Here is a 136,679-nt window from a genome sequence, read left to right as displayed (position 1 = left end):
CTTCTCCCCCTGGTAACCATAAGTTTGTTTTCTATGTCTGTGAGTTTGTTTCTGTTTTGTAAATAAATTCATTTGTCTTTTTTTTTAGATTCCACATATAAGTGATATCATATGGTATTTTTCTATGATATTTTTGAAAGAATTCCTTCCACTTAATCTTTGCTTCCTCTAAATTGCTTTCAAGTTTTTTCTGTTAGATTTTGTCTGTCTTTGAAATTAGACACTTTCCCTCAAAATCTATTGGTCTTTTGCTCTCTGCTCTGTATTTAAGAATGGGGCACCCCCCCCCCAAAAAAAAAGAAAGAAAGAAAAAAAAAGAAGTGGAAACTCTAATTATATGGGTAGGGCTTATTGACTATGTCTTCATTTTAGGGTAGTCTGACTAGAAATTTTGTGAGGAAATTCCCAGTGTCCTATTGCTTATGTCTCTTCTCTTGGCCCAGTCAAATCCTTGAAAACACTTCCAATTTCCTGCTTTGAGTGCTGTCTGCCTGTCAGCAGGCGTGGGAACTCTGTGGAGAAAGAAGGCTGATGGGCCAGAGGTGTCTCAAAATTTGATATATAAACTTCAGTATAGTAGCCACTTCCCCTCCTTCTCAGCTGTGCCTGTTATCTCCTATTCTACAGACTCTCTGTTTTATCATCTTCAGAGCAACTTCTAATCTGTCCAGGTAAGGGAAGAGTATTCTTCTGGCTACCTAGAAAGAGAGAGGGAATCTGTGGGTCTAACCTCTTAAATAGACTTTTAAGCAATTGTCCTGTTTTTGGCATTATGCTTACCTTCACCTTTCCTTTAGAGGTCCCTGGTATGACCAGACCATTTGTTTGCAGGGGTGGGAGAGGAGGGACCGGAGAAGGGGCTGGGGAAAGGGGGTAAGTGATGTAAATCAAACTGGTTTTTCAATTTTCCCTATGACTGGCTTTGCTTTTTCAAGTCTTGCAAATATTACTACTCCTCTACTGCCTGCCAAAAAAAATTTTTTGTTGGTTTTGTCTTGTCTCTCATTCTCTTGGTCCAAGGTTTAATTGTGCACTGTCATTTTAGTGGGCTGAACTAAATGCCTGTGTTCAACCAACTGTCTTTAACTGGGAGACTCTGAGTCCTGTTGTTGTTCCTGATGATGTTTTAACAAAACATTATAACGTAAATATTTTCTGTCATTATAAACTATACAAGCCAATTTTGAGAGGCAATATAATGTAGTGGTTAGGGGTGAAGCCTAGAACCTGGTTACTGGGTTCATCTCTTGATTCCACCCGTTACTGTGTAACCTTGGGCAAGTTACTTAATCTCTTTTTGCCTTGTTTTTTTTCATTTCTGAAATGGAAATACCAATAGTTAATATCTCATAAAGTTGTTAAGAGAGTGTCTTGCATATAGTAAGTGCTCAACAAATATTAGTTATTGTATTATATTTTCATTTTTAAGTGGCTGCATGTATTTCATCAGGTAGTGATAATGTAATTTACTGTTTTCTTTTTGCTAGACATTTAGGTTGTTTCCAATTTTCCTTTCTTGTTTTTATTAACAAATATTTAGTAGTGACATCTGTTAACACGAAATTTTTTCTGCATTTAGGATTTTTTCTATTGACTAGATTCTTAAAGTGGAGTCATTCTATATCTGTATAGTTTATCACTCTTGGGATATTCTAAATTGTTTTTCAAAGAATGTTTACACTTATAATTCAACCAGAACTGTTTGAATGCCTGTGTTGCTATTCTTTTACCAGTACTAAATACTATTTAAAAAAAAAAAACTTTGCTAATTTGATAGGTAAAAACATGTCATTTTAGCACACATTTTTTAGGTCACTAGTGCAGGACTCACTTTTAATCTAAAGAAGAAAATCAGTCAGTTTTATTTTGTATTTTAGTTCATTTAGAGATGTGTGGTAAGCTATCATAGAAAGTTTATTGACCCACATATATTCTTCCTCTTTCTTGATGACAGTACCTGATATTTCCCTACGTAGTCCTCCTCAGTTTCTCAGGTATGAGATGTTTGTGGGATTAACCTGGATTGACTTCATCTCCAGCTCCCAAGGTTGAACTTGTTGAACTGTGCTTCCATCAATCCTGAGCTCAGCCCGTATTGGGTTCAGGGATGGAATGGTAACTCAAGTAGCCCCAAATAGGTAACCTTAGGACTTTTACTGGGACACAGGCTCTCTTTTTTCTTGCTAGAAAAAGGACATGGAAGTGTGTAGCCTCATAGCTGCTTGCAGCTATTTTGGCATTATAAAATGACAGACAACTGAGAATGTAGCCAACATCAAGGGAGCATAAGCAAAAATTAAAAGAATCTAGGTGCTGGTCACTTTGGTTGCCTGAAGCCAAACCTAATTCTAGTCTTTAAATCAGCACTCCAATAAATTTCCTTTTCTTTTTAAAGCTAATTTTCTGTATTTGCAACTGGAGGCATCCCACTCACTGAGTTAGCAGAAATGGTTGGAAGAGTGCTTTCTACTTTTTTATGTCCCACATCATGGCACAATTGAAAAATGATAACACAGTATTTGTACAGTGCAGAGGGGCATGTGGACAAAATTACTCCTGACCAGTTGCAACCATCCCTTGGTGCTTTGGCCCTCCTAGGCTGTGCCTGGCTTTTTGCGTGACTGAGAGGAGTAATGACTTTCAAACCTGTAACTTACTCATAGTACACTGTCCTAGCACACCAGTTAGAAATCTCTGGGCTAGAACAAAGTTTTTATAAACTTAATACCACTGGATTGATTCCCATATGCCTTGCTTATTTTGCTCCTTCTATAACACTCCTAACTCTGATTATAAATTTAAAAAGTGTACCAAATGGGGAAACAGTTAAATCTTCTTAATCATTTACTCTGGGTCTGATTTTGGGAATATTTGCAAATTTGTGGGTACTTTAGCATTAATTTTCTCTGATACAAAAGATTAGAATTGTCACCAAGTTTCTCATTTCCATGTTTTTAAATTGAAGTAACATCAGGTACAATGTGTCAGTTTCTTGTGTACAGCACAATGTTCCAGTCATGCATATAAATACATATATTCGTTTTCATATTTTTTTCATTAAAGGTTATTATAAGATATTGAACATAATTCCCTGTGCTATACAGCAGAAACTTTTAAAACATCTCTTTTTATATATAGTGGCCAACATTTGTTAATCTCAAACCTCATTTCCATTATTGAGGCCTGATTACAGCTCTCATAGTTTCATCTAGTCTTCTTTATCAGCATTTGGTAAATTAAAACCAGGAAACAAATCCTTTCCTAGATGGTATCTAAAATCTACATTTCCTATATATTTTTAAAAAGTTTAGTGACCAAGGAAGTATTTCATGCTTAGGTTAACTTGTATCAGTGTTTTTCACACTTTAGTGCACTTGTTAAAACAGGATTATTAGACCCCACCCCCAGTTCTTGATTCAGTGGATCTGAGTTAGGCCTTAGAATTAGGTATTCCTAATATTGTTAGTCCAGGGACTACACTTTGAGAACCACTGACTTATTTCATTGCTTTTGTTGTTTAACACTATTAATTATTGAAGTTAACAAGTAGGTAATACGATTTTCTACTCTTAACATAAAGATACTATTCCAAATTTTTGCAGATATTTTGCTAATAATTTTGAACTTTGAGCATTTAGGACAAGTAGTGTTATATATATAGCAAGAAACAAATACCAGGCCACTAAATAAATGCACTTTAAACTGTATTTCTGATAAATGAATAATATTTTGACATTGACTTCCCATATAAAATAGAAGGAGCATTATGATGGAAATAATTTAGCCTTCTTTAGTAATAACAATCAGAAATAAAAATGTAGTGAGCCTCTTAAAGACATCACATTATGTTAAATCTCTTTTGGAATATAAGTAATAGGTAATATCTATTAAAAGAAATAAAGCTTTTTGATAAAATGTTACTAATACTTAAACATTATTATTATGTATAATATTTTTAAAGGTCTCAATAGTTTGGAAAATGAAATTAGACCTAATTGTTGACCTAATTGTTGTTGATTTATCCTGTATTCTTTTCCCAATTATTTATTAATTTAACAGGTTGGGATTATTAATCCATTTAAAAATATATTTAAAGCCTTTAATAGTGCTGATCTTTTAAAATATGAGCCTGTCTTTTTGGGTTAAACTTGAAGAGTATCGTCAGATTAGGGAACTGAATCTCAGAAAAATTAGTCTTTTCCCTCCCTAGGTTACAGTTGACAAAGCAGTCAAATTTTTACTCAAGTTTAGGCCTCGGAATTTAAGTTCAATGATTTTTTTTTATTATTATACCATGTAGGAAGTAATAACCTACAAACCTCAGAGAAGCAATTTAAGAATCAAAGGAAAAATACAGGTGACATTGCTTTGTAATATGTAAGAAGCTGTATAAAAATTAACTATTCTAATTGCCAGTTAATTCGCTGAGTACTTACTTTGTGCCTAGAACTGTATTAAATGCTGTAGGGTAGTAAATGAAAGCGATGTAGGACAGTTCTTGCCTTTAAGAAAAGTCCAATTTGGAGAGTCAGATGGAACACACATAGAACAACTAGTGAATTATTGTTAAACTTTATAGTATTGAATTTAAGCACTCAACAGGAATTTATAGAATGGAGGAGTCAGAAGTGTACGTTGGTCAGGGAAGGATTCTTGGAGAAAGGGGTCCTTGAACTGGGCATAAGAGATGGGTAGAACTTAGATGGGAGGGATTTGAAAAATTATTCTAGGTACAGAGGTGGGAGTGAGCATGGATTAGGTAGGAGACAGTAAGGAAACTATATTAGAGGATATCTTGGTCCTCTATTGGGACTTTGATTTGGTGTAAAAGAAGATTAAAGTTGAACAGGAGGATAAAGCTAAAAAGTGGGGAAGCTTTACAAATCAGGCAGATGCATTTGGACTTGATTTGTAAACAAGAGGAACTCTCTTGGATTTGGAGATTGATGAGATTTAAGTGGTGTTTTGAAAAATAATTCTGGAGAAAATATGCAGGATAATCTTCTCCCCCACTCTGAAGTGGGGGAGAAGATTAAATAAAAGGATAACAGGAAAATGTGTTTGTAATTCATGTCTAAGGTAATGAGGGTCTGACTAGATTGATAGCAGTAGGAGTAGTGATGCAGAATGAATCTAAGGGCCAATTAGAAGGAAGAACAAACAGGTCCATTTAGAGATTAGATTTAGGGGATGAAGGGGAGTGAAAATTAGACTGAGAGAGAGGGGGACCGAGACAAAGAGAAAGAAAGAGATAAAAGATTTTGTGACTGTTCACTGGAGATTTAAATAAAATATGTGATACTACTGACAAAAATGAAGTTTAAAAGATTTGGGGGAGAAATGCAAATTTTGATTTGTTAAATCTGAGGTGAAAAAATGCAAGCGGAAACTTTTGAGTTGACTAAAGATACATTGGGAATCATTCACAAGGTAGAGCTTTCACAAAGATAGAACTTTGGAATTAGAAGTAAATTTAGAGATAAAATAAAGTAAATCCAGAAAGGTCAAGCAGTTTGTCTGAAGTCATATAACCAGTTAATATCAACTGATTTCCATTCTGTTGCTCTTTAAATGATTATTTATGTGCCTATAGGAGGGGGTCACTAACTGAATACCTTCAATGACCAGGAAAGTGAGGTAAATTCTCTTAATAGTTAACAAATATTTATTTAATCTCTGATATTACTTTATATCAGGCCCTGTCCTAGGTGCTGAAGACACAGCATGGCCAAGACAGATGAGATTGTGCTCTCACAAAGTTAATTTTTTAAAGGAGGAGACGTTAATAAACAAAGTAAATAGATGATTTTGGGTCATGGTAAGTGCTGTGAAGAAAATAAAACAGGATGATGTATTGAAGAGTGATGAGGTGTGGTGGATATTGAAGAGGTGACATTGAGCTGAGACTTGGAAAATGTGAAGGAAATTCTATGTAAATGTGGAAATAGAGCATTCCAGACAGGAGGAACAGTGAGTATGTAGAGATTAAAGCTGAAGTAAATTTGGTATGTTTTTGAACTGAAAGGAGATTTATTTGGTGCCTATTATGTGCTAGATATAGTGCTAGACTCTGGGAGTTACAGTAGTGAATATAATAACAGTATTGGCTCCCCAAACTGAGTGGCAAATCATCTAGATTTGCACTGTCTGATAGACAGTTCTATTGGTACATTGATATATTTTATGTAAATGATAAACAATATAAACATATAATTATTTTTGCTTATGTTATTTTTCCCCCATAGTTTTTGCCAAAAGGTATTTTAGGCCTAGTGGTTATTCTCTTTTTCTGTAACACTCTCTTTAAGCCCTGTGAATAGAATTAATTATTTCTTATCTGTGTTTTCATTGGAACTTTGTATCTGTGTCTATTTTAGTGCTTATCACACTGTTGGTTTCCATGTTTGTCTCTCCAACCAGGTTGTGAGCTCATATCCTGAAAAGCTTGCATAGGTGCTCTGCATTTACTCGGAGCCCAATTAAAGTTTCTTTAATCATCTGCTCTGTGCAATTCATCATGTATTTTTTTGGACTAATATTGTTCAAAGTGTTCTATGCACAGCACACTTCCTCTAATTAAATAGGAAGCTGGTTTTGCAGTCCCGTTTGAGTTTTCTGGTTAAACATGGTGGGTTAACCACATACATTTCTTTTTCTCACTTTCATTAAAATTCATAAGAAGAATTTTAACTCACGGGGACAAGAGAGGGCAGGAGATGATTCAGCAGTGTCTGCCAGAAAGCAGACAGTGGAGTGGTGACTGACTTAAAAGTTTGGAAGTACACTCAGCACTTGGAAGCACCAAATACCAAAGACAAGAATAAGGCTTGGGCATAAGCAGGGTGGTTTGTTGAAAATCTTTGTATAGAATAGTTGAACCTTCCCAGTCTCTTTCCCCACAGGAGATGGGAAATTTGTGCTCTGAAAAACTGAACCATGGCATTTCTGATTAGGAGTACACTGGACACAGTGGAGGACAGGGTTGAGGCATAGGCTTACAAATGAAAATAGAGAAAAAAAATCTGTCCACTGAACTGTGGAACCCTCACCTCCTGTCTGTCACACTTCTGTCACAATGCATACTGCCAGATGGAGTCCTCTTCCTTTCCTCTTGCGTTCCAGGAGAGGAAAATAGAGAGTTTTTCTCTGAGAAAGTGAAAGGCCTGAGAGAAAAGATGTCTACATATTGATGTTGGGGAGTTGGTCCCCTAATGAGAAGACTGTCTTGCCACCTGATCACCCAGTATTGAAACCTGTTAGTCAACAAGCCCTCCCTAGATCTTCCATTCAGCTTTTTGGTATACAAGTCCATTAAAAAAATAATAGCTTTATATAGATATAGTTCATATACCATACAATTCATTCATTATAAATACAGTTCAGTGGTTTTTAGTATATAGAGTTGTGCAAGTATAACCACAATCAACTGTAGAACATTTTTATCACCTTAAAAAGAAACCCCAAACTTATTAGCAATCTCAGCTTATTCCCTTCTAATCCTACCAACCCCTAGCCCTAAGCAACCACCAGTCTCCTTTCTGTCTGTATGAATTTATCTATCCTGGACATCTCACATAAATGAAATCGTACAATATGTGGCCCTTTGTGACTAACTTCTTTCCCTTAGTATAATGTTTTCAAGGTTTTTCCATATTGTAGTATGGGTCAATATTTTGTTCCATTTTATGCTGACATTCCATTTTATGGATATGCCACATTTTACTTATACATTCATCAGTTGATGGACATTTGGGTTGTTTCCACTTGTTGGCTATTATGAATAATTTTCCTGTAAACGCTGATGTACAATGTTCTCTTGAATACTTAGGAGTGGAATTGCTGGGTCATATGGTAACTTTATGTTTAAACCTTTAAGGAACTGCTGAACTGTTTTCTTGTTATTCATAACAAGCCCCTTCCAACCACAGCTGAGTTTATGTTAAGGAGATGATTTTTGGAAACTGCCTAAGGATGAGAACTGATTGCCAGGGGAACCGACCATGTAATTAGAGGATTGGAACTTTCAGGCCTCCTTTGTCCTCCCCCGCCATCCCCAGACCTCCTAGTAGGAAGAGGGGCTAGAGAATGACTTGGTCACTAATGGCCAATTAATTTAATCAATCATGTCTATGTAATGAGGCCTCCATAAAAATCCCCCAACTATAGGGAACTACAGAGAGGTAAACAAGCATGCATCTATGTACTGAGAAGGTGGCGCACTCCAGACTCTATAGGGACAGATGCTCCTGTGTTCAGAACTCTTTTGGGTCTCTCCCTAGATATCTCTTCATCTGGCTGTTCATTCACATTTTTAAATGTCCTTTGTAATGAACTGATAATTTAGTAAGTAAATTGATTTTTCTGAGTTCTGTGAGCTGCTCTAGCAAGTTAATCAAGCCTGTGGAGGGGGTCATGGAAGCCTCTTATTTATAGCCAGTCGGTCAGAAATACACGTGACAGCCTGGGCTTGTGATTGGCATCTGAAGTGGTGGTGGCCGCAGTCTTGTGGGACTAAACCTTAACCTGTGGGATCTGACGCTATCTCTAGGTAGATAGTGTCAGAATTGAACTAAATTGTAGGACACCCAGCCACTGTCACAGAAGTGCTTGTTGTGGGGAAAACATTTGGTGATCAAAAGTGTCAGAAGTGAAGTATTTTGTGTAATGTGAAAAAACACAATAATGTTTTTCTTTATAGTCTCTGTTCTGCTTCCTGGATGTATTCCTCTAGTCTGTTCTCTTCTTGGCTCTACCTCTGGATTCTTGGCTCAGCTATTTGAACGGCTTTTCGTTTTCCATAAGACATGGTCTCTGTTTGTACCTGACTAGCTGTTTCAGTCTTGTTTCCTACCTGTAGAACTTTGGTGGCCCAGAGGCTACTAGGTTTTGAACTGTCTTGGTCCTTTTTAGTCCAAGCTGGCAATGCTCCTACCAGTACCATTAAAAAACAAAAGACAAAAGAACCATAAACTAACTCAAACAAAAACTGCAACACTTTCTGGGTTTCCCATGAATTTTTTCTCCAGAGCCACATCCATAATTCTTTTCAAGACTTCTATCTACTTTGGACATATCAGGCTGCTCTGAAATAATGCACTTGAGATTCTTATGTAAGATTGCTTTGCACTTTCTGAGGCATTACAGGGTGTTTACACCCATACCCTTGGCTTGATATTTATTTTGAGCTATTTCTTACTGTGAGAATTTTTGTTGATTAGAGACTGGAAATGTGAAATGGTTTTATTTTCCAACCTAGTACATCTTGGGCCCTTCATATTTCCTGCAAATTCAACTTAATGAACTTGGACAATTCCTTCTTTAATTTATCTGTTGTTACATACCTTTAACATTCAGCTAGGGGAAGAAAAAGGCCAGTTGACACTTCCAGCATTCTGCCTGGAAACCTCCTTAGTCATATCCACCTTTTAATTAGGTACATTTTTTGTCTTCCACATTGTTGCAAACAGTACTTTGGCCAGTTATTTCATGTCATCTTCCCAAACTCTAGTAACAGTTTCCTCAGTGCTCGTCCAGTTTCCATAGTCTCCCTGCCACTCTACCTACCACGCAGTTCCAAAACCAGTGCTACATTCTTTAGGTTTTTGTATGGCATCATTCCATTTCCAGTATTCATTTCTGTTTTAGTTATCTATTGGTGAATAACAAACCACCCAAAACTTAGTGGCTAGAATAACAATAATTTATTATTTCTCATAGTTTTGTGGATTGACTGGGATGTTTATCTGTTGATTTCATGTAGGCTCTTTCATACAAGTTTATTTAATTGGTTGGTTTGCCTGGGGCTGAGCTCAGATGGAAAAGCTTGAATTCCTAGGTCTCTTTATGTGATATTTCATCCCAGATTTCTTCACAGCATGGTGATCTCTGGGGAGCGTTACAAGCATTCAAAGGCAGAAACCACAAGATTCTTGAAGCATAAACTCTGGAACTCATAGTGTCAATTCCACCACATTCTATTGATCAAAGAATATTATACTGCTAACCTAGATTCAAAAGGGTGAAGAAATATAGAAGGAGCAAGAAAGTCATACTGCAAAGTGTGGATACTGAATTGGAGGAATTTGTGGCTATTAAACATTTATGTAAGAATATATATATACAATATATAAAGCATCACCAGATAAGAGGTTTTTATGTTCATAAAACAAAAATAGGATGCTATTAAAAAAACACTATTCTGTAACACAAAACTCTTGGACATTAATTTCAACAGAATGATTGGAAGATAAAGGGGAGAAGATCTCTCAGAAAGTGGAACAAAAATACAGTAAGATAGAAATAGGAGAGAAAAGAAAATTAGATGATCAACATATGTGATTCAATATCCTATTAAAAGGAGTTCCAGAAAGGGAGAACAGAGAATGTGGGAAGGATATCATTAAGGAAATAGTAGTCATACTTTCCTACAACTGAGGCCAGACTGTCAATTAAGTATGAGGTTGGAATAACGTAATTTTCAGACATTTTTACATTGAAAAAATTTAGCTCCTGTTTATCCTTCAATAGGAAGTTATTGGGGGCTGCTCTTTATCAACATCAAGAAAAACAAAAAAGAGGAAAGCATAGGAGACAGGAAACAGAGGTTCCAAAACAAGAAAATGTCCATGGAAAACTGGGAAACAGTTGTTGTGCATCCAGACTAGGCCAGGTTGGAGCAACAGAATGAAAGGATGTGGGAGAGACATGACTAAAATCATTTGATGTTTTTGAAAATTTAAGAAAATTATTGACAATTTTTGGAGCATTTGGAAAAGAACAAACAGCAGCTACACAGCAAAATAAGTGGAAAAATTCTCAATAATTATTAAAACTTTAGGAAAACTCAAAAAGGCATACGATATTTGAGTTGGCTTGGCAGTAAACAATATTTACATAGTTTTAATCATTTAAGCCAGTAGTTCTCAAGGGTTTGAGACCTTTTTATACTTTTAAAAATAATCAAAGACCTCAAAAAGCTGTTCTTTATATGGGATTTGTCTTTTGCTATTTTCTGTATGAGATGAGAAATTAAAACTGAGAAAATTTAAAAATGTTTATTCAAATAAAAATGAATTATGAAATCTTAACATGAAATGACATTTTCATAAAAAATCACATATTTTCCTGAACAAAAAAATTTAGTGATAAGAAAGGCATTGTTTTCTGTTTGCATATCTCCTTCCTGTCTAGCTTAAAAGGAGACTACTGCATTCTCATATCTGCTTCAGCATTCAGTCTTTTGCTGTATCATATAGCTTATGGAAAATTTCACTGTTTGCTAATGAGAAAATAAAAATAAAGAAGGCAGATAACACTGTGGTATTATTATGAAAATATTTTTAACCTTGTAGCCCCTCTTAAAGGGTCTTCCCACCCTTTGAGCACCACTGGTGTAAACTGACCATTGAAATCAACTAAAAATTGTGCTTTTGATATGTTGAAAGATGGAAAAAGGGAAAGTGGTGGTGATTGTGTGTGATATAAGCTAAATTAATTACTATAACAGGACATGAAAAATATAGTAAAAATGGATACATCAAGAAATACATTTACATTATTTAGAAATATCAAGGTATATATCAGAAGAAACAGCCAAAATAATTGAAGGTAGCTGACTCTGGGAAGCAGGAATGGGAAAATGTGGGCCAGATTATCATTATTTTCCAATGTTTGCTTATGAGCTCTTTTTTTTTCTTAACCAAATGCAAATACTACTTCAGTTAAAATTAAAACTTAACAAAGCAAAGCAAAGAAAGAAAATTAAATAAGACATGACCCTGCCCTTAGGGGGGTCATCCAATTTAAGAATTGTCTTGTATACCAATAATTACTGGTAAACGTATGTCGATATCCATAGTTATAATAGATTCTCAAATATATGGTAGCATAATAGATTAGAAGTCTTTTGGCAGCAAATTATAAATTCTGACTGAAACTGCCTTAAACAAGGACATTTATTATCTTATGCAAGTGTAGAGGTTGACCAGTGTGGTACAGTTGATGCCTGAGCAGGGTTGTCAAGGACCAAGTTTCTTTATCACTACTCTGCCATCCTCACTGCCCTCAAGCTGACTCCCCTTGTGGTCAAATATGGCTTCAGCAGTTCCAGGTGTTAAGAGTAGATAAAACAATATCCAGCATAAGAAAAGACTTATTTCTTCCTGTGATTCTTAGGAGCAAGGAAAACTTTCTCAGAAGCCTCTTTTCATAATACATTTTCCTTCTGATCTCTCTGGCCAGAACTGAGTTACCTGCCCATTTATAAATCAGTCAGTGGCAAGGGTAATGGGATTACATAATTGGTTTAGCTTAATCTTGTATGGTGAAGAAGATGTTAGGGAATTAGCTACAGTGACTCCAGATATAAGATGTATTTTAAGATTGTTACATACTGTTATGAATGCTCAGCAAAGAGAAAGGAACAGTCTAATTAGTGACCGAAATGACTTCTTGGAGGAAGAGTTATTTTAGTGAATCCTTGAGGGATGGTAAGATTTTGACAAATCAAAATGGGAGTAGGGATACATACAGAAGAAAGTAATTGCTGGGTAATAGGGGTGTCTGGTGTATTGCACAAATGTCCACTTTTTTGTGTCATCTTCAGTTTCTTTCATCAGTGTCTTAATAGTTTTCATTGTATAGGTCTTTCAACTCCTTGGTTAAATTTATTCCTAGGTATTTTATTACTTTTGATGTAATTGTAAATGGGATTGTTTTCTTAATTTCTCTTTTTTTTTATAGTTGGTTATTAGTGTATAGAAACAGCAGATTTTTGTATGTTGATTTTGTTCTGCAAATTTACTGAATTTGTTTATTAGTTCTAACAGTTTTTTGGTGGAATCTTTAGAGGTTTTTGTATATAATATCATGTTACCTGCAAATAGTGACAGTTTACTTTTTCTTTTCTGATTTGCATGCCTTTTATTTATTTCTCTTGCCTAATTGCTCTGGGTGGGACTTCGAATACTATATTGAATAAAAGAGGTGAAAGTAGGCATCCTTGTCTTGTTTCTGATCTAGAGGAAAAGCTTTCAGCTTTTTGCTGTTGGGGATGATGTTAGTTGTGGGCTTGTCGTATATGGACTTTATTATGTTGAAGTACTTTTTTTTTTTAAATGGTTGTTATTTTAAGCTATTATATTTTGAGGAGGTTTGTTATACTGATGAAGGATTTATATCTTTATACTACCAAACTGTTTTCCAAAGTGGTTTTACCGGTTTACACACTGACAGTGTCTGGGAGTTCCCATTGCTTCACTTCACTAATATTTGGTAATGTTCAACTTTTAAATTTCTGCTTATCTGATGAGTATGTTGTGGAATCTTGAAGTTTTAATTTTTACATTTCTGATTACTAATGAGACCAAGCACATTTTCTTGTGTTTATTGGCTATTTGGATATCTTCTTTTATGAAGTACCTGTTTAAATAACTTGCACACTTTTCTATTGGTTTATCTGTCATTTTCTTATTATATTTAAAATTTATTGTGTGATATTAGTCCTTTTTTGGTTATATGTGTTAAAAATAACTTTTCCTACTTTGTGGTTTATCTTTTTATTCTCTTTATGATATCTTTTGATAAACAGGCCTTCTTAATTTTAATAATCAATAGATTAGTCTTTTTTTCATTGTTAGTCCTTTTTGTGTCCTGTTTAAAAAATCCTTCCTTAGTTCAAGAGCAACTAATATATTCTGTGTTACCTTCCAACAGCATTATACTTTTACCTTTAGAATTGGTTTTTTTTATCCATTTGGGATTATCTTTGTGTGTGATTTGAAGTAGGAGTCAAATTTCACTTTTTTTCTAAAATAGATGTACAGTCATCCCAGAACTATTTAATTTATTTATTTAAAGTGTAATCAGTTTACAGTGTGTCAACTTCTGGTGTACAGCTTAATGTTTCAGTCATACATACATATATTCATTTTCAAATTCTTTTTCAGAATATTTACTTAAAATAAATAGTCCTTCCTTTTCGATATAATATATACATATACATACACACAAACATGCACACACATATCCATGGGTCCAGATTCCCTGTTTTGGTTCGTAAGTCTGTTTGTCTTTTCCTGCATCATTATCACTAATTGCTCTAGTGCTATTATCTTCATAATTTGTGTAACAAGCTTCCCACTTTGTTTTGTTCAAGAGTATCTTGGCTATTCTTGGCCATTTGCATTTCCATATTAATTTTTAAAAATTTATTTTATTTTATTGTATTTTTTAGGTGGGAAGGTAGTTAGGTTTACTTGTTTATTTTTAGAGGAGGACTGGGGATTGAACCCAGGACCTTGTGTATACTAAGCATGCACTCTACCACTTGAGCTGTACCCACCGTCCTTGTTTCCATATTAGTTTTAAAACTATCTTAATAAGTTTCACAAGAACTATTGGGATTTGGCTGAGATTGCACTGAATCAAGTTTTTCAATTTGGGGATAATTGACTCCTCAGTGTTGAGGTTTCCAATCTATGAATGTGGCATATCCCTTAATTTATTTAGGTGTTATTTAATAAAGTTTTATATTTTTCTACCTAAAAGATTATGCACATGTTTTGTTAGACTTATTGATGCTATTATAAATATTTTTATTTCAAATGTTTTTTTCTTAGTGTATAGGAATATGGTTGGTTATTGTATATTGTTTTTATTTCCTTCTAGCTTTCTAAATCCTCTTGTTAATTCTAATACTATATCTGTAGTTTTAAAAAGATATTTTATAATCTCAATTATTTCATTATGAATGACAGTTTTATTTCTTGCTTTTTAGTCTATATACCATTTATTTCTTTTTCTTGCCTTATTGTGCTACCTTTAATAAAATGCAGTGGTAATTAAAATTCCTGCCTTATTTCTGATCATATAATAAACTTGCACAGAATTATATACACAGAATTATGCTACCTTTAATAAAATGCAGTGGTAATTAAAATTCCTGCCTTATTTCTGATCATATAATAAACTTGCACAGAATTATATATATAATTATATACTTAATTATATAATTAAGACCATATGCATATTAGTACATGTATAACTGGCAGAACCATTATAAGCTCTGTGGGTTGTACCAGTGTCAGATACACAGTTTTATATTGTACTATTATTATACAAGACATTGACATTGGGAGAGACTGAGTGAATAGTGCATAGGAATCCTTGTATATTTCTTTGCAACCACCTGTGAATCGATAATTATTAAAATCAAAAGTTGAAAAGAAAAGTTTCTTACTGCCTGATTCATACATTTTCTGCATTCAGAAAGGCATTTAAATGCCTTGGTTTGTAATAAAAGGCAGTTATTCCAGTCCTCCTTTTCCAACTTCTTTGGGTTTAAAGATTGCATTGCTGTTAATTAGTACTCACACCATCCTTACAAAATGCTTCCTATCAAGGCACAGTTTATTAAACACATTGTCTGTTTTAATCTTGGGATGAAGCTATTAGTAATGGGCCAAGCTTTGGCTGTAACTTTAGGAATCCAGCCTGTAGGTGTTTAGGGGCAGGAAATTTGGTCTCAAGGATATTAGATAAAAGAAAAAGCCTCAGCCACAGAGAAACAGAATAGGACCATTGTTGCTGAGTATTTTGTGTATCAAGGTCAGAATAGGAGTGATGACAGACTGTTATTCAATGTTGAACCTGGATGGTTATGGGATATAGGTTGTGTTTTTATGTTAACTGTGCTTTTACTTAACCTAAATATATTTTTTTCAGTTAAAACCTTTTTTATATTACAGGAAATAAATGTTAATATGGAGAATGATTTTAAGACTGAGTCAGCATCATCCACCTTTCCTCTTCAAAGTTCTTCAGAGACATTGTTTTCTATTCAGCTATTAGATTTCAAATCAAGTTTGCTGGAAGCATTAGAAGAACTGCGTATGAGAAGGGTAAGCTCCTTTTTAAAATGCTTTTTTAAATCAAAGAACTTGATTTTGTCCAACTTTTTGGCTTAAGGGAAGAAAAAAAAAATGACAAAATAACCTCTTATTTGGAAAGAAGAAATATAGCCCAAAAAATGGAGTAAAAGAGAAAAGATCAGGTTTAGTTAACATCATGAGGTGGAATAGATGAATCTATAAACTAAAGTAAAAAATAAAACAGATTTTCAGGTTGTTAAATACTTGGTAAGTCAGCTAGTATTTATTGAGTGCCTTGGAGTGCATAAATAGCATTATGATTAGACCCAGCGCCTGATGAAATAGAACTGCTCTTCAGGAGATTACAATTTTGTTAAGGTTGTAAGATAGGTGCCAATGAAAAGATTAAGTAATGAAACAAGCAACATAATTAAGTGACAAAGCAAATGCATGTAGTAAGTATTCAGAGTTCACATAATAAAATAGCCTTATTTTTAAAGTGATAACCCTGAGATCTTTAAAAAGGAGATACCTAGTATAAAATGGTAATAAAAGCTATTTGGTTTCAATGGGAGATCTATATTGTATAAAAGCATTTCATTTCTGAGACTGTGGATCTAAATTTGCAGAGCATTATTGTCAGCTCTCTGTTAAATAGATTGGAGGTGGTAATGTTCTGAAAAGAAGAAAAAAACTATGAAAACATTGTAATAATGATATGGGGATGGGGTCAGTAGGCCTTATACGTAACTGAAGACAGAACGTAAGAGACAGAAAGGAGAATTGGTAGAACTTCGTGACTCCTTGGAAATAGCTATAAGTGGGAGAAAAACAGATCTGAAACAACATTTTTATTATATGAATCTTGTTCTAGAATTTTAAAACTTGAAATTTGTTGTCATAATAAGAAAATTCGATTGCCACTTCATCCTATATAAAGCTACTTACTATCAATGTAAGAAGAATCTACTTAACAAGGAAGAAATCCTACTAAAAAAAGGATATGTTAGATAAGCATTGAAAATAGCTGTTTTTCAAAATTAGCTTAAAATGGTATTTTTTTAAAGTAAAACAGCTTTAGGTAGCTATTTAAAACTTTATATTCTGTTTTATTTTGTTTTGGACATTATGTTTTGGTCTGTTTATATTTATAACTTGAAAAATAAGCTTCCTTTAAAAATTTTTAGAAAAATTTCAGGGTAGTAATAGGAACAGTGTTTTTTAATAACCAAATGCAGGAACGTATACTACTTTTAATAATATTCCTCACTGAGAGGAGAACTTTATTCTTTAAAAGGGAATTTCTCCTCTTAAAAAGGAGAAATTCCTTCTTTTACTGGAAAAAGACAAGTATTGATTTTCACATTTACATAATGGTAACACTTCATCCATATTGCTGGATTTTAATTTTTCCCCAGATTTTAATAAGAAAATTTCAGAAGTGCAAAGTAGTTGAAAGACTTTCATAGTGAACACCCATATACCCACCATGGTAGGCAGAATAATGGTCACCCCAGTGATGTCCACGTTCTAACCCTCAAACCCTATAAATATGTTACCTTACATGACAAAAGGGACTCTGAAGTTGTGATAGAGTTATAGATGGAGGGGTTACACTGAATTATTCAGGGGGTCCTAATATGTTCACAAGGGTTCTTATAAGAGGGAAGGAGGATAATCAGAATCAGAGAAACAAATGTGATGACAGAAGTAAGGGGTGTGGTCAGAGGGAGATTTGAATATGTTATATTGCTGGCTTTGAAGATGGAGGGTGGAAGCCATGAGTCAAGAGATGCAGGTGGAAGCTGGAAGAGGCAAGGAGTTTTCCCATAGAGACTTCAGAAGGGATGTGGCCTAAACAACACCTTGATTTTAGCCCAGTAAGGACATTTCAGATTTCTGACCTCCAAAACTGTAATAGACTAAGTCTGAGTTGTTTTAAGCCAGTTTGTGTGTTGGAATTTATTATAGCAGGTTCTATGCTTGATCCTCATATCCCTTTATTATTCTGGGCTAATGAGCTATAGGTGCCCATGTAATTTGAACGTCTTTATAGCATTTATCATGGCCACTGAATAGGCTAATGTATTTGCAAATCGAAATTGTGTTATGCAAACAAATGAAACTGCGTTTTATTTGAATTCAACTTTGGCTTCAAGTAAAGGATGTTGGAATAGAGTATTCACAAACTACTCTAATGTGTATAGAGAATACCTATGAACTCACTTTGAAATTTGCTGCATTTTTAGTTATCTGGATTAGTTAACCTTTGTAAGCACTGACAATATTAATATGTTACATGGATTTATCACAGGGAGACAAAAAAGGAACATACCTTACATGCTTTACTGTCTTGTGTAGACTGAATAACAGATACACAGTGATCGATTATTGACTATGAAAGAAGTGACATGATTCATTACTGATCATGACACACGTGTGTTGTTTATGTAGTGATTTGTGGATCAAAGAGTTAGCAGTGAAGTTTGTGCAGTTAGTCACAATAATATACCATGGTAACTAAAATTTAGGCCATATTGTTGGGGAGCTGGTACTGTTTAACCAAACCAAAGTAACTGAAATTTGTGCATGTTAGATCTGTGTAATGTGAGGGCTGCCTGTATATTATTAAATGAAAAATGCAAGTTGCTAAAAAAATTTTAAATGTTTGTATAGCCATAGATCCAGGAGAACAGTTCCGGAAAGATATATATTAAACCATTAACCATGGTTACTTCAGAAGAGTGAAGTTCTTTGTAGTATCCTTGCACCTTTTCTGTAAATTTGAGCTTTTTTTAACAATAAAAAATTAAAAACAATTAAGTATTAGGCATGTCAAGAAATACTATGTGATCAATACCAATATAAAAATCAGACAATAAAAATAAAATTATATGTGATTTGGATATTGGAGTTTAAACAGAAAAGGACATTTTAAATAGTGCTTCAGTTATACATATATATTATTTTTCATATTCTTTTCATTATGGGTTATTACAAGCTATTGAATATAGTTCCCTGTGCTGTACAGTAGGACCTTGTTGTGTCTGCTAATCCCAAACTCTTAATTTGTCCCTCCCCTCTTTTTCCCTTTGGTAGCCATATTGTTTTCTATGTCAGTGAGTCTGTTTCTGTTTTGGAAATAAATTCATTTGTGTCATTTTTTTAGATTCCACATAAAAATGATATCATATGATATTTGTCTTTCTGTGTCTGACTTACTTCACTTAAGATGATAATCTCTAGGTCCACTGACGTTGCAGCAAATGATATTATTTCATTCTTTTTTATGGCTGAGTAGTATTTCATTGTGTTTATAGATACCACAACTTCTTTATCCAGTCATCTGTGGTTGGATATTTAGGTTGTTTCCATGTCTTGGCTATTGTAAATAGTGCTTTTATGAACATTTGGGTGCATGTATCTTAGACAAGAAAATTTAATACAATTAACATATTGAAAATATGTATTGTCTTGATACTATTAGGCTAAAGACAAAAAGCTTAAAAGCTGACATTAAAAACTACCTCTGGTTGGTAAATTCATTTCTCATGGGAGTAGTACTGAAACTGCAGGTATGCTAGTGTTGAACAAATATGCAAATTATGGATTATGAGAGCTAGGTAGAATTTTTTTGCTGTTGAAACAAGAATAAGCTTGGAAGGAAGGCTAGCATGAGCTCTGTGGTGCTGGATTAAAGTTGAAGATATCAATATGAACTCATGATTTAATTATATACAGGTAGAAAGATACAGAAATATAGATATGTGTATAAATGGGTTAGAATATATGCATATATTTTCTAGCTCTGCTGAAAAGGCCTAGAAATAGCAACACCCCAGTAGCAGCAGCCATCTGTAGGGCCCAGATCTTGGTTCTAAATAAAATCATCTAATGAAAGGAACCAGTACTCCTTGGAGAAATGGTTTATTCCAGAGTTGGACGTCATGTAGTGCTGGAAGGTAAGGAGGTACTTAAAACAACATGTCAAAAGGGTACAGAAGCCAACCTGAAAGAGCTTCCATGAACAAAGCTGGAAGAATCTGAGCAACAAATTAAATAATAATGGCATTGGATTATAACCCAAAGAATAAAATAAATCTTCATTTCACCCTACTAACATAAATGAATGATGAAATAAATAAATTGGAGAGATGGGACAAATCTTTAATTCCAATGATTAAATGTAGAAGGAAGAAGAAAATTAGAAAATCACTCTTAGAACATCACAGTAATAATTGCTGCAGGCAAGATCTACTGATGAATTCTAAAATTAGTGGATAAAACTTTAAGGAGAAACAGAATAGTTGCATAGTCACATGGTATCTTCCCCAAATCATTTAGTAAGTTACCGTGATGGTTTTATATGTGTTCACAAATTGTTTGGTACTCCTTCCTCTAGTAAGTGGAGCTTAATTTCCCTCACCTTGATTGTGGACTAAGTCCTAAGAGATAAAAGATATAAAGGGAAAAATATTTAGGTTTACTATGGAGAAACCTGGCAGATAACACCTTAACTAAGTGATTAAGATTCTTAGAAAGAATTCATATGGTATCCATAATTCATGTGAATATCAAATACTCATAATATGATATGATGAGAAGGAAATTTTACCTCTGTGGTATTTTCCCCCTAAACCTAGTCTAATCATGAGAAAATATCAGACAAACCTCATATGTGGGCCATTCTACAAGACATCTCAACAATGCTTGTCAGAGGTATCAAGGTCATGAAAAACAAGAAGATTGAGAAACTATCACAGATTGGAGGAGTCTAGGGAGACATGACTAAATGCAACATGGTATTGTATTGTATCCTGCAACAGATGTTGGTAGAAAAACTAGGTAAATCTGAATAAACTTTGTTGTCTAATCAATAGTACTGTAACAATGTGATTTTCTTAACTGATAAATGTGCCCTAGTTATGTAAGATTTTAACATTAGGGAAGGTGGGCAAAGAGTATACATGAACTCTACTATCTTTACAAGTCCTCTGTAAATCTAAAATTATTTCAAAATAAAAAGTTTGTGAACAATTAGGACTTTGAAACAGTGAAAACTCAAGAAATACTGTAGTAGTTCTACAAATTAATATTATTATTTTTTATTTTTAAGAGATATTAAGCAATCAAAACTATATTTAGTCATTCACTTAAGGTTTTCTGAGCACTTACTGTGCCAGGTTTTAAAGATTATAATATCACATAATAATAAAGGAGTGCACAAAATACTGTGAGACTGTGGACAAGGAAATGCCTAACTTACTAAGGGGCATGAAGGGAAGCTTCATGGAAGGAGTAACTCATGCAGAGACATTATGAATGAATAGGAATTTTGGATCAGTCTTTCTCAGGGGTATCAATTGTATTAGTCTTTTCAAGGAATTAAATTTGACTTTGATGATTCTACTGCATATTTTTTATATTATATTACTGTCTACTCTTATCTTTATTATTTCTTTATTTAATTTGTTCTTTTTGTCTTGAACTTTTGGAGATGGTATTTAGTTGATTAATTTTAACCTTTTTTCTTTTCTAATATAAAGCATTTAAATTCAGGAAACTCTTTTAGCATGGCTTTAGCTGGATTCCACAAATTTGTATAGATTTTTATCTTCATTATCATTCAGTTCAAATTATTTTCTAGTTTTCATTGTAATTTCTTTTTTGACCCATATTTAGATGTGTACTACTTCTTTAACAAATATTTGGGAGTTTTATTTTACTTTTATTAACTTTAAAAGATTGATTTCTAGTATAATTCTGCTTTATCAGTTATTAAACTTTATGTAATTTCAGTCAGTATTTGTGGAGCTTTGCTTTCCAGCAAGCATGTAATCAAGTTTGGAAAATATTTCAACATGGAGGAACTTGAAAATAATATGTATTTTGTATTTCTTGGGTGCAGTGTTATAGGACTGTGAATTTGGTCAACTTTGTAAATTTTGTTGAAATCTTCTATATCATTATTGATTTTTTATTTATATTCTCCTTTTTTCTTTTTCTGTCCATGTTTCAGTCTGGTTTGCTTTTTTCAGTTAATGAATTTTCTCTTCAGTTTATCTAATCTGATAATAGAGTCAAACTTTTGAGTTCTTAATTTCATTTCTTGTATTTTCAGTTTTAAAATTTTCATTTGGTTCTTCTGACTTTCTAGTCCTCTCTTGAAATTGATTTGTCATATAATTTACTGAGCATATTAGTATCATATATTTCAAGTCTATGTCTGTAAACTCCATGTCTGGACCCTTTGTAGATCCATTTTTATTGTGTCTTTTTTTTTTTTCTCTCTTCATTTTTGGTCATTGGATCTTATCTCTTGGGATGGAAGGTGAATTTTGATTAAATGACCGACTTTGTGCATTACAAATTGTAAAGAAAGTTTGAGACCTTGGGTGATGTTATCTTCCTTTAGAGAGATTCACTTTTGTTTCAGGAAATTAAAATGGGCCAGATCATTTTACCCATTTTACGCAGATTGAGTTGAGTGGAGGCTAAGTTTCCATCTTTGTGAGGGCTAGTTTATTTCCACTGTAGAGTATAGCTCTTTGGGCTTCCAATTTAAATCCTGGGATATTTGCCAGAATCCCCTCTTCTTGGTGGGTCCTGAACACTAAGTCAATCCCTATAAAGACTGCTGGTGGATCTGCCTCAGCCTCTAGTGAACTATCAAATGGAGATTGTCAGGATCACCTCTCTGTGCTTCCCTACCTCTGTGATCTTGAAGATGTATTCTAAATGATAAGTCCTTTTGTAGGATCATGAAATTGTAGAATTTTAGAGCTGGAAGTGATCTGAGATAGCTTCTGGTCTAACCTAAAATCCAGAGACTTTAAGAGATTGGTACTATGAATGGTATTCCTTGTCTTATGCTCTTCCATTTGTATATATAATAAATTAACTGGAATGAATAATGCAGTCAACATAAAATTGGACCATACTGTAAAGGGTTAGATAGTAAAGTTTCTTTAAAGAAGTAAAACCCAATAGATAAGTGAAATCTAAAAAAGAGGCTTTCTCACGCCACTAAACTGTATTTCAATGCTTAAATATGCTATAATTAACAAAATTACTCATTTTTTTCTCATGGATCACTTAGCTCATCCAAAAATAATGATTTGCTAAGGAAATTGTGAAGGAAACTGATAATATAATATATGGAAAAAATTGCATGTTTTTTTAATTAATGATCTACAAATAAGCAATATGAACCAACAAAATAGTTCATATTGAATCTGTAATGTGTGCTTTTTGGAAGTTAGACGCCATATCTGGTAAATTCCATTATCAGATAGATCTGTAGGATAATTGATGAGTAGGGATGAACAATAGCAGGGAGTCATAAATTCAGCTTCCTTCAGGAGTCAGTAGCTGGCTCGTGATGTGAATAGGGTTAGGAATTGTGTTGAACTGGAGAGCCTCCATCTACAGTTTACCCTATATTTGCCATTCAACTCCAAAAAATTGTTGCCATATAGAAAAACGGGCCCTGTACTACCAGCTCTTCCAGTTATTGAAAAGAAACTAGAAATCCAGACCTGAATATGAAATATGTTAGATTCTAAAAATTGGAAGAGAGTTGAAAATTTTAAAACCAGATTTTCTAAGCCAAATCATCTATACGATGGGGATAAAGGACGTCTATCACAGAACTTTCAAACTTTTAAAATATGCATTCATTTGATAACTTTTGAAAAACCACTACTCAGTCTTACCCTAAGAGACTTTAAAATTGCAAAGTTAATTACTATACTCTTATGATATATTATGTATCATAAGAGAATTTTATGTATCATAATAGAATTATGAAGTATTATAGGAGTTCAGAGGATGTCACATTACATTTATTAAATATCTAAGCAGAAGTAAATCATGGAATTTTAAATGAGCAATAAATAAAAGCCAATGGAAATTTGAGTATTCTAAAATAACAGTGATTTGCTAAGGAAATTATGAAGGAAATGGGTAATTAATGATATCATATGTGGTAAATAACATTAAGCAGCATTTCAATGCCCCATAAAATTAGTTATGTTATGAGTGGAATCACACCTCTTTGAATTATAATGATTTGTAGAATATGGTTTTTTGGTGTGTATGTATATATATATATATATATATATTTTTTTTTTTTTTTATTGAAGTATAGTCGGTTTACAACATTGTGTCAATTTCTGGTGTACAGCATAATGCTTCAGTCATACATAAACATACATGTATTCATTTTCATATTCTTTTTCACCATAAGTTACTACAAGATATTGAATATAATTCCCTGTACTATACAGTATGAACTTATTGTTTATTTATTTTATATATTAGAATATGTATCTTTATACTACATGGAAAACTGATAAAATGAAAGGTGACATTATAATATGCTTCTACTATATTAGTATTTTGATTTAACTTCGTACTTTTTATTAAAAATTATTTATCTTTTTATTTGAACTTTTCATTTTATTCATTCTTCAAGCAACTTTCAAAAGTTATTAGTAAAAATTCTTACAAAATTGTCATTAAGAAAAAATACATTATGTTTGGTAGGAAAATAGTTATTAATAAAAATTCTTATTAAATTGTCAATGAGAAAAAATATATTAAGTTTTGTAGGAAAATCCCATGTGTAACTTCAATGAAGTATCCAAGAGTATAGAACTTTAAAAGTGTTTATTTTTTATTAGCTGCCTTAGGACTACAAGGATTTAAGTGTTTTTACAAAAACAATAAAAGAGGAGTAATTTGATGGTTTATTTACTCTTTATAACCTTTTAGAAAGTGTCATGCTTTTTTTAAAGTGCTTGCTTCAGGCTGTAGTTTTACAAGATGGGCTGTGTATTGGTCAGACCTCTTCAATTCTTGACCCTGAACAGATTTAGGGATATAGTACATACAACAGGCACTGTCCAAGCAGCCAAAACTGTAACTGGATACTTTTATTCTCCTTTTCAAACTCATAATCCACCTCCTACGAAATTGCTCAATTCAGTTTCTCATGTTGTCTAATATAATACCGATCACTCTTTCAGAGAGTTTCTTGGTTTGATTAGCTGCAAAGTATCCAAGATAAATATCTCTAATATGCATGGGCTAAGTTCATGTTTTAAAAAAATCTCTTTCCTAATTATAGTATTTAAACTACTGTTTTCATTTTAGTCAACTTAATCTATTACAAAGATATGTTAAATAGAAAAATATTTGTATTATTCATAGCAGTTTTGAAGTTCTTTTGTTTTTGCTTTCAACAGATACTTCTAGTTCTTATTTTGAAGTGTTCTACCAAACATTCTGCTACCAAACAATCAGAATGTAGTTGTATACTTAAAATAGGTAGTGTGATTTTGAATGGTTTTCTAACTTTTGTGGGATATAAAGATAAAATTCTGAGGTTTTTGAAGGAAAAGAATACATCATAACAATCCATACTGTCCCACAGCATCCACAATTTCTTAAAGGTAATATAATAGCACGTTTAAAAGACTCTGGAGACAAATCATTTGGTTCAGATAACTGTCTCTGCTATTTACCTGCTATGTGACTTTAGGCAAGTTACTTTTCCTGTTGCTAATAACACAGTTTCCTTATTTATAAAGTGGCAATAATAAGAGTATTATTCATAAAATTATACCTAGGATTAAATTAATCAATACATAAAAAGTGCTTAGAATGATATCTAAATCATAGTAAGATCTCCTAACCCACTATAGCCACTAAAAGTGAAGTGTATAACCAGGCCTACATGAAGAAAGCAGTATCTTACACATTTTCAGTCTACCTGCTTTGGGAAGATATGCATGCTATATGTAACACACCCCTTCCCCAAACAAGTGTGTATACACTTACTTCCTTTTTCAGTGTTTTGAATTTAGATGCGTATTACTGCAAGAGCTTCTATTCTATCCTCACTTTATCACTTAGCATACCCTGTCCGTGTACATTCTGTCCCTTATTCCATGTTGGAAGAACCTTGATTGTGTCTTAGGGTCCACCTCTCACCCATGTGAGTTAGGTAAATCCTGACTATCTTGGCCACTCAAGAAGGTCCAGTGAATTCCACCTGCCAGCAACTGATTTGGGAGTGGGCATATGACCTAGTGATGACCAGTGAGATATTAGAAGATGTGTATTGGGAAGATTCTGGGAAAAGTTTTGTTATCCTTTTAATAAGAGGTTGTACTTTTTCTACTGCAGGATAATGTCCTTTCTGTCCTTAATGCCTACAGTTAAAGTAGCCAGGGGATGAAAAATCTAAGGAAAAGCACTTGGATAATGGCAAAATGGAAAGATAGGCAGGATCATAGTCCTTGATGATATTTTTGAGCCACTAAAAATCAATCCTAGACGCACTCCGCCTTTAGACTTGTTGTCATGTGAGATAATAAGTCCGATAAGCCATTGTGAGTTGAGGTTTGTTGTTGTTGCTACTTGCTGCTGAAAGCATTTAAAATGAGACCGCTTTCATGAAAACTTCTGAATACCATAGCATGAGAGAGAGAGAGAGGAAGAGAGAGAGAGTGTGTGTATATCTAATAAAGCAAAGAATATGTAAGAGAGTCACAGAAAAATATTTTATAACAAACACATATTTTGTCTGTTAACATCCACTCTTTGATTTCTCCCAAACATTTTGTTATGAAAATTGTCCAACATACAGCAAACTGACAGAATTTGACAGTGAACTCTCATACACCATTAACATTTTATTGTACTTGTTTTATAACATACCTGTCTATCTACTTATCCCTCCTTCAACTTTATTTTCGATGAGTTCAGAATAAATTGCAGGCATCAGTGCACTTCCTCCTAAATACATCAGAATGCACATCATTAAGCAGAGTACAGCTTTTTTCTTTCCAGTAAAATTTACATGGAATGTAAGACACAAATCTTAACTGTGTATTTGATGAGTTTTGACAGATTCATACACCTATATAATGCAAACTGTTATCCAGATATAAAATGTTTCCATCAACCCAGAAAATTCCCTCAAGCTCCTTCTCAGGCAAATTCTACTCCTGCTACCCTCCCCAAGAGGCAACCCACTCTTGATTTTTCCACACTAACTTGATTAGTTTTTCCTGACATTTCATATAAATTGAATCATACAATATATACTCTTTTAGGTAAGGCTTTTTTCACTCAGCGTAATGTTTTTAATCCATTCATGTTGTTTGTGTATCAGCATACAGATCCTGTATGTGTTTGTTAAGTGTAGACCTATGTATTTAATTTTCTCTAGAGTGATTATAAATAGTATTGTGGTTTTTTCTTCTTTGAATTCTCAAAGAACTTAAGGTTTGTGCTACACAATTTTATTTATTTTATTTATTTTTTTGTGCTACGCTATTTTTTTAAATTGAGGTTAGTCAGTTTACAATGTTGTGTCAATTTCTGGTGTACAGCTAGTATTATGTTTTTAATTTCAGTTTCATCATTTTTATTGTTAGTATATAGAAATGTAATTGATTTTGGGGGTGTTGATCTTGTATCTTATGACCTTGATCAGCTCACTAGTTCTGGGAGTTTTTTTAATAGATTCCTTAGGATTTTCTATGTATATGATCATGTCATCTACAAATAAAGATGGTTTTACTTTTTTCTGTCTGATCCATCCTTCCTTCCTTCCTTACCCCTCTCTTTTTCTCTTTCTCTCCCTCTCCTTTTCTCTGTCTGTCCACCCATCCATCTAACCATTCCTTATTGCAGTGTTTAGAACTTCCAGTAGTATGTTGAATAAGGACAGAGAGAGTAGATATCCATTTCTTGTTCTGGATCTCAGAGGGAAAGCACTCAGTCTATCATCATTAAATATGATTATTTACAATAACCAAAGATATGGAAGCAACCCAAGTGCCCATCAACAGATGAATGGATAAAGAAGATACAGTGGAAGATGACTCAGCCGTAAAAAAGAATGAAAATTCTGTCATTTGCAACAACATGAATAGACTTGGAGGGTGTTATGCTTAGTGAAATAAATCAGAGAAAGACAAATAGTATACGTTATCACTTATATATGGAATCTGAAAAATAAAATCAAGTAGTGAATACAACAACAACAAAAAAGTTAAATGTAGTGTTTTTATAAATGCTCTTTATCAAATTAAGGTGATTCCCTTTATTCCTAACTGGCTGAGAACTTCTATTATGAATGAGTTGGTATTTGTCAAATGTTTATTCTTTGCCAGTTGATATGGTCATATGATTTTTCTTCTGTAGCATATTGATTTGGTGAATTACATCAACTGTTGAACCAGCTTTGCATACCTGGAATCCAACAATGTTGGATTCTATTTGCTAATATGTTATTGAGGATTTTTCCATCAAAACTATGAGAGATATTGGGCTTAGTTTTTTTGTTTGTTTTTTTTGTTTTTTTTTTTGGTACTGTCTTTATCTGGTTTTGGTGTCCCAGTAAACGGGCCTCATAAAATGAGTTGGGACGTGCTCCTTCCTCTTCTGTATTTCTGGGAGAAACTGTGTAAAAGTGCTGTTAATTCTTCTTTAAATTTTTAGTAGGATTCTTCAGTGAAATTATCCAGGCCTGGAAATTTCCTTTTTGAGAGCTTTTAAATTTATGATTATAGGGCTATTTAGACTGTATGTATCTCCTTGGTTGAGGTTTGTAGTTTGTGGTTTGAGAATTGGTCCATTTCTGTAAGTTGTCAAATTTATGAGCATAAACTTGTTTGTAGCATTCCCTTAACTTTTTAATGGCTACAGGACTTTTGTACGTGGTTTCTTTTAGCTCTTTGAGCATATTTAAAATTATTGATTTAAAGTCTTTGTCTAAGTCTGTTGTCTGCACTTTCTCAGGGACAGTTACTGTTATTTCTTTTTCCTGCGTATGGATCACACTTTTCTGTTGATTTGCATGCCTTGTAATTTTTTGTTGAGAAGTGGACGTGGGCATTTTGAATATGTGACAACTCTGGTGATCAGATTTCTCCCGCTCCCCAAGGTTACTGCTTGTTTTTGTCATTGTTTGTTTAATAACTTTTCTGAAATAAGTTTGTTAAGCATTAAGTTTTTGTCATGCGTGGCAATTGAAGTCATTGTGCTCTTAGCTTAGTGATCAGCTAGTGCTTTGTTTGACAGAGATTCCCTTAAATACCTGGAGCCAAAACAAATATGAAAAAACTCCCAGTCTTCGTAGAAGAGCTGTGTGTGTGTGTATGTTGGGACATGCATTCAGCACTCAGCCAGGCAGCTTTCAAGTCTACCTGTTTGACGTTTTCAACAGAAGCTTCACATTTCTCTAGTGATATCTTGTGTTTATGGTGTGGGCTAATTCAAGAGTATTATAATATTTTAAACAAAATCAGAGGATTTTTCTAAATAACTGCTTCCTGCTTGGCTTTGGGCCTCCCCCTCTTGACTTTGGCTCTTCTCTTTGTGCTGTTTCCCAGAGAGAGTCTGTCTTTACAGCTGTCCCAGCTGTATCTCTCTGTTTTTTCATCTGACTCTTGTCAGTTGGGTGGTGGTGGCAGGTGGGGGAATAGGAGCATTCTCTGACGTTCTGATTAAGCCTCAGTCTTTGGTGAACCTGAGTCTCAAGGTGAGGTCTTCATAAGAATATTGATCCCTCTTTCGTATTTAATGGTGGTACTAGCATGTATTCCTTCCCCTTCCCCATCGATAGAACTGTTGTTTTATTTTCCTAGCCTTCTCCTCTCAGCTGCCGTGGGTTCCCACAAGTGCTCTCACGCTAGAGCTTTTGTTGCTCTTCCCCCTGTAGATTAAGGCTTTTGTTCCTCAGGGGAGATAAGGAAGAAAGGTCTGTTGAGGCGGAGTTCTCAGTGGTGGCTCCTGGTCCCCTTTCCCAGCTGCAGAGGATTTCCACTAGTGTCCTGAGATACAGTTTTTGTTGTTCTTTCCCTTGCAGATTTAGGTTTTTGGTCTGTAGGAGGTAACAGGGAAGATGGCTTGTGACTGCGCTTGTCTCCAGCCAGTACCACAGGCGAAAGCTTTCTCAGATTCTTCCCATCCTTCCCTGTAAGCACCTGGTGGGTATCATGGAAGAAAAACCTGTTCAAAAGTGTAAACCTCCTTATTTCTGGGGCCCTCAGGAGATTCATGTTCTTACACTAACCTATGTTCTGCCTTTAGAAATTTATTTAGTATGTTTAGCTGAATTTTTTTTTTTTAATCAGTACTGCATGGCTTACGTCCCCAGTAAACAAATGCTGTGGTTCTGTTCTCCCTGCAGGCACCTGTCTCTATCCAGATTTTGGATTACTTGGTTGATCTGGGACCTCAGTCCTCTGATGGTTTTGTCTATTTAATTTGCAATTTTCCAGCTTTTTTTCTTATTGAAAGTGTGGGAGGATGATCTTTTTAGCTCTTTAGAAAGAGCTGAAACTGGAACTTTTCAAGTCCTAATTTTCATAGCATTTTTCTTGTTTTTGACTTAGGAAGCAGAAACTCAGTATGAAGAGCAGATTGGTAAAATTATTGTGGAGACCCAAGAACTTAAATGGCAAAAGGTGAGTATTTCCCCCTGTAATTAGCATTTTTAGAACCTATTTTAAAATGTATTCTAATCCTTAATTGCAGAGTTTAATTTTTAAATTTCCTAAACATATTTGAGGAATTGTGCATCATTTTAATGACTCTAAAGAAAATTCCAGCTAAAATGTTAGTAACATTTTGGGCTTCCAGAAAACTGAGACTAACCATTTTTTTTAGGCTTTCTGATAAGAAAATAACTGAGGATAACTCTGAAAACTACCATGAATTATTTCATATCTGAAAAACATATTTTATGTTATGAAGAGTCAAAATGTTTTTTAGGAAGTGAAACCTCAGAATAGTACCATTTTTTTAGGTTGTTATTATATACTATAACCAAATATAAAAAAATAGTATTGAATCTGATTCTATTTCTATCCTTATCCATATGGAGGCATTTTTTAATAGTGTTTCTTATGCCTTTCCACCAAAGAAATCTTAACAGCTAAAATTTAAAAGCTTAGTTAAGATGGCCCTTCTTCTCATTATTTGGCAATATTGAAACAGGAATTTGGAGGTGATATGTCAGAATCAGAATTCAAATGACAGAGGATAGGCCAACAATGGGAATTTTGAGGCCAGACAGACCCCAAAGTTGTATAGAAATGGGAGTAAAACCAAAGTTGGATTATATATGAGAGACAGGTCTAAAACAAAGAGACCTGTCTATACAGTCTCTTCAGAAAGTTGTGTTGGGAAAACTGGACAGCCTCATGTAAATCAGTGAAGTTAGAACACTCCCTCACACCATACACAAAAATGAACTCAACATGGCTTAAATACTTAAACATAAGACAAGACATGATAAACCTCCTAGAAGAAAACATAGGAAAACATTATCTGACATAACTCTTAGCAGTGTTCTCCTAGGGCAGTCTACCCAGGCAATAGAAATAAAAGCAAAAATAAACAAATGGGGTCTATTAAACTTAAAAGCTTTTGCACAGCAAAGGAAACTGTAAGCAAAATGAAAAAACAACCTACAGAATGGGCAAAAATATTTGCAAATGATGCAACTGACAAGGGCTTAATTTCCAGAGTATAAAAATAGCTCATACAACTTAATAACAAAAAGACAAACAACCCAATCCAAAAATGGGCAGAAGACCTAAACAAGCAATTCTCCTATGAAGACATACAAATGGCCAATAGGCATATGAAAAAATGCACAATATCGCTAATTGTCAGAGAAATGCAAACCAAACTACAATGAGGTATCACCTCACACCAGTCAGAATGGCCATCATTCAAAAGTTCACAAACAATAAATACTGGAGAGGGTGTTATAAAAGGGAACACTCCTACACTGTTGGTGGGTAGTTTGGTGCAGAATTATGGAAAACAGTATGGAGATTCCTCAAAAAACTAAAAATAGACTTACCATATGATCCAGCAATCCCACTCCTGGACATATATCCAGAGGGACCTCTAATTTGAAAAGATAAATGCACCCCAGTGTTCAAATGAACAGAAGTTTTAAAAGTGGGCATCCTTGCCTTTTTCCTGATATTAGAGGAAAAGCTTTCATTCCTTTACCATGGAGTGTTATGTTCACTGTGGGTTTTTCAGTTGATTATGTTCAGGTAGGTTCTTTCTGTTCCTAGTTTGTTGAGTGTTTTTATCATAAAAAGTTGTTGAATTTTGTCGGATTCCTTTTTTTTTTTTTTTTTTGCAAAAGTTGAAATAGTGTACTTTCCCCCACTTCATTCTGTTAATGTGGTGTATTACATTGATTAATTTTTGTATGTTGAACTGTCCTTTTATCCTAAGGATAAATCCCACTTGGTCATGATGTATGATCCTTTTAATATACTTCTGAATTCTGTTTGCTGGTATTTTGTTGAGGATTTTTGCATCAGTGTTCATCACGGATACTGGTTTATAGTATTCTTTTCTTGATGTATCTTCATCTGGGTTTGGTATCAAGACAATACATACCTCAAAGCATGAGTTAGGAAGTGTCTTTTCCTATTCAAACTCTTGAAAAGTTTGAAGAGTATTACTGTTAGTTCTTCTCTAAATGTTTGGTAGACTTCACCAGTTGAAGCCATTAGGTTCAGGGCTTTTCTTTGTTGGGAGTTTTTTGATACTTACTGAGTCTCCTTACTACTTAAAGGTCTGTTGAAATTTTGTTTCTTTGTAATTTGGTCTTAGTAAGTTTTGCATTTCTAGGAATTCTCTATTTTATCTAGGTTACTCAGTTTGTGCCTAACATACAATTGTTCATAGTACTCATAATACGTATTATTTCTGCAGAATCAATAGTAATGTCCCCACTTTCATTTTTGATTTTAGTAATTTGTGTCTTTTTTTTTTCTTAGTCCATCTAGCTAAAGGTTTGTCAATTTTGTTATCTTTTCAAAGAACCACCTTTAATTTCACTGATTTTCTCTAGTTGTTTTTCTAGTCCCTTTTTCATTTATCTCTGCTCTGCTCTTCATTATTTCCTTCTTTCTGCTAGCTTTGGGTTTAGTTTGTTCTTCTCTTTCTTAAGTGTAAAGTTAGGTTGTTGATTTGAGATCTTTTTTTCTTTTTCTTTTTCTTTTTTTTTTTGGTTGTGGAGAGGTCATTAGGTCTATTATTTATTTATTATCAGTTTTTTTTTAATAGAGATACTGAGGATTGCTAAGCATGCACTCTATCATTTGGGCTACACCCTTCTCCCAAGATCTTTCTTTTTAATGTAAGCATTTATAGCTGTAAATTTTCCCCTTAGGACTTCTTTTGCTGTATCCCATAAGTTCTGGTATGTTGTATTTTTGTCTTCATTTGTCTGTAAGTATTTCCTAATTTCCCTTGTGATTTCTTCTTTAATCCATTAGTTGTTTAGGAGTTTGTTGTTTAATTTCCACAAATATATGGGTTTTCCAGCTTTCCTCCTGTAACTGATTTCTAACTTCATACCCTTGTGGTCAGAAAAGATACACTGCATAATATCTACTTTTGAAATCTATTTAGACTTAATTTATGGCCTAACATATAATCTGTCCTGGAAAATGTCCCAGATGCACTTGAGAATGATGTATATTTTGTTTTTGGGTAGAGTGTTCTGTACATGTCTGTTAGGTCTAAGTGGTTTACTGTATTGTTCAGGTCTTCTGTTTCCTTACTTATCTTCTGTCTGGTTGTTCAATCCATTATTGAAAATGAGATATTGAAGTCTCCAACTATTACTGTAGAACTATTTATCCCTTCAGTTCTGTCCTTTTTTGCTTCATATATTTTGATGGTTTGTGATTAGGTACATAAATGTTTATAATTATTATATCTTTCACTTATTGAATGTTTTATGAATATATAATATCTTTCTTTGTCTCTAACTTTTTCAAATTTAAAGTCTATTTTTTATTTTGTCCTTTTTTTTTTTTTGGCCTTTTGGTTATTATTTTTATGAAATATCTTTTTCCATTCTTTCACTTTCAACCTGCTTGTGTCTATGGATCTAAAGTGAGTCTCTTGTAGACAGCATAAAGTTGGATCATGTTTTTTATCCATTCTTTCAATTTTGTCTTTTGATTAGAGAGTTTACATGTACATTTAAAGTAATTACTGGTAGGGAGCGACTGACTTCTGTCATTTTGCTGTTTTCCGAGTATCTTTTAGCTTTTTGTTCCTCATTTCCTGCATTACCACCATCTTTTGTATTTAGCTGACTTTTGTAGTGAAATGTTTAAATTCCTTTCTTATTTCCTTACATATATTTTCTATAACTATTTTCTTTTTGGTTACTATGGGGATTACAGTTAGCATCTATCATTATAACACTCTGATTTAAATTTATATCAACTTAACTTCAGTTACATACAAGAATTCTGTTCCTTTATAGCTCCATTGCCACCCTTTTCAGTTGCTGATATTACAAAATTACATCTTTATATATTGTGTGCCCAAGCACATAAAATAATAATTTAAAAAAATGCATTAGTCTGTGAATTATGTAGAAAGCAAATGTGGAGTTACAAACCAAAGTTACAATAATACTAGCTTTTAGTCTAATAATTTTTTAATGTATCAATTTCTTAAGTCATATAGGAACAAAAAGAAATAAAAACCATTGTTGGAGTAATCCTAGCTTTTATAATTGTTAATGTATTTACCTTTACTGAGATCTTTATTTCTTCATATGATTTTGAGTTACTCTCTTGTGTTCTTTCATTTCAACCTGCAGGACTCCTTTTATCATTTCTTGCAGGCCAGATCTAACAGTAATGAACTCTTTCAGTTTTTGTTTATATGCATTTTAGATCATGTAGAAGAAAGGCAACTTATATGAGATGGTGATAAGACTATAAAGAATATTTCCTGAGTCTTTGGAGTACTTTGGCAGTTTTGTCTGAAGTAAGAATATGTCCAAAATTAGGGCACAATTACCCAATTTCATTTAGTAACCTCTAATGTGTGTATGGTGGAAGCCATTGAGTGTAGGAGAGTATGGACTTAGTCGCCTTGAGAGTTAGACATAACCTTCTTGGTCATGGAAGTTCAAGAGTATCAGGTTTAATATGCCATTAATTCTCAATACTTTTCCTCAAGATTGGGGGTGATTGGGGCAATGAAGTATTTAAGTAAATGACAAGGCTTTGCAAAGTTCTCCAGTAATAGGGCCTAGTGAAGTGAGTGCCTCTTTCATGTTGGGAACATAAAATCAAGAAATTTTTTCCTTCTCTCATAATTGTAGCTGTCTGTCAAAAAGTTTTAAGCCATCCAGAGAAGTAGCAAGCAATGATCAGAACATATTCCGAACCCTTTGCTGGGGTTAATTTTAGGAAATCCATTTGGACATGTTCAATAGGATCCTGAAGCTTGAGTTTACAAGGAAAACAGTTTTACTAGGATTGTACTGGAGACAGATGAGCTCTTCCCAAGAGACATCCTCAAAAATTTTAGTAAAATTTCCCCACTAATGATAATTGAGTATAGTTTTCAATATGCCCTTGCTCTGATGGGTAATTTCTTGTAAAATTTTTTGCAGCTTCAGCAAGGTTCTCTAGTGCCACCAAGTGTCTGTCCTGAAAGTGCCAGGGATTTTCTTGCAGTTTACAACCACGTATTCTTTTCAGACTGTGGAGCCATTTGTGGGCATCCCAAAATAGTGTTTTGGAATTAACACAAAGATTTAGCTTTTTAGAGTGTCATAGGGCCAGGACCTGAGTGCGGGTTGCCTGTGTGTCATAAAGATAAATTAGGTTATTTCCTTTAGCCTTTTTTGTCCTTTATAGTGTAGCTTTACGATAGCCACCTCCTAATGGTAAGCATTAGAGCTCTTAAAACTGTTGTTCATCTTACACTGGGATTCCTATTGAGGTTAGAAACTCTCATTGTTTCAAAATCATGGACTACTCCGAAGGCATACCTGAAACTACTTTTATGTTAACTCTATTATCTCTTGACAGTTGGCAGGCTCTGCTGAGTGGGTAAGTACTGTCATCTGGGCTGGTTTTACCTCTGGTAAGGAGTCATATTTTAGGGGTTAGTTGAGACGGTTGCAGTGCCTGATATTTTCCCATTTCAGTTTCAAAAAGTGATATATCAACAAATAATATTAAACCTAGATTTTCTAGGAGGGGTTTCTAATAAATCTGTTTCAGGCAGAACCATTGCTTGGACAAAGGCTAAATCTCATGAAATTCCCTTCTTTAGGTAATGGGACAAGAGTAGCAATCTTTAAAGTACAGCACTGAGTGGAAATGTGTGAGGAAAAAGTAATAAAAGTTCATAGGAGGTAAGGCTTCTTGCTGAGAAATATGTTTTCAGTAAGCAACAAGGATTGTACAGCATACAGAATCATCAAGTTTAAACAGTATCCTTAAACCAAATCAGTAGAGGCCTCTACTAGTTTGGCTGCTGCTAATACTATCCTTAGATAGGATTTTGCTACTGAGTTAAGGGGAAGATTGTAGTTAGTAGGTGGACCCTGATGCTACCTCCAGTCTTCTTTTAGAGTATTTTGCTCAGATACAAAGAGATAGAAAGCTGTATGACAATTTGGAATGCCCTAGTTGGGGGTGTGTGGGGGGGGGAGAGGGGGACTGTTGAAGAATTATTTTTAAATTACAAAATTCTTGTTCATGTTTTAGTTCCTAAGGGAAAGGTTCCATTATTGAGGACTTAAATTATATGGACATGTGTCCATTTCAGGTATGTTTGGAACCCAGTGTCTGCAGTAGCCAGTTAAATCTAGACAACTTCTTAATTTTCTCTTAGGAACCAGCCTTGGAAAGTATTGAATGGCTCATGATTTATCAGGAATGATATATTTACCCCCTTGGCATAAATTATACCCTAAATAATATACTTTATTCTTACAAAATATTTAAATTTAGGGGTGGGGGGGATTTTCAAGTCCTTTCTGAGCTAAAACAGTAAGTAGATAAATGGAGAAAGCAAAAACGTGTCTACATATTATACAAGTGTAGAGTTATAGGGAAATTTAAGGTCCCTAAGTTCCTCAGTAACCCCCTGCGGTATAACTGTCCAGGTAAATTGTTGACTTTGCCAAGACAAAATAACAGGTGAAACTCTCTTGTTCTAAAGGGACACTATAGAAAGCAGTACACACACACGCACACACACACCCCTATATAATAAAATATGTAGAGTCAGGTGGCACTGAAGATAAAGTAGTATTTGGGCTCAGTACTACAATGAATTGGGGAAATAGTGATTTTATTTATGGTGTTAAGGTCTTGAACAGATCTTCACCCACTGGGTTTCTTAACTGGGGAACAAGAGTTTAAAGACTTGTACGGGTATAATTCATCTTTTCTTTGTTAGGCTTTTGGACCATTGGCTTTAGTTCTTCTTAGTTTCTGATTTTAAATCTATTATATAAAGTTAGGTAGAGGTTTAGATAGACCAGTCTGAACTTTGCTGTCAATATCAGTAAGACATTTTGCCCACAGAGAGTGCCACTTCATGTAGATCTCTAATTTGGTTTGATCATTGATGAAGGTACCTAACCCATTATCTAAATTACCTGTGATCTGATTGTGAATAGAAAAATTCTCAGGGATCTTAAAAAAAAATCAGGGATTTATACCCAAGGAGACAAAGGACCTCTTCTCCAAAAATTGTAAGATGCTGATGAAAGAAATTGAAGATGAAATAAACAGATGGAAAGATATACTGTGTTCTTGGATTGGAAGAATCAATATTGTCAAAATGGCCATAGTACCCAAGGCAGTGTAGATTCAGTGCAGTCGCTATCAAATTACCAATGACATTTTTCACAGAGCTGGAACAAACAAATGTTAAAATCGTATGGAAACACAAAAGACCCTGAATAGCCAAACCAGTCTTGAAAAAGGAGAAAGGAGCTGGGGGAGTCATGCTCCCTGACTTCAGACTATACTACAAAGCTACAATAATCAAAACAAGTATCGTACAGGCACAAAAACAGACATGTAGATCAATGGAACAGAATGGAAAGTCCAGAAATAAACCCACACACTTATAATCAATTAATCTATGAAAAAGGAGGCAAGCATATACAATGGAGAAAAGACAGTCTCTTCAACAGGTGGTGCTGGGAAAACTGGATAGCTACCTGTAAAAGACTGAAATTAGAACATTCTCAAACATCATATACAAAAATAAACTCAAAATGGATTAAAGACCTAAATGTAAGACCAGATACTATAAAACTCCTGGAGGAAAACATAGGCAGAACACTCTTTGACATAAATCACAGCAATATTTTTTTCAAACCAGTTCCTGCAATAATGGAAATAAAAGCAAAAATAAACAAATGGGATCTAATTAAATTTAAAAAGCTTTTGCACAGCTAAGGATACCATCAACAAAACGAAAAGACAACCCACAGAATGGGAGAAAATATTTGCAAATGATCCCACCGCCAAGGGACTAATTTCCAAAATATACAAACAGCTCATACAGCTTAATATCAAAACAAAAACAAAAAACAAAAACAAAAAAACAAGCAACCCAATCAAAAAATAGGCAGAAGACCTAAATAGACATCTCTCCAAAGAAGACATCCAGATGGCCGACAAGCACATGAATAGATGCTGAACATCACTAATTGTTAGAGAAATGCAAATCAAAACTACAATGAGCTATCACCTCACACCAGTCAGAATGGCCGTCATTCAAAAGTCCACAGACGATAAAGCTGGAGAGGATGTGGAGAAAAAGGAACCCTCCTATACTGTTGGTGGGAATGTAAATTGGTGCAGCCACTATGGAAGATAGTATGGAGATTCATCAAAAAACTGAAAATAGATTTATTGTATGATTCAGCAATCTCACTCCTGGGCATGTATCCAAAGGAAAATATAATTCGAAGAAACACATGCACCCCAATGTTCACAGCAGCACTGTTTACAATAACAAAGACATGGGAACAACTCAAATGTCCATCGACAGATGTCTAGATAAAGAAGTTGTGGTATATATACAATTGAATAGTACTCAGCCATAAAAAAGAATAAGATAATGCCATGTGCAGCAACATGGATGGACTTGGAGTCTAAGTGAAATCAGAAAGAGAAAGAAAAATGCCATATGATATCACTTATATGTGGAATCTAAAAAAAAAGGACACAAATGAACTTATCTACAAAACAGAAACAGACTCACAGACATAGAGAACAAACTTATGGTTTCCAGTGGGTAAAGGGATAAAATGGGAATTAGAAATTTGCACCTCTTGGGGAGTGATGGAAATGTCAGCTATCTTGATTTAGGTGGTGGTTTCATTGGTGTACACATCTATCAAAATTCATCAAATAGTACATCTGAAATATGTGTAATTTACTGTACAGGAATCACACCACAATAAAGGTGTTAAAATTTTTTTTTAAATAAGGAATTTAATTTTGCAATTCTATAGATTCCCTTCTCTTAAGTTGATGGGTGTGGTGTCATAAAGGAGAAAATATTCCTCACTTGAGAATCAAGGATAACAGTTACAGGCTGAAATGGGGCATGTATCTTTTGATTACTAGAGATACACACTATTTGAGTAGCTCATTGACTCTGAGGGAGAGGTTGTGTGATGCTGCCAGAGTTTATGGTATGAATAAAAAATTTTTAAGTTTTTTTTAATATGTAGTGAAATTTCTCTTTGTAAGATTGAGGAATAAATGAGAAATTGGGTGCATGATTTCCCTTGGAGGAGTATCATTGATTTGCCCACTTGATATTTTTTCCCTTCATTTTCTTAGCTAATTCAGGATGGTTTTTTTTTCCCAGTGTCTTTTCTGCTTATATTAAGTATCTATAGGTGTCTTTACAAGAGACTCACTCCTCTAGTGCTTGATGACTGGAGTGGGAGTATTATATTGTTTTAACTGTAGGGCCATCAGTTTATTCTTCTTTTGTTCTAAGGCTTTTTGAACTGGAACTGGAGCTTTTTGAAGATCTGGATTTGGAGATCTGATAATGGGGCTATTTCCCATTCCAGTTTTTGTTGCATATTAAATCTCCTGTTTCTGGATTTAAGGCTGTTCACAAAAAGTGGGGCAAGAGCTGGAGATCACATCTACTTCAAATCTACTCCTCAAAAAACCTATCCCTGAAGTCTCCTATAAATTTATTCTTTTGTTGTTTGCAGGATATTAGAGTCTAATACATTTTCACAGGAAAAACTTTGGGCAGTAGCCTCTGAAAGATTTTGTCCAACATCTATAGCTTTTCTAAGTATCTGTTTTCCTATGCAGTTTGAGATTTCCTAAATCATTCTTGGGATCTCACTTTTCCTTTTCCTTTTTTTTTTTTTTTTTTTTTTTTTTGCTTCTGAGAATATGAACCAATTGATACAGACTTGGAAACTGGCAGTATTATTTTATTTAATTAGCTATGGAAATTGAAATATTTAAAGTAATTGCTAACTTCAGGAGAAATACAAAGTTATATGAGAATAGAAATGTAATCATGGTATAGTGTATGGGGCTCAGCACTGAATAAAAATTGCATAGTTAAAAGAGTGTAAATATGGACTGTTGATTTAAGCCTCTATTTTTATATAACTGTTGAAGAATGGAGGGAGGAGATGTAGGATAATGGTTGTACAAGGAAGCTAAACTCCCAACTATCATAGTAAGAGGTTAGTAGATAAATTTTTTAAATTGATAAATCAACATATATTTAGAAACATGGAGTAAAATTACAGAAACATTTGAAAGTGGTTGCCACTTGTAGATCTAATTTTTTAAATTATGAGAATTATTTGATAAAAATAGAAGAAAAACATTTGTCTGGAATCTAAAGGACAGGACACACAACTTCTACCCAAAAAGTAGGGGGGAGGGAAGAAATGGAATCATATATGTGGATTTTTTTTAATGCCCTATGCTAGTTTTGATTTTGTAAAAAGTTATTTCATTGAAGATGTAGGATAATGGTTGTACAAGGAAGCTAAACTCCCAACTATCATAGTAAGAGGTCAGTAGATAAATTTTTTAAATTGATAAATCAACATATATTTAGAAACATGGAGTAAAATTACAGAAACATTTGAAAGTGGTTGCCACTTGTAGATCTAATTTTTTAAATTATGAGAATTATTTGATAAAAATAGAAGAAAAACATTTGTCTGGAATCTAAAGGACAGGACACACAACTTCTACCCAAAAAGTAGGGGGGAGGGAAGAAATGGAATCATATATATGGATTTTTTTTAATGCCCTATGCTAGTTTTGATTTTGTAAAAAATTATTTCAGTGAATTTACAGAATTATATGTTGCCATGTAAACATTTGTGCTTAGACAATAAAATTGATTTCTTTGGAAACTCTAAGACTGTAGTGTGCTTGTATACTAGGACTGTTAGTTTTGATAACTTTTGCTGAAAGATATTTTCTTGAAGAAGACTTTGGAGTAAAGCTATGTTCAGAATTAAAAAAAATTTTAAAGCAATGTTTTATCATGGAGAAGCAACTGGAAGCAACATTATTGTGTACTGAGTCCATGACAGTTAAAACATCATAAAATTGGCTTAAGTTGCATTTCAAGAGCATAAGATATGTGTAATTAATATGTTTAACATTTATTTAAATTGTGAACTCAATTAAAATTTAAAACCAAAAGAGTTGGTAGAATTTATGTTTTAACTTTTCATAATTTTTAAAATAGGAAACTCTTCAGAATCAAAAGGAAACATTAGCAAAGCAACACAAAGAAGCAATGGCAGTTTTTAAAAAGCAGGTAATTTCAAAAATTTCAGACAAACCCTATAGTTTTAAATATTGCACTTTGCTCACTTCCCATGAATATTATGACAAATTGTTCTCCCTACTCAATGAAGACAAAAAAAGATATTATTGGAAGCAGAAAATGAATAAAGTTGTTTTGAATCACAACTGATAATAAAGAGTATAATGTAGCAGAATGATTTAGTTAAGGAGAGAAATTGGGAGAACTGTTTTCTTGGAGATATGTTTTCATTTGTCCTAAGTAAAATATGTTAGTGATATGTGTTCTTGCTCTTTCTCTCCCTTCTTCCCTCTCTTTAATTAGTGTATCCTAGGATCTTAATTTTTTCCGCAATTTTTTACCCAAGCCAGAATTATAATGCTGATAAAAAGCTGAGATGCAAGTAAGGAGATGTAAAGGATGAAGCAATGTGATTATCATGCACCTCCATAAATATTAACCATCAGCAACTAAGAAAGACCAGTAGAAAAATAGAAAAAAAATAAAAGAAAAATGTTTTAAAGAAATGAATAGCAACTCTGGTTATTTTGAATTCTATAACTCATCTTTACTACCTCAAATTTCTCTAAAATACAAGTGTAAGAAATGTGCTTATGGAAAATATACTCTGGAAGTGTTTTTCTTTACAGTCATGCCAGCATCACCATTTTTCTTCTGTTTTCCTCCCCTGTTTAGTTTTCATCTCCATACAAGTGTGTATGTTTAGAAAGGAATGCGTAAAAAGAGATAAACCTATATAACTTAAATCACTAGTGGATTAAGGTTATTGGCGACTTATACTGTAGTTTGGATTTGTATAAGTAGGTGATAACTTCTTCCTGTAGTCTAAAATTGGCTTTACCTCGGTTATGGGAGTTTTAATTGAAGGGTAAAGAAGCAGAAGCCAAATGTACAACATAGTATTCTTTAGGAGAGAGCAATTCTATGTCTCTATTACCGCAGGGGACTCTGGGCAAGATAAGAACATCCAGGTATCTGAAGGAGAGAGGAGAAAGTGCTGTTGGCTTCTTCCCCCCAGCTTTTTTTTTTTTTTTTTTAATATGTTGTTTGTTTCTTCTTTTCTTTAAAAAATGTAATGTAAAATTACTCACTTGAATGTAAGTGAGTAATATTGAAAATGAAATGGAGAAATTCCATAGAAAAAGTTTATTTCTTGACACCTTTGCCTTGTATCCTTGTGTTGCTTGGACTATTTAACTAGCTTCCTTTGGCAAGTTCACTTTAGTTTTTCTGTTTTAAAATGTCTTTGTGTAGTAGACTGCCACATGCATTTTTATAAAATGTCAGAAAATACTGTCAATGCAAATATAAATGATATCCAATTTCATAAACGTATGCCTTCAGAAAATGTTGCATGTTATTATTTATGAGTAGACAGCAAAATATTGAAACATTTAAGGAAAAAAATTGGGAGGGAAAGACTAAATTTTCAAGGATGACTGGCGCTCTTATCATGTGACTGAATTGTTCATTTCCTTTGGTGACTGGTGTTTTTTTCCCCTTTTTTATCTTTTATTATTTATTTTCTCAATGGAAAAATAGCATAATCACACTGTATTAAGTGCAAACAATATAGACATGTAGAACATTTCTATAGTCTCGCTAACTGGTGTAAATCACTGGTAGCATTTTACTTACCTATTTTTTAATTTTTAAAATTCTTTATCAGTTCCAAGTGAAGATGTGTGCCTTGGAAGAAGAAAAGGTATGTATTAATTTTTTTAACGATTTCAAGCATAGTTAAATAATTTAATTATCAATTGTAATGATAAATAATAAACAAATGGAGGCTGTTAATTTCTTCAAATCTTAGAAACAGAAAGGGCATGAGATAATCAAGTTACTGGAGCTCTTATTATTTTTACAGTTGAGAATACTGAGGCCTAGTAAGATTTAAATGACTTGCTGAAGCTGAAGCTCTCGTTTTGAAGTGGTAAAGTTGGGACTGGAACCCAGATCTCTTCAACCCTTAAATTCATGCTCTTTCTACTTTACTGCAATGTTTCTATTAAGTATAATATATTTTTAGTGTCTTTTCAATGAAATTACCTCTTTAAAAAACAATAAGATGATTTGTACTTGCATGCCGATCAACTGGAAAAGAATACATAAATGAACAATTTTAGAACTTCATCTGGTATTGAATATTTCTCTATTTAATAGTTAATACATTTTTTATTATGTCAAAGGACATGCCATTTATAATATTAATAATTTATAGTTATGTTTGGCAAAAGACTTTGTTTTAAAATTTTTTTCATACTCATATTTATAAGACAAATGTACTTGTGTCTCAATTAGAATATATTTATTTTAGCTATGTGAATTAAATAATTAAATAGTGTCTGTAAGTTCTCAGGAATGCTCTACTGATAAAATGACTTATTGTTACAATGAGATTTTCCTTTTCATGGTATTTGTACTCTTACATAGACAATGTAATATTATGGTATTTGTACTCTTACATGTAATATTATGATATTTTGAAATCATTAGAAATGTAAGTTGTAGTACAGATACAAGTTTAAAGTCTATGAAGTATTAGGTTTAGAGATTTTGGTTTTTCAGCTCTTAAGTTTTCCCCATTAATAATGTCATTTACTTTTGTGAAGTCCTGAAGTATATTTTTTACTTAAAGGGAAAATATCAACTTGCTACAGAAATAAAAGAGAAAGAAATAGAAGGATTGAAGGAAACATTAAAGGCATTACAGGTAAAGTAACTTAGTATTGCTTGAAAAGTAATTTGGTATTTTAGCATTATGTCAGTAAAACACCATTAAACATGTAATCTAGCAAAGTGAAGCTGACAAAAATTCATATATCATATATTACATGATTTAGTACTTTTTCCTGAGAGCCTTGAATTTCAAATTAGTAGGATTTTTGCTTCATCTTTTATTTTAAAAGGAAATATTAAAATGACGAAGTTGGGCAGTGCTCTAGAGGTATTGACAAAATAGAGCTGTGAATAATGGTTCAGAAAGAATAAAATGCAGGGATATTAATATTTGAAAAACAGTGACCTGAAATAATTTGGTAAATTTGCTCTATGTGTATCAATTTTAGTGGTTCATGGTAGCTGTATCAGTGAGGGTTCACCAGTGAAACAGAATTAATAGGATGTATATATATAGAGAGAGAGAGAGAGAGAAGGAGGGGGAGAGAGAAGGAGGGGGAGAGAGGGAGGGAGGGAGGGAAAGAGGTAGGGAGGAAGAGAAATGCAGCATATATATATATATATGTTTACCTATCTATTGTGAGGAGTTGGCTCACACAGTCACACAATTGTGGAGGCAGAGAACTGCCATGATCTGCTGTCTGCAAGCTGCAGACTTGGAAAGGTGGAGATTTAATTCCAGTCTGAGTCTCAAGGTCTAAGAAACAGGAGAATCCATGGTGCAAATCTCAGTCCAAGGGCAGATGAAGATCAGTGTTTAGCTCAGTAAATAGGGTGAATTCATCCTGCTTCTCTGCCTTTTGTTCTACTCAGGTCCTCAACAGGCCCACCCACATTATGGGAAGGTAATCTGCTTTACTGAGTCCACTGCTTCAGATGCTGATCTCACCTAGAAAAGCCCTCACAGACACACTCAGAAATAATATTGAATCTGGGCACCGCTGGCCCAGGTTGACATGTTAACCATCACAGTAGCAGATAATAAATTCAGGATTAGATTGAAAGTCTTCTAAATTTTGTCTCTTTTTTCCCCCTTATTTTTCTAGATGACCTCTATCCTTTTACTTTTTTTTTTTTCTCTGTATGTCTTAAAAAATACTCTGATCTCATCTTGTCTCATTTCTTTAAAATGGGATCTACATGTAGAGAGCTTCCAAATGTATATCTCCAGCCCCAAATCCAGCCTGCGTTGACTGTCAGGTGTCTTAACAGTCTTCTCAGATTTGACCTGTTCAAAACCAAGTTCCTAAAATCTCTGCCTCCTGAAAACTAACTTATCTTTTCTTTTTTTGTTAATTACGGCTCCCTTCTTCCTACTGCAAAATTTTTTCAGCTTTTCCCTCAGAGTATGTCCAGAATCCGACCACTTCTTACTACATCCATTACTAACACCAGTTCTCTTTCATCATCCTCTTCCATCTGAATCGCAGTAGTTTATTAAGTGTTTTTCCTGTTCTCCTTCAGTGTTAACATAATAGAGTGATCCTTTTAAAAAGGAAGTCAGGCTGTGCCACGTGTGTGCTTGGAACTCTTCAGTGGCTTCCTGTCTTATTCAGTGTAAGTCTTTATCATACACTACAAGACCTACAAAATTTGGCCCTCCCCTGCCTCTTTCTCCTGCTCTTCTCTGAACTCAATTTGTGCTTCTCCTTGCTTACTGAAGCCTTCCAGCCACATTGGCTTCCTTGCTGTTCTTTGAATACCCCAGACATTTTCCCACCTTATAGCTCCGAGCCTGCTGGAATACTCTTCCTTACTTTCTATCAAATCTTTACTCAGAAGGTGCTGTCTCAGAAAGGACTTTCCTGGTCATCCTATGTAATCCCTTTCCATGATTTATTTTTCTTTAAGCACTTATCAATATCGAATAGACTACTTTAACTTATTTATATTGCTTATTATTTACATTCCCCAGAATTTAAGCTGTACAGAAGTTTTTGGTCCAATACTGTATCCCCAATGTCTACATCAAGTGCTTTACTTACAGTAAGCATTCGGCATTTTTGTTGAAGAAATGAATCACACAGAACCCATTCAACCAAAATGAAATAAAATTATCAGCTTGTTCAAGGCAGTATGCTAAAAAATTTTCATAGGAAATGTGAAGTAATTACTGAATTTTTGCTTAAATTTTAACCAATATTTGATGGGTTTAAGCAAATTTGCACTCATACATGGCTAGTTAGAGTTTAGCTTGGGCCACCGTTTAGAGGTCTATGTGTATAATAAGAATTGTTAAAAGTCTATAAAAATGAACAAATCTTAGGAGTTCTGCTTCTTGGAATTTATCCTGCTAAAAAGAGTAACTACAGAGTTTTCTTGGTACAGCACGTTTATTTCAGAATACTTCGGTAAAACTGAAAACTGGGTATATCTATAAAAATGAGAGTCATTTGATAAACTGTGGTATAAAGTTAAACAGTGGAATAATCTGTAGCCATTAAAAACTTGCATTGTGGATTAATTTGTAATAGAGAAGTATTTGCTATATATTAAGTGAAAATAGTTTACAAAATAGTACATATATTATTATTCTACCCCCACTGGCTCTCTTTTAAAGTATAAATCCATAGAAAACTATCTGGAAGTACCACTGTATTAATGATTGTTATTTCTGCATTGTGAGATGATTTGTTTAAAACAGTGTTTTTTCCCTGTGCTTTTCTATTTTATCAAATTTTCTTCAAAGAAGAAATTAAGTAGCAATTAAGTAGCAAACTCTCCTGGAGTGTTCTTGGTATCCCATTTGCTTTATTTGTCTTGATAGTGGTTGTCACTCTCTAACTTCTGTACTTTTACTTATATTTTATTGTATGTCTGCCACCACCGCCACTAGACAGAAGGCTTGTTAAGGTAGGGACTTTGTTTTGTTTACTGTTGTATCCCAGGATCCTAGGCAAGTGGCTGGCATATAGTAGGTGCTCCGTAAACATGTGTTGAATAAGTAAATGAATATATTATTTTTGATAAGGAAGAAAGTTAATGGTAAATAACATTTTGAAAAAAATGTTACTGGAAAAAATAGTGCATAGAAGATAAATGCCACTTTTTATAATATGCAATTTTAATATCAGGAGGAATTTGTAGGAAATAACTGAAGAATTTTAATGAGATTTTTCCCCTTGTTTTTTCAAGGTTTCTAAATATTCTTTACAGAAGAAAGTAAGTGAAATGGTAAGGAGATTTCAAAATACATACCTAACCACCCCAGATTAGTACATAATGTGCACAGTATTTTTGGCAATATTAATGTGACGTTTATAGTTAAAAAAAGTTGAAACTGGATATTAATATCCCCTTTAAAGGGTTGAATTACAATTTCAGACATAGCTTAAATGAACTTACTTCACAAATTTATTTCTAGCTAACATAGTGTTTATATATTATAAAATAAATTTAACACAGTTCCCAGTTATTGGTAGAGGTCTTACGCCAAAATCAAACCACAAAGGAGTAAAAATAAAACTCTGAAAGCTCTTACTTTAATGATGTCTTTTCTAGGTGTTTATGTAAACATTTAGTTGTTACTTATAGCCTAAACAATTGAAGAAATATGAAGTAGCATTTGAATACCACACTGGGGATGTGGTTCTCCTCCTTTACTGTTCAGCCCGTTTATTTGTTGTGCATCCTTCTTTCTATGGTATATTACAATTAATATCTTCATTTTTACAAGCATAACATTTTATGAAATATTTAGTTTGATATCTCTCTTTATATCCCTATTTGATTCAGAATTCTTTTTCTCTGTATTTTTGATTGAACAAAATTCTCCCATATCCACTTTGTATCTTCAGAGGGCTTCTTGGGTGGGTTTACACTAGTTCATTCTTCCTTCTTTGGAACAGACTGTAAGGCTAGTAAAATTAATTTTTGAGTAAGGTTTATATATATATATTTTATATCTATGAGGAGTAGGGAATGAAAGATCACTCCTTATGACATTGAATACATAAATATAAAGTAAGTATTTTGCCTCTTGAATTGTTTTGGTGTGTTGGAAAATAAAAGAGCCATGGAAAGATTGCTAGGCTTGATTGAATAAAAGATGTGAAAATTCTGTTGCTGTTCAACTGGAAAGACTAAAGATAACATTATCAGACTACTTTAAACTATGATTTTAATTAAGGAGCTGAAAAACTAGATTCTGGTTTAGCTTTAAGTACCATGACATTTGTACTGAAAGTCATCTTCAACGCTACAGTGGTTTTACACAAAATATAGTGAAATTGAATAATGTACCCTCTGACCTGGGAGATAAGGCTACAAGTTAAAGATCAAAGGCAACATAAAAATGTGTTATTTTATTCCACTTTAAAATTTCATCAGATAGATACTTATAATTAAAAAAAATGGAAACATGCAGTATACTAATGATAATTTTTGGTCACTTTTGAGCATTTTGTTACTGTGAATTAAGTGTCTTAAGAACCTACTGAAATGATTTTTGAGTTATAGTTACTATATTTTTTCTGACAGTTCAAAGCATTAAATAAATCACTTTGTATTAAAATAATGTTATATATTGCTATGTGCATAATATTTTATGCCCATTCTGGCAGCATATTACATGTATTTTAGATGATTGGTATAAAAGTCTAAAATAATCTTTTTTCTAAACATTTTTATATTTTTTTTTGCATTACTCTTATATAATTCAGGTGACCTTTTCTGTATTCAAAAGTGCTATACAGTATTAAGTAAGTAGTTCAGTTAATTTTATTCAAATCAGCACATTCTTCTTTTACATTATTTGACTCTGTGTGCAGGACAGGAACAAGATTTGTGTCAAAGCAGGAGCAATTGATAAAGTGTCCCAAAAGAAATAGTTTAAAAAATAGTATTAAGACATTTTAAAAGAAGTTCATGATCTCCTATAGGCAAGATCTTAACTACTAGTAAATTTCTGTCTTGTGGAAATTCAGTTAGGTGATTTTCATGTAGAGGTGGTAGAATGTCTCTAGATAAATTAATACAATTATGAATGGAAATATTCACCTATCTCTAAAAGTACCCAAACCTTCTCTTGAACAAATGATTACACTGATCATTACCAATAAAAACAGTGTAACAAAATATTTAAAAAAAAACAACTTTAGAACATTAAATTAACTGATTTGGTCATTGATGAAAATCTTTCCTGTTGTTTTCTCATGATTATAGGTGACTGTGTTGTGCTGAGTAGAGCTAATAGAGCTTAATGAGCAAAGTAAAAACTTATCCAACCATCTCTTAGTTATATTTTATTTCATTTTTGTATATCACTTTCCTCTAAAGAAAAAACTTGTAAGAAGGATTTATTTTTCTTTTTTCTTTTTCTTTTTAAAAAATTTTTCTTTATTAAATTAAAACAAAGTTTCAGTATTGAAAGCTTTGATCAGATTTGGAATTACTTCATATTTTCTTTCAGAGTAGAATATTTTTAGACTGAAGGCTTGTCTGGGAATAATCTTCATGATTATAGATATTATGTACATCTGTACATACAAAGTATGTGTAACTTTAGTTTTTTAAGTAGTGTATATCTTATATTGTGACTAAAAAAGTGAAAGTATCTTAAGAAAGATGCCATAGGTTTTTTAGAAAGTGAGTTCTATAACCCATTAATTTATTTTGGGTTCATATCACAGAAATTGAAAGGCAAATTGCAAAAATAGAAATGAAAAACATATGAAGCTTGTTTTTGAGTTTTGATCTTTTTCTCTAAAATTTACTTGTAATGAACAAATTGTTTTAAAGGAAATTAGTTTTATCTCCAAAAGTTTTCAAATCAGTCTCTATAAGGAAATAAGAAAGAGGGGAAATGAGCAGCTATGCCTTTTATTAGTAAATATAACTCTAAAAAGTTGTGTGTAAATGTTATTTTTAAATTATTTGTATTTTAAATGCCTCAAGAGGCTTTTAAAGTAAACTTTTAGACTCCCCCCCACACACAAACTCGTAATTATGCATATGCTGTCTTCCTCTAATCTTGATTTTCAAAGATTAAGTTTGTTTAAAGTGAGGTACATGCATATTTGGAAAGCAATGAATCCTGACATTATTTGCTTGTGGACAGTCTTTGCATTTAGTAGTAAAATTGTGTAAAAGATAAAATAGCTTAAACCAATCCACAGAGGTAAAAAGAACAAAAACACTATATACTTAGCTATTTCTTACTCATTTCAATGAAATAATCTTTATTATGGTTTGGTTTGTAATGTTAAAGTTATGATAACACCATCAATTTATTTGTATTATTCTTTATAATGTTCTTAGGTTTCTCAGGCAGGTGTTACCAATCTGCTTTTTGTTGTTGCTTCCCAAAGAATTTAAACTATTTGCTGACAGTTATGTAATTAATGGCAAACTTGACAACGGCCCTCTTCATCTCATTGTCAAAACTAAATCAGGGCAGCCAACTAGGTTCATATATGAACAGTCCTGTATAGGCCTGTGTGAGCTAATGAGCTATAGGTGCCATGCGATTTAAACGTCTTTGTAGCATTTATCATGGCCACTGAATAGGCTAATGTATTTGAAAATCAAAATTGTGTTATGCAAACAAATGAAACTGCATTTTAATTGAATTCAACTTTGGCTTCTAGTAAAGGATGTTGGAATAGAGTATTCACAAACTACTCCAATGTGTATAGAGCTCTATGTAGAGAATACCTATGAACTCACTTTGGTCTTTGCTGTATTTTCAGTTATCAGGATAAGTTAACCTTTGTAAGCATTGACAATATTAATATGTATTAGTATGTAGTAGACAATTTTCTCATAAAGGCTGTATAAAAATTGATTTGAATTGAAAAATGGAAATAATTTCTTGAATTGAAAAAAATATCTTTGGACCAATTTTCAGTGAAATTGTATTAGATTTCTACACATCTGCTGAAAGGAATAAATTCTCTAGATTAGACAATTAAGTGGTATTTTAGAGGAACAGAATATGGGTCTTTGTTGGTCATTGTTTAGTTACTGATAATAGTGACTACCCAGGTAGGCAAAAGATCTCAGGGAATAAGTATATTTGTCAACTTGTTTGAATTTGTAACTGCTGCACACAATGCAAATGGCTAAGTGGTGAATTTGAAAAACCTATAGAAAGCACAGGAGAAAGTTTCAACTGACCTTTCATAACTGTTGCCAATGAAATTATCACTTTGCTTAAAATCATTAAAAGATATCTTTGAAAAAGTGAAGATTATCACCAGATTTGCCTAGTTAATATAGTTAAGTACAACTTAAATTGTAATGTGTGTTCCTTATTAATATTAGAGAGGGCTATTCTTATTCCAGATGAAAATTAAGCTATTGAAGGCACTTTTATCATTTAAGGAATAATAATAACGAAACATTATATTGTACTTATTATGTGACTGGTTCTGTTCTTAGTGCTCTATGTGTATTAAATTCATCTTATCCTCGCAACAACCCTATGAGGGAGATACCGTTATAATCTCTGTTTTAAAGGCAGGATAGATAATTTCCCCAAGGTCACAAAGCAATTAAATTACAGAGGCAAGATTTAAACATAGGCAGACTAGCTTTTGACCACTCTACTATACCGCCTGTACTTTGGTGTTAAGCAGTACAAAATGGCTCTGGTTAACTTATGCAAAAGGAAATGTAGTGAAGGCACTCACAATCCATCAGAGAGTCGATGGTTTTGAAAGTAAACAAGGACCAGGGAAATTCCAGGGTCTGTGCAGCAGAATATAGGAACCCAGGACAGAGGTCTCATATCAGTCTAGATAGGATCACCACTGAACTTTTTTGGTTTTATAGTCTCTTCTACTCAAGATTCAAATTCTAAGAAAGTAGAAATCAGTTGGTTTATTTTGGGTAATATGCCCTACAGTTAACTAGGGAAGAGTAGGACCCCTGAATTTTAGTCCTACTAGATTGTAGTGAAGAAGTATTTCAAGTAAGTACTTGAAATTGTGTTGCTGTTGGGTAAAGGAAATAGAAGCTGGCCAGGAAAATCTAACAGATTACCACTGTTGGAACTCTATGGACAACAACAATTCATTCAGAAAATAATTACTCTGTACCAGTTGATGGCCTACACTTTATTACCTCTCAGTAGAAACTGAAGCATGTGGCAGAAATGAATGAAAGTTGTGAAACCAACCAGTGATTCTGCTAATGCCAAGTCAAGATCAAAACCTTTGAAAAATGTTACTGATTCTGTTAACATAATATTTCTTTTAAAAAAGTTTAAGTAATTTTTCTAAGTATAGTAAAACAAGTTCCTTTAGCTGAAAAGTGAAGGCCAATATTATATTATATATAGGGTCCAGTTTTTACCAATTTTGTCTCCCAGCTAAAGGAAACTTTTTACTGTACTATATTGCCTCCCTGTCACTGATAGATATTGTTCTCATGATTCCATTTTTTAATGCAGTGAGAAGGTACTATATTCATTAAAATTAATCTCGGAAAAATTACCCAAGTTTTGATAATGATTATGCCAGCAAATTTAGAGGGAAAAAATGTATTTCCCAAATTATCAAGAGTATTGCTTTAATAATATTCCTCCCACTTTGCTTAGTACTGGACTGAACTAGTTAACTTTCCTGTGAATAACCAGTTGACTTTGAAAAAGAAATTTTAAACAAGGGAAATATAACCTTAAGTGACTGTTTTGTTATGGGGGGAAAAATGCTTTAATTTTACCTAGACTTAGATATGTGTCCTAACAAACATTTCCTGCGTGTGGTGTAATCAGAGAGTACTTTTTCATGACATATTTATGCTAACAACAACAGATATTAAAAAACAGTAATTTTTTATATACGATTAGTAAATATGTGTACTATGTTTGTATATTTTATATATGTATAACATTTAAAATAACTCTTCAAAATAGGAACAAAAACTCCAGTTACATCTTCTGGCTAAAGGAGATCATCAGAAGCAACTGAATGAAGTTGAGAAATACTATGCCACAATAACAGGTCAATTTGGATTGGTAAAAGAGAGTCATGAAAAGTTAGAACAAAATGGTAGGTGCTTTCTTATTTAAACTTATATATTTAATAGGAAATATTTAAATGGACTTATTTATAATGAATAAGTTGAACTTAGCCTGAAACTGGCAATAGTAAATGGCAGTTAATTAATATCAAACTCAGTAATAATTATATACATTGCATTGAAGCTATTTTCCTCATCCATGTTAATATTTTCCTTAAAATGTTCATTGAATACAATATTTTACTAAGTGTCTTTCATGTTGCAGTACAGGAAGCAATACAGGTAAACAAAAGACTTTCAGCTGTCAATAAAAAGCAAGAATCTGAAATATGCAGTTTAAAGAAGGTATGATTGATTATTGCATTATATAAAAATTAGTCTAAAATAATTTTATGAAACAATACTAGAAAAGTTGGGTAGTTTTTTGTATAAAGATAAATAAAATGTTTTGAATACAGCTTCATAAACTTTGAGTTATGATTTTGATAAAGCAATGAATAAATTTGTTCTAACCCATTCAAAATGTTATTTCTTTGATGTGTGACCAGTGACATGCATTTTTATGGTGTCATGAATAGCAGTGATAAGCATTCACTATATGTTAATCTCATTAGTGCCACTGATACAAGAGGAGAGTGGTACGAGAGGAAGGAGAAGCAGGCAAGTCCTGTTCTGTTTCCTTTGCCTAATCTTTCAAACCCCCAACTGAAATAATACCACTTTGGACCACCTCTTTATACCTGAGAGAATTAAGTGTCTGTCCTTACTGACACTCAATAGATGCTTTGAAACAACATTTACTGAGTGTCATTTAAATATTTATTAATTAAATTACACTTACTTTGTAATTATTTAATTTATTGGTGTGCAAAATATCTTCCATTTGTCCCACCAGACCCAGACTTACCCTTCTCTTCTGTAAGGCTTGCCTATATGGATTGCATCAGTGCTCTCATATCTTCTGACTTACTGTTGACTGCACATTTGTAGTTAGCACTATCAGTCAAATTCTCTTGATTTTTGCTTGTCTGAAAAAGTCTTCATTTCTCCTTCACTTTTGAAGGATAGTTTCAGAAGATACAAAATTTTAGGTTGAGGATTTTTTTCTTTCAATACTTTAAATATTTCACCTCACTACTTTTTGCTTGGATGGTTTCTGTGAAGTCAGATATAATTCTTATCTTTGCTTCTCTATAGGTAAGATTTTTTTCTCCTCTGGCTTCTTTCAAGATATTAAATTTATCTTTGATTTTCTGAAGTTTGAATAAGAGATGGCTGGATATGATTTTTTTGGTCACTTTTTCCTCTTGGTGTTCTTTGAGCTTCTTGGGTTGAGGTTTGGTGTCACATTAACTTGGGGAAAGTCTCAGTCATCACTGCTTCAAATATTGCTGCTTTTCCTTTTTTTCTGCTCCTTCTGGTACTCCCATTATGCATATCCTAAATACTAGCATATGTTACACTAGGTGACTTGCAATTGGTGGATATTCTCTTGTGCTCTTTTTAGTTTTTTTCTCTTTTTTTCAGTTTTGGAATTTCTACTGTCACATACATCCTCAAGCTCAGAGATGATTTCCTTAGCCTTGACCAGTCTAACTATTAAGCCTATCAAAGGCATTCTTCATTTCGGTTGCAGTGTTTCTGATCTATAGCATTTTGTTTTGACTTTTTTAGAGTTTTCATCTCTCTACTTACATTATCCATCTATTCTCCCATGTTTTGTCTGTTTTGTTAGTTTGTTTGTTTTTTGCATTAAAGCCTTTAGTATATTAAAATTCAGGGTCTGATAATCCTAATATCCCTGCCATATCTCACTCTGGTTCTGGGGCTTGTTCAATCTCTTCAAACTGTGTCTTTTGCCTTTTGGTATGCCTTTTAATTTTTTTGTTGGAAGGCAGACATGGTATGCTGGGTGAAAGGAACTACAGTAAATAGGCCTATAATAATGTAGTGGTGGGGGTGGGGGTGTCTTAGGATTAGATGAGCCTGTTACCCCTGGACTGTGACCTTCACCACACACCAGTGCTCCTCAGTCCCCGCTCCCTTCCCTGTGTGGTGCTGGATGGTTGGAGGCGGCTGGAGTTGGGTATCACCTTTCCTTCAGGTAGTTTAGGCTTTGCTCAAATAGTCTTTCCTGAGGGCAGGACTTGCTGATAAGAATAGAATGAGTTGGTGTATTTCAAAATGGTTCCTTTTCCTCTCCTTTTCCTCCTGCTAGAAGGAATTTTTCTGTGATATTCACTGTGAGAGGACCTGGAGGTAAAATTTTACAAAAGTGTGAGGGCCTGCATGACTTGTGTCCCTCTGAATTTTTTTTAACCCCCAGAGTTAACCACACTGGGCTTCTGAGAATTAGTCTGAGTTCAGTTTTTCCTACCCTGGTACTAGTTCCTGTGGAGGCTTTTGTTTATGATTCTCAGTATTCACCTGTCCATCTGTCTAGTTTTTGAGGCAGCAGTTTGCCTTATGACCTCATTTCTCCAGCAGATTTAAGAGAAGGTGTTGATTTTCAGCTTGTTCAGCTTTTTCCTTGTGTTAGGATGAAGTGGAAACTTCTAACTAAGCTTCTTACATGCTGGACCAGAAACCAAAAGACCCTCTGTTTTTGCATTTAGCTATAATTTTACCAAAAAAAAAATTACTAAAATAATTTATTTATAGAGACACAGGCTTAAGTTTTGAAGAGAGTGTTTTGTGCTACCAGATGAATGACTTATACTTTAATGCATAATTCAAGAAAACAGGAAATTTTACCACTTTCTCTTTTAGCACAATTTCAAGGAAAGCAGGACCACTTGGGCTAAAGAGTGATGTGACTTCTAAATGCTAAGCCACAGTTTAAAGACCATTAATATTTATAACACTGTTATATCTAGATCTTTGTTCTTATAACTGCCAATAAATTGGTTTTATATTCCCTGGACTCTATTCTTATACCCGAGGGATCAGAAATTAAGAGCATACAGGTAGCTCAGTACAGAATATTAGAATAGTAATAAGCCTATGTCTCTAGCCCTTAAAAGTCTTATGCCTATCTGGCAAACTACCTAAGAGGACTGTTTATATGTAGAGAATGTTTCTTTTCAGTCACATTTCAGAATATTAAAGACGACTCTCTTCATATAAAGAGAAAAGACTGTAATTTGAAAATTTTGTTAGTAGTCTCAAATCAGAGAATTGTCAAATGGACTATTCATTTTTATCAGTATAAGCTTTAAAGGCAAATATAAATAACTAATACTGACTAGTTGTGAATAAGCACATTTTCAGTGATACCTGTTTGGTTTATTTTTTGTTTAATATTTTTCTCAGTGTCTTGAGTGGTTAAATCATTAATTTGGTGATTATGTTAAAATAGTCATATGCCTTTTTCAATTAGTTTTTGCATTATTATGAAAATATTATACCTCATAAATTTCCCTACTAAATTGTTTTTTCGTTAAAGACAAGTGTTTCATTGTAACATAATACACTACTGTATTTCTAATGTGTAGTGTAAGACTGACTCATAGATGGAGACAAGGCTCATGTAAATCCATGGAGAGATTCCTTTGGTGGATTTATGTGAAAAGAGTAAAAACATTCTCTGTGTACAAGTGGAGCAGTGTTGCTCATCAGCACACTTGCCCCCTTTCCCCAGGTCTTGCAGCCTTGGCCAGGGTTGCCTAAATGTACTGATGTGCCATACAGTGGTGGCCTCTGTCCCTCTCAAATGCTTTGTAGTCAGTAACCACGCTGCCAAATAGTTCTCGGAAGAGAGTTTGTGTAGAAGGGTAAAGCAAGAGAATATTATTACCTTTTAGGCTTCCAAGTTCTAGTAGCTGAAAGGGTAAGAATTTATGAATATATTTTAATAGACAATTTTTAATATTTCAGACATTCTGAGTATCATAGTTTTGTATTTTTTGGTATGTAGTCTTGATTTTTAAGTTTAAGAAAAGTTTTTTTCTGTTTTGATTTTCTTTTTCAGAGGCTAATCAAGCCTAGCAACATTGCTTTATAGCACTCATTTAAAACATTTAATCATCAATTTTCTCAAAGATAATTTTTTTTCTTTTATACTGTCCTATGATTTTGTCCAGAGCAGTTAAGTTATTGGTTTATGATAAGATGGAATTCTTTTTTGTGTGCGTGGTGCAAAGCTAAACAGACCGAACTTAGTTGTTAGATAAAACTAGGTATTACAGTTCTGAATGCTGGGTTCACCATTATGGCAATCATGAAAAATTTCCCGATAGTATCTGTGAGCAGCATTCATAACCTCTGCTGTTTGTCTGAGTAAACGTCAGAGCACTCAAGGAGATAGTGATATTTAGCAGACTACCTCATACCAGAAGATGAGGGGTAAAGGAGAAAAGGGCACGATATTTATGACTCTAGGAACTATAAGTTGTAATTTAATGAGATCAAAGCATGTGCTGTTTATTTGCTGCACTAACAGCTTTGAAAAAATGGTTAGAAAACAGACAGTGTACTAAAAGTTCAGGATATTTAAAAGCTGTAAAGGTTATAAAATCAAAAGTATATTTTCAGTGGAAAATCATTTCATGGAGGTCTCTGATTTTAATTTAATATGCTCTTAAGATTGAGTAATTAATATGTAAGAGAAAAAGAAAGACATAAAAATTGATTAGTTTTTACTTTTGTCAGCCACATACTGAGTTTTCACCCTTTCTCACCTCCTTCCCACTTCCCTGTTGTTTCATAACAATTATTATAATAGGAATTGATGAGTTTTAGAGTATCTTCTATAAAACTTAGATGATTACAACAGCTCCATGTTTTCAGTTGTTGAGGAATGTAGAAAGACATAGAAGTTTGTTGAGTTTTGTAACCTTGACAGAAGAAAAAACTTAAAGAAAACCAATCTTCCTTTATTAATTCAGAGAATTGTAAGCCACTTTATATGAATATGAATTTTAGCCATATACTTCAGTTTAATTGTATGTTTATCAGTAGATCATTGTAGGGAACCTAGAACAGGTCACTAGTATAAAACAAGCCATCTGATAATTTACTCTTTTTTTCCCCTTAATGGAGGCACTGTTATTGAACTCAGGACCTCATGCACACCAAGTATGTGCTCTACTACTGAGCTATACCACCCACCCCCCATAATTTACTTTCTAAGTTATTCACTTCATACAAGTGTATCTTGCTTAAGGAAAACCCAATATTAAAAAGTTTAAAATTCAAAAAAATTATTGCAAGTTTTCTTTTCATTTTCAAGGAGCTTGAAAGCAGGGTTTTAAAATGCTCTCTGTAAAGAAATATGTACATTGTTTTAAACTTTATATGATTGGTGTCTTTTAAAAAATCAGCTTAGAATAAAATATTTCTTTTTGTTACTCAGGTGATGTTTGACTAAATATGGAGTGACAATATAAATATTAGTCAAACATCTTGTAAATCTGAGTTGAGATTAAAACTTTGAGGTTCTCTAACATATTTTTCCTTTGAATTAATCTCCTAAATCTTTAAAAAGTTAAATTAATTGCTAAAATGACTAGCTTTACTTTTGTATTCTTCAGTATCCGTAGTCAATTTAGCTATCATCTCATGTTTTTGAATGTTTATCCAGGGTGGCTATTTTGATAAATTCTTTTATTCAGCAAGTTTGTTCAAAGTCAGAGAATCTGGCTGATGAACTAAAATAATGCTTTATTATACTGTCTTATTTCTGTAATTGTTTTCTAGACTATTCATGGATCTGAATTTATAATGCAGAATTAACCCACTTTAATCTCATAAATTTAGGGTGAGGATTAAGACGGTCAAGGTTATTTTCTAGCCCCCAAATATGGTGTTCTTTCAAAGTTAACATAATGCTAGTGACTCACCACCTACTAAGGTTTATTTTTCTATTATCAATAATAAAATTGTACTGGTCTGTTGACATTTAGACAAGGAGCATCCGTCTGTAACATAGTGTTCTGCAGGGCTGTGGTTGTTACCTTGATCAGAGGAAGTGATCTGATTCCATCAGTGATTAAACTCTCAGCACTATGCTTATACCTATCACTTTCTATGCAGTCTTACAAATTGACTATGAACTATTGTGTCATTAACAGTAGTCTGTTTGGCTAACATTGACTGCTCTCACCAAGTATTTTTATTGCCATTTACTTTATTCTGAATAAATCAACTTTGATTTCATCAAATCTTATTTTAGGCAAAGAGTAAATCACATTTTTTAAAATCACTCTTTTCTTCTTATATTGATTAACATTTTTACTTCCTCTTAGATCCCTGAGTGTATTAAGGTGTTATGGAATAAGTATGAAACATGGTACCTTTCCTTGAAAAGCTCATAGTCTGCAGGAAAACTCTTACTGTTATAAGTTATGAAACAATGAATCTTAACTTTTCAAATAAAGAATACTTAGTTATTCATACCACTATTAAGACTTCAGACACTTTATTTTAAAAGTAGAGAAAATAATCAGTATCCCTTGAATTCACTGCAGTAGTTATAATAGCATAACATATAATATGCCTGGCACATAGTAGATGGGCAACAGACACTTGTCGCATGGAGTATTACATGCCAGGCACTTTGTTAGTTTTTTAAAAAATCAGATCCCCCTTTTACAGATGAGGAACTTGAGGACGAATGCAGTTCAGTAAGTTACCTAAAGTTACAACAAGGAAAAGAGAGAGAGGATTGGAACCCAGACAACTTTGGCTCCAGAACCTGTGATCTCAGCCATTCTACTGATAATAGTACCAGCATAAACAATTTATTCACATAAATTCCTTCTCTGCTTCATTCGCCATTAGAAAGGGTATATTTATTAAAAGGAGAAATTGCTAATATTCATACTCCGGAACTACCAGCTCCCTGTATGCCTTGACTCTGTGTATAGACTAGTTATGTCCCTACCTTGAAACTCATCATTAAACACTGCTTCCTGTGGGCTCTTTCATCCAGCCCTCCTATTCTCCAACTAGAGCATCCTTTTCTATCATCTGTACCATTACGCACTCCTTTCTGTTCTTTTAACTTCTAGTCTTTCAGTCCCCATTACGTCACCCAGTCCATTGGCCTAGTCATGCCTACACAGAATTCTCTGCATAACATTTCTTACTTACTCTGTTTATCTTAACTCACCACTTTACCTTCTTCTTTAAAACTAAACCTTCCAACTGGAGTCATCCTAAGGAGGTGCATGACACAGACCATACTAGTGTTGCTTTTCTTTTTTCTTCCCTTTGTATTCTCATCTGCAGTATGAGTTTAATGATACCTGCCTTCTGTGTTTTATATATGTGTAATAAATATAATGGAAAAGCACTTCAGAAAGTTTAACAAGCTATTGTTATTTATGAGGTTATTGTTACTTGCAACTGAAATTAGGTTAAAATTAAGGCAACTTTTGATGGAGTAAGTTTTTCTGCACCAAAACTATAGGTGAGTTATTTATTTGTAGAGGCTTTTAAGACAACTGAAAAATAGCCTCATTTGCTTTTAAATTTTTATCAGGAAAGTCTGATGTTCCTTCTAACTCATTAGTTGCTCTTCCTGCCTTTATGCTTGAATTATATTCTGTTTCTACAATGACTGGTTCTCTCCCAGCTGTTTATCTTCAGATCATCTCAATTTCTTGGAATCATAGGGATCATCTAATCCACTGGTTTTTATCTTTGCACAGCAGAACCTTCTGTTCAAGATTTGGAAGCTCAATATTAAATAAACTAGAGCTACACCTGCCTGAAGGGAGGGTCGGAGGCACTGGAGCCATGTGTGCTGGCTCTTCCTGCTCTTTTAGCAGCTGCAGAGGGACTCCATGGACCCTCTAGGACTATTAGAGCACAATTTAAAAACCATTAACTGCATCCAACCTCTTCCTTTTTTGGAAAGGAAACTGAAAACCCAAAGACAGTTAGATGAATTACTGAATGTCAAGCAGCTTGTCAAAAAGATTCCTCATTTATCCTCACTTTGTGCTGTACACTATTTGTAGTCAGTAAGAGTCTAAACAACCTATAAATTTTACAATGTTAGTTGAAATTCTTCTTGTAGTGGACACTGTGATAATTCCTCAACATCAGTATACTGCCAGTCTCTAAGCCAATCAATATCATTTCCATTCCTCATGCCAGTATTTGGTTCAGGAAGGAGCATGGGATCTAATTCTGGCCTGCAGGAGGTGGTTTAAAGAAAAACTTTCTTATTCTTTAGAAGAAGCTCCAGGAAGACAGAGTTGCTACTACGTATTACCTAAATTACCACTTGCTATGGAATAAATTTCCTTATTATTTAATGGTTTAAGTATGGTTTTCTGATAATTATAACTGAAGCACCCTGATACTGACAATTTGTGTTTTCCATTACAGAGTATTGTGTTTTGTTCCACATGGTGTTTAAAATATAAAATGTATTAATTTTTTAAGGGTCTTTGGATGCAAATAAATTCCTCTGGCTCCCTGATTGTCTTCTTTTTCCCCCCTATTCCTCCAAAGCTTTATCATAAGGTGTCTGTTTTTCTTTTTTTCATATTCTTTTTTTCAATTAGTTCCTACTCCTCAATTCAGTCATTCACTTCATATAGATGACTTCATATCTATATTTCCAGCCCCACATTTCTTTTAATCTCCAGTTCTATATTTTCAACTGGCTGCAGGTCATCTTATTTTATGTGTATTCATCTTCTTCAATAAGTGTATTGACTAGCAGTAAGTATATTGTAACTTATTGTAATAGGGATTGCTTCTTCATTCTTCCCAACCAAGAAAAAAGAATGCCATCTTGCTGCCTGTGAAGGTGAACCATCACTGATACTTTGAAACTTCATTTGAGGGAATTCATCATGTGTTACCTTTTATAATTTGAAAAATAATGAATGAGGGATTTTTGTTTTAGATCAGCAACAGCCTATGACTTAGGCTTAATTTGTCCTTTTTGACTTTCTTAAGAGTCAATCTCAGAACATTGTCTATCCCTTATTTCTTGTTGTCTTTAATAGATTTTTCATCTCGTTCATTAGTGAAGCTGACTTTTCATTTACTTTCCATTTTCATGCATCTCTCTTTCACATTTTATGGTTTTTTATTTCTTCTAGATTAACCTAGACTCTTTGAAATTACCTTTCTCCTTCACTTCCTTTTTTCTGTTCAATTATATCTTCCTTTAGAATGTCTCATATTTTTCATTCTCCATTTTTCAATAGTATAGACATTCATCATCCCATGCATGGGTTAATAAAATAGCCTCTTAGCAAGTGTTCCTTTCTCAATTTGTATTCACTTTTTTTTCCAGACTAACTTTACTAAGGTACTAGTTGAATATATTACTTCTATGTGCCTGACACATGCTAGATACTTAGCATATGTAGAAGGAATGATAGATTGAATAGTTCTCTTTTGTCCACCAAATCAGGTCTCAAAATTTTTTTCCAGCTTTATTGAGATATACTTGACATATAACATTGTGTAAGTGTAAGATGTACAACATGTTGATTTAGTCCCAGTGTTCTTTGTTTTCCAGAATTTCCACGGTCTAGTCCCATTCTGCGTGTTCAACGTTGTTTCCTACTACCTCCTAACAAGCATCTTGCATTCTGTTTAATCCAAAATCTTTGTTGCCATTATCATAGTTCTTAATTTTTTCCTGTCTTTTGTCTTTTCTCTGCTCCATATCCCCTACCCCAACTTGAAATGCCGTCTCTCAATTTACTTCTATTAAATAGGATTGAAGCAGGGAACAGATGGCACATCGGAATGGGTAATTGAGAAAAGTTTGATGGAGAAGCTATTTACAAAGTTTTGGGCAGAGTTAATGGAAGTCAACAAGGGATAGAAGTAGGGGAATGATTACACCGCCTAGACCTGAAGGTGGCAAGGGAAGGAAGCAGTACTGGAACCTGGGGAAAGCTATAGGTAAAGCTGTAGAAGAAAGCTGCAATTCAGAAGCTGTGACTTTTGGTAAAAGTACAGAGCTATTGCCGATTTGTGGTCATGTAGGGAGGGAACTCAGAAAGTACCTCAGTCTCTCTTTCTCTCCCCAGCATACTGATTTACTGATGCCTCCCATAGATTGAACCCAACCAAGCCAGAGGGAAGGGAGCCTGTTTGCTATATCCACAGATACCAGCCACATAGGCCACAGACAAAGAGTAGAGAGTGAATCAGGAGGGACAAATAAGGACAGCCAGTATACTGCTCATTCTTAAAGGCCTACCTCCTTTATTCAGACTTCTTTTTTATTACTCAGTACATGCCAGTTATTCTCTTTGTACCAGACATTATTTTGTGTACCTGCTTTTCTGAGAATAAAGCCCTATCTTTTGACCCACGTGGTTACTTTAGCAGTCATTTTATGTAATGCGCATATCTAAAAGGGATATATGAACTAAGACCAATGAATCCTTTCTCCTGGATTTTGAACTGAGGGTTAAAAGGTGATCAGGCACATTTCCCTCTCGGTGGCTGAGGCTGTAACATGTGGAATCCTGGAGGTATTGACACCCCTGTTTTCTGCAGCTCCTTTCTCAGGTTCCTTGATACCATATTCTCTTGGTTTTCCTCCTACTTCAGTTGACTGTATTTCTCAGCCTTCTATACTAGCAGCTTCTTTAATCCATGAATGTTGGAGTTCTTTGGGACTCAGTCATTTGTCATCTTCTTTCCTCTAACTAATAACTAGTTTGTACCTGTTTCCTTAGCTTTAAATACTCTTTTAAAACTGATACATGAAAAATATGTTTGTTTAAGAAAAAAAGAGAAAATATTAAACAGTGCAGTGAAAATTAAAATTTGCTATAATCACACCTCCCTAATGAACCAACATTTTCTACGAAAGAGTTGTTTATTACTATTATTTATTCAGTTACTAAATATAATCTTTTAAAAATTGAAGTATGTTAAACAAGATTCTTAATTGTAAGGAGATTCAGCAAAGAAATTTGGATGTTGGTCATCTCAGACTTGGAAAATGGTCAGAAACAAGGGAAACTATACAGTATCTAGGACCACAGCATAAAACCGGCTTCCATTACTAAGTACTGTACACTGCAGCTTGTACCATCACCGTTAACTACAGTGGACGCTGCTGCTGCTACAGTGCAAATTCCACTTTCCTTTGATGGCTTCTTGATGCCCTCAACCAAACTGTTTCATTGTTTATATTTCTGCACATTCCTGGAATATAGCACTCATCACATTATATTATAGTTATTTCTTAAATAAATTTTTCCTATTAGCTGCTGATGAACTTGGGAATTGATCATCTTTTGTATATTAGAAGATTTTTGTTGAGTAAGTCATCAGTGAAAGCACGCTACTTTTGAATGGTTAGTTCATTTAGGTAGTGTATTGTTTTTAAGAACAGAGATAGTGCATTCTATCTTTGTGTTATTGTGTTCGCCTGTTCCATAGCCAAAATAGCATTCCCACCTTGGCTATCAGAAAAGTGCCTTGCTTTGATGAAATATGTGTACTGAGTTCTCTGATGTTTCTTATGTTAAGGAACTAAAAAAAGTAACCTCAGACTTGATAAAGACCAAGGTCACATGTCAACAGTATAAGATGGGAGAAGAAAACATCAATTTAACAATTAAAGAACAAAAATTTCAAGAACTTCAAGAAAGACTCAAAATGGTATTTAACTAAATATATTCATGTTTGTAAAATTAACATTTTTGTAAAATTTATGAGATTATATAAACAGTTAGGATTATAATACAAAAATGTTCTTTCTTTATAGAGTTAATATACATAGTAAAAAAAGATTTTATGAATTTTAAAAAATTTGTTAGATAATTTTTGGCATAAACAAGACTTTAGGATAATAAAATTTGGCTATAATCACTTTATTTTCATCTTAATATGGTATCAGGTAATCTTCTGGTACAGTTGTGTTTCCAGAAAAGCTTTTGGAGATGAGAAATTCTGTTGTTTTTAACATTAACATCTACAAATTTGCACCAGCGTGTACTGGGTACTTAGTACCTAGAGTCCAGCAGTAAACAAATGTTGGTGCTCTGGAGTAATAATAGGTCATGACACAGCCAAATTTGTTAAGCACTGAATTGAATGTAGAATTTATAGAATTTTCTATCATAACTTTAAAGTTATTCGATTTTTTTAGGAATTGGAATTAAATAAGAAGATTAATGAAGAAATCACCCATATTCAAAAAGAAAAACAGGCAAGCAATCATAAGATATTTTGGAAGCCAGTAAATATTTTGAAAACCAATACAATATGGGAGGTAAAGTAAGTTAAATAACAGATAGAATCATGCCTAGGTTGATTCCTAGCAAATAGTAAGCACTCATTGTTATGTATTAAATAGATACATGTGAGCCTTTTTAACCAGGTCTCACATATACGCCCATTAAAAAATAAATTAGAGGAGAAATGGAGAGAGGAGTTCATCAAAGGGTACAAACTTCCAGTTGTAAGATGAGTAAGTTCTGGACATGAAATGTACAGCATGATGATTTTTGCTAACAGTACTCTTTTATATATTTAAAAGTTGCTTTAAAAATTTACTTATTTAGTTGAGGTATAGTTGATTTACAATATTAGTTTACAATATCATATTAGTTTCAAGTCTACAACATGGTGATTCAAAAATGTTATAGATTATACTTCATTTAAAGTTATAATAAAATATTGGCTATATTCCTTGTGCTGTACAATATATCCTTGTAGCTTATTTATTTTATACAGAGAGTGGATCTTAAATGTTCTCACCACACACAAAAAAGTTGGTGATTATGTGTGATGTTAACCTGATTGTGGTAATTATATCACAATATATACGTGTACCAAATCATCACACGTTATACACCTTAAGCTTACACATGTTATATGTCAATTATGTCTCTATAAAACTGGAGAAAGATTACAGTAAAATATTTTGTAAATAAATAAGATAAAAGAACAAAAATGAATCAGCTTTTTCCTTGATAATTTAGACCAGTGGTACCCTAGCAGATGATTAGTGACATGTTTATATGCTTAGAGCATGCATTCATAGGATATTATACTCTCATTTGAATCAATTTGATATTTATAATTCTTCTGTTCTGAGGGAGGGTATAACTCAGTGGTAGAGTGCTTGTTTAGCATGCACAGGGTTCTGGGTTCAGTTCTCAGTACCTCCATTTAAAAAATAATAATAAAATAAGTAAATAAATAAACCTAATTACTTCCTCCCCCTCCAAAATTAAATAAAATATAATTCATCTATTTAAAAAGAAAGATATGTGAAAAAAAATTTCTACTGTTTCTTTTTTTTCTCTTCTGCTTTTCTTCTGTTTGATTCTGAACACATGCAGTGACATTCTAGCCCATTAGTGGTATGACATTTTAGTAGTGATATATTTGCTATTTGAGGGGGAAGACAACAAAAGTTTTAGTTTTGAGTTCTTCACATTTTTCAGTAGTGTCTCAGAATCCATGGTCATTTTAAGAACTTTGTTAATTATTTGAGGAACTCTTAGAACTAGTATTTTGTAAGAAATTATGTAAAGTAACGTATGTTAGATATTAAATTAATAAAATGTGCCATTAGTTTATTTCAGTATATTGTTTATTATGGCATTAAAATTAAACTACAAAATTAGTAAGTTAAGAAGCTAGAAAATGTATTTTAAGAATGAGTTTAGAAACATACCTAATGTCTTAAAACTTTTTAAATTAATAAATTTTTATTTTTTTAAAGGCTATCATAAATTCTTTCCAACAACTGCAGCAGTTACTTCAACAACAGGCTCAAGCTAATGCTGAAATGGAAGCAGAATTGAAGGTGCTAAAAGAAATAATCAGGATATATATATGTGTATATATATATGTATATAATGTTTATAAAACATGTATTTATTAGTGTATTTCCATCTAATGAGCTTTACCTGTTTAGTTGCATTTGTCCAACTTTATCTGAGATCACTTTGAATTTTAAGGGTAAAAAATTGTCCTCCTTCATCAGCTTGGTATCAATGTCCAAAGTAATGAGCATTTTTTTTTTTTAACATTTGAGCCACTAGTTAAGTTTTGAATTTTATCAAGTATCTGATTTAATTTTGAAACAGATTGGATGGGGTTTTTCCTGTGTCTTAGAATTGTGGCCAAGATCCAAAACTGAAAATAAAAGGTGACAAATATCATCAGATTCTAAGAGAACAATCAGTGAGCTCCCAGAAATTGTGGGGCAGGAAGTGGGGCAGATCCTTCTTCACAGGTACATGATAGAATTAGCCCTGTTACCACAACAATCACCGCCATCATCCTCTTCTCAGTATATATAAGAAAATGATTGGGGAGGGGAAGAAGTTATGGTCACTGATGTTTGGGGAATGAGGGTTTGTTAAGAGAGCCTTTTCTCTTACATCCCTAGTATAGAGGGATGCGTTTTCCCTCACAAATCTAAGAGAAGGAGTCTACAGGAAAATCATGTGTACAGTTGGGTTACAGGAAGGGGGGACTGCCATCTTGTTTTTGAGATGGATGCTTGAGGTGCTGTAGAAACCTGAAGGGCCATTATGGTGTTGCCAGTAAAGTAAAATGTGTTAAGGTCACGTGGGAGAACGTGGCATATGTTTCTTAAAGTTTGTAAGTGTACCAGGAACAAATAGACTGATGCCCAGTTCTAGTCTAGAAATCTCAAGGAGGAAAGTTTTTGGAGTAATCTGTTCCAGTGGGGCGTGAAGTGGGTATTATGCTTGTTCTAATGCTGTATGGTACTGGAAGGGTGCAGAAGAGAGAACCTGGTGGTTCCTTGGCTCCATGTGAAGGAATGTGGAGGTTAGTGGAAGGGCGGGAACTGCCAAGTGAAGGGATGTCCAGTTCAAGAGAGGAGCTGGGGACATGTTCCACTGGGGTGGCCAGTAGAAGATATTTGTGCCCCTCTGAAGGGATTCTTGGTAATTAAGGATGAGGCTGAACATTTCCCAAGAAAATTACGTTCACCTCCTATATAGGGGCCACCATCGGTAGAAGCCTGGACCAGTTTCATGGCTATGTAACCACTGCAATTGCATAAGACCAATACCCAGAAGAGCTACGAGCTTCAGGTTTAATATTCTGTGGTCACTTCTTGACATTTTTATTAATTTTTTTCTTTGAATGTATGTTTTGTAAATTAAGTCTGATATGAAAATGTAGTATGAAGCGGGGCTTGGAGCCTCAGCTCCAGCATTCTCCTGTCTCCCACTGCCTCCCAGGACCCATTCTTGGATGCTGGCTTTCCTACCTTTTGGTGCCCTGGGCCTGGCATAGCTTCATCCTCCCTGCTTCTGTCTTGCCACTGCTGTGGATCGACTGGGTCACATTGGTGGGGAGAGGCCACCTGAGCCTTGATAGTACATAGAGAATCTAGATTTTATATAGTAAAATTTCAAATTATTGGCAAGGACAGGATATAATTGTCAGCTTGTTATGTTAACAGGTAAGGGCATTAAAAAATAAACAATACCATCTATCATCACTTTCATCTTATAAAAGAGAATATTTTAACACCTAAAGTATATTAAGGATATAATATCAGTAAAAGGACAGTCCTTTACAAGAAAACATATTAGATGACCTTACACTGACGTTTTTTTGCCATGGACTAGTGAGGTTTGTCATGGATCAGTACTTATTTACAGACTGCTGTTAGAGAACCACTGATATATAGTATGACAAAATATTAATGTTGAACTGTTGCTGAGGATTATGCTGCACAGATATCTCAAGTGTTTTCTTGAGGAGCATTCTAATTCCACCTGTACTAAAAGGGATCATTACTCTTCGTAATGCCTAGTGTTTTTCAGTGCTCTGCAATCATGCTGTCATCTTTTTTTTTTTCTTTTTAAGTTCAATTTGGAACATAGAGACCTAAATTCTCATGATAGAGAATGTTTTCTACTGTGATTCAATCACAGTTTAGTCCAGATAAAAGTATAGTTATACTGCTATAGTCATAGTGTTCTGAAGAATAATTTACTTAGGTTTTGGTATATTAAAGCATTAACAGGTGGTTTTATTTTGATTTTCCACAATATACATTTTTTTCAGGAGGGTTTTCAGATTTGTTAATCCAGATGCAAGTAATACCAAATAATTTCCTGGTAAAATATAAATTCCATAAAAACAGTAACATTTTCACTAATGTATAAGAGCCCAAACGAGCATCTGGCTCTTAGTAGAAGCTCATTAAATTTTATTAAATTAATGAATGATTAACAATAAACAAATTCAGACTCTTTGGAAGTTCAAATATTGCCAGGTCAGGGCTTCTGGTTAAACATATTGAACTGAACTTATACATTCCTTTCAAAAAAGGAATTTCCTTTTTTCCTTCTGAAACTGCAATAAAATGACATTAATAAATCCACAAAGACAAAGAAATAGGGAAAAGGAAACAATAAAAATAAATTTTTAAAAGTGGAAACCAAATGGAAAATTAGTAATTCACTTAGCAAATGAGAGGAAGTAGAAACCCAAGTCAAAGACACAGAAATAATTAGGAGTTGCCAGCATCATGGGACTCCAGAAGTGAGGTGTACAAATGAAGCCAGAAACTAGGTCTATATAAGAAGCTATTGCACCTCCAGATTCTTTTTCCTACCCTGCACAAATAGGCACTCTCTGTCTCCTATTTGGCAGAAGATTGGAGGATTACATTGGAGAATTTGAGGATCAACTAAAGTTGGGGAGATCCAGTAGTGTGCTAGAGACATTGTGCACCAGGAGAGTTGGTTGTTAGAGCTGTTGTCATTTTGTGAGTGGATTTAAACCAGTGGTAGCTTGAAATTGACAATGGTAGGTCTATTTAACACTAAAGAAACTGGTAAATGCTGCAAATCATGCTTTTTTTTTCCCCTTTGAGACCCAATTTACCAGCACAGCACTGAAAGTATTACATTGAAAACAGTTTAGAAAGTCTAAATACTGAACTCTGAAGACTCCTAGCCACGTTTCCCGTTTTAGAGGGCAGTTAGCCTTACAACTTCCAGGCAGGTGAATGGAAGATTCCATTCTAGGGCAACTAAAACTTACTTAAGAGAAAAGACTATAGCTGTCCTGATAAAACGGCTCAGCTAGATTTACATACGGTGAAGCCCATCGCTGTAGCAATGAAACTTTGTAGTTAACGAAACTTTTAGCCAGCTTTTTAATATTTCATTCTTAAATATGAACAGTGTGAAAAAGAGACAAAACAAACAGGCTAATGAAAATAAAAAACATGGAAAAGTTAAGAAAATATATTCGGTTAAGAGAATTTTATTTATTAATCCACAAAACAATAATTTGGAATCTAAAAAAAGACACATTCATAGAATAAAACTAAATATATTAGCAGACATAAAAGTACAATGCAAAGATTGGAAGATAATATTGAGCTAAGCTTCTAAGGAAGTAGAATCAAAAGACAAGAAAATGGAAAATAGGAAAGAAAGAAAATGAGGCGATCAGTCCAAGACGTCTGGTGAGTTTCAGAGAGAACAGAGAAAATGGAAGGAGAGCAAACAACCAGAGAAATAATGCAAGAAAGCAACCCAGAAGTGAGGGATCTGAGTTTGTTTTGCCCAACACCAATACATATATCATAATGAAATTTCATACTACACTTAAAGAGAACATTATAAAACCCTCTGTGGGGAAAAAAAATAGATGATGTAAAAAGGATTCAAAATGAGAATGGCAACGTAACGGCTTCAGACTTCTCATTGGCAGAACTGGTAGGTAGAAGATAAATAGAACCATGCCTTCACAGGCTGGGGAGGAATTGCTTTCCAAGGCAGAATTGTACAGTATTTAGCCAAACGAGTTGTTAAGTTTTAGTAGAATAAACATATTTTCAGACATGCAAGGTCTCAAAAAAATCTCTGCCTCCTTTATCAAGAAGTTAGGTTACTTTACTAAAACAAGGGAATAAAACAAGAGGAAATCATGAGATCTAGGAAACAGGAGACCCACCACGGAAGAGAGAAGGAAATTCTCAGAGATAACCTGATCAGTGTAGCAGAATGAAAGAGCAGTAAGTCCAAATTTTAAGGGAACGCTGGAATGTCTCCAGAACATGGAAACTGAGAAAATACCTGTTGTAGGCAGTTTCTTTTAGAAGGGGGTATGGATAGGGACAGGAAATTATTGATATATCTAATGTACTTGTTAAGAACATAATGCTCTTGGTCAGTTTTTATTACTAGGATAAAGTCTGTGATACATTCTCCCATATCTCCTTTAAACTTCAATTTGTCTATTTTTAAAAATGCACTGTTACAAATATAAATAGATACCATAAAATATTTGTTAGAATGTTAAAGTACTAAGCATCCATTAAATATACACTGTTGTAAATATTCAGAAAGTGCCCTATTATAAAATGTACCTATAAATTTAAACAAAATCATGACATCTATTAAAAACTTTACATTGTCCTGAAGTAGAGGCAGTCAAAATACATATTCATTGAGTGTTCTCAAAATGCATAGTCCTTTGAGCTAGAGGATAATCTTCCTGTTAAAATTGTAAAATGATTTTCATTAGATGTTTCCATAATTTTGCATAATTATGTCTTTGCATATTAATATTTTATATAGTAATTGAGAACTCTTTAAATAGATGGAAAACTATGAAGCCTTTAAAATGAGATAGATCCATATATAATATTATGGAAATTAAGCAAGACAATAGTATTCATATTTTTAGAAAAGCAGATTGCAAGACAGCATGATATGTATATGATCTCATCTCTATCTGAAAAGATATTTTTATGTGCTTGTATGCTTATAAACAATTTATGGAAAGATACACAAAAACTACTAAAGTGGTTACGTCTGGGGAGGAGAACTGGAGAGCCAGTGGAAGAGAACTTCACCTTTTCATTCTGTATCTTTTGTGTGGTTGAATGTTCACCCTGAATGTACTTAGCTTTACTAATGATAAACAAATGAACATAAATATTCCAGATGTATTAGACATGTAGATAGAATTCTTACTACTTGTCTTTTTGCAGAAGTTGACTTGGATTATCAGCAGGCACTGAAGAAACAATAATATTGGTGATGCTGATTTAATAGCTTTTAAACCCCTGTCTTAGAAAACAGTAGTATTTTTACCCTTTAAAGGTTTTTTGAGAGAGGGACAGGGGAGTGTGTTGGTGATTACATAGTATGTTAATTTCTGAAGTAGTAAGTTAATATAGTAAATATTAAAGCTCTACTAAAAAGTATTAATTTGAAATTAAAAATTAAAATTATATTTAAAAGTTTTCTAGCCAGTTAATTTCTGAAATGGATATGGAAAAAATGTTCTGTGGTAGTTAAAATTTTTTAGTAGGGTTAGGCTGGATTATGCTACATTTCATATTTTTCAGTGCTGTACTTTATATTACTTTTTCAGTACATTAAAACTTATGCAGTGAAACTGAATAATGGCAATGTTTTTATACCCTTTTATAGCCATTTCTTTTTCATAACCTCCCCCTATCTCCTGTTAACTAAACTATAAGCACCTTTCTGTTAATTTATGAAAATTATTGTTGAGATAGCACATTATCACTGATCTGTATGGCACTTTCAGCATGTTAGAAGCAAAGGTCCAAGCAACATAAAACACATCAAAATTCATTAATGTGGTATTGATTATTTTTTGGATAATTAATTTTATTGCAGACCCTTGAAAGAGATAATGAGCTGCAAAGGGAGAAGGGTAAAAGAAAATGAAGAAAAGTTCCTTAATCTTCAAAATGAGCATGAAAAAGCACTGGGAACTTGGAAAAAGCATGTAGGTTTATTAAATAGTAAAATATTAAAATATTTTAAGTAGTCGTAGACATTTAAAATAACTATTAAATGCTAAGAAAATATTGCAAAAATAATATAGGAATAAAGTCAGACACATTTTCTTCTTGCACTTATATTTCCAAGAAGTGAATGTTTGTAAAGCTAAATTTAATAAAATTTTCTGTAATGCTTCCATGCATGAAAAACCACACATATACATGTGTATTTATATATATATATATATGTCGTATGATTTTTTCATATGTGACATGTAAAAATTAATTTTCCTTTTCAGAAAACCATTGATAGTGTTTTAGTAAATGATTAAAATAACGAATTATATAAAGGTATTATTGTTAGCTGATCTCTTTAGCTTTCTTCAGCAGTTTTGTTGAGTCATATTAAAGCCATATTTGGAACATGTATGCAGTAGTTGAGTTCTATAGCATTAACATTTTATCGTGAGAGTTGTTATAAACATGGCTATTTCCTTAAAGCACATCTGTTTATTTTACACTAAATTTTAATTCAGTGAAGTAGATAATAAAAGTGTAAAGTGATGTAAATTAAAGTTGTGAAATATTAAGTTTCACTTTAAAGACTGGTGAACCCCAAAATCGATTATTCTATTTTATTATCTATTTTTATTGTCTTCAATTATTTTAAAAGAACTAACAAAATAGAAAGTCACTATGAGTTTATAGAAGCTATATTTTGGGAAGGTAAGATTATATTTTAAAGTATTATGCTATATAATTCTAATACTATACTAATATATTTTATACTAATATATAACTACGTACCATTCTAGGTGACTTTATTTGATATAAATTGTTATATAAGTAATTGTTGATTTTTCAATCCATTTGCAGCTAACATGTTCTCTTAATTTGATTTTTAAGAAATCAAATCTTCACTGATGAATTTGATAAGGTTTACCCAATTCTCAGAAAATATTTTGTAATTAATTGTATCAGAATACTAAAGAATGCTTAATTATCTCTATATAGGTAAAGTTTATCATTATAAGCAACAAGCATAATAATATTCATTTTAGCTTCATCTAATCCACCTGGCATCCCAACACTTCCTCCTCATTCCTAATGTTTAAAAGACCGTGGAAGTAGTACTGTCAGGGTAAGGAAAACTAAAGTGAAAAGAAAATGTAAACTTAAATATGCCAACCATGCCAAAAAAATTAGTTGAACTAAGAAAATTAAACATTTATTTTTCCTGATTAGGCCCCAACCATGTCCCTCCCCCAAGAAAAAAATCATTCAAATAAAAAAAAAAAAGATAAGCATTCAGCTTCACTAGTAAGGCCTAAGTCTATAATTTGGATAAAGTTAGTTTTGTCTTAGGATTATTAGCATCTACAATCATTTCACTTCTATATGCTTTACTACTAAACAGAACATAGTTAAATTTTTTAAATGCCACTTTGAATCAATAAGAGTTTTCTTGGATGGGAGATCAGATCTACTCTTTAATTGCATTTCTATCTCTGTGTAAGGTTTTTTTTTTTTTACTATTCTTGAGTGAGGGAGAATTATGGTATTGCTTCTGAGATCCCATACCACAGAGACTGGATCAAGATGGATTTTTAAAAAAAAACCTAAGATATTAACAAAAGTAAGATGAAATCATATAAACTGTTGCTATAAACGTAGAAAAAATAAACAGGGAAAGAAAATGCTGTACAAATGAAACAGTGAATATTATTAGACAACGTATTTAAAATTCATTGAAGTTTCATAAAGAATGTAGTATGTGTATCTGTTTTCATTTGGTTAGTTATATAACCAATGGATATGTATAGATAAAAAAGATAATAAATGAAGATGTGCAGAAATTATTTAGGGAAAGATGGGGAAATCACAAAAGGAATTCAATTCACATTTGTTGAGCATCTGTTATATATTAGGCATTATTCTAGGTGCTGGATTTTCAAAGATTTCTAAAATACAAAGAGTATTAAAGCGCTCACACTCTCATACAGGTAATTATTAAATTAACCACAATAGTGTAGAATGTTGTTAGTAGTATTAACATTAATCTTAACAAATTACTATGAAAGCCCAAAATAAATCATGTTGCTTAACTAGGTTGAAGAAAGTTTTAGAGAAAAGTTGACACTACGTTTGGAATTGAAAGATGAGTAGGGAGGGTTTCACCAGGCAGAAGGTGCCCATTTTCTACACTTCCCATTCCATTCTGTTGGCATTCCATTTAAGAAAGGGAAAACATGATGGAGACATGAAGTTGCATTCTCAAGGATGATGAATAATCTGATCTAGACTGTGACATTGGAAGTTAGGTTGAGATCACCTTCTGAAGAGTTCTTTACTAAGGAAGTTGAATTTTATTTTATAAGTAATGATAATCAGTGAGATTTTTTAAAGCAGAAAATGACATAGTCAGATCTCCATATTAGATAACTCTTGGAACAGTTTGGAGGATGGCACTATGGAGAGAGATCAGTAAGAATATTGCAGATAACCTGACTGTGAGGCTATGAGGGTGGGAATTAGGGCAATGGTAGTGAGAACAGAGAAGAGGGATAGATGCAGCAAGCATTTTGGAGGTAAAATTAGCAGATTAGTGACATTTTAAATATCAATTTTAGAAGGGAAAGGAGTCAACTATGATTCTGAGATTAGTATAACGAGCAGAAAATAATGTCCCTAACTGACATACGGGTTGTGAAAGAAGAAGCAGGTTTGATGGTTGAAAATGAGTTTAATTCAGGCACTGTTGAATTTATAGTGACTGCAAGACATCTGACTTGAAATGTATATCATGCATTTGTAAACAATCTAATCTTAGGAGAGAGATCGGAAGATGAGATCTAGATTTAAGAGTTATTAGGGTAAAAATGAAATTTGAAGGTATAATAAGATTATCTACGGAAGGAGTGGAGTACTTGAAGAGAAAGCTAAAGAAGAATGTTGGGGGATGCCAACATTTTGTGAGTGGTTAGTGTGTGTATTGGGGCAGAAGGGGAGCGGGAGCCTGATAAAAACAGTGAGAAAGGAGGAGGATAAATAGAGAGTAGACGATGCAAACGAAGAGGCTGTTTCAAGAACAAATAGTCAACATAGTCATGCCACAGTGCTGTTAATGGTATGAAACTTGGAAAAAGTCCTTTTGCTAATTTGCACGTGATACCTGAGAATCAGTAGAGCAACGAAGGCGAAGTCCGGATGTTAAGGAGTGATGGGGGGTTAGAATTTGAAAGTGGCAAGAGTAAACTTTATTTTAAGAAGCTAGAGAGACAAAGCAATTGGGTAAAGGAGAAAAAAATTTAGGAATGTAACAAGAACATATTTGGGGGCTGAGAAATGCTGGTATAGTGGGAAAGATTGAGAATAGGCAGGAGAGATCATTGCTTGAGCCAGGCACTCAGGGAGTTAGGAGAGGATGGGAGAGAGCGCATGGAGAATTGAGCCTTGGAAAAGAAGAGATAGATTAAAATATGGTGAAAAATAGGTAAGATGAAGGGAAAGTAATAGGTTAGCCTCCATAAGGAGTATTACACACATTTGTGGAATTTTTGGTAGTTTAAAATTGTTCAAGAAACTTTTGCAGTCTTTAATGACAAAAAGGTATTTTCCTCCTCGATGGAACTTAACTTTGTCTCACATTTGAGGTTTCTATGAAGGAGAACCTCTCCAAGAACAAGATTATGACATTTTATAGCCAGTAAAAGCCCAGTTTGTAGATGTGAGTATTGTGGCTAATGTGTCAGTTTCTGTTGGACTACCTAGTACTCAGTACTCTTCATCTAGCTGACTTAAAATCTGTATGTCTAATTTGCAACAAGAAAATAAAACTTTCATAGAATGTTTATGATTAAAAATAATTTTTCATTTGCAACAAGAGGTAGTTTAATGTAGTACTTAAGAACATAACCCCTAGATTTAGCTTTGGATTTGAATCCTAACTGCTACTTTATATCTACCTGATCTTGGGCAAGTTAACAACGTCTGTGAGCCTCACATTTCTCACCTGTAAATTGGAGATTAAAACTGCCTCAGAGAAGGGAGGGTATAGCTGACTGGTAGAGTGCATGCTTAACATGCATGAGATGCTGGGTTCAACTCTAAATAAATAAATAACCAACCAACCAACCAACCAAACAAACAAACAAACCTAATTACCTCACCCCGAAGAAAGAATGAAACAAGCAATAAAACTGCCTCATAGGATTTTTATGAGTATGAAATTGTGTTTATTAAGTACTCAGTACAATTCAATAAATGGTAGCTCTTAATATTAGTAATTACTTTGGGAATGTTTTCATTTTTTTACTATTTTCCCAAACTTCTGTTAATGAAGTATTTTCATACAATACAAATTTATATGTGTGTTCACTTTGGTTAAATTTTATATTAGGTTGAAGAACTTAATGGAGAAATTAATGAGATTAAAAATGAGTTATCATCACTTAAAGAAACTCATACTAAGTTACAAGAACATTATGACAAATTATGTGATCAGAAAAAGTTTGAGGAAGACAAGAAGTTTCAGGTAAAATTCAAGTATGCTGGAGGTATAAGCTATAAATTAGAACCATCACCGATGATTTTCTCCTTGCTTTATATTTTCAGTTTCTCAACTTTTAAAAATGTGTATAAGCATGTAGTCTGTAATACATTTTTAGTTAATTTTTATGTATAGTATGACATAAGGATTGAGGGTCAGTTTTTTGGTCATGAATTTCAGTTCCAGCATGTACATTTGTTGAATAGACAATTTTTTTTCTCCCCTTGTACGTTGATACTTTCTTTGAGAATCAGTTGACCAAATAAATACATGTGGGTCTATTTCTGTACCCTCTATATATTCCTTTGATTATGTGTCTATCTTTAAACCAGTACGACACTTTATTAGTGTAGCTTTGTAAGAAGTCTTAAAATGTGGTAGTGTAAGTCCTTCAATTTGTTGTTCTTTTTCAAAATTGTTTTGGCTATTCTGAGTCCTTTGCATTTCCATGTAACTTTTAGAATCAGTTTGTTACTTTCTAAAGAAAAAAGTCTGTGGGATTTGGATTTGGATTGTGTTGAATGTATAGATAAATTTGCAAATAATTGATATCTTAACATACAATTCATGAACGTGTTGTGTCTTTACATTTCTTTAGATATTCTTTAATATCTCTCAGAAATGTCTTATAGTTTTCATTATATGGGTCTTACAAATATTTTATTAAATTTATCCCTGAATATTTCATATTTTGGGACCTTACTGTAAACGGTATTTAAAAAATTGATTTTTCTCATTGTTCCTTCCTAGCATATAGAAATAAAATTGATTTTTGTGCATTGATCTCATATCCTTTTACCTTTTTAATTAACTTACTATTGTAGTAGGTTTTTTTTGTTGTTGAACTTTGGAGTTTTCTAAGTACATTATGTCATCTGTGAATTTAAGGCAGATGAATTTTACTTCCTTTTCTGCTCTGTATGCATTTTATTTTTTCCCTCAATTTATTGCACTGTCTAGGACCCTTCAGTACAATGTTAAATGAAAGTTGTGAGAGTGGACAGGCATGCTTTGCTTCTCATCTTAGTTGGAGTGTAGTCTTTTACCATTTCATATTATGTTAGCCTGAAGATGCTTCCTTCTGTTCCTAGTTTGTGGAGTTTTTTTAATCATGATTGAATTTTTATCATGAATAGGTGTTAAATTTTGTCAAATGCTTTTTCTGTATCTGTTGAGAAGATCATTTTTTTCTTTATTCTGTTAATGTGTTTAAAATAAACTTGCATTCTTGGGATATGTATTATCCTCTTTATATATGGCTAGATTTGATTTGCTAATGCTGTGTTTCGGGTTTTGAATTGGTGAGGAATATTGATCTGTAGATTTAATTTGTTTTTTCTTTGTACTCTTTTGGTCCAGTTTTTATATCAGAGTAATACTGGCCACATAAATTGAGTTGGAATGTGTTCCCTTCTCCCAAAAGAGTTTTGTGTAGAACTGGTATTATTTCTTTACTGAATATTAGATACAATTCAGTGGTGAAGCTATCTAGGCTTTTCCTTTGTGGGAATATTTTTAATAACAAAGTTAGTTTTTAAATTATTTATAGGGGTATTCAGATTCTCAATTTCTTCCTGTGTTGGTGCGCAGAAAATAGTGACATAGCAGGCCTGTGAAAGGCCTTTGAAAGACCTGCTTGTAAGGTTGGCTCTTGTCTGACACCTGGAAACTTGGATGGCGAGGTTTCCCACCATTTCCTAATAGACAGGAGTGGCTCACTGTGCCTAAACTATTAAGTGCTTTGCTCTGAACATCTGCTTGCTTTCTGAGAGTCTGGAGTTTTGGCAAGTGCTAGGCAGAGGGTGACCACCTCTCCAGAAAACCTTGAGTACTGAGTCTCTCATGAGTGTCCAGTAGACACTTCACATCACTGTGGTCACAATTCATTACTGCAGGAATTAAGCATGTTCTACGTGACTCTACTAGGAGAGGATTCTTGAAAGTTTATAAGTGGTTTCCTCCAGACTTCACCTCTTGTGCCTTTTCCCTTTGCTGATTTTCCTTTATATCCTTTTGCTGTTACGAATCTTAGTCAGGAGTATGGCCGTATATCGAGCCCTATGAGCCTTCATAGGAAATCACTGAGCCTGAGGGTAGTGTTAGAGACCTCCAACACAATCAGTTTTGGTAGTTTTTCTTTTTCAAGGAACTTGGGTGAGGAGGGCTATGTGCAAACTCTCTATTTTCTGCTCAATTCGGCTGTGAACCTGAAACTGCTCTAAAAAAACTGTTAATTTAAAAATGGGGATAAGTAGGAATATCTGATATTCATCAATATATACTATTTATCACAGGACACATAAATTAAGAGTTTTAAAGGTCAATAAAATGTTATGTTGTATACTTAAAAAAAAAAGAATAAAAGAGGGAACATCAATATAGATCCTACAGATGAGTATAATAAGGAAATATTATGAGCAACTCTTTGCCAATAAATTCGACAACTTAGATGAAAAGGACAAGTCCACTGAAAGATAAAAATTATCAAAACTGATTGTACTGGGGGTCTTTAAGAAAATCACTGGCAGATAGATGGCAACTGAAGATGAACAAGTTGATGAGACTGATTAAGAGTAATTTTAAGAAGAATGAGAATAAAGAATGAAATGCTAATGAAAATCCCCAGGGGAGAGGCAGAGGAAGAGAAATTTGCAAAGGAGAAGTTTGCAAAGAAGATTGAGAAAAATAGCAGGAGCTTTGCAGCTGGATAAATATAGGTTCAAATCCTGTCTCAGCTCCTATTAACTGTGAAATCCTAGAAGGATACTTTTATAGTTGACCCTTGGACAGCACAGGTTTGAACCGTGCAGGTCCCAGCAATACACAGGTTTTCTTCAGATAGTAAATACTTCATTACTACACGACCTGCAGTTGGTTGAATCTGTGGATGTGGAAACATTGATACGGAGGAACTGCATATCCAAAAGGCCAGCTGTAAGTTATACACAGATTTTTGACTGCTTCAAGGGTTGGTGCCCCCTAGCCCCTGAGTTGTTCCAGCATCAGCCATATTAAGAGTCATCCATTGCTGTGTAACAAATATCCCAAAACTTGGTGGTTTAAAACAGCAAACATTTATTATCCCATAATTTTGATAGTGATTTTCAAATTTACATTTCCAGTTCAATTTTCTCTTATATGCTCCAGATTCATACATCTAAATGTTCATTAGACATGTCCACCTTTTTGTCTTACCAACTCTTCAAACTCAAGAGATTCAAAATGAACTCATGGTATTTTCCTTGAAACCTGCTACTCCTGTTTTCTAGCTCAGTAAATAACATCTACATGTCACCTAGATATCTAATCTGAACTCTGAAAATCAGTCTTGACTCTCCTCTCAGCCCTCATTCAACAGTTGATATTAGCTCAGTAAATAATTCCTGACTCTATTCAGGCTCTTCATCTTTACTGATGTCACCTGCACTACTATAGCATTCTTCTGATGCATCTCTCTGCTCACGTGTTGTTTTCTTTTAATTCAGTGGTTTTTCAGATTTCTAACTGCAACCTATTGGTGGGTCATGGAAATCAGTTTAGTGGTTTATGACTGGAATTCTTTTAAAAATGAAATAAAATAATGTAGCATAAAAATATTACAATGTATCTCAATTAAGAGTCAGTATTGTTTGGTATGCTCATTGTGTTGTAAAGTATATTTATTTCGTATTGCAGGTTTTAAGCAGTGAACTTTGGAAAACATTACTCTAATCTGTTCTCCAGAATGCAGCCAGAATGGTCTTTCCAGTCAGCTCATGTTAAACACTTTGTCTAAAACCCTTCAGTGATTTCTCATTGTCTTCCGGAGCTGGAACTCCTTAGCATGCTGTGTTAGGCCCTTAATGACCTAGGCCTAACTCAAGCCTCATTTTTCTTCATTCTTCCCCAACACCTAAGCTCAAGCTAAAGTAAATCACAAGTAGTTCCATGAAGTAGAACTATATGAAAAGACTATAATTTTGTTTTCTTTTAACATTTGCTTATGCTATTTATTCTCCCTAGAGTGCCTTCTTATCCCCATCTGTATTTAAGTTGCTCATTGTTTCTTTTCCTATCTTCCCCAATGGACCGTAAGTTTTTTGAAGATAGGGACTATATTTTGTTCATCATCGTATCCCACAGCCTAGTGCAGTGCTTCCATGTAATATGTGTTTAATATTTAGAGAGAATAAAAAGATGTTGAATTGAGTCACTATTTTAAAGATACATAAAAATACCAAACACTCAAAAACAACTTGCCTGCCATGACTACCTTGCTTTTAATAAAGGAGTGGTACTTTTGTTTCATATAATATGTGGTATTGTATAATAATGTGGAATGCATGTTTGAAAACATCCAAGGGTCTCTATTTTGTTTAAATATGATAGACTATACAAAATGAACTTACAGTCATCTTATTACAAAGAGTACTATATTAAATTTAGTAAAAAAAAAAATAATTTGGCTTTCAAATAGCAATTGCTGAATGGTTGAACTGAAACACAGATTCCACTTCTATTAGCAAAGTTCATTTAAATGTTTTATACTTTTTAACAGTCTGTTTTTACATTAAAGGAATCTCTTCCATTTTACACTAGAATATTCCAGAAATAAATACCGAAATGTCAATGGGAAAATCAGAAAGCACAATCATACAGAAATATAACTCCAGGCAAGAAATAAGGGAAGAAAATAGTGTGAATTATTGTTTAGACACTGAATACAGAAAAGAAGAGGAAAATAAAGAAGGCCTGTTTATAGAAGAAATCATTATAGAAGGTAACTTAAGATTATATTCATATTTTCTAATTTTTATATTGATCTTTTTAGGAGGATATCAATTACAGTCTTTGATTTGAGGACCTAGTAGTATAATTGGAGAAACAGTTCTCCATTTGTATGTATCTTAACAAAAGTACATGCATGTTTTTTGAGCTATTCTTTAATAGAGTCAATATTTTTGGTAAAAAAATACATTTTTACTTTCACTTCTCATCACTTGCTCATTGGATTTTTGCATTCTGATTTCTCTCTTTACTGCTTTGCTGAGAATGTTCTCTGAGCTACCAATACCTTCTGATGACCAGACCCTAGAGCACTTTTCTTAGTTCAAATGACCTTTCTGTAACTATAGAAATAATTGAATAATTGGTCCATATTGAAAAAGAGTTATTTAAAGATGGTACAGTTTGAAGGTGTTCAAACTAGGCTGAACAACCACTTGGTGGAGATGTTGTAGAGAGAATGATTGGATTAAAAAAGCCCTTCACGCCCTAAATTTATATTCTAGATTATTGTAACTATACTGAAGTTTCTAAATCTGTGGTTAAAACCCAGATGAGTAAAATTAATGTCTTAAATATTCTATACACTAAGTATTCCAAAATTTTAAAGTATTTACAAGATAGTGAGTAAAAATGTGATGATTATTAGTCATGAAGAAACCAGCTAGCAATTTCTGCATCTAGGTAGTAAGAGAAATTACAGTATGACCTGTTAGTGTAAATTTTTATCGAATCAGCTGTGTGTTTATATGGAATTGTACTGTATGTCCCAAAGGAAGCAACAGACTAGAGAAATAAAAAACATTTTGTAATGCTCTCAAGTTACTTCTTCCTTTTTAAACCAAAATATTTTTGCTGTTATAAGATAAAAATTTAGTTATGGGTAGAGATTAGCATGCTAAATGTATGCTTTTTAAAGGGAACTCAGTATTTAGGTAAAATTAGTGTCATTATGTTTGTGTAATCGCTTGCCAGTGAAATATTTAAGGCTAAGTGTCTTTTTAGAAAAATAAGTAATACATGTCTTTCAAAAGCAGGCTTTAGTGTATAAATAACATAAAAATGTACTATGTTCTCATTATAACAGACTTAGGGCTTTTTGAAAAAAGCTCAAAGAATGAAACTGATATTATTGTACATCAGGATGAAAATCAGAGTGAAATCTCCTTAAGCAAAACCCTCTGCATAGACAAAGAATTAATTAGTCAAGGACAAACCTCGAATGTTGCCGAATTTAGAGAAGTGGTGACTACAAAAATAAAAGACAAGGTGGACTTGGAAAAAGACAATGGATGCACAGAATTTATATCACCAAATACTTCTTTTTTAGTGGCTGACGCACCAGTAGAAACTGAAAAGATAGACCTAGAAAGAACTGAAGGATTAGGTCGTCACCATGCAGATGTGCACCTAGAGACTGAAAATAACAGAACACCATTTAACAGTATCTTAAATGAGATGGCTTGCAATGCAAATCATAAAAAAGATGTTCCTGAAGATGAGCCATTCAAACAACAATTCAGATTGCTTCCGAGGGCTCAGGAAAGTGCCACAGAGAAGGAAATTAAAAATAGTCACCAAACCAAAGCAGATTTGGATTCATCTCTAGCTGTAAAAAGGACTCTTGTTGAGGGTCAGAAATACAGTTCACAGGATTCAAGCGATGTGATGTTAGATGATAAGCAATGTCAAATAAGACCAATACAGCTGTTAAATAAAAACAGTGAGTGTATTTTGCCATTTAAAGAAACTTCAGATTTTCAGCAAGTTGGTGATGATACTTCAGAAAAACCTGAACTAAATATTCCCTGTGATGGAACAATCAACCACCTCACTTCTGCTGTTTTCAGTGACAATTCGAACATACTTTTCAAGAATTCAGATAAAAATGTTAATATTATGCCTATGTTGGTGAAACCCAACTCAAGCCCTCGGAGAACTGTATGGAAAAATGTGAATGAGATGCAAAACGGTCCAGTTAAGAACTGTTTGGGACATTTAGAGAACAATGTGATTGTTTCTCATCTTCAGGGGAACAAGGAGAATATACGTGCATCACAATCCAGAGTTCATGTGAAAACTTCCACAGAGATACAGTTTTCCAATAAAGAGAGTCAGATTGAAGAGAATCAGATAACTGAAGCCACAAAAAGTGACTTCTTCCCTAAAGAAAGACAGCATGCATTGTTAAATAATACAGAGCAAACAGAGTCAGTAAATGACATTGTTTCAGGAAAAACTTACAGTGAAGGACAGCTGGAAGAATCATGTTCATTTCACATAAAGCCATCTGGAGATTTAGTAAACACAAGTGGAAGGTCAGCCTTTGATCTTTCGACTTCAGATAAAAAAACTGAGAAAACTCCAGTATATGTGAATTTTTTAGACCCTAGTCCTTGGTCAAAAGTAAATCAAATTGAAAGTCAAACAGCGAGTACTTCAACATCTAGCATTCCTCTTTTGCTGAAGGAGAGACCAGTAGGTCCATCCAAAAACAAGAAGATTGTTTCAATGACACTTTGTCAAAATGTTGGTGTGGATGCCAGGAAGGACATTGGACCAGGTAAGAAAATAAGGTTTATGTCTTAATTCTTTTAAAATTTGTATTTCTAATTCTTATTCTTAGTAAAAATTTTTTAGATGTTTAAAATGATAATTTATTTATATTTGTATGTATGTATTTCTTGCCTAACCCTAAAAGCCTCCACATACGTATATATGTAAAAGTAGGAAAGGTTTTATTTGAATGCAAGTGGACTTCTTTTCACCTAAATCTGAGCCAGTATTATCGACATGTCCTGAGGTAAACTGCAGTTTGGAAATTTTTAAAAAAAATTTCTTTTCATCATCAAAGAACTGAAAATAGGAAAAACAACCACAACTCTGGGATTAATTTTTAATTAGGAACGTCTGTCTAATCCAAGTCCCCTTTTTCACTTTGTAGAGCAAATACAGTGAAGTTGTATGTTACTCCTTTTCTTTCTGTACTCAAAAACAAAAACAACCTTCTTCGCTAAGAACCATGTTTTAGCTTCTCTCCTATGTTGTTACTTTCTTCCTCCAACTTTTTTCCCTCTTCCCTTTACTATTTTTATGTGTCCCTTCACTAGCACCACAAATCCAGGTTTCTTCTTTTGTTTTGCAAGTAATAGTGATGTGTAACATTAATACCTTTCACATCATTGATATTTATCACTGTTTGAAACACTTTAAGTTGAATCCCTTAATAATTATATGCCCATTTTAACACATTCAATTAAATATTTTAGGTAATAGATTGTTCTCTTTAAAACCACTGTATGAAATAACAATATCCAAGTTTTGCTTTAAAAATATTCCAGAATTTTAAAAAAATAGGGAGAGGTAAATGGATGAAATACATGTGACTTAATATTAAAGGTACTGAAGCTGGGTGATGAGTATGTTGAGGTTCATACTCTGCTTTTGTATACTTGAAATTTTTCATATTAAAGATTTTAAAATAGAAATACTGCGTATTATCAATGGGTGCTATATAAATATAACTTGAAGATAACTGTTGTTTAAGGAGTGTATCATGATAAAAATATCTGTTTACTTTGCTCCTAGCAATTTCATAGTTAAAGTTGCTGAGGTTGTTAAAGACGTTCTTATATTTTAAAGGGAACTTTGCCTCTTTAACAGTATGCATTTAGAGCCATTAAAGAAATGTGGATTACAAGGAAAGCTTTGAATGGCCCTCTGTCTTAACAGGCTTCTTTTAAAAAGGAAATTGAGGAAAAATTTTAAAAGAAAAATTGGAAATTAAAAACAAAAAAAACTATATCTTGTTTACTAGCATGAATGTGGAGGTAAAATAGGGAAAAATAGAAAACCCCGAAACACTGTGTAATCACATTTCACAAAATACAATTTTCCTGATATAATAAAATGCATTAATTTCAGATTTCATTACTTTTGTCTGTCAAATGCTATGGTTAAATGCTGTTAGTCGAGCACTAGTCTAACTCTACTATTTTCTCACAAGTCTTTTCTTCTAAATTAAATCTCAGTGATATAAATTAGGATGGAAGGAGAGATGACTTAAATTCTATAGAAATTAAACTTATAAAAAACTTAAACTCATAAAAGATATTCCTAAATATCTTTTAATTTTCAAAGACATGTTTCTGTAAATCATTGTTATCTATTTATTAAAGCCCAATAACCCCCTACTGCACAGCCCCGTTGAGTTTCTTACTGAGGCCAGTGTCATTTAAATATATTTTATAAATCTGACTTTTAGTTGGCTCAGCCTTTTCCCATTAATCTGAATTGGTAAGATGTTCACTGTATAAATGTTTACAAGTGTAGGCAGTGCAGTAACCAGGGGAATAAGGGTAACATTTTATGTGTATTGTTTTAGAAGATACTTGTACCATGTCACTAATTTTAATGTGAAATCAGGTTTCAGAAAGTAGCAATAAAAAATTATTTTCTGAAATGAAATGCCTAATGTAAGAGCAAAGTATATGGAAACTACAGTGTTCAAAGTAAGAAGAAAATAGAAATTCTTACTTTTTAAATACAAAAGCATAGGGTAAGAGGAAAACAATTTAGTCACTAAAATGAGTGCCTGGAGAATAAAATTCGGTTGTTGTCATTTCCTCTTTGTCAACCAGATACTACCAGCATTAACAGAGTTGCTGACACTTTGAATAACTCGAGTATCCATCCAGGTCCCGAGGGAGAGCCCAGTGAAGAGAGGAATGCAACTGCAAAGACTTTTTATGATTCTTCTTTTCCCACAGAACATGTAAGTCAATTAAAAATATTGCCGAGCAGACCTTAGTGAGCTAATTCTACAGATATGTGTAGAACTGTGTGCATCTGGATGCTTTAAGACCTAACTGATCTCCAAAATAATATCAAGAGGGCAACATGGCACCATTTTTCACAATTAAGGTTGATGGAAAACAGCAGGAAAAAGTCACAGTGTATAAATCAAATAGATATAATCCAGCCTGTTTTGGGAAGGAGAGTGTGAGGTAGTGTATTATGTACTTATATTTTTTCAGTCACCTAAATTTAGGAATAATGGCATTTGAGCATTTATTTATTTGAACTAGAAAAAAATAGTTCACTCATTTGAGCATTTAAAATTAAAATAAAAGATGCCTTAAATAATCTAATCAGTTAAGTTCACTTATTTTTAAAATTATTTTGCTGTTGGGAGTCCACATTTTTTAAATTTCTTTTTTTAACACCTTTATTGTGGTACGGTTCCTGTACAGTAAGCTACACATATTTCAGATGTACAACTTGATGAATTTTGATAGACGTGTACACGCATGAAACCACCCCCACAATCAAGATTTCCATCACTCCCCAAGAGGTGCAATTTTTGAATTCCCAATTTATCCCTTCACACCCCACACCCCCTTTAGCCCCTGGTAACTGTAAGTTTGTTCTCTATGTCTGTGAGTCTGTTTCTATTTTGTTGATAAGTTCATTTGTGTCCTTTTTTTTAGATTCCACGTATAAGCAATATCATATGGCATTTTTCTCTCTCTTTTTGGCATACTTCACTTAGAATGACAGTCTCCAGTCCATCTATGTTGCTGCAAATGGCTTTTTTTTTTTAATGGCAGAGTAGTATTCTGTTGTATAAATACACCATATCCAGTCATCTGTCGATGGACATTTGGATTATTTCCATGTCTTGGCTGTTGTAAAAGTGCTGCTGTGAAGTTCAGTTGTTTTTAATAGTGCTTAAGGTCATTTACATTATTCTGGGGAACTATTGCAAAGGAAGATTTTATCTATTTTAAATTGTATCACTTAGAACACAGTATGTGAAAGGATAAAATATTCATAAATATATGACATCAAGTATGGATATAAATAGTAAGCAGAGTATTTGCAGAGACTGTATATGGCTCCAGGAGTCCATTGTCATATGAAAAGCAAATAACTACAGGTGACAGGTATTTTTGGGGGGGGGGGTAAAATTTATAAGGTTGTTTTTTTTTTAATCTTAGTGTACAAAACTTTACTGCAAAAAAGGCTATATTGTTCAAAGTCTACAAAAACAATTATAGGTATAACTGCTAAAAGGTAACCTAAAAAGGTTAGTAAAGATGACCAAAAAACAACTGCATAGTGACAGATTTTAAAGTCACTGTGTATTTTAAATTGTAGAGATGCACAATAAACAACTTTCTCTTTAAGCACATATAGTGGAAATTATAGTACTAACACAACCTTAACAAGCAACAGGTTTTAACAGTACATTATACTGCCCTTTTTAAATTGAAGAAACCTCAAGTAATGTAGCATAACTCTCCCTTTTGGAAAGTTGAAGCTAAAATCAGGGCCTACCTTTTCCAACCTTTTCATAATTGAGCTTAAAAAGAGTTTCTGCTTGATGTTAAATGTGTGATGTTTCAAATATGGTAACTCAAGCACAGTAGGCTGGGGCACTGGGAAGCAGCTGCTGGAGAGCATCAAAGCTGGACACTCATTCTAATTGGGTTGAGTAACATTTCTAATTGTCCTATTTTCAAACAGTTTTAAGGGTATGATGGAAATTTCACATCTCCTTTTCAAGCCCATTTTTATAATTAACCTAATAGGGAAGTTCTTTGCATCTAACTCCTAATGCTTTTTGTAGTTAATGTTGTTAAGAATTTATATTTACAGAATTTAAAGCTTTTTCAAAGAAATACTCCCACAACAATCTGTTTTACAGATGAGGTAGCAGTGAGACAAATATGAAGTAATTTCCCAAAGTCATTAAAAACAGTCTGTGATAGACTCAGACTAGGTATCTTGGCTCTTAGTCACATGCTACATACCTTCTCAACTTTCCTAATAGAGAAGTTTCTTCTCAAAATACTGGTGGATGTAAAACATGCTAACTGTCCACTTAAACAAGTGATTACCACTAGGTGGCAAGCACCATGCTAAGCGTCATTGTTCCAGATGACGCTTGATTACCAATTAACAGCTAAGGTGGGGCAAATTTAAAAGCAGATCAATTTTTTTGCCTAGTCTACTGAAAAGGCTGTGATCCCTGGATTAAACCAGGCCAGTCTGGTCTCTGTGATGTGTTTACTTGCTTGGTATTTTATACTTTTCCAAATCAGAGGCTGTTGAGTGACAGCTGGTGGGTCAAATGCAGCCTACTGCCTTATTTTAGTAGAATTTTTTAAGAGCACAGCCACACCCATTCCTTTACCCGTAGTCTAGGCCTATGGTTGTTTTTGTGTTGCAGTGATAGAACCAAGCAGTTGTGAGGGTGGCCACTTGGTCCACAAAGCCAAAAAAATTTACTTCTGGCTCTTTACAGAAAGTTTACCAACTCTTGTTCTAAATGAACACAATTTTACAAGTGCTTTTATAACCAGAAAGGGGTATCAGCTTTTTATATTTTTCAACATATTTTTATGCATACCCTCCACATCAGTCCCCTTAAATTCTGGGTAGGTTATCACAGTGCTAACCCACTTTTCCCCTTATAGACCCAGAGCAACTTGAGAAGTTTTTGTTCTTGGGGGTAAAACTGGTAGCCTGCTGCAATCTTGATTATACCCAGGAATGAGGATGGGAGAAAGGGGCCAGAGAAAGTAAAGAAAGCACTTACTTTACAAATCCAGTGAACTTAGGTTCATTTAAGTTAAATTTTAAAATGCAGCCACAGGCTTAAAGAGCTAGTACCAGGCTAGGAGAAATTTTAAGCCAAAGAGATCTTTTGAGCCAGGCAGAAAGAAGAGGTTAGAGAGATTTTTAAAAAAGAGAAGGAAAGAAGCAAAGGTATGTGGCAGTGTACTTGTAACCAGAATTACTGCTGTAGGCTGCAAAATCTCAGTCAAGCTAAACAGGGTAAGTTTTGTTAAGTGTAATCTTTAATCAACATTGTCTTGTTTCTCTCTACAGCCAATCCTTGCTTCTGCCTCTCCCACAAAGTAGATAAAAAGAAACAAACTAGATATATGTAAATGCCTCCTTTCCCATCACAATTAAAAATCTAAGAATCAGGATTTGTGGAAATTCCGTAATTTGTACTTGATGTCAAATGCACCAAAATGCCTCTAGCATTTTGATGGCAAGACAGGATCATTGTATCATACAGATCATCAATCATTTTACTCCAAAGTCAGTAACAGCCTAGATTTAGATTTGGTATCTAAATCTATTTGGTATCTGTCTATGCTCAGGATTGCATGAGACTGACACGCTGCCCAGCTCACGTAGGAGGCAGGTTCTCGGTGTGGCACGGGTGACTCACTTTCATGCTGGGCCTGTGCACTAAATAAGCTATGTTGAACACATATGCCAGACGCTATGGGAAATGTACATTTATGCACATTTTTATCCATTACCACTCACTCTTTACAGGTCCTGTCTGATACTTTTGTTTTCATCTCTGTCATTTCATAAGAACTTAGGAAACTAGACAAATATGAACACAGCATCATCCCAAAGATCAAAGGCTAAGACTTTGAGGGGACTGGTGCCTGATTAGAATTTCAGGAGCCAAACAGATGAATCCAAAAGGAGCAGTCCTTTAGGGAACTGAGACTAAATGTAAACATTTAAACTCATTTTAAAAATTACTATATAATCTCCCTTTGAAAACACAATGTTAAAAATATGCCACTTTTACCAGTTTGGAAAAGACTTTAATGTAAGGCAGTACTCAAAAGATCTTCACAAAGATTTATGAACAAATGACATTCATTACAGTCTAATTTGTAACAGTAAATGTTTTCCAACAACTTAAATGTCCAACGATGTATTATGGAACATGGAATACAACAGAGCCATGCTCTTTTAAGAGTAGAGGGAAATGTTAAAAATGTTTTTAACCCAGCATAAAAATAACTAAGATACCAATTTTTTAAGTGTATATACAGAGACCAGAATATTTACATCAAAATGTTTTAATGGTGGTTGGAATCTTGGGTAATTTTCATGCAATTCTTATCCTATTCCATACTTCTAAAATGCATCCTCTTTGAACAGAAGATTTTATCTGACAATCTACCTGAAAGACCATTAAAGAATTTTTAAGAAATTAACTCAAAAATTTTTTTGATAAGGATAATTTAAAAGAAATGTTCAACAATAGGAGATAAATTATCACACATCCATAAAAGGATTTTGCAGCCACTGACTGTTATGAAAAATTTTATTGACCTAGGAAACAAATCAGAGGGAAAAAGCAAGATATAAAATTCTATAGAATGGAAAATATGCTAAAATTAGAAAAAAGACTAATAGCAAACAATACCAAAATGCTGACAGGTCTGTCTGGATAGTGGATTTCTCGTGATTTTTAGTTTACACTTTATTTTCTAAAGTTCCAGTAATTGTTTTATAATCAGAGAAACACCTTAAAATGAAGAACTTATTTCTTAAAGAGTGTTAGAAGCATGACCCAATGCAGTGCCTTGGAAACATGCCAACTTCCAAATACCTCTCTGCTCTTTCCTGTTTCTCCAACAATGGTGCTCTGAAGCATAAGAGGAAACATGAAGTAAAAGGTAGCTTTTACATGGCAGTTTACTTCCGTTAGCATTTAAAATCTCCTCTTGGCTTTCATAGAAAATAAAAAACATAGACATGCTTGGGAAGGGAAGAGAAAAGACAAAACAGATTTTTATCTGCCTTGTTTTCAATGTTTTCTTTCAGTGTAAGCTAAAAACCTTCAAGAAAATGTGGTACCCCTGGAATGTATTAGGGCTCTTGAAGAGCTACTACATAAGCCTACAAATTGACATTTTAGTTTTTTGGAGTCAAAATTATTAAGGTAGTTGTTGGAAATTAGCCAAGAAAATGGTGGCTTTTATCACCGTTTATAATTGCAGAGGCTTAAGGATATTCTTTAAACTCTTGTTGATGACTGTTTAGAAAATGAGTAATAATTTCAGTGGTAAACTAGTTTGGTATTTCCTAGGTGAAAACAAAGCCTCTGAAATCAACTCTGCTACAAAGCCACTTTCAGGCTATCAAGGTTAAAGACACTACTGATTTGGCTGCGTCTCCTACTTGTGAAGATGACTGGCAGAGCCTGGTGACAAACCAAATAAATGAAATCGAAAAGTTTCTAAGCTCAGATGACAATCAGCCTAAAAAAAGAAAAGCAGAGGAGATGGAAGAAAAAACAACAGATTAAAACAATGTTGATAAATGCTTTCAGCGGTGAACTGATTTAATTGAAACATCGATGTTGTTTAGACTAGAACACAGTGACTGTTAGATCCGAAGCTTTAGAGTTGTACTCACTCTTCCTGATGTTATGAAACTCTATTACTATTGTTTTCACTCAGTAAGTGTTTCATTTAAGATCGCTAAGACTGCAAGGTTTGACGTTAGCATCCAATTCCCCTTCATTAAATTTCCTTCCTCCATGTATTTTCACCAATTCTTGTTCCACCTCAAACCCTTCCTTACAGAACACAACCTATGTGTTACAAGATAGTGACCCTTTGTAACTTATTACTCTGCATCCTCTGAAGATTTGTGATTTGTTTTCAATTTCTTTTCAATTTGAGACCAATAAATGTCCAGACTGTAGTCAGATTTCAGTCTATGTTTTACTATGATTTAGATTTTTTTTCCAAAAGGGACAAAATTATATAGCATAAAAATTCAGGTATCAGAAAGACTCAATAGGCTGTTTTTCACTTTGTTCAAGTTTTGCTTCCAGGCATTAAGTGTGTCATAGAGCTGTTGCCACTGTTGTTTTCCAAATGTCCGGTGTGTGCTATGGCTGGGAAAATTAAAAAAAGTTATTAGTCAACCTTTTATCCTCTGGTATTCTTCTACAATTTTACACACTTGTATCTAGTTAAAAGCAGGTTAAATATACAGACAACATAATTTAGAGTTCTAAGAGAATTATTAGAAACTTATTTTTAAAACCTTTATTTGCCATATTGACCCTAAACCATCTATTCTCCTGAACTACATAAACCAGACACAGAAGTCATTAGTATTCTAGCCAGTGCTGAGCCATTAAATGAAATGTGCTGGAAAATAGGACTCTTTCATTAAATAAGCTAATCACATTCAGTCTGAACTTTAATAAAATTGTGATAAATAGCAACTATTTAACTACAGTCAACTGATAAGAACACCACCTTGGTTCTCTAAATATTTAAGTGAAATAATCAGAACAAACTAAATTGCTCTACAAAATGCTGCAAAGTATTAAGTGTCTTACCTGACAACTACTTTTCTCTGGGTCTGATCAATTTTGCAGTAGACCATTTTAGTTCTTACCGCTGAAAAAAGATGTTTTACATGACATGTTATATGGAAAATCCCCAGGAAAAAAGCCTACGGTATGAAACTGTGACCAAGTAAGCCACAATAAAACTTTACAGTTTTCCAACATTATTTTACAAACTCGCTCTCTGAATTTAATAACAAGCACAGCAAGATGATGCAACCAAAAGGCAGGCTGTTTGTCCTCTGGTTGCTGGGCCTGTCGCTACTAAATATCACACACAGTTTTCATTAATTCTAGCGTTCTCGCCTACAATCACATGGGGGGGGGGCTGGTTTCTTAATAAGATATTACTTCTTTATAGGACTGTTTGAGACTTAGAGCATTAGAAACAAACCATGTCAACAGTTCTGTACATTTTACTAATCTTAAAAAGCTTTTCTAGAAAAAACCTAACTAACAGTTAAATCACTTTATAATGCAATTATTGGGGAACAAGGTCCTATTTCTTGGCCAATCATAAAAAACTGATAAAGGCTAACTAACATTTGTAGGTCATTTACTATGTGCCAGGCACTGAGCTGAGTGCCTTACCTGCATTAATCTAATTTAATCCTCACAACCGCAACTCCTACATTCCTGTTTCATAGAGGAAGACCTGATCTCAAACACAGGCCTGATACTGAAATCTAGGCTCTTAACCACTACATACTATATGCTACAATACTGCCAAAAGGCCTCTGTTCTACACGACTTAAAGGAATAGAACACACACCAAAAACCACACAGCTATTTATATTTCCACTGAATTTTCACTCTACTACAAATATAATCTGCTAATCTACTAAACATACACATTTGCGACAAAAGAATCTAGCTTTGTTAGCATAAAGCGCAGTTTAAAAGTCTTATGTTTCACGGGGTAGAAAGAGAAATTCTAGAAAAAAAAGGAAGTGTTCTAATTGCCTTACCGTCAATAACAAATGCCTCAACATCATCAGCTCCGATCTGAAGTTCCTGCTGCATTGTGTCAAAAGAAATTTCTTTGTTTTCCACTGCCATTCCCATAAAAGTAAGTAGTCTCATTTTTGCCATATTCTGTTCATGTAGGAGACCTAAGTAACACAGCAGTGAAACCAGCTAAGTATCCACACTAATCAAAGATCTGCACGATTACAACTCTCGTGTGAAACTGTGGAAGTCACTGTGTTTGGAGCACTTACATAGAGTAATCTTGACAAAGCTTCTTGTATTTGCAAACCATAAACTGACCCCGTAATTAAATTATGGAGCATTTAAATTTTTTCTGTAACTACATTTATTGCTCCAGTGCCACTGGTGATAGGTTTAAAGTTGAGAATAACCTATAAAATGGGATTTTCAGGCCCTAGAAGTTTTATATAATTTACATTTTTAATATTTATACATTTTAGGAGCTAAAGTATACAAAGTACATTTCATAAAAACATTTTTATTTAATTGGATTACTTAAGTTTATTTTTACTAATAGCTCTCCCTTTAAACACTAGATTCCTTATCTACTTACTATTTGTCCTCTGTCAGTGTTACTGGTAAACATGGAGTTTTAAAATATTTTAATACACACTCAGCTATGAAAGCATTCCATTTCCCTTCAGGCTACTTTGGATTTAATACTTAAAAGCATGTTTCTCATTTCATTTATAGGTTAAAGTGATAAGTACTAGAAAAATTAACAGTGACACCTGTTCTTTTTAAGGCAAAAGTAGAAAACTATAAATAATTCAGAATTTTGCCTTATAATTTCTAATGAAACATTGTTACAATTATTTGGATTACTAACAATCATTAGACCTAAAAGGAAACTTAATGCCTGAGCCTTTCACTTTAAAAGACAATAAAATTGAGGAGTAAAAAGATTGAGTGACTTACTTATTAGTCATAAAGTGGCAGTGGCAGTACTAGGCCTAGAAAACAAGTTCATTTATAAAATAACTAGAAATACAACTATCTACTAATCCTGAATATCCAAATTATTACCTATTCATAAATAGAAGCTGAATTATATATAACACATCAAATATATTTGATTCGATGCTAATTTCTTAATTATAAAAACAAGTTTCTAAGATTAATCTAGAATTACGTTTCTTTTCTCTGAACTTTCAGATTATGTAAACTCAGCAAATGACTGATCATGTACCCTCTAGTAATTAAAAGCCTCAAGTTTGTATTGTTAAAAAAGTTCTAACCACTCCATAAATAAAACTGAAATTTATAACATTCATATATTAGCAGAAGACTAGGGAAGCCATTAATATAGGACTTAATCGTCTGTTAATTAGCTGTAATTATGATGCAGGCTTTCTATTTGGCACAGACTCAACAAAAACATGATCATAACTCAAATGAATGAGGTACCCAAGTAAGTACTGCTAACTAGGTTTAATGGAAATCTACAAGCATCAAAAAATCAATTAATGCACATTAACCCTAATTAACAAATGCAAATTAGATGCTAATTAACTTTCTGAAGCAAGAAGGTAGCAACTGGGTAACACCAGATTACATGTGGACATGTTAGGGCAATTCAGTTGACACGAGATAGTGCTACTTGTTGGGCCAAGTGTTAAAAGTGTTTTGAGATAAACTGATACCACCTGTGGAATCTAGACATTTGTAACCAGACTTTCAGCTGTAATAGATGTTTAATATTACACCTAAACCCAAAAATACACACATTTTATGTTTGCCCCAAAGTATCTTTTACAAACAGATTTCTAATAAGTAACTGTTAATTTGCATGAATTCCAAGAAACAAAAGGCAAAACAGGGTATTTGATTTCTGGTTTGCATAATAAATTACAAATGCTATATGCTACTTACTATGTCTTTCCTATCACAGAGAACAAATACTGAAGATTTTTCTCAATATCTGGCAATACAAGAAAATTCCTTAACATTATCAATTCTATGGGCAGATAGAGCTGTCTTTTAATACAATAAAATGATAAAGTCCTAAACTTTCTAAAATATAATTAAAAATTCTCTTGAAGTTAAATTTATTTTACTCTGTGCAGTTACAAGCTTACCAGAAATCAAAAAATCTAACAGAGGAATGAAGATTATATCTAGAGTGAATTATATAAAACCATGATCTATCTTACACATTGATACCTGCCCTTAAAAACATTTCAAACTGATGCCTTTAGGACTCTTGTTCTCAAAATCAAACTATTAAACCAGTGAAGTATGAGTTAAAAAGACTTGTAGGAAGCTGTTTTGTTTCATGAAAGTAGAGTACTACCTTCAAAGAGGAAGTCACAGTGTTCTGTGTCGTATTTCAATTTTAAAGTTATAAAAAAATCTAATTTTATGGAAACATTTATTCATTACTAATATGTCAAAACCTTAATGCAGTAATAAAAAAATGTGCATCATTGAGCAATTTCTGCATTGTCACTGACCCCTGTCTTAAAATGCTGCAATATAGAAAACGTAATTTTAATGCATGCAATAGCTTATGAACCAGTGCTCCTTTGAAACAGTCAATTACACATCAATGGGGGAGTGTCAAAGTGTTAATTACTACTCCTTTTTCTTCAGTGCGTAAATAAAGAGGTTGCTGACATTAACATTCCATCACATAGCTTCATGCCACAAAACAAATTAACTGGGACAGAATGTGGTTTTCTGGGTCTAGTGCACCTGGCAAAGCACTCAACCCAAACACACTTGCATCTACTTTATCTTAGCGTATTTCAAATGCCTTATTATGTTCAGAATAATACAATCTTCCCCAATTCCAATGGCTGCACAAAATTTACAGCTGAGAGGAATTAATGATTACCAAATTGAGAACTAATAATATAATCAAAGATTATAAATGTATTATTTACGTACACCTCAAACAACCAGGAAGACTAACATACCAATTTTAATACAGAAAATATAGCTAGCCTCGAATGTGACTACAGCCGAGTAGAAAAAGCAGCTTTGTTTTGTAGTTGACTTCACTCTCAGAAAATGGGTACTTGCTGTCCCCAACAAACTGCAGTTAGGAAAGTTTCTCCTATCATGTAAAATCACTACAATTCCATTTCTACCCCCATCTACAGCATCACTTAGATCTGCTTAGCAACACAGCATACTTCTATAATTTGTTACTGGGGGAGGTGGGCACCAAGTATAAAATACTGTATTAGAAGGAAAAAGCTGTTTATTGCAATTATATGACCATGGCTTTTTTTAAGTACCAAAAATGTAAATCACCATGCATCTAAGGAGTTAAGATCTTTTACACCACTGGTTAGGGTAATCTACACATAAAGCCATGATCATATTTGCTGAATCTCACATTCCCATTTCTCTCTCTACCCCTCCAAAGAATAATCTCTGAAACTTACCAAGTGAATCAATGAAGTCCTTATTATTCTGATAAAATTTGACATATGATGCCAATTTAGCACTCACAAAAATGGTTAAAAGCTATACAGAGACAAAAAAACAAAGATAAATAGTCAATAAAGAATCAAGACTTATACTCAAGATATTTTTAAGATACTGACCCACAGCAACAAGACTCTCTACATTTCTTTCAGGCAGAAACTTCAATGTTTGATCAAATTACCATCTAAACCATTTGGTTCATCAGACTCACTCAGATGAAAGAATCAGTAAATACAGTGAGTTCTAAACGATCTAACCCAAAAGATGGCGGTAATGACATAACACAAACAGAAAATAATCCAAAATGTATTTATACTTGCACTTGAAAAGTGCACTCATGTGTTTTTAAATATCAGATTTATCTTCCTAATTGGGGCTAGCTGACACTACATACTAAAAAGAAATTTGTTATCATCTAAGTTCATACTGGCCAAGCAAGTGAGGAAATGAAGGAAAGGGAGGAAGAACAGGAGTGTTGAGTGGTTGGAGAAAAGCTAAAGCCAGTCCTAAATATCAGCCTATTCCTATTTCATATAAAATGAATAAATAATTCTTCTCTTTCCAGATCTAACTGGCATGTTCATTAATACAAAGAGAGTTCTGGTTCAGTATGTTAAGATTTAGGGGGGAAAAATCATTTCTCACATTAAGGATAAACTACTTACATCATGAATAAGCTCGCCTTCCAAAAACTTGACTGGTTTTAAAGTAAGAAGATGGTCAAAGAGAAATGCATTTGGATCTTTCAATGCTCGCACAATACACCTTAATTAGAAAACAAAAATACAAGCTCACAGTCTTGAAATTCAGGTACTTTTCACTGCCTTTGCAGATTGTGAAATACATTAAGTAAAATATCTAAGAGTTCAATATACACAGCATTAAAAAAGCTACAAGATTGGGGTTAAAACAGGCCAATAAATCTATCAGTTACATCCATTTTAACAAAATTACTTGCAGACAAAAACATATCTGGGGAGAAAGCATCACCAAAGTAATCAAAGAATAAAACAGCAGCATCATCAAAGACTAAATAAAACAGCAGTAGTATTTTACTGTATGTCACACGAAGGTAAGTACTTTAACGTGCATTATCTCACTTCATCCTCACAGCGCCCTGAGAGACACACAGTATTATCAGGACCATTTTATCAGTGATGACACTAGCTCAGAAAGAACCTCCCCAGTAAATGCTAATTAAGTGGTCAACTATTTGAAAGCAGACATTCTGACCTCAGAGTCAAAGACCTTTTCTACTAACTACTCTTTCTACCAACACCTACCATGTACAGGATTTTGTGAAGAAATAATCCTATAAATTATAAAAGTTATCATAATTTTCATTTCATAGATTTAAAAAACTGATTTTATTTGTATTGCTACTAAGTACACCTAGGACTGTTTGAAGTAGTTATTCTCTTAGCTAATGGGCTAATTTTTGGAACGCCCTAAACTTTTCCCTATCAACATACCTTAATAAGATAGAATCAACCCAAGATTAGGTTCTGCTACTCAGGTTGGAAACCCCCATTTCAGCAATACACCAAACAGCTAACACCATGTGGCTATTTCCCATGCTTTCTATGGTTCTTTCATCAATACCAACTCTTGAATTTTGGTCTCTACATCAGAATCATCACAGAGCACATGCAGTCAAATGGCTCTGGATCACTGGCGGATCCAGCTCTACCCTGCTGATACATACCATCACTGGAACACTGTTTAATGTTACCTGTGGGCATCAACTCGAGCCTGGGAAGCATTGTCCTCTGTGTAACTTCCTAGCAATTCCACCATGACTTTCGATGCAGCATCACTAAAAAGAAATACAGCTTTAGGTATTTCAGAGTATCATTACTGCTATTCATTCAGTCAAAATATTTCCCAAGTACCAAGTACTTTGCTGATGAGATATACAATGGTGACCCAGAGACACAAGGCCCCTCTCTCTGGGAAGTCAAGGAACTTTTCCTTCTAGTCGGAAAGAGACACAACTAAGGAAAAATAACTAAAAAGTAACTGCCATAAAGGAAGAAGTGGTGATGTAACAGTAACAAGAGCAGAGATAGAAAAGAGGCTGCTACTTCATAGAACCAATACAGGGAAAGTCTTTCTCTGAGGAAATGACATGTAAGCTGAGATCTAAAGGATGGAGGGGGAAGGTGGGGTCAGATGACTTTCCAGGCAGAGAGAAGACCAGGTATAAAGGCCTTAGGTGAGAAAAAAGTTTTGTGTCTGAGAAACTGTTAGGACAGTATGGCTAAAGCTGAGCCAACGTCAAATATGTAAATAACTCTACTAACAACACCTTTCCAATTAAATCATCCTTAAAATTACATAGATTAATTGCTATGAAAAGCACAAAATAACTAAATGCACTCATTCAATCTGAACTCTTAGAAAATGTTTATCTTCACCCTGTATTTCTTCCTTTAACCTGATGAATCTTCAGCCAGTTATAGAAAGCTTAAGTTTTGCTAAGCAGAAAAAAATTTTTTTTCTCTTTTTTGTTTTCTAAAAACCCTTCTTCCCCCTACATGTGGATTTAACCTGGGCAAAATCAGTAAGAACTCTATCATTTCTTTTAAAGTTAAATGTCATTTTAAAACTTCCCATAAAGCTAAGGTTTAATAATCTTGTTCCAGGCTGCAAGCACAGGCACACTTTCCAGTTTTAGCAGCCACAGTATACTTCAATCTAATATACCTTATCAGCTTAAGAAATCTGAATTCACAAAGATCAGATAAAATAATCCATTTAAGTTCACAACATCTAACACATAATAAGGACTCAGAAGATATTATACAATTTGCACTCATCAACCACCAATATAAATAAAATCATGAAGGGGGGCACCCATACATGTAAGCATTCTTACTAAAAGAGTCTCAGAATTCTACTTAGGAACAAGGTAAAATGACAAACAAGAAAAACACCACTTTTTTGTTTTGCACTAGGCAAAAACCAAGTCTTATTAAACATACTCTCCTCGTTCCCTAAGTGTGGGTAGCATTCATCCATTCAGGGCCCATCACTGCCAAACATCTTGGGAATCCAATGGTTGACAGACAAGGCTCCTAGCCTTCACTGAGCCGATAACCTCAAAAACCTTTTAATAAAGGGTGTTAAGTGCCAAGATAAAAGTAGAGACCGTGTAAATATGGGAGGAGCTTTTCAGGCAGAAAAGGAGTTGAGTGCAGGTCTTGACAAAGGGTAGGTAAAGTTTCTATGAAGGACCAGACAATAAATATTTTAGACCTTGCAGGTCATATGGTCTTGGTTGCAACTACTCAAGTCTAGGCAAAAGCAGCCATAGGCAATATGTAAATAAGTATGGCTGTGTTTCAATAAAATTTTTTAGCACTGTAATTTGAATTTCATATAATGTTCAACATCTCAAGAAATACTATTCTTCTTCCCTTGATTTTTTTTTCTCAACCATTAAAAAATGTAGAAACCATTCTTAGTTTGTAGGCCATACAAAAACAGGTACCAGCCTCTGGTCCAGACTGGGAAAGAGCAGAGTGCTTTTGTAGTTGACACAGGCTCACTACGTCTCGGGTGTTACAACCAAGAGAAAGGGTGAGGGTGGTGCATATGAGAAAGGGGGGGGGGGGAGAAATGAAGGGAGGAAACACCCATACACACATAGTTTCTGTAGTTTGGCACTGCACCATACAAAAATAGCAAGGTGATTATCATCACAGTCACCAAGCTCATGCTACAGCAACACACAGAAGGCCACGTTGGAAAAGACTTAACGTGCTATACTAAGAATTTTGTACTGTATGCTACAGGAAACGGAAACCTAAAGAATGAAATGCTGAAATTTTTGCTTCAGAAAATCATTGTAGAGAGAACAAACAGAAGACCACTTCAAGATGTCTTGCTTAGAAGGATAGAGACTAATTTACAGGGAGAAAATGATAAATTCATTTTGGTCACATTGAGTTTGAGGCACCGGTGGGCCACATCCAGGTGGAAACAGGCAAAAACAGATTGAAAGCAGTTAGATACAAAGATCTGAAGCTGAGAAGAGAAGCCTGGGTCAGAGACAGGAATTTTCATTCAGTACGTGACAGAAGCCATAGGAATAGATGGGATGACTCAGGGAGAGGGAACCGAGTGAGAAAAAGGTCCTAGCTCAAAATCTTGAGGAATACCAGCATTTAAAGGAGCAGAGGTGGAGTAATTTACAAAGAGAAAATGAACTGCCAAAGAGTGGTGTCACCTAAGTCGAGAGAAGTTTCTGTGAGGGAAGAGGGGAACAGTCCCACACTGCTGAGAGGTCAAGGAAGACAGGGACTGCAGAGTGACCACTGGACTGCATATGTTCTTAAAAATAAAGAAACCTACACTCAAATATCAGAAACTAATTTTCACATCAGAAAACTGGGAGAAAGCCAGGAATCTTATACTTCTGAAGTGTTTTAAAATAATTTAAGTTGAATGCCTCTGGGAAGGGCATACACTCTAGTTCCACTGACTACCACTTCATATTGCTTACATCCACTGCTTCCACAGCATGTTCACATTTTAGAAATATTCATTTTGCACATAGATACTGAGTACCTACTAGCATCAGACACTATTCTAGTTGTGAACAAAACAAAGTCTCTGCCCACATGAAACTTAAATTCTAGTGAGGATAATAAACATTATAGTATGTATGTTAGTAATAAGTGCAACAGGGCAATAATAAAATATAGATGGGGGGAGCAATGTGAGGGTGGAGGAATACTGTCATTTTTAGAGAGCCAGAGAAGGCCTTTTTGATGAGGTGACAATTGAGCAGAAATGAAGAAGGGAGGGAGCCACAAATGAGGAGCTGTGAATGAAGCAAAGAATTTACACACGGGCACCAAAAGCCAATTGAAGGAAGGGTTTCAAGAAGGAAAGAGTGATCACCTGCGGCAAACGCTGCAGGTATTTCCTAATACGTTAGCACGAGGGTATGTAGAGTAGAGCACAGACGCATACTAGTGTCCTAGCTCAAGTCCTCTGCGAATTACCTTGGGAATTCTTTAGACCATTACTGTAGTCACTTCCCTTCTACACACAAAAGACAGAGGACCTACTAAACAGCAATTAGAGAAATCATCGGTCAGTATTCATCATCTCTGATAAGCACTAGACATTCAAGGAAAACCATAAGACTCATCATTTTAGACTACTGTACCAGAAAAAAAGACTTTTTAAACATGAGTTTGAAAAAAATGAAAAGAATAATGATAGGAATAAAATACCCAATACTGACTGAATGCTTTCTCAATAATGAAGCAACTGTTTTTAGAACTTCATGTGTGTATCATCTTATTTAACCTTTTCCACAACCTTATGAGGCAAGTACCACTATTACTTCCACTTTGAAGTTGGAAACTGAGGTACAGAGATGTTAATTTTTTCAGGGTCATATAACAAGTAGGGAAGCCAAGACTTGAATCCCAATAGTCTTATTCCACAGTCTGCACCTTTATAGTATATACTAAAATATGGATTCTTTCTGCAGTTGCTTTTATGCCCTCCCCATTTGAAACGGTCTGTCATAAAACTACTTCCTCCCAACACTTACTGACAACTGGCTGGAATGCTGCCACCACTGGGCCAACATGTAACAAACAGCAGCTACTGATTCAGAATGAAACAGGTTATTAATGCAAGATTCCCTGCTTATCTGCTTTTATAATAAAACATTGCAACTTTGATGGAAAAATTTCCTCTTGTATTGTTAAATGTAAATGGTCTGCAAAAAACCCATATTTTATTTAACATAACAGAAACATTAACCTTGTTGATCCTCTCTAATATATTAAACACCTCAGCACTGAAAGCCACCATAAAAATTGTACAATAAAACTAAACTGAAGACTAATTACCTTTTCTAAGTTTTTAACCACTACGTGAAAAGAGAAATTGAAAAGCTAGGTCAAAATGGCAGGATTATCCTTCAACACTAATTCTAAAAACTGGGCCAAACCTACTGTTTCGTACCACCCATAAACGGGGTATAGAGAAAAATAAATATTCTGGGCATGAAGTTTGCAGGGCTGAATACAAGCCTTAGAAACCCAAGACCTTGCAGAAGCCCAGCTGGTACACTGAAGTAGTCTGTTGCAGTTTCATCTCAGGGGCTCTGCTACATAAGAGACTCTGACTGACAGCCCCTCACTACCATTAAACAAAAGCGACAGCACCAGCCTGTGCTATGACATCAAAGCGCCATTAAATAACTCAGTCTAATGTTACATACAGCTTTGGTAACAACAGCTGTACCATTTTTAGAACAAAAGCAAGTTTTGCTTTTTAAAAAGTTTAAAGATGGGGGAAAAACTGTTTTTAACTTTGCAGTTATCTTTAGTTTAGTAGGTAAAATTTACAAAAAGAGATTTACAGCAACTTCTTGGAGAACAAAGTAGAGTAAAATCTTATCCTACTTGTCTTTAAAAGCAGTCTCAACTACTTATATTGCCTATTAAGTTTTAAGTTAGTACATTAATTCTGAATACCTTTTCTTACAATCCACAAGTGCCTCATAAAGTAGCCTTAAAAGGGTATGCTTTTTCTCAGTAGTGAGGTTCCAGTCAGAAATCCATTTTCTAACCTACAATGAGATTGACAGGAGGAAATTTAGTGGCACAGTGAACATATTTTGACAATTTAAAAGATAACATTTAGAAGACAAATATTTGCTACTTATTTTAGCTATAAAACTATACTTTTTATAAGTAGAACAAGTATTCCACCCAATAACTCACTTGATCCAGCTCAGTTGGAATATACTGGATGGCCCCACAAGATGCTGCCACTTTAATGAGGCTGCAATATACTGTGTATCTTACAGGAGTATTCTTATCCATCCCATGGAAAAGGTTGCTTAGCCTGGTTAATAAACAATGAAACAATGTTTGAGATCAGTAATGATGGTGATTACATTGATGTTATCTGCTCCCACAACAAACTTGAAAGAGATACTATTAAAAACTTCACATTAGAAGGAAGAAACTGAGGCACAGAAAGGTTAAGTGATTTGTCCAAGGTCACACAGCCAATAAGAGACACAGCTGACAGTCAAGTCCCAGAATTGTTTTCAATCATTAAATGACAGTAACATGAAGAGGTCCTTGAAAAACTGAGCTTTGTAGTTCTTAACTTACAATTGCAGTCTCAGAGATGGGCGTTCACCTTCCCGAAATTTGACCAGTTTCTCACACAGGCTTTCAATCAGAGCTTCTTGCTTATCTGGTTCCAGGATCAACAGGAGGGATACCACGCTATTCATCACACTTTCAACATCTACATGTGTATGGAAAACACAACAGCCATACTATAATACCTAATGTATCTAGTTAAATAAGTATTTCCAATGTTTTAATACACTAAAGACCATTAAACATAAAACACTTAAAGATATAATCTGGCTACTATAAGGCAGCTCTAGATGACACTTCCTTCAATGGTGTGCACACTAAAAAATATAGTACACATGAGGTCAAATTAAACCAGCTCTGTTGTACAGCTAACATTAAGAAAGCAACTTATACATTTTATTAAAGGAGGAAATTATTAGTTAAGATTTGGCTTTCAACCAGTAAAACAGAAGACTGACTTACATGCCTACATAATATGTGGTTTCAACTTTTACTAGCAGGATATTAATCATATGCCAAGTTTAATTTCAAACCTTAACGAGAGATTTCAGGACTCCCAATTTTCAAAATTTCCTATTTTATCACAATAAATGAAGAATCAGCCAAATAACTTAATGGCTTTTAGATCACTTGAAATTGTATCCAATTTGATATTAATCTAAACCTTATGAAGAGATTATTTTTTTCCTTCAGTTCATCCTGAAATTACTAGTATTTACTGTGTGCAGTAACACTCAAAAGAACATACATGACGTGAAAATGTTTTTTCAAAATAGGCTTATTTTGTAGGTATAACAGAGTAGAAGAAACTAAAAGTATATGCAAAGGTAAGATTTAAAACAGTGCTTAAAGTTCTACACAAACAAAAAATTTAATTCACAAGTTTAAAAAGTAGGTCCTTTATGATTAGTAAAAAATATTACAAAAATTTAAAAACAAACCTTTATCATCTTCCTTAAGACATACATCACAGGCTTCAATAATTTGAGCTAAATCTACATGAAGTCCACCTTCCGAGTTCTCTTCTGAAATTTCAGCTCCTTTAGATTTCAAATAAGCTCGAAGCTCAGCAGCCTGTTGAATCAAACAGGGTTGCTATGTATCTATAAAATGAACTATGAATCACAAGACCTCAAACCATTCTGTCCCACTTCTGAAAAAATAAAACGTAAATATTGCATTTAATGATGACTTAAAAGTGCCTCTCTCCCTCCTCATCCATCACAGCCCCAGGTTTTCCTTAACAAGTGGTTACATAGACCCACAGTGATCACCTTCAGAATTTCTCTATCACCTGGACCTCCAGTAGACAGCAAAAAACCATTCTAATATAAGCCAAAGCTTTTCTGAGGGAGCGGAGCCGGGGGGGGGGGGGGGATATGATCTGAGTAGGTAAACTTGATTTGCTTTAAAGATATAAAGTTTTATTGCTCTCAGGTGTACCCAGTTACCTAAAAGTTAGATGTTACATCGGCAAGGGGGTATCATTTGTTAATTAAATGTTTGAGAACCTCTCTTGAGACGAGCATTTTGGGAGATATAAAGATAAAAAGACTGCTTTTGAATGCTGCCTTGAACAAAATATTTATTGAATCTACTATGTAATTAATCTTTTAACATGCTAAATGCCTATCTGGATCAGAAAGCACTTTTGGACCTATAAAAACATAACTACAGTACCTCAACCAGGTATTTAGACATCTTCTATTTTAATGCATATATAATATTTAACAACTTATTCTTTTGAGGACTTGGTATTTGTAGCAGCCAAACATGAATGCAAACAGTATGTAACACAATAAAACGAAGAACTGAAACAGGAAGATGTAGGGATACCATTAGTAAGTACACAGACATCACATTTTCTAAACCCACAAATATGTTTGGCTACGTAAGAAAAATACATTAAATCTGCAAACCCGATGGTGCTATAGTTTCAGATAACACAGTAACTTCTCATATGAGTTAGTATTATAAACAAGATTTCATGAAACTGTCACCATATCAGAGAGCACAAAATACCACTATATGCTTCTCTATGAAGGAAACACATTATGGTAAAAAAAAAAAAAAAAAAAAGGCATTTCCACAGTTTCAGCTTTGTACACACAAAGCAAACTTTTTCTAAGAACTATTTAGTCAGCAGTTTATTGTTTTTATCTGTTATCCTTACTGCCACAAATGGTTGTGGAGTGGTAAAAGCAAAGGAAACAAGGATTCTGAACTCCACTTTACAGAATTTGACAAAAGTTAAACTGAGTATTTATCCACTCAAAAGGAATGGCTGGTGTGAAACTGTTACAAGAACAGTAGCTAGCATAACCTAACTAGAAATGACACTTAAAAACTAATATAATCAATGACAAGAACTTCCTGCATCTACAAATCCTCTTCTATGTTAAAAAAAAAAAAAGCTTTTTTTAGTAATCTAATAGCCAATTGTTGATAACATGATTCCATTCCTAATCAGATAAGCTTTTTTCCCTTGTCTTTCACAAACCTTCCTTTCTAATTGTGCTCTACTCCTTCCCTAGCTTCCCCCCGCCCCTGCGCCCCATATTCCTTTCCCCTTCTTACTTTGCTCTTCAGAGCTGAGGGTCTGCATTTCTACCAAGGGGGGAAAGTCACACCTGCAATTCTAAGTTATCTTAAACTAGTAATGCTGTTTTCTCGTCTACGGAAACAAAAATCCTCACGTTAGGGTAGTAACAGAAAAATACAAAATGACCACTTACAAATTCACAGAATACAGTTTTCAGTTCTGCAAAATTAACTTAGGGAAGATAATTTCAAGCTTGGTTTAACTCCCACTAACCAAAGTTTAACTTGTTATGGAGAAAATAAGAAACATTAGCAACGTCCACCAAAGAGCAAACTCCAGAGTGTAGAACTATTTGGACTGTTCACCAGGTATATGCCTCGAAGTATGAGTGAAATTGATGTTCTTTCAGGTTACAGAACTCTCACTCTTGCTCAAGTAATAATATAAAATACGACCTACGTACAAAAGAGGTGTCAGTACGAGAGGAACCGCAGGTTCAGACATTTGGTGTATGTGCTTGGCTAAGGAGCCAATGGGGCGAAGCTACCATCTGTGGGATTATGACTACGTACAAAAGGTGTGCCTTTCCAACCACTTTTACCTTAAGTATCAAATTATTTTTCCCTGGGCTGCTTTCTCGTTTAGATTCGCCACCTCCCACTCCGGATGTGGCTGTATTTGGGGGACGGAAGCAGAACCCCTCCGTAATGAGTCAAAAAGTACTGTGCCGAGAAGGGCCCCGACGCCGACCAGGAAGTTGGCGGTCGAGTCTCCGGCCCAGCGTTGGAACCGCCGGGCGGAGAGCCAGTGCAACTCCAGACCAGGAACGCGCGCCCCTCCCTGGCGGCCTCCCCACTCCCGCATGTGGAGGAGTGAACCGCGGCTCTAGGCTCTCCGGCGGGCTCCGCGGGGCGGCAGCCAGTCCTCTTGGCCCTGGCTCGGCCCCGACTCGTCCCCTCACACCCCTGAGGCCGCCCCCCAACCCCGCCCTGTCAGCACCCACGGCCCGGGAACACACCTGGTCTTCCTCGCTGATGTCGATAAACGCCGGGACGCTCATGGTGAAGGCCGGGGCACGGCGGACACTCCGCTGCCAAACCACGCCGACCGGAAAAGGGAGCTGGGCCGCGCGGCGGCGTCTCACAACCGCTTCCGGGTTATCCTGCGCGGGTCTTGCGGGGCGGGGTCACTGGGACGTGGGGCCAATCGTAGCGCGCGCTCCTGCTGGGGGCGGGGCTGACGCTCTCGGGGCTGGGTTGGGTTGGGGCGGGTCGCGGACGGGCCCTACCCCGATACCTTCCTGCGCCGCTTCTCGCGGCCTCTAACTTCTGGAGTGGACTTTCCGACTCTCTTTCATGTTACCGCTCCGCTTGCGCCTCACCTAGACCACCTACCCACTAAATTTTAAACGAGTTTTTTTCGAGTTATAAGTTAACTCACTTTAAGCCTTCATTGAGCGATTAGCTAGTAGGCAGTGCTCTCTGCACTGGGGGTTAGCTCATAGTCCAGTGGGCGCATGAGAAGCGCCAACATTACAAAGTGATTAGAAAAGCAACCCTGAATGGCGTCGTGTTTTTCAGCATGGACTCCAGAGTCGAATCCTTTGGTACTGATGGAATCCCTGCTGCACCATTTGATGGATGTGTGATTTGGGGCACTTGCTTAACCTCTGCATTTTAGCTTCCTTTTGGGAAAATAAGATCATGTACTAATCTTACGGTGATGTTGTGAAGGTTAAGTAAATTAATTTATAAAGCACCCAAAACACGGTGATCTCTGAATGTCTTGGCCATTATGAATTAGTTATTGTATGTAACATGTTAACTAGCACTACTGGGAAGACAAAAACAGAGAAATGGTGTGTGTATGAGTGTATGTGCATGCCCTTTTGGACAGAGTGAGCAAAGAAGATGCCTCAAATGATAAGGAGAATTGAGGGGAGTGAAAGTACCAATGAAGAAATCTGCAGGAAAGTTTTTCATGCAGAGGAAACAAGGAAAGGATTTGAGGCAGATGCAAGGAAGCCTGTGAGCTGGATCTGAGAAAGAGAGGAATAGGAGATGAGATAGCCACGTCCAGATCATGGTCTTGTAGCCTTTATAAGAATTTTGGTTTTGACTCTTATGGGCCTCTAACAGGTTTTGAGCAGAGGAGTAAGGAGGTCAAACTTCACTTTTTTTGTAAAGCATCACTGTGGCAGGTGTATTGCCAAAATGATGTAAGTTGGGCAAGGGCCCAAGTAAGGAAACTGGTTAGAAAGCTGTTATGAGGATGGAGTAGAAGATGGTAAAACTGGTAAGATTTATTGACAGATCAGATAAGGGATGTGAGAGAAAGAGGAGCTCAAGGTGACTCCAGAGGGTTGGCCTGAATTCAAGCCAATGCTTTCTAACATTCTGGGGCAGACTATCTACTTGTAGTAATTGCAAGCTTGCCTCTTATTTGGAAATGCCAAAAAAAAAAAAAAAAAAAAAAAAAAGGAGGCCTTGGTACACACCTGAGAGTTATTGTTTAGGAAATTAGGGAAAATTAAGTTTAAAAAATTATAGGAAACTCAATAAAATAAGAAAGAGAACAACCCAATTGTAATGCAAATTTAAAACATGGTAAGTGCTAGTACACACTTACTATGAAAGTGTTTTTTTTTTTTAAACTGACAATACGAAGTGCTAATAAGGATATGGAGCAATGGGAACTCTAATAAATTGCTAGCAAGAATGCAAAATGGTAATCAAGACTGTGATATTGACATCAAATTAGACAGATTAAAGGAAGAGAATAAGGAGCTCAAAAATAGACACACACATGATTAATTGATTTTTGACTAAGATACAAAGGGAATCTAATGTTTTAAACAAATGGTGCTGAAACAATTGTATATCCATATTTGAGAAAAGTGAAACTGAATCCATACTTTGTACTGTTTGGAAAAATAAATTTAAAATGAATCTTAGACCTAAATGTAAAATCTGAAACTGCTAAACTTCTAGGAGAAAACACAGAAGAAAATTTTTGTGACCTTGGGTTTGTGACCGAAGATTTTTTCGATGCATCTCTGAAGTCATGATCCATGAATGAAAAGAAAATGGTAAATTGGACTTCATCAAAATTAAGAACTTCTACTCTCTTAAAGACATCGTTAAAAGAATGACAAGTCAAGCCACAGATTAAGAGAAAATATTAGCAAATTACACATCTGATACAGACTTGTATTCAGAATAGATAAAGAAGTTTCAAAACTCAGTAATAAGAAAATAGCCAACCAATTAAAAACTGGGCAAAAATTTTGAACAGATTGCATCACAGAGTATGTACAGATATCTAACAAGCACAGGTAAAGATACTAGCATTAGTTATTAGGGAAGTGAGAATTAAAACATACCCCTAGATGTTTACTAAGATGTCAAAAATTAAAAGACTGACCTACCAAATGTTGCTGGCTGTGTGTAGGAACTAAAACTAATATGCTGCTGCTGAGAATATAAAGTGGTACGAGCCAAAGAGAGGCAGTTTCTTAATAATCCAACATACACCTATCATATAACCCAGATATTCTACTCCTGGGTATTTACCCAAGAGAAATGAAAATGTATGTCCAGATAATGACATATACATGAATGATCATTATAGCTTTTGAAATCTGCTAACAGAGTAGTACTTAAATAGTCTCAGCAAACAAAAAAAGAAAAAAATACATATATGTGAGGTGATGAATGTGTGAATTAACTTGGTGGGAGGATTGCTTTCAAAACATATACATTTATCTGATCATCACTTTGTACACTTCAAATATCTTAACAATTTTATTTGTCAGTTATACCTCATTAAAGCTGAAAAAGGCAGTTTTATTGAGATATAACTTCCATATCATAAAATTTACCCTGTTAAGATATACAAGTCCAGTAGTTTTTAGTATATTTACAGAATTGTGCAAACATCACCACTATCTAATTTTCATCGTCCCATAAAAGACACCATGTACTCATTAGCAATCAATTCCCCTTCCCCAGCCCTTGGCAACCATTTTCTACCTTCTGTCTCTAGGAATTTGTCTATTTTGGGCATTTCATATAAATGGAAAAATACAATATATGGCCTTCTGTGTCTGGTTTCTCTCACTTGACATGATGTTTTCAAGGTTGTAGCATATATTAGTCCTTCATTCCTTTTTATTGCATAATAATATTCCATGGTTATGAATATTCCACATTTTGTTTATCCATTCATCAGTGGATGCACATTTAGATCGTTTCCATTTTTTTGGCTGTTATGAACAATGCTTCTACCAACATTCATGCACAAGATTTAACATATGTTTGTACTTCTCTTTCCTAGGAGTAGAATTACTGGGTCATGTGGTAACTTTTTTGAGGAACTATTTACCAAAGGCAACAGCTTTATTTTTAATAGCCAAAAACAAGAAACAACCCAAATGTTCACCAACAGGTGAATGGATAAACAAATTGTTATATATCCATGTAATGGAATACTGCTCTGCAATAAAGAAGAATGAACTATTGATACATGCAACAATATGGATGAATCTTGAAATATTTGTTGTGTGAAAAAAGCCAGAGATACTGTATGATTCCATTTATATAAACCTCTAGAAAATACAAACCAATCTAAAGTGGCAACACTGTAGATTGTTGTTGCCTGGGTGAGGGGGACTAATCAAACAGGAGTGAGAGATGGATGACATAGGGGCAGAAAGAAGTTTTGGGGGATTATGGATATGTTCATTATCTTGTGGTGATTGTGTCATGGTTAGATTCACATGTAAGATTTATCAAGTTGTACACTTTAAAAATGTGTAGTTTACTGATACCAGGATTATACTTCAACATAAAAAAATGGCAGTCAAAGCAGTTTAAAAAAAAAAAAAAAAGAAGGGTTGATAGGATAGGACAGAAAACATCTGGAGAGCCTAGACTTAAAAAGATTCATTCTTGCATGGAATACCCTTTATATTGTAGAAACCAACTGAATCTGAAGGCCAGGAATTTAGGTGTCACATTCACACTGCACTCCCAGCACTTACTTCATTGCCCAGCACCCAGCAGGCAGTCTGTTGGTCCCAAAGGAATAATCCTCGAGCTCCTCCCCGCAAGACACCTTATTCTTGCAAAGTTCAAGGAATACAAACTAAAAAATACACGTACAATTTCATCAAAAGTTTCAAAGTCTTATTCTTTCCATTATCTTTCTTCATTCTGTGGCCCTTATATAGTAAAAGAGCATTCTTTCAAGGGAAGTTCTTGAGAGGGAGATGGTGAAAGGATATGGGCAAAATTACTCCAAACTTTAAACATTCATTCATTCATTCATTCGTATATATTTATCTCTATTATGTGCCAGACACTGTTTAGGCACTTAGGATACCAGAGAGAGTGAAGTTAAGAGCTACATCTTGAATGGGAATAGGAATACTTACAAATCAGCCTGAAATTTGGTTTTCTAAACTTTTCTTCTAGTTTTCAAAACATAGGCAATTGGGTTCCATTCCTAATAGCTACTTGGTAGGAGAAGCATTCTCAAGTGAGCGGTAGGAACCAACCTCATGGGGAAGGGTGCATAAAAGATGTCCGTTCTATATTCCTATGCTATGTATTCATTTACAAATAATAGCTCAGGTTTTAAACAAATAAAAAATTTTTTCACTTTATTTTTGTTAAGTAAAGTAAGTGTTCTATGGAATTTTTCCCCCCTTTTTCAATTAGGTGTCCATTAATTCAGACAAGTGGTACGGGAAATATTGTCTATTCCTCTGTATAAGGCATGTTCCATATGTTCCAAATGTTTCAGATAAAAGAATTTGGAGCCAGATGAAGAAATCTGGAGCCAGTTGAAATTGGAGCTGGCAAACTGCAACTTGATCCTATGCTCAAAATAAAATACAGGTCAACTGGTGTGTTAAAGGCAATGAAATAAGAGTTGTCATTTATGCCATCACAATAGCAACCTATTATTATTGTATAATATGCTTTAGGGTTTCTTAAAAACATACCTAGGAACTTTCAAAAAATGAATTAGTACCAAGAAGTTGAACAAGTACCCAATCTTCTAAAAGACAATGCTCTCTTAGCTGATTTTTTTAACCTGAAAAATGCAACCAAATATTTATAGTTTTTCTTTATTGTTTGATCCATCTGCTTTCCCTCTAAAGGGATTAAAAATTCTTTCTGATTAAAAATTCTGGAAAACCTATACTTCACTATTTTTTAAATTATCTTATTTTAAATGGCCATATTATTATATTCACTTGAAATTTTTTCACTGGATCAAAACTACATAAATTTTTTTTTTTTGCAAGGAGAATGCTTTACATGATATTGATGTCCAAAATTTGTCTTTGTCAGTTTTCTCAAAACTATGGAGTTATTCATCTGAAAAAGGGAAGTATATTTTTATGCTAAAATAATACATGTAGTTGATTACTTAAATAGTAATGCTAAATTATGAAGGGTGACCCATTTGAAATGGGCATTATTTATAGTAAGTAATCATTGTCCTTTTACTGAACCAATGTTCTGTGGACTCTGAGAAGATGGGGTTGTGTTCATTATTCCTTTCCTTCACTTATCAAACTGCCTGATACAAAGAAAGTGCAATAAATATTTGTTATATTAGTGATAACGTGAAAGTTACTAAATCAGTTTATAATAAATCTCTGATCATTGCTTTAAATTTTAACTTTGAATGAAAAATATATGATTGCAACATTCTAGAAAGACACGGAAAAGAGTTAAGGGGAAAAAGCATGGCAAAGACTGTCAGCCTGCTATCCAACCTGTTATTCCTTCGTAGCAAAACCCTATCTGCAGTGTAGGTGTGGCAATGAAACCTTCCATGCAACTAAATTTATCAGCCTTATTCTGGCTGGGGCAGCCAATGAGATGGAAATGGAAATTTTGGGAGGAGCTTCTGGGAAAGTTCTATAAAAGGAGCAAACTCCACCCGGAAGCTGATTCTTTTTCCCTTGTCCCTTTTTTCCTTCTTGCCACCTAAAAATTGAATTTGATGGTGGGAGTTGCAGTAACCAAGCTAAAACCAGGATGTGGCCTTAAAGGTGGAAGCCATGATAATGGAGAGCAAAGACGAAAAGGAACCCATATCCCTGATGACTTCAGGAAGATACAGTGTCAGCCCACAACTGCCTATCCCTCACTTACTTTACATAAGAGAAAAATAAACCTCCATCTTGTTTAATCCACCATTATGCTGGATTTCTCTTACAGCTGAACCTAATCCTGACTGACACAGAGAGAAAAGTTTGAAATCTAAAGTCATAATTTTGTACGTAAAAGTTTATGTATGTGCAAGTTAACAAATTTTTGTAATGTGGGAATCTTGGAATCTCTCCTAGTGCTGTTGTGGTATAACACTGAATTTACAAAGCAACTATCATCTTAAGATCTCAGAGATTTATAGCTAATAATTAAATTTTATACCAGCGATGCAACATATGATTATAGTGACTCAGTAGGTGAAACAACTAATGTTGAAGCCAGTTGATCGGTGTCTTACTGAAATATATTGCACCTGAGCTGTAGATTCAGCAGTAGAACTAATACAGTGCCTTAAATCTCAAACACTTTGGCCATTGGAAAACATTCATCTTCCCAATTAACTTCCCAAAATTCATAAGGTTAACTTCTTCATTTCACATGACATAGCCGATTTTCAAAACATTCATAAATCTGTTGAATCCAAAGAAGACACATCCATCATTTATGTTTTTTAAATGACCTCTGACAGACATGTCTATACCAGAGGAAAAATTTTACTGCACTAGTTAAGAGATGTATCAGCTGCAAAACATGCAAATGCAAGAGTAATTTTTTGAGCTAATAATTTTTGGAAAAAAACATATTGTTTTGAGCTCCTATATGAGCCTCACTAATTGCAAGTCCATGGGGTATTATTATTTTTTAAATTGTATTTAAAGACGAGGCAGCAGAGGCTCAGAGGAGTTAGGCAGCTTTGCCAGCATGAGACCGAGACTGTCAGTCAGTGTGGATTCCTATCCAGATCTGTCTCACTTAAAAACTGCTGCTCTTGTCTCTTCTTTTTGTTGATTGGCGATGATTACATTTTAAAAATAGAATGTAAGAAGTCTTTGCCTGAGGTGGAACATGTACTCTCCAAGTAAACTTTTGTATTGAAATGTAAGATGTTCAGAAAAACACACCAATCACAAGCGCACATTTTGATGAATTATCACAGTGAACATACACATGTAAGTAACCATCATTCAGCTCAGGGAAAGAGCAATTATTAGCCACCGGGGAAATGCAAATCGAAACCAAAATGAGACACCCTTTCACACCCAGTAGAATGACTATGATAAAAAAGACAGTAACACGTGTTGATGAGGATGTGGGGAATTTCTAACCCTCATACACTAATGATACAAATGTAAAGAAGTGCAGCCACTTCAGCAAAATTCTGGCAGTTTCTTAAAAGGCTAAACATAGAGTTAGCCACTGATGCAGCATTTCTACTCCTAGGTATATATTCCAAGAGATCTGAAAGTATATGTCCATGAAAGAACATGTACACAAGTGTTCATAGCAGTGTTATTCATAATAATAGCCAAAAGTCCATCAACTGATGAATGGATAAACAAAATGTGGTATATTTATACAATGGAATATTATTTGGCAATAAAAAGGACGGACGTTCCTATATATGCTACAACAAGAATGAACCATGAAAATGTTACACTAAGTGAAAGAGGCCAGAAACAACACATATTGAATGATTCTGTTGGTGGGAATGTCAGTTTGAAGGGGATGAATGGGGAGTAATGATTGAAGGGTAAGAGGTTTCTTTATGGAGTGATGAAAATGTCCCCAAACTGATTGTGATGCTGGTTGCACAACTCTGCGAATATACTAAAAACCACTGAATTGTGTATTTTAAATGGGTGAATTGCATGGTATGTGAGTTCTATCAACAGAGCTGTTTTTAAAAAGAAATAAAGCATGAGAGAGGCAGATGAGAGAAGAAACAGCATCTTCATCATTCATAGAAGTAAGTCATATGGTGTGGCTTTTGACCTGTTAACTAGATATGCTGGGTAAACGTCAACTCCAGCACTAGGCAGATTTATCCACCTGGCCCCCTAGATAGGGAGGTCTCCACCATGATGACACTTACACAGTGGAGGAGCATAGAACCCTTGCTCTCTGTGGCCAAGAGGAAGAAGAGGCAGTGGCAGACCAGTTCCCCACGATGCAGGGCCAGCAGGGAAAGAAACGTCCAGTTTCCAGCACAAGGCCGTGCCCTAAGCATACAATGGTGGGCCTGAAACGAGCCTAGTTATTCTTCCCACGCTTACTGATCAGAGAAATCACTCAGCTGCCCACTGGGTGGAGGGAGATATATATGGAGAGACCAGAAGTGCCAAAGCGGACACTGTGGAGCCCTCTTCACTTGGAAGGAAACATCAAGAAAAGGGAGGGACAATTTCTCCCAACTCTGAACAAACAGCTCTTCTGTCCTTTTGATTAACTTTTTGATTCAGACCCCTGTCATTTCTTATCTGGACTGTTGAAGTTGTCTCCTGTCTGTTCTCTGACCTCCATGTTCACTACCAAGCTACTCACTCTCTAAGACTGTACTCAGACAACCTGCAGCACGGAGACAGCTTAAAGATATATTTTATTTGTCCTATGCAGCATTGAAATTTTAAAAAATTAATTTCTGTGGCTGATTCTGCTGGTAGTGTATCCAGCACATGTCTTCTCTTTTCACTTTACTAGTAGAGCCCTGCGTTTGTCCAGGATGGCATCATGCCTACCTAAAGAATTGTATTTCCCAGCCTCTTTTGCAGCTGGGGGTGAGGATGTGAATTCTCTGCGCTGATAAAAATGAAAGGAGAGTTGCTCTGTGGGACTTTCACAAAAGCTCTTTGAACAGAGGCATATCTAACTTCTGCCTTTTCCATTCTCGCTGCCTTAGGTGTAAACACGAAGTGGCAGTGTGGCAGCCATTTGCTACTCCAGGGTGACAAGCTGAGGATGGATTCCACAGGCTAAAGGGATGAAGTAGAAAGCGAGAAGGAACCTGGGTCCTGGTTCCTCATGAAACCACTTTTTCATCCCTGGGGAACTCTAGATCTCTAGTTTTGTGAGGAAAATTCACCCCTTATCTGTCTAAGCCACTGTGTATGTTAGTTTCTTACTTTGGAGCCATCTAACCAAACAGATTTGGTACCAGAAGTAGAGAGCTTCAGCTAAGAGAATCTAAAATCTGGTCTTGACTTACTGAAAAAAGTAAGGCTCTGACATTGAGGACCCAGATTTTGCAGGCTAGAAACAGCATGAATCCTGTTAAATGATGTCAAAACATTCTCCATGGAAAACTGTCTTATTTCTTGGGACATAAACCATGATGATGTATGTTGCTGTTAGAAGGAGTGGATATCATCCATGTTGACATATTCTGGTTACTCCTTACCATTTTCAGCAAAGTCCCAAGGATAGGGGTGAATTGAGACGACGTGGATGGGCCCAGCTGTGTGTCAGATGTGCACGTTACGGTCAGGAACCCTGAACTTAGGGAGCCCAATAGACTGTAAGCAGACTTTCCCTCTGTTCTAGAGGGAAACATTATCTCTATCTTCCCAAGACTGTTTTCGACACAAACACCCTTGAATCAAATGGTGATCAGTGCCTCTGCATTTAAGATATCAGAGGCAAGAAACTCAAGGAAAATTGTTGCACAACAGTATATTGTCAAAGAAACTCAGATCTGTCTGGAAAGAGCCTGTAATTCTTCAGTCACTTAGGCCACCCCAGGTCCCTAAACTCATACCCACTAGGAGTGGACTGGGAAGGTTCTGTGAGGTCTCCAGGAAAGGCATCCTTTCTAATGCCCTTCTTATGTGAGGCCATGGATAATAATGGACTAGGAGGATTCCTCCAGAGGGCAGACCCAGATCTTATAGCACCACCACGGCACAGAGTCCTCCTTCTCACTGCCGGAATACAGGGGTTGATATTTGCTATGACTGCCACATGTTTCCCATTCTCTTCCCTGAATTGGAGTTATTACTGCATTCCTGCTCCTTTTCTACTGTATGTTTGCTGTATCAAAGGCAGTTACCTTACCTTTTAGTGTTAAGGTCAGTGGGCCCTGAGGAGTCCCATCTGGATCCGCACATCATCCAGGGAGCTAAGAGTCTGAGCTGGATGCAGTACTTGGATGAGATTCTTTTTCTACACTGTCTCCCTATGACAGAGAGCGAGTGTATTTATATGCATGAGAGATATTTGCATTATGATTAATAGGAAAATTTTAAATTGTGATTGTTTGTATATTAAGTTTAAGATAAGAACTTACTGATGTTGAACAGCTAAGAAGTATGTTGTAGTGAACTTTCTCATATTTGTTTGGCTACCTGTCACTTTTTGGACATACCTGTTATGATTTCCAGCCTTCTGATTCCCATCTACCTTGAGGGAGAATCCAGAAGACAAATTCTGCCAAATTTGACCTTAGACTCCATTGGTTAGATAGACCCACTTGAAACTAATATTTGGAAGCAGGCAATTGAAGAAGAAAGCTGTTTGCTGGGCAAAGGTGGTGGCGGAGTCACTGGCTGTCAGGGCAGCACTGGCACTGGCACGGAGACTTCTTCCTCTTATGCCACCTGGGGCAGCAGCTGCAGTAGTGGTTCTGTTAGGTCAGGTGGACCGTGTGGTTTGGGGTGTTGTTTCAAGACTGTCCTCAAGCCTGTTTGTCCAGTTTACCCAACAATTCTGTGAGCTGCCCCACATATTCCTTCTTCTTTTTACCTTTCTATTGAAACATAATATGCATGTGGAAAAGGCCACAATAAGAAGGTACTTTGCCTGTAGATCATTTAAAAACAAATAAATATATCTCTAAAATATTATTATATGTGATATAAAATAATATATCATGATATATAATATAAAATATATTTATTTTAAAATTCAATAGTAACTACACCAGTTGCTTAAAACTTAACCATAAAAAGATTTTTTTTTCCGGGAGGACTATTTTATCGCTGACATATTTAGAAGTGAACTATATATAAATATATATGTATATATATTATATACATATAGAATATAGAGAGAACTATATATATTATATCCACACACACACACAAGTCAAATCAGCACACTTTCATTTCCTTTAGTAAGCACTGTATTTTATAAAGACATTAATTTGTAGGACACTCAGTTGTACAGTTGGGCCCTGATAAATGTGGGCTCAGCTTCATGTGCACATTTCAAGGGTAAGTCTCAAAGGTCTGAAATCTTTTGAGCTGGTTTTCTGCACAGATTACAGTCCTACAGATTTCTGCACTTAAATAGGAGGTTCCGAATAAATGACCAAGAGTACAGTGGTTGTAAAGACAAAGAAACAGAATCTGAATTATTTTCATTCTGTCCATCTATGTGAGTACTTGAATTTGTCTTCGGAATTTAAAACAGTGAAACAGAGAGGGAGCTGTAAGATGTAATATTTTTGCCTGGTAAATGTAAATATTATTTCCTATTATAATATATTTTTCAGAGTTTGAACAATATCTTTAAAATTGAAATTTCTTCTTTTTAGATTGTCAGTTATTTAAAAGTGTGTATATGTATCTGTGTATATGCACCTATACACACAAGTATATAAAATTTAACTAAAGAAAGTTTCACTGTCTACATTTCTTTTACCGCCACTATTATTTTAGTTTTATTTCATGACTATTACTGAAAATTATTTTGTGAAGTAGTTGAGTAGGTGTTTAAAAATAAAGGTGCTAAGGACACCCCTGCACAAGTCATAAACTCTGGCTCAATAAATCTTCACAAACATACCAATGTAACCAGACTCAAATCAAGAGACAGTATTATGGGAGCCTCAGAATACCCTGTTGTGTTCTGCTCCAACCACAACACTCCTGACAGAGCAATCACAACACAATAGTGGTAAACACTATTCTGATTTCAAACAGCATGGGTTAGTTTTACCTGTTTTTGTGTTAAATATTAATGGAATCACACAATAGGTACTCTTTGGATTCTGTCTTCTTCTGCTCAACATTATGTTTGTGAGATTTATCTATATTGCTGTACGTAGCTGTACATTCATTTTCATTGTATACAGTCTTCCACTCTGTAGATGTATTACACTATATTATCCTTTCTATTGATAATCGGCATTTGGGAGGTTTCCACATCTTGTAAGGTGCATAGCACTCCTATGAATATCCTACTACATGTCTTTTGAGGAGCACAACTTTCATAGTGAGGTATGTATGTCGGGATGAGGTTGTTGGAACACAAGTTACATGTATGTTTGCCAAACAACTTTCCAAAGTGGCTTTACTATGTTAAACTTATTTTTTAATACGTTTTCTGCTTTATAATTTAGAATCAGTTTCTGTTCTTTATAACTAAGAACCTTGGTGATATAGTTGCTATTTAAATACTGGGAGATTTTACATCAAAATATAGATGATCAGTTAACACTGGGTTAAAATTCCTACTTGTCAATAATGGATTGAGGCCTCACAAGGGCTGGTTTGTCTCAGTCCCCACCACTCCCAGTTCCTTACACCCAGCCTACTTTAGTCATTCATTTTACATGCCGCATGCATGTAAGCATCTGAGTTTAGGATCTTGCACAATACTACTGCCAAAAAATATTTGTAAAAGTAAATCTGATTGTTGGCCTCTATTTAAAACTTTGAATGGCTCCCCAGTGCCTGTAATACAGTCCTCACACTTAGGAATCACCTGGAGAGCTTTGCAGATTCTTGGCCTTCTGACCTCACCCATCATTCTTCTTGAAATTCTGAATCATTAGAGCCCAGGGACTTGCATTTTAATGAAGAAGCGCTAGAACAGTCTGAGCCAGGTATTCCTTGGATTACGATTTGAGATACACTGGCCTATTGAATGACATCCCAACTCCTTACTATAGCATATAAAGGGTCACGTACCTCAGTGGCTTCATGCACACAGACACACACACACACACCCACACACGCACACCCCAGGTCCAGTCATATCAAACTGTTTATACTTCCTTACACACCAGCTCGTTTCATATCCTCAAACCTGTGCTTCCGCTTCCCCCTTGACCTTGACTGTCCACTGGTGAGCACACATTCACTTTCAAAACTCTGAGCAAGCACCACCTCTTCTGGAAGGGGCACCGTGTGTGGTGTGCACACTTCCCTCTTCCCCTCTCCCCAGAGGAATGAAGCCCTTCCTTCTCTGCCTGCTCCCCGTCTCCTGTGCACGCCTCCACGTGTGGCCCCTACAACTTTGCACTATCCTGCTACATCTGCCTGTCCCTACTAGTCTACGGGCCCCTCAACAGCCATGGCCCTGGGTTACTAGTCTTTGTAGCAAGGGCCTGGCACAGTACTTGATACTCATCAGATGACTTAAAAGCGTTGAGCCACTCAGAGTAAAAATATTACTCTCTTGAAATTAAGCCAAGTACTGCAATTCATCTCTAACTAGATATACCTCTAGCTATGAAAGCTCTTTTCAAACTATAAAAGGGTAAAAGAAGGAGCTTAATAAAGGAAAACATATCAAATTTCTGCTGATCCAGAAGCTCCATGAATGAGTAGGATTAATATTTCAAGATATGCATTCTAGGATTTTCTTCTAAAGTTTCAGGAGATCAAGGTCTAATGCCCTGACTCTAGACTATTTTCCTCTCTAAACTATTAACATCAGAATTAATCATTTCTGGCAGTTTTTCATTACAGAGAAAGGGTGTTCCAAAGCTTGGTTGTTTTGAAAGTGGAAACAACCCAATTACATTTGAATCCGAGGCAGAGACATGGTCTTTATGCTCAGGAGATCTGTCTCCCTCTTCTATACAGATATAAACAGATTTTACTTCTCTGGCCTTATATCCTACCCCCACACGCACCCTAATATTAAGCTATAAAAATTCCTTGTAATTTCTCAAACGCAAAGATTCTCCCCGCCTCCTTCTGAACTTGGTGAACTTGTGCTCGGCTGTCAAGGCTCTCTTTACATATTGCCCTCTGGATGAAGCCTAAGCCTTTCCTGTCTGCTGCTTTCACCTACACCCTGCCTGGCCCCCGCTTCGTTGGCTGCTCCTTATCTGTGCTCTCATCTCTTCCAGCGCATAGCACCATCACTGCACTCAGCATCCTGCACACATCGTGATGCTTCAGTTCCCGTCTCTTTCTCCTGGATGAGAGGGACTGCGTCTCATCTCTGTAGCCCCAGGGCCAGAATCCCAGTTGCTGAATCAACGCTTTCTGAATTTCCTGTGAACTCATTATGTGTCAGACACTGTTCTGGGCACCTGGGATACATACATCAGTGAACAAAACCAGCAAAGGTCCACACTCTTGTGGGGCTTACACTCCATCTGAGAGAGACAGATAAGAAGGCTTAATAAATAAGTAAATCATGTATTATGTTGGAAGGTGACAAGTTCCATGGAGAAAAAAAGGAAAAAGTCGATCAGGGTAATGGGGAGCAACCACATAGGGTCTGGTGGTTTATAAAGGAGCGGCCAACTTAGCCGCAGAGGGGAAGCCAGAAGCAAGACTGTAAAGGAAGTTTTACTTGACCTACACAGAGGGGACTGAATAGGAATTTCTCAGGTTGGAAGGTGGTAGTAAGAGATTTAAACCCAAAAGAACATTCCAGGCAGAGGCAGCCACATGTCCAAAGGCGTGCACAGTCTTAGAGTTGCTGATGGGGGCGGGGGCGGGGGCGGGGGCTCGGGGTGGCTGGGGGCGGGTGGCGAGGCGGCCACAGCAGTGGAAGATGAAGCTGCGAGGAGCATGGGGCCAGGATGGGAAGGGGCTTGCGTGCCCCGCTAAAGAGTTTGCACTTTCCCCTGTAGACAGCCGGAGTCCTGTTGATGATTTTATGCAGGGGAATGTCATGTTTATATTTATTTTTAGGAAGATAATTCTGGCAGATGTACTGGAGTGGTGAGAGACTGGGCAAGTCACTTAACCTCTCCCTTCCTCTGTTTTACCATCTATCAAATGAGACGAGCCATATCTGCTCTACTTACCTCCTAGGATTTTGGTGAGAAATAAATGAGATAAGAGATGGGAAAACACTTTGAAAAGTAGATGGTACTGTAAAAATGCAGGCTGGTGCTGTGTTATTTCAGCTGTGCTCTGTTTGGGAATGTGGTTTTAGAGAAGCCCAAAGAATCAAGGAGCAGAGCAGACCCCATTTCTGTCTCCCTCAAAGAATAAAACCCAATAATACTTTAATTTATTGAATGTCTATTTCAGCCCTTCATCGTACAAAGAGCTAAAGAGGTTTTTATAGAAAATAGAAAACCAACCCCAGGGAGTTTATAGTCTAAACTGGAGAGATATGATCCCTTTAGGAAAGGAAAACAAGTACATGAAAATATGACCCAATCCAAAAGGGAAGTGCTGGAGGAGGGTGGGGATTGAAGGAGTCAAGAGAGACTCCCTACCAGAAAAGAAAGTCATGTAATTTGCTCTAATGAAGATGATAATTTGATAAATAACATAAAATCCTCTGTTATTCCACTCCCCCTGATGAGGCAGAAGGGGGAGAGGAACTAGGAAAATATTTCACCAGGTAGAAAATTTTGTTTCATAACAGGTTGCATCATGCAGATCATCTTTCCAAAGCAATCCTAATAAATTATGATATTTTGACATTTTCAAAATTATGAGTTACTTGGTAACAAATATGAGTAAGTTTTGCTACGGAAATATCTGGGGTCCATCTACCAACTGCTTTTCCGTTCTCAGGTATGTTTTGGGTAAAAACAGATTGGAGGCATATTAAATTATTTCTCTAGGCTCCTTCTTGAATGCAAGTCTCCTCCTTTGAATTATATCCATTTCCTGCTAGCCCATGTTGTTCCACAAATACATTACGCTGAAAAATTTATGTCCATCTGCATTTTCACTTGTAGGTGATGACGATGACAAGGTGTATATTTTTGTAAGAGTGGCAGAACCTTTGGTGTGTCGGAGATATTGATAAAGGATGATGTAATAATTAGTTTAATAAGGAGTATATTAGCTTCTCCCTAGGTTTTGTAAAAACATTGTCTATTAAACATCCTCTGATTTGGTAAATCATCCTTTTACTCAAGGTTTTTAGCTGGGAATTATATAACCTTTAAGATACCATTTTGATAAAGCAAGCGTTCAATTGAAATAGAGTTCTCGGCCCGTGAGTTCTTAGTGTGCACTTAGTATGTGCTATTGTTAGTTCTTAGCATCTGGTCATCACCTCATTAAACCAATAACATGATTAAGGAAATAAGATTTATATATAAGAAACTATTAGCAAAAATACATTATAGTATAAAATATACTTACCAGGGGAGGGTATAGCTCAGTGGCAGAGTGCCTGCTTAGTATGCACAAGTTCCTGGGTTCAATTCCCAGTATCTCCATTAAAAAAATAAGTAAACCTAATTACCTCCCCCAGATAAAAATTTTAAAAAAATTAAATTAAATGTGCTAAATTATGAGGCATAAGCTAAAAGAGTTATGGGAGTGAATTAGCTTGGTTAGAAACAATTTTTTAGTTTCAAAGCTGATGTATCAATGAGCGCAACTGATAGTGACTATAAATATGACTGGTTCCCCTTGCCAAGGGCCTGGAATCCTGGAAAGAGTATGGCTTCGGCATCCAGCTGGCCTGGGTCCTAAGCCAGTCTGTGACACCTTCTAGCCATATAGCTTTGGGCAAATTATTTAACTTCACTCATGAAATGCTGCTATTAATAGCAGCGATCATGGCTCTTGTAAATAAATAATTGCAGTTCCTAGAAAGAAGATAAATACATGAGCATCTCTGTATTTAGTTCTGCCTCTTAGCCATTGTGGGGTATTTTCCTGAGAGCCCTCAGAACCAGGGAAAAGGCAGGCATTTTCCTGTTGAAATTGAGGATCATGTCCTTGGCTGGTGAGCGTGTGCCGTGGAAAGCACAGATGGGTAGGTGGGGTGGGATGAATTATGAAGAAACTTGGAAATTAGGCAGAGTTATTAGGGCTTGAGGAGAAAAGCAACAGGAGGCCACTAGTAGGTCTTGAGCAGGGGACTGTCAAGATGAAAGTGAAGGAACGTGGAGAGGGTAAGGATAATGGGTGTGGGAAGGAAAAATCAGATATAAGAGACATTTTTAAATGCCATTTTGTCCTCTTATACTAAATGTAACATGTGCATTATAGCAAGTCGGGAAGTACACAAAATATAAAGAAGAAAATAATTACCAAAAGTCCTTCACAGGAGATACTCATTGCTTATGTTTTGCCGTATGTCTTCCGAGTTCCTTCACATTCATATTCCCTCATAGACATTTGGGGAGAATATTGAAATAAAGGTAAACTTTATATGTCATTCTTCTGGGAAGCCTTCTTGGATTTCCATGCAGGATTCATTCTCTGTACTTATAATATTTTATATATGTAGCAGGAGCCCCAAATAATTTTAAACAAAATGAAATTAATGTAACCGTCAGTTATTCTATGAACAATGTCAGTTATTCTAGGAGTGACATCGGAATTCTTCTTGAAAAGAAGATTGCTCTTTTATTGTGCCTTTAGAGTTATGCAAAGGCAAAAGCAAATCCTACTTTGGGATAGAGCAATGTGAAAGTCAGTCTGGCTGTGATCAGGGAGTGTTTCTGTATAAATTACTATTTAAACAGGGCTTTTACTTGCTGGGGACAAGGGAGAAATTTGGGGATGCTTGACTTGGGTGGGGACTGAGAACAGGCTGTCGAGGACTTCTGTCTTGAGGTTTAAGAGCTGACTCCTGCAACCCAACAGTAGGCTGAGGGCTGAGCAGAGGGATGTCCTAAAGTGACTTCCTGAAAAAGAGCATCATTAATGAACCCTAGGTTCTAGCAATGCTTTCATAAACACCAGAGTTTTTATTAGCAGTGCTCTGCAGAATTAAAAGAAGCCATTATTAACAGCTAGAAGTGCTGTATGAGAATATAGCAGCCTGAAGAAATTGATAAGATACTTAAGACACTTAAGTGGATAAGGTCCTTATCACATCTGGTACCTACTATTCTGAGACCTCTATAGAGATTAATTTCTTTAATCCTAGCAACAACCTTTTCATCCCCAGTTTATAGATGAGGAAACAGAGGCACAGAGAAGTTAAACGCATCAAAGATATCTAGGAAAGTCGTGGAGTCTGTACTCTTAACCACTGAAGTCTAGTCTCTTAGAAAGGGACCATGCCACCTGCAGGCTCACAGGATGATGGTTCAGGCAACGTCCATTAAGAATCAGGGGGAAAGGTAACATACAAAAGCTGGGGAACTTGGGCATTTCCATCAGAGTGCTTGCCAGATATTTTCATTCATGCACTTCTCCCACTCACCAGCCTGATTTCTTCATGGACAGGAATGTGTTGCATCTCCTCTGTGTCATCAGTGCCAAGCACAGTGCCCCGCACACAGGCATACAGCAACCACCCAAAAATATTTCCCCAAAAGAGCACACAGGACGCATCAATGATGACTCCAAAGTGTTAAGTCCAGTTTACTGAGATAATAATGTAGCTACTGAGAGGCAGCTAACTCTTTAGTTGGAAGATTCTTACCATCTAATAAACATGCTGTTACTTTGAATAATTTTTATATTTTTCAGCCTTTCTTCCTAGAAAAATCTGCATTAGGAGGAGGGCCGAATTTCACTTGTAATTTTCCCTCCAATGCCAAGGTACAATGAGGGCAGGAACCCACCTGAGATTTACAGCCTCGAATATTATCAAGATATTTGAGAACAGGTAATAAGAGCCATCTATGAACTTGGTAGGATTTATAGCATGTTTAAGTCTCGTGTCTAGCCCTAATATATAACAAAACACAGTGGGACATTCAAGTAAAATTCATGTAGAATGCAAGGTGCACGGAATAGCTAACTAGCGCTCCAATGCCTGAACTTGAAACTTATGTTCCTCACTAACAAGTCCATGGGGAATTTTGGACTACTAATGCGTGGCAGCTAAAGACATTTCACTGTGTCTTTTTAGCCTAAAATAAAATGTCCTGAATAATCCATGTCTAGTAGTTTGCTATCATCATTGCTGTTAGGTTTAAGCCAAGAGCAAGAGCAAGATTCTACCTCAAATCCGAAAGACAAATGTGAAAAAATTCAAGCATAGACAAAAATTAAGGGGATAGTATAATGAGTTCCTGTGTACCTATCATCCAGTTTCAATAGTTATACGTTTGTGGCCAATCTTGTTTCAGCCATTGGTCCTTACTCCATTCCGGATTAATTTGAAACAATTCCAAACATCCAAAACCTTATTATCATTGTAGCTTTAAGTGATGGAAACTCCTTTTGTATCATCAAAATATCTAATCAGAGTTCAAATTTCCCTGATTGTCTTATTGTCAGATATTTGTAGTTTGCTTGAATAAGGATGCAACTAGATTCTATACCTTGTGACTAATTGTTATGCCAATTGAGTCTCTTAAATTACATTAAATTTGTGGTAATTTGTTAAAGCAATAGTAGGAAATGAATACAAAGGCTTACCCTAGAATGAGAGATAGGGAGTGAGGCAATGCATTTTGGAGAGGAACAGGAAAGCAGAAAAGTTGTGCCTTCGAGGGCTTCTGGGACCCAGTGAAGGGCTCGTATTTAGAAGAAAGAAAGTAAAAAGGACTAGTTAACTGGGCAGTTGTTAAACTTCACTTTCCACATCTGTTTTAGCAACTTGAACTTAAGCTGAAGCAGCAATGTAGATAATTTGCAGGAGGTCTGATCGCAGGTAGCCACACCAGGTTTTAGAGGTTGTGTGAGACTCACAGGAGAAATTAGGTGCTGATGTCATGGGTTCCCTGGGGCTGGCAACAGGGCAGGAGGCGGGACAGCAAGGGCTCTCAGACCCACTGTTCTTGGTAGTAACAATGACTGTTAGCAAGTAATAGAAGAGCTTTTCATCAACCATCAGCCTTGGAATAATTCAAAACATATTTTGTCAGGAAAGAAGAGGTAATAGGATTGTGCTGTAGCAGGAACTAAGGAGCTGAAACTATTGCTTTTTTTTAATAAGAGTTCAGAGGCTGGTGCTGCAACCTTATGCTCTGTGTGGTTTACACAAGAAACTGGGAATCAGCCTGCTGACGGAATGCTTCATAAACTCTTCCCTCTGACTTATGGTTTCTAGGACAGACACTGTGCATACTGGCTGCATTTTGCTTCATGCTTCAAAAGTTTAAATAAATAATCTTTCATTTCAATTCAGCAGCTATCAGGGAAAATGATATTGTTTTGACTCATCCTGTGAGGGGAGGCACTTCTGAAGTGCCCACGCTTTCAAGCAGAAAGAGAGCATTTCTGCCAATGAAGCGTGGAGTGAGTTCCCAGGTCACCAGCAGAACTTCTTATCGCAAAAGGAAGATGAATGTCCCCCTCTAAACTTCAGCTGCCTGCTATTTTTCCTATATATGGTCAGCGGTTTCCATAGAATCAAGGAGAAAGGCTTTTGATAATGATGTTTTCTTCTCTTGGCTAACTGAAAGTTTTTGATATTTAGGTGAAAAGTCAGAATACTTTGCTGGATGGGTTGTGAAACTCATGAGAGAGCAGCAAATTCACACTGCTGTTGAGTATCCTCAAGGGGCCACGGCAAGGTTACTGTACTTAGGAAGAAGGGAAATGAATGTTCTTTTAAAATTCCGCAAAGTCCCTTTCATAAGAGTGTATCAATCCCCGTTAAAGAACACAACTTGATAACTCTGACTTCCTTTGCAAAATAACCATGAGAGTTTGCCATGAACTGGACATCAAAGAAGAAATAAATTTAATGAGTCATTTTCAACACTAAAGGCTCACCAGCCAGTGTCTTTCACTATTACTATGTCCATGTTAAGAAAAAAAGAATCCTGACTCTAGTTGACACACCTCTCAAGCTTTAATACAGAGAATGTGCCAAGACCCATCTTATGAATAGGAAGAACAGGGATGTGAAGGTTCGTGGCCAAGAGTATGCCATGGTGCCTAGAATGTTGTCATTAAAGGTCCACTGCTTTCAGTTAAAAAGTCTTTTCTAGACTCTCTTCTCTGCAAATGCAAAGATGCTATGTTAAGTCACACACTGTTCGGTTACTTTTCTCTGGGAAAACAGGAAGGACGTTAGGAAGCCTGGGGAAATAGGGGTGAAGTGGAGTTGAAAGATGGGGATAGTGCCGAAAGGGGAGATGATGCAGGCTGAAAGCACAAGCTGCATCCTCTTCACAATCTTTCATAGGGTTGCCCTGAATCTTCTTATTATCTCAGGGATCGCAAAGTCGGGTGTCCATGGGCATCTGATATTACAAGGCAAGCTAAGCGGCGAAGACCATGGCAAACTGGATAGCAGGTCTTGTCTAAAGAGGCCACCATGTTCTTAACTGCAGCTCATCATTGCCACGCACATTGTCAGATGCAAGTATGGGCTCAGTCTTGCTGGAGCCTCTGATTTAAAAAAAAAAAAGGCGGAAATCTGTATTTCTATATGTAATCCTCTGCTTTTGAAATATAAACAACTAATTGCAGTATTCTTAAAACACTGTGCAGACTAAACAAAGTGTGTCTGTAGGCTGAATTAGGCCCCTGGGCCACCATTTCACATCCTTTGCATTAGCCTAGGAACAAAGTTTGCATTTTCAAGAATATGTAGTTTTTTTTCATGAGAAGAGGCCAGGATTCTCTTATATCTTCTACATAGAAGGCCCTAGGTAAGAATGAAGAAGGAAAATAATCATTTAAAAAGGGAATCTTAAATGATACTTAGAAAGTTCTTCTGGTTTTCAATCATACAGGCTCCCCATTTCCAAAGGCACTTGGTTGGCATGTTTTCTCCCCCACAGCTTCAGCCAGATCGTTTGATACAATTGTAGTAGACTTGATTATTTTGTCACATTCCTCAGGAGGATCCCCCAGCCTCCTAAATGCGTTTTTAAAGAACTTCCCTTGCTCTTCACAGATTTAAAGGCTGTCCCCGTTAATTTGCTGCAATCTATCCCAAGATCTTCATAACTGTGATTGTCAAGAGCTTCAGCCAAGGTAGTGGAGAAATAGCCCCCTCCTCACTTCTGCCTTCTGACTCTCACACAGTGCATCTAACGGACAGAACCTAGTTCACATCCAGAAACCTCGTGTAGTGGGTTGAATGGTTGCTCTGCCAAAGATAATGTTCACCCAGAACTCGAGGATGTTACATTATTTAGAAAAAGAGTCTTTGCAGAAGTAAATATGTTAAGACTCTTGAGCTGAGATCATTTCGGACTATCTGAGTGGACCCTCAGTCCAATGACAAGTGTTCTGATAAGAGACAGGAGAAGACACAGAGAGAAGAGGAGGCCACGTGAAGGTGAAGGCAGAGATGGACGTGGAGTGATGCAGCCGCAAACCACGGAATACCTGGAGCCCCCAGAAGCTGGAAGAGGGATTCTGCCCGAGAGCCTCCAGAGAGAGCCCAGCCCTGCTAGCACCTTGATTTTGGATTTTGGGCTTCCGGAACTGTGAGACAATATAATTCCATTGTTTTAAGCCATCTAATTTGTAGTAATTTATTAATGGAAACCCTAGGAAACAATATACGTAGCTTAAAGTGGCTCTAGAAAGTGTCCCTCACTTCAGCTTTCCAGCCTCTGCCATCTAAGGACAGTGCTAGGAGAAGGCTGGATGGATGCTGAGTGCTAATCTACCACGTTGACTACTAGGAAACAGAAATTACATGGGTCATGACAGAACAAAGATTCTTTTTCTTAGTGGCGGGAGGTAATTAGGTTTTATTTATTTTTATTTATTTATGTATTTTTTAATGGAGATACTGGGGACCGAACCCAGGACCTCATGCATGCTAAGCACACACTCTACCACTGAGCTACACCCTCCTTCTATGGCGTATTCTTTATTTCTACTGCTATAGGCACAGCAGCCTTTGATGGCAAATGACAATGTGCCTCCCGAAAGTAAATGTGAAGCATAACATACCATACTGTGGAATATACATTCTATTTAAGACATGCAGGAATACGTCACATTTCTGGCATCAAATGAAGTTGTTTAAATGGGGTTAATAGTCTTATGAAATAGAAGAATTGTTTTCTCAGGTTGTCCCAGCAAAATTGAATCTAAGTAAGCTATTATGTGACAAATTATTATCTTATAAACAAATACTAGCATTGAAGGTAAGATTCTTCTCGTGTGAATTCTGCCACCTCTCTGTTGGGCGACTGGACTAGGTGGACCCTGTTAGGTTCTGTGTGGGTGGCGTTTTCATCCGACACTAGGTAGGATACCAAACCTGGGAGGAGGAGCAGAGTTTAGAATCTTGTGAAAATCCAAGTTCGAAAAGTCAGAAGGCAACGTGATGGGTCTTCAAACAGAAGTGGAAGTAGCATATATGGAAGTAAGAGTGTGGAGCTAAGAATCTGAGACTGTAGCATGATAATACAGTGATGAGAGAATCTAGGAAAAGTTCCTCGTGGGGGCTAGGAGGCTTCTGCTGTTTGTGCCTTCTCTACAGGAAGAGCTAGGGTGTGGTGCTAGTGGGCTGGGTAACTTAAAGAACCGAAGTAGAAGGGACCCCTGGGACAATGAACGCCCCAGGGTAATAATAAGCATTTGATAAACATAGTCAAAAACTGAGGTGAAGTGATCCACATTATCTCAGCCATATGGATAGTATGCATACAATAATAAGAAATTTAGCATTAAAGATGCAAAGTTCAGCCTCTAGCCATAAACTAATGAAATTCAGAATCCTTATATGTTTAACAATATCAGAGAGTAGATAGCAGCTTTATGATGTGATGTGATAGATGGATAGATGGTTGGGAAACCTTCGTCTCTCAAAACATTCCTCCCATTTCCTTTCTACCATTACAGACTCCTTCCTTGGGTCAAGGTATCACCATAAGCAACTGCTTTTAATACATAAATAAACAACATTGAGCATTAACATATTAGTCATACTAACAAGGGCCATTTCTATAGAGCTGTGCAGTTTTCAAAGCATCATCTTGTAAGTATTCCATATCCCTTTTCCAACATTTATGGGCAGAGATCAGGGAGGAAATAGGAGCTTTGATGGAGAGAGATGGGAGGACTAATTTGGGAGCAGAGGGCATGGTCAGAGGTGACAGCTAGAGTGGAAAGACATCAGAGGGCTCCAAGCATTGAGGGCACTCGGGGCCAGCAGGGGCCCGAGGATGCCAGGAGAGGGCGCGCTACAAAGGAGCGCCTGCTCCAGATGACTTCACCGCTTCAGTGTCTTGTACCCCCAACTCAGAGCAAGGTACTGGCTGCCACTCGCTCTGCTGCTCAGCTATGTGACTTTGATCTGTTCTTTTACTACTTTTAGCAGTCTCACAGCCCCGCCACTTCCAGAGGCAAACTCGTCATATATTGATCTCCAGTGGCAAAAATCTGGGACAATATTTTTTGTTGTGGAAGCACACGGAGGGGAGCTTTTGCAATTATAGCTACAGCTCTAGGATTTAGTGACTTGATTCAAGAACGTTTCTTTACCAATATATGCTTGGAATTTAAGATATTTTGTGTGTTTTATCTGTGTACTTTAGTACCACTGTCATACTCACTAAGTTCTAGTTATTGGCAGGCCTTTTGGGGGGCCTTTTTTTTTGGTCATAAATAAAAACTCAATTTTTAACATAACATGAGCCTTAATAATGAATAAAACCATTTAAGTAGAGGAAAGACAAAAAGAAGAAAACCTTAGTAACCGTGAGCAGCAATTTTTGGTTTGGTGGGTTTTTTTTGGTGCTGTGACTTCAAATGAATCTCAAAGTAAACACTGCTTTGGATAGTTGATCAAATGGAGTGTGTGAGTTTACATATTGATTTGGTAGCCATGATAGTCTGGGCTGGAGGTTGGGTCACATTCTTTCCATGACATTTTAATGAGCGGTTTAGGGAGTGTGGCTGGTGTGGTGATAGTAAGTGGGGACAAGTGGCAAAGATTAACTCACTATTCATTTTGCCTGACTGCAGAATTTAATACCTCACTGTGGCTGGTACTGTCAACACCATGGTGGAAAATATAAATTAGATCGTGGTCTACAATATCTTGAGTGTGATAACTTCCTTTGCTAGTTAAAGTCTTTTGAAAGGTTTTCAATTATTCATAATAGTCCTTTCCCAAGTTTTTCTATAAGAATCATGTATTATTAACAGTGTATTTATATTTTTGTTGAACTAGAATGCACATACTATAAAATTCATCCTTTTAAAATGTGCAGTTCAATGGGGACTTTTTTCCCAAAAAGTTGTGCAACCATCACAAGTATATAATTCTAGAACACTTTCATCATCCCCAAAAGAAATCCCATCCCCATTAGCAGTCACTCCCCATGTATTTTTTACATTTAATTGACCTGCAGATAAAAAGGTAGAAGAGGTTGCTCAGAAATACATCCCCCATGAGAATCAGGTACTTGAGATGTGCCCTTAAGGTGGTGGGAGGGTGCCACTATCCCTGATGAGCCAGTCTGTGGCCAGTCCTCAATTTTTTTTTTTTTTTGATTCTTGCCAAATATTTTTTTAACTGCATGCAAATGTCATCTGTTGTTGGAGCAGAGAAGAGCAGCTTGGACAGCGAACAACTATAAGTGTGAGATAATGAGTGGTGTGCAAAGTTCTGCATATCATTTTACATCACTCTCTTTCAAAAAAATCCTCCCTGGATTTTAATATATTTTAGTAGTTAATAATAATAAAACTTTAATAACTGACTCACAAAGTTGTGGACAGGAGTTTAGAAACTGTGAGCAAAGGATCTAAAACAATATCTGGCTCAAAGCCACTAAACAAACCATGACTACTGTTACTACCAATGATCTTTGTGCCCCCGTGTAATATTTAATTCATACATACCCAGAGACTTTGTACTACTCATTATCTCTTCTTCAGGGAATTGAATAAAACCCTACCTTGAAAAAACCCTTACAACATGCTAGCAGTATATCATTATTGGTAAGAGATACAACCTATTGTCATGTAGTTGACAGTGGATACAAATATTTGCAAGCCTTACAAAGCAGGTAGCAACAGAATACAGTACCACTAGTGAGTAGTCTAAAAAAAGTAACTGAATCATCGCCCAATTATATAATAAAATTTTAGAGAATTGATTTTGTACATCTGAAAATGATGTGAATAAGGAGATACAGTTTTTACTTCAAATATATCTTTTTTATACACATCCTGAGAAAAAAAGATACATTTGAGTTTGCCTTCTCTATGCTAGCCAGTAGTTAAATACCAACCTCTACCATTTAGAGAAGTATTTCACCAATTTGAGGGCGTAGCAGTTTTTAAAGATGGCCCCAAATTCTTTGACACTTCTCCTTTCAGGAGACAAAGTCTATGTCTCCTTCCTTTGAGTACAAGCAGGCTTATGACTGCTCTGACCAAAAGAGAACACAGAAGTGATGCTGTGTGACCTCCAAAACTGTGTCAAAAAAGGCCATGCAGATTCTGCCTTATTCACTGAGACACTGGCTCTTGTAAGAAGTCTGCCCCTCAAGCCTCTGTATTGGAGAAGCCTCATGAAGTCATTCTGGTCGACAGTCCCAGCTGACCCTAACCTTGCAGCCATCCCAGTCAAACCTCCAGACATGTAAGTGAAGCCATCTTGGATCCTGCAGAAATCCTCCCATCCATCAGCTGAAAATCCCCAAGTGACTTCTATTGATAACACATGGAACAGCCAAGCACTTCTCAAAATCTTGACCCACAAAATTACGAGACACAATAAGAAGAGCTATTGTTTTAAGCCACTAGGTTTCAGGATGGCTTGTTAGGCAGCGATAAATAACGTCTTCATCATCGGCTATACCGTTGATCCCTTGGATTGACTATACTGCATAAACTGATATCCCCTTCCTTCTGTACAGCTCTAAGTGTTCTCCAAAGGGAAGCCTTCCCAGAAAGAGAGGACTGTTTCAGTTCTAGCTTGCTCTTCTCCCTTTTCCCCTGCCCCACTCTCCATTGTCTTGTAGTTTGCTTTGCTCTTGTTGCTGAAAGCCTTTGAATTTATGTCAGACCTTAGTCGTTTTGGTCTCTGAGTAGTTCAGACAATCTGATCTAAGGCTTATCATATGCAAATGTATTTGGAAATTTTACAAAAAGTAATTTCTTGAAAGATTTAAAAATTATTTCCACTTGTATTTGTCCAACATAAACACAAATGTTCTTGAAATCTTTTCTTTCATTAAACTGGATATTCATCCAGTGACGTGGAAAACTGAGGTCATCATTCTTGACCTATGCTCTTAAAAAATACAGAAAAGTGAAAGAGAAAACTGAGATACCAGCCTCCCACCTTTCTAAATTAGTGCAGCTCTTACTCTAAAGAGGAAAAAAAGAAAAATCCATGAAACCCAGCCCACAACAATAGATTAAAAGCCAGTCAATTTTTTTTAAGCTTGGGGGAAATTTCAATTTATATCTTGGCTGAAAGTTTGGGCATTGTCCATCCTTAGCTGTACATACAGTACGAAGGATATAGCAATGTGTTGGTATTGAAGAAAGAAGTCTTCTGAATTAGTGGCTAAACCCTCAGGATATCTTGGGAACATGTATGATGAATCCACATTTCTTCCTATCCTTCCTTGAGAACATAACTGGGCTTTAAGTAAATTAATAAGAGGCATAGCTTAGTATCCTTTATTTTTTTCCTTTTCTTTTAACAGTACAGCTGTGAGCTTCTAGATGATGGTTGATGAGTGAAAGCAAAATTTATGTGAGTACAGGAGCTACCCAACTGAACGTGTTTGTGGGAGAGGGGTCAAGGTTACTGGAAGAAAGGAGAGAAAGAGAGAAGGAGATAGGGTGAAAATGAGTAAAATAAATTTCTCTTGACCCAAGACAGAGATTATGTTCAAAATCACACTTGCTTCTAATCAGCTAATGTCTCTTTTGTTTTGTTTTTTTTCCCTCCAGGTTGCATTCCTTAAGGAAGAGCAATATATTGTGATTGTCAAATTAAAAAGAAAATTTCTGGTAAGGATTTTGGGTCATTTCATAGATTCTTTTAGTGACTCCAGAGGAACCTCACTGAAACTCCTAGGATATGACACTTAAAGTTGGAAGAGACCTTTGATATCATCTAG

At 35.1% G+C, this 136,679-nt stretch overlaps 2 protein-coding genes across 2 annotated transcripts; one reads left to right on the top strand and one right to left on the bottom strand.

The window, feature by feature from the left end:
* Positions 1-15,337: 15,337 nt before the first annotated feature.
* Positions 15,338-92,485, top strand: CCDC73 (coiled-coil domain containing 73). Its single transcript, XM_032488414.1, is given in 18 exon segments — positions 15,338-15,899; positions 30,284-30,355; positions 41,475-41,546; positions 43,225-43,260; positions 44,194-44,268; positions 47,370-47,408; positions 53,092-53,227; positions 53,464-53,543; positions 64,665-64,796; positions 65,287-65,346; positions 66,871-66,987; positions 72,809-72,844; positions 72,846-72,920; positions 77,315-77,449; positions 82,043-82,223; positions 83,316-84,791; positions 86,869-87,002; positions 92,148-92,485. Coding segments are annotated over 18 exon segments (3,294 nt in total). The 5' UTR covers positions 15,338-15,680; the 3' UTR covers positions 92,367-92,485.
* Positions 92,486-92,768: 283 nt separating this feature from the next.
* On the bottom strand, positions 92,769-108,714 carry EIF3M (eukaryotic translation initiation factor 3 subunit M). The gene is made up of 11 exons (XM_006195066.3): positions 108,559-108,714; positions 105,940-106,072; positions 105,005-105,143; positions 104,606-104,729; positions 104,357-104,451; positions 99,583-99,666; positions 98,516-98,615; positions 97,808-97,889; positions 94,394-94,537; positions 93,417-93,477; positions 92,769-92,963 (listed from the first exon to the last, which is right to left on the bottom strand). Exons 1-11 carry the CDS (start codon positions 108,598-108,600, stop codon positions 92,843-92,845), a joined length of 1,125 nt encoding a protein of 374 aa, XP_006195128.1. The 5' UTR covers positions 108,601-108,714; the 3' UTR covers positions 92,769-92,842.
* Between the last annotated feature and the right edge of the window lie 27,965 nt (positions 108,715-136,679).

Source organism: Camelus ferus, chromosome 10 (assembly GCF_009834535.1).
Source record: "Camelus ferus isolate YT-003-E chromosome 10, BCGSAC_Cfer_1.0, whole genome shotgun sequence".
Classification (NCBI taxonomy): Eukaryota; Metazoa; Chordata; class Mammalia; order Artiodactyla; family Camelidae; genus Camelus; species Camelus ferus.
Note: the sequence above shows the minus strand (reverse complement) of the source record. Positions and strands in the feature narration are given on the sequence as shown.

Excerpts from the sequence above, each read along its gene's own strand:
- EIF3M (XM_006195066.3), bottom strand. The coding sequence starts at position 108,600 with ATGAGCGTCCCGGCGTTTATCGACATCAGCGAGGAAGACCAG. Across the intron at positions 106,073-108,558 it reads ACATCAGCGAGGAAGACCAG|GCTGCTGAGCTTCGAGCTTA; the intron begins GTGTGTTCCCGG and ends TTGATTCAACAG. Across the intron at positions 99,667-104,356 it reads CTTGTGGATTGTAAGAAAAG|TGATGCTGCATCGAAAGTCA; the intron begins GTATTCAGAATT and ends ATTTCTTTTTAG.